The 144,179-nt window shown below is 42.4% G+C and overlaps 2 protein-coding genes, 1 long non-coding RNA gene and 1 pseudogene across 8 annotated transcripts in view; 3 read left to right on the top strand and 1 right to left on the bottom strand.

Annotated features, from left to right (window-relative positions):
• XRCC2 (X-ray repair cross complementing 2) overlaps positions 1-10,012 on the bottom strand; it is a 21,469-nt gene extending 11,457 nt beyond the window's left edge. The window contains exon 1 of the mRNA XM_059932571.1: positions 9,904-10,012. Within this exon, the coding sequence (XP_059788554.1) occupies positions 9,904-9,942 (39 nt within the window). The 5' untranslated portion in view covers positions 9,943-10,012. The remainder of the gene's footprint in view (positions 1-9,903) is intronic.
• Positions 10,013-53,836: 43,824 nt separating this feature from the next.
• Positions 53,837-54,376, top strand: LOC132371337 (peptidyl-prolyl cis-trans isomerase A-like; annotated as a pseudogene).
• A 19,868-nt stretch (positions 54,377-74,244) lies between these two features.
• On the top strand, positions 74,245-137,355 carry LOC132371336 (actin-related protein 3B). 6 transcript variants are annotated; one of them, XM_059932568.1, is made up of 13 exons: positions 90,338-90,393; positions 100,920-101,012; positions 101,125-101,263; positions 104,801-104,925; positions 105,693-105,803; positions 116,713-116,808; positions 117,735-117,842; positions 121,020-121,163; positions 123,928-124,101; positions 125,567-125,659; positions 135,294-135,419; positions 136,362-136,445; positions 136,998-137,355. In XM_059932568.1, the coding sequence occupies exons 5-13, from the start codon at positions 105,732-105,734 to the stop codon at positions 137,091-137,093; spliced, it is 993 nt and encodes a 330-aa protein (XP_059788551.1). In that variant the 5' UTR covers positions 90,338-90,393; positions 100,920-101,012; positions 101,125-101,263; positions 104,801-104,925; positions 105,693-105,731; the 3' UTR covers positions 137,094-137,355. The 6 variants fall into 6 exon arrangements, with proteins under 6 accessions (XP_059788553.1, XP_059788549.1, XP_059788550.1 ...); XM_059932566.1 differs by lacking the exons at positions 100,920-101,012; positions 101,125-101,263 and adding an exon at positions 74,247-74,387; XM_059932570.1 differs by lacking the exons at positions 90,338-90,393; positions 100,920-101,012; positions 101,125-101,263 and adding an exon at positions 74,245-74,387.
• A 4,239-nt stretch (positions 137,356-141,594) lies between these two features.
• LOC132371335 (uncharacterized) overlaps positions 141,595-144,179 on the top strand; it is a 5,755-nt gene continuing 3,170 nt past the window's right edge. Inside the window, exons 1-2 of the long non-coding RNA XR_009504838.1 lie at positions 141,595-141,734; positions 143,342-143,462. This is a non-coding gene — a long non-coding RNA (uncharacterized LOC132371335). The remainder of the gene's footprint in view (positions 141,735-143,341; positions 143,463-144,179) is intronic.

Genomic DNA, 144,179 nt, shown 5'->3' with positions numbered 1-144,179 from the left:
CAATGGTTTTTCTCTAGGAAAAGCACTTGTGTGATTACCTGAGCTGGATACTTTTTCATAGAACACCCTTTTATTTGAAAGAATGACTGATAGACAAATTAGGATTACACAGACTTTGTTATTTGGCAGACATTTTACTGAAAACAAAGAAAGTCAGATGGTCACTTTAAGGAAACTAACTGACAGTATTTGTTGCCAATGATAAAATTTGAATTTTGGAAAACTTTTATCCACTCCTGTGAGCTTGACAGCATCCCAATACTTAAAGCATTGGTGAAATCACTAAGTATTTTAAATTTCTCCATTTCACTGACACATATAACCCACATAAACAACAACCCTTCTGGTTATGGATGTTCACTGGGAACTACTGTGGTGATCATTTTGTACTACATACAAATATTGAACCATTATGCTGTAATTCAGTCCTAAGGCCAAGAAGTATGAGAACCACTGGGTTAGAAGGTTGAGGGTCCAAAAGAAGAAGACAGAGAAACTTGCGTGGGCAAGATGGAACACATGAAATGACTATAAAATGTTTTAAAAAGCATGTATACAAATGACCAACGTCCTCATCAGAATGATTAACGTGAGAAGTTACTCCAACTGTTTACCCTTACTGTCATTGCTCAAGATATTTTAGAATCTTCCTCTGGAGAATTCCTTGTAAGACAGAATTCAGAAAAGGATTAGAATTTTATTGACATGACTCTTAGATAAAAATGGTATTACTCCTCTTATCAAACTGGCTGACTTTGCCGATTTGCATCTGACTTTCCACTATTACTAAAAAGTCAAATTCATTTTCAAAGGATGAAAACTACCTATCAATGAGAAATTTCAAAACAGTGTTTTACAATGCCAAAAGCAGAGTATACCGAATACAGAGGAAGTGAAAGTACCTCCCAGAACCTGGAAATAGATTAACTCTGACAAAAATAGATAATATTAACAATTTATAGAAGTCACTTGATGGGATGAGATATCTTCCAAACCTAAGCAGAAAATACCCTAAAAATTTGGCATTAACCTGACCATTATATAAACTAAAATGAACGATGTTGTCCAGATTTGAGGAATAAGCTGAAAGAAGCAAGGTATAATCAATCTAGAGTTTCAGAAGGGCAAAGAGTAAATTAAGCCAGGGTAAAGGGAACCAAAGTAAGTTCTGTTTGACATGATAGTTTAATCCTTTTAGGGAAGACTAACACATCAGGCAAACAAAGCTTGGTGATGGTAGCTATTAAGATAATTCAACTATTTCTCTTGATTCTCTAAGCAACCTTTCTGAGCCCAAATTTCCTAACTGGGAAAGAATACACAGTGGACACAACAATTTTACTCTATTTGGCAGTTTCACTAATATTGTAAATTAATAGATTTGGCATTTGGTTTGTAAATCAGTATCTGCCAGGTTTTATTATCATAACAATAGCTATCTAATAATAGCTACTATTTGTACTTGCTGTGGTACATAATTTATATACATTATCTCTTTTAATTATCACATTAACTCTATTTGTTATCATTCTATTTTTCAGATGAGAAAACTAGTAGACGCCAGAGTTGGGATTTAACTGAGATCTCCGGCTCCCCAAGCCTGGAATTCTTCCCCTGTGCTACAGAGCCTCAGAATCAGTATCACTGAGTCTGAAAAAATCTGAGTACAGGGATGACAGTTTTTGGACCTACTCAGCTGAATATCAAACCAATCTGAAGTCCTGTCTAGGCAATTATCTGGTCTCTCTCAACCATCTCTCTTAGCACTCCCTCTAACACCACAAGGAGCCCCAAATGTTTTCAACAGCAACATCAATACTGGAGCTAGTATACAGTCTGCAAAAGGGGTGATACTCAATTATACAGATATTCATTGGTAAAAATTTCAAGCAAGTCAAGTGTATTCCAGGAACTGAGTAAGGTGCATAGATACAACACCTTACTTATATAGATACAACAGACACAGTTCCTATCCTCAAAGAATTTAATGAGGGAGAGTCAAAGGTTTAAAAAGTACAACAAAGTATTGTAGGTGCTATAATATCAACAGAAATAACATGGGGCTCTGTGAAGGCATAAAAAAGGGACAGTCGATTCTAATCTGTGTGAGAGGCAACTTTAACTCTGAAAGAGAGATTTAGCATGCAGTTCTTTCAGGCACATACAAAATATTCATTGATAGAGCAATGTCCTTTCCCTATTCTCTCAATTAAATGCTCTAAGGCCTAGACTATTGAATGAATGAAAATTCTACACATTCCTCAGGGCCAGCTCCTTCCACGAAGCTATTCCTATACTTAGGAACACATTACCTACCAGTCTCCCTCATCTGGATCTAAGAGCTTGAAAGGAACTGGCTCACCACCAATTCCAAAATGCTTTACATTTGGCAGAAACTTAGTAGCTGCCTATTAAGTTGAAGGTAAACAGGTCACAGGTCGGTAGAATTAGGGGAGGATGGAGAATAAAAAGAGCCTCCAACTACATAGATTTTTCACATGTTTGGACAATCTATGCAAACTTCTCCTAAACAAAAGTCCTTGAGTGTTCTTACAGCTATCATCAAAGTTCTTAACACTCATTAACAAAAGTCTGTTTTATAGACAATCATATACCTTCAATGCCTGTTAAGTAGAATACATATCATACAGATGTTTTAAAACATCATTTGGTTATGGAAAAGCTTACACTAGAGCAGGAAGGAGAGCTTAAAGATCAAGTTAACCAGAAATGAATGACATTAAGGCAAACGCGCATGTAATTGTCATTTGGATAAAGGCTCATTTCCCCTGACCTTCTGTGATTAAATCTGTTTGCAGATGGACCCCAGCAGCAAGGTTTCAAACCAGTTAAGTATAAAAGTCTACCTAAAAGGGCTTCCTTGGTGGCGCAGTGGTTAAGAATCCGCCTGCCAATGCAGGGGACACGGGTTCGAGCTCTGGTCCGGGAGGATCCCACATGCCGCGGAGCAACTAAGCCCGTAAGCCACAACTACTGAGCCTGTGCTCTAGAGCCCACGAGCCACAACTTCTGAGCCCACGTGCCACAACTACTGAAGCCCGTGCGCCTAGAGCCGGTGCTCTGCAACAAGAGAAGCCACCGCAATGAGAAGCCCGCGCACCGCAACGAAGAGTAGCCCCCGCTCGCCGCAACTAGAGAAAACCCACGCGCAGCAACAAAGACCCAGTGCAGCCAAAAATAAATAAATAAAATAAATAAATTTATTAAAAAAAAAAAAGTCTACCTAAAGAAGCAAACACTCTAAACCAAATATTCCCACCCCTGCCCTATAACAGGCCTGGATTTCCACTACAAACTGAATACAATTCTTAGTAGTTTTATTACATATATACAGAGGAAATTCACTCCAGGCAAATATGTGTTAACTATAACATACAGAAAGTAAGAGAGGAGTTGGAATGTGTAAGATGGCAAGGGAAAGCAGCAGCTATGTCAACATGTATGTGATCAATGCAAAATTTGGCCCTTACCATGGTAGTCCCTTAAATTCACGGACTAATTCTTTTTCACTTGTGAAATTAGGCTCCTCTGCCACTTAGAAAATTCAATTGCCCTTCAGGGCAGAGTACTAGGCCTGGCTCTTCATAAAGCTTTCGTCTAAATTATATGGAAAAGACAATTGTTACTCGAATACTAAATCAAAAAAATTCCATTGTTTCTAAGTATAGTCCCCAAAGAGCTGCTGCCTTTATAACTAATATTTTTTAAAAAGCAATCATCCTATAAGAAGGAAAAATAGATATATAAAAAGTCAAGCAAAAATTACTATATGTACCTAAGAAGCATTCATTTCTAGCAGAATTTATAAGGACTAAATTTTAAATTTATTACAGACCACAAGTTAGTAATTTCATTAAATGTATAGTTAAGATTTCACTAGGAAGTTATATCAGACTATGCTTCAAAATGTCATTTAGACAGAAAAATCAGCTATATGCAAGATCCCAGAAAGAGACAATAAAGCACAGAATCAAAACTGCAGAAGCTTAACACTGGAGGGACACTTACCCCTCCCCCACCTCCCCTGTATGTGAGGAACTCTACTGGAGAAACACCTCTGGTGTATGCTCCCATCCTCCTGTTCTCTCTTCCCCAGGGAAGAAGAGGTTTTTCTGATGGGTTATTTTGAGAGCAGGAACTAGACACACATTGATTGGCCCCATCCTGGGTCCTGACAGCTTGCCTGCAGGAAGTGCATATTCTGCTGTTTCTAGTGTAGGAGGAGGGGTGCTTAGAAATGAGCATTTGGCAACATGAAGTTCTATGGTAACCCTGACAAGAGCACTTTTGGTGGAATATGGAGACAGAAGCCAGATTACAGTGGGCTAAAGAGTGAATGAGAGAAAAGCAGACTCAGGCCAGAGTACAAGGGAGGAGGGCTCTACAGAGGAGGAAGGGAATGGGGCTGGTAGGGGCTGGTGTGTACGGAGTTTTCTGGTTTGTTTTGTGTGTACTGCTTTATGTTAGGATACTGACGGAAATTATTGGTAGAAAGGAGACTGCAGATGCAGAAGACAGAAAAACTGGCGATACCTGCAGGAGTGATGTCCTAGAGGGGGTGGAGTGGGGTGGATGGAATTCATATCACAAGTGGAGAAGCTGCTCTTTCTCAGAAGCAAAAATATTCTACTTTGCAGGAGGGAATTCAGAGAAAATCAGTACATGTACTTTTTATCAATACAGACTTGATGAAAAAGCAGGAATTGCTATATTACTACCCAATAAAGTAGACTTCAGAGCAAAGAAAATTACTAGAGACAAAGAGGGACACTACATAATGATAAAAGCATCAATTCACTAGGAAGACATGTGATCCTAAATGTGTACATATCAGACACAGTCTCAAAATACATGAAGCAAAACTCATACAGCTGAAAGGAGAAACAGACAAACTCACAAGTATAGTTGGGACTTCAACACCCACTTCTCAGAAACCAAAAGACTTACTAGAAGATCTGAACAACACAACCAACAGGATCTAATTCATATACACAGAACATTTGACCCAACAATAGCTGAGTGTACATTTTTTTTTCAAGTGCCCATGGAACATTCATCAAGCTAGATCACACCCTGGGGCCATAAAACAAACCTCAACAATCATAAAAGAACTGAAGTCATACAGAGTATGTTTGACTATAATGGAAACAAACTAGAAATCAGTAACAGACAACAGGAAAAAATAAGGGAGTTCCTGTGATTTTTTTTTGTTTGTTTTCTCAATGACACATGAGGCAAGGTAGAAAGAAGGAAGAAAGGGAAGGCATGAAATTTATAATTAAACAATTACTGAGCACCTACTGTGGGCTAAATATTGTTCTAAACACTGAGACTTAAAGGGGTAATCCCAACAGAGAACAATCATGATCCTTCAATGGCAGGGGTGGGAAGTGGGAAGACAACATATAAACAATATAAGATGTCAGATGTGGTAAGGGTAAAGAAGAAAAAGAAACAGAAACAGAGTAAAGGAATAAAGATTAACAGTAGGAAGGACCTCCTTATACTGGATGGAAAAGCTTCTCCTCTAAGAAACATGAAGCAAGTGAGGCGGCAAACCGTGTCAATTTCTGAAGGAACTGCAAAGGCTCTGAGGCTGAAGCACACTTGGCACATTCAAGGAATAGCAAGGACAACAGTGTGTCTGAAGAAGAGTGAGGGAGAGTGGAAGATGAGATCAGGAGAAGAGATCCGAGGCGGGGCTGAAGGGCAAATCATACAATTTGCAAATCATGCATCAGTGGAGGAAACAGGATTCTGGATTTTACTATAAATGATACAGGAGCCTCTGGAAAACTTTGAACAGTAGAGTCTGCTTACATTTTGAATGGATCACCCTGGATACTGTGTGGAAAATATATTAGAATAAGTGTGAAAAGGGTGGAGCAGAGCCGAGTTAGAAGGTTACTGCAGTCAAGCAGGTGATGGTTACTAGGAATAGGAATGGCTGCAGTAAAAAGTAGTGAAACGTGGTCAAATCCATGATATATATTGAAGGCAGAGAAAATGGGATGTGCTAATGGACGTGGGCTGATATGGGAGGAAAAGAGGATTCAAGAATGACTTAGTTTTTGGTTTGAGCAACAGGTAGAACAAATTCACCATTTAACAAGACAGGGAAGGCCTGGGAGGAAGCAGGCTGGGGCTGGGTGTACATGTGTGGTGGTAAACCAAGACTTCAGTGTAGGGCATATTAAAACTTTTCTCATGTTGTCTCTGCGTCCAGGAGTCAATCATGATGAGAATGTTAAGTCTGGGATGCCTATAAGACATCCACGTGGGTATGTGGGTAAGAAGATACTAGAACACGTGTGTCTGGAATTCAGGCGTAAGGTTGGATTTGATGACAGGTGTTTTGTAGGGAGAAAGTGAATGAATTACTAGAAAAACACAAGTGGGCTGGGAGTCCACTTGAACCTGATGGTTACAAATTTAAAATGAAATCAGTCGGTCTGGTTGTGATTTTCTTTAGCAATATTCAGCTGAGTGGACAGACAGTGAAAGCAGACAGCTGGGTTTAACCACGGTTAGGAAAGTAGGTTAGGATTTAAAGAGTCAAGGAAGTTGAAAGTACTCATAATGGAGGAACGGTAATGATGGAGCACTGATTCTATTCTGGGTAAGAAGGGAAGCAAAGAGAGACGGGGACAGATGTTGTTCTAAGTCTACCGTGAGAGACCAAAATATTATTAAATGCTAAATATTTTCTTATTTAATATTTGCCTCTGGCAAAAAGGCCACCCTGAACCTTTTCTAAGAAAAGAAAACCAGGGAATTCTCTGGTGGTCCAGTGGTTAGGACTCTGCGCTTTCACTGCCGTGGGCGTGGACTCAATCCCTGGTCGGGGAACTAAGATCCCAGAAGCCGCACGGTGCAGGCAAAAAATAAATAAAAAAAAGAAAACCAGTCATTATTATTAATAAATAGTTATCAAGTGTTTACCGTGCAGAGAATACTGTGCTTAGTGAAAGGATACATAGAAATATAGGGACCCACCTCCTAGGAGTACAGCTGAAAGACAACTGAGAAATCGTCATCTACCGCCCTCCTTTTACAAAGGTAGAAGCCAAGGTTTAATAACTTATCCAAAATCACCCAGCTTGCTCCCGGCTGAACCAAGACTACAGCCATGGTCCAGGGTTCTCTATCTCAGCCCCCAGAATGATGACATTAGAAAACTTCTGGGAAAATGTGTAAAAATTCACCTTGAGAAATGATAATTGGGATGGAGAAGTTTCCTACTTTTCACTTCAGTACTACTGGAATTTTCTGTCATAAGCATGTACTACTTTAATATAAACTATTATAATAAAGAGAGGAAACAGTATGCTGTGCATGACAACCAAAACTGGACACTTTGAATCTATCCATTGATTACTTTTAAACTCAAGGCATTTTCAGCATTTTTGAGAAAATGTAAAGTACACCAGGGGTCCCCAACCCCCGGGCCTCAGACGGGTTTGGGCCCGCGGCCCGTTAGGAAGCGGCCACACAGCAGCAGGTGAGCGGCGGGGGAGTGAAGCTTCGTCTGCTTGTCCCCATCGCTCGCGTTCCCACCTGAACCAACCCCCCCCACCCCCATCCACGGAAAAACTGTCTTCCACGAAACCGGTCCTTGGTGCCAAAAAGGTTGCGGACCGCTTTAGGACGCCACTATTTAACAAGTATGCGCAAATGAAGCCATCTGGTGGATGATACCAAAATATTGCCAAAATCTTTTCTAATACTCTCAGAGGAATGTAAAAGTAAAAAATGCCATTGTTACTGTGCAAAAGTAAGGTAAAGAACAGATTATTCTACTGTAAATTGCATTCCAATGTGTGTCTTCTTTAAATCAAGGGCTCCTTATATAAGTTTTCCACTCAGCTATCTGGCCTACCCTAAATTGCATCCCTAGAATCTGTTAAAGGAAAATATTCTTTGCGACTTTGTTTTCTTGGAAGACCCTGTATGAAATGTCTCTTCCCTACTACTCACAAGACGTGGGAAAGGTTAGCTATTTTATAAGGTGGTTATTCTTGTGAATTAAAAATTTAAAGTAGTTTATTTCAGGACTTCCCTGGTGGTCCAGTGGGTAAGACTCCACGCTCCCAATGCAGGGGGCCTGGGTTCGATTCCTGGTCAGGGAGCTAGATCCTGCATGCATACCACAACTGAGTCCACACGCCACAACTAAAGATCCCGCATGCCGCCACTAAGACCTGGTGCAGCCAAAACAAATATATAAAATAATAAATAAATATTTTTTTTAAATAAAAAAAATTAAGTAGTTTATTTCAGCTTCTTGGGATAATTTGTGACCTCAGATATCTTCCTCAACACAATGCCTCCAGGTAGGATCCATCTAGTAGACTGATGTACAAAGAAAGACAATAGAATCCAAACAAATTAAGCAATGGCCATACAGTGCCCAGCACTTAAGGGAAGAGAGGGTTGCTTAGTTGGTTTTGTTGACAAAAAGGAAAAAGAATAAAGCAGCACCAACTGCCCAGCTCACTAATCTTCTCCCCTCCACCCCACTGTACTCCAAAGTAATATGAGTGAGGTAATCTTGCTTAGGATCTCCAGACAGCCGTGGCAGGCAAACGATATGATGCTAAGCTCTTTGTTCAGTGCCTCGACTGCACTGGGCTCTCGTTTTCTGGATGTTAGGCTTGTTCTGATTGCAAAAGTCATCTGAGTTTAACCTGCGTTTCAAATTATCATTTCAATCAGTAAGGTTGTAACTGTAGCAGTTCTTACAGGGAGCAGCGCCTCTACTCGGAAGGAGCAAGGGTTGGCAAACTATGGCCGGCGGGCCAAATCCTGAAGTTTAAAAAATAAAAGGTTTACTGGAACACAGCCATGCTGATTTGTTTACACACCTCTGGCTGCCTTCACATTAGAACAGCAGAGCTAGTAGCTGTGACCGAGACCGAATGGCCCACAAAGCCTAAATACAGACTATCTACTCTGGTCCTTCACAGAAAGAGCCTGTTGATCGTTTAAGGGTTATCGCTTCCCCTCCCTCCTCTGTATAAAAGATCCTCCCTAACCTGCCTCTGCCTATTTCTCAGGGCTTAACTTCCCAACAGTGTTTCCCCACTAGCTTTGTCCGTCTACAGAGAACTACTTGCAATTCCCCTAAATCAGTGACGCCCTTGCTCAAGGCAGAACCCACATACTTGCAACTCCCTGCCCCGAATGCCACCCCCTCCTTGCCAAGCCACCGACCATCCAAAGCCACCAACCTCAGCTGTCCCCTCCTCCTCCCAGTTAGTCGTCCAGGCTGCCCGCCCCTCGGCTGGACGGCACGATCTACCAACCGTCCTGTAATTTGTACGCAGCCTCCCTTACTTGTCCTGCAAAAGCAGAAGCTGTTTCTTGCGTTTCTTACTCCTGTTCCTTAACCAGCGGTTGACACGTAATAAGTGCTTGATACTTGCTGGTTGAATTCCTGAATAAATCTTTGCAGACACCACATGACTTGTGTGGCCCTGGATGCTTAGGCTGGAAATGTAAGCCGCGATAGCGAGGCTGAATGCCGTAGGCAAAAGATGTACAGAACAGAGGGAACAGGTGGAGCCACCTACTCAGATACCACTGTTCTAGAAAAGTCTATGAGCGCTCCGCCTGGCGATCCCCTGCTTTTCCTAGCCTCTCTTGCACACCGTACCAAGTCTGACTGGTTCACGCATGACAGGTTTGGACCGTAATGCTGGCGGTCTCGGGGGCCGGCTCGGGGGACACAGGCTTGGGGGGCGGGGCTCTAGGCTCGCCGGCGTCCGGGCCCCGCGCGCCTCCCCCTCCCCGGGGCGCCACGGCCTCCCGCACCCTCGGGGCTCCCTCGCCCGCCCACGACCCTGTTCTCGTCTCCCTAGCTCCCACCTCGGCAGCTCTCACCTCCGTCCCAGACTCAGCCCTATGGAAGTCACTACACATCGCCCCGGAGGCTCGGCGCACCAGCCACTCAACTTTCCCGCCAGCTGCGCCATTTACTGCGCGGCCTCGGTCCCGCAGCCAGTCAGAGACGCTGACCCGCTGACCCGGGCGCGAGCATGCGCACTGCGCCCGCCCTCGGCCGGTGAGCCGGCGAGCATGCGCAGCAGGGCGTGCGACCGCCCCCCGCCCCGCTCAGTGACGTCAGACCACGTCTCCTAGGAGACCGGGAGGTAACTGGGGATTTTCTTTTCTTCTCTCTCATAAATTTCCATTTGTTTTTATTGGGTAAAACTACCAGCATGTATTTTTTTTTTTTAAGTATTATCAGAACACTTACTGAGCAAACGGGCCTTTTTGTTCATTCTTGGGTTAAAAGCCTCTGGCTGGCTGTGGGTGTAGTTTATGGTTGATTCTGAATAAACGAAAAAAGTATACTAAATTTAAACGAATTTTTAAAATATAGCGAGCCGGCAGATATATCCAGTTCTTTTTGGAGGTAGAAGGACTGTTTGTTATCAAGTGCCTATCCGTTAAGTTAAGGCACATATCAAGTGCCTATCCATTAAGATAGATAAATATTAGATGGACAGATGATAGAAAGATAGATGGATATTGAGTATTTGTTCTATGCCAGACCTTGTGCCGAGCTCTGGGAACAGAACAAAGAATAAGAGACATGCATGAATGGGGTTTACAGCCTATTAAGCCATTTACTGGAATGTGTCCTTAAAAAATTCGCTTTCCAATAGCTGTAGCTGTTGTTTAGTTGGGCAAAACAGTGAGGTTGGCTGTGTAGGGTTCTCTTTTTCTTATCCTTACGCTTGCAGCTGTGTAATTAAGAAACGATTATAATATTAGTAATGATAGGTAACACTTCCAGAGCATATTATGTGCCAGGTACTGTCCTAAGGGCTTTATATATAATAACCCATTTAATCTCCACAGTCCTGAGGTGGGTATTGTTATTATCCTTATTTTAGAGATGAGAAAACTGAGGCACCAATTTTGGCCTATTTTACTTTGTTGTAATGATTGTGGTGGGTAGACACTTAAATGGGAAGTAGGAAGCAAAGACCATGAATACAGACAGTTCTTCACAGAAACTTGGCTGCGAAGGAAGGAAATAACATATTCCACAGAAAAATATATATAGGATAAAGGAAGAGTCATTTAAGGAGGCAAAGCCTGGTTCAAGTTTAAATGCTGATAGGAAAGAGCTGGTAGAGACTTAATGGTTAAAGACACCATCTGAGAAAGGATACTTGATGGAGCTGGACCGGAAGAGGAAAGAGGGTGATGGGTGTAAGAATCAGCTCTAGATGGGGGACGGCATCTCTTCAACATGAGCAGGGACAAGGAGTCAAGAATGGGTGCAGACTATTCACAGTAGCCAAGACATGGAAGCGACCTAAATGTCCATCAACAGGTGAGTGGATCAAGAAGATGTGGTATATATATACACACAATGAATACTACTCAGCCGTAAAAAAGAATGAAATAACGCCATTTGCAGCAACATGGATGGACCTAGAGATTATCACACTAAGAGAAGTAAGTCAGACAGAGAAAGACAAATATCGCATGATATCACTTATATGTGGAATCTAAAACATGACACAAATGAACCTATTTATGAAACAGAAACAGACTCACAGATATAGAGAACAGACTTGTGGTTGCCAGGAGGGAGGGGGGTGGGGGGGGGATGGATCGGGAGTTTGGGGTTAGTGGATGCAAACTATTATATATAGAATGGATGGACAACAAGGTCCTACTGTATAGCACAGGGAACCATATTCAATATCCTGTGATAAACCATAAGGGAAAAGAATACAAAAAAGAATGTCTATATGTGTATAACTGAATTGCTTTGCTATACCGCAGAAATTAACACAACATTGTAAATCAACGCTACTTCAATTTTTAAAAAAATAGGTGCAGATGCCAGATACAGTTTGGGGTGGGGAGCTCAAAGAGGTTGAGGAAGTTCTAGTCTGAGGACTTATGCTTTTTCTCTGAAGGAAAAAGCAAGGTAGTAGAAATGTAAGATTTGAATTTAAATTCCTCTGGTGAAAATTAAAGTGAGCACCCACGTCAAATCCCTAAACAAATGTTACCCACCTACGCACTCTGCTAAACCTTCCTCAGAAAACCATTCTTGGTCCGCTTGAGTACACGGAGCAGTGGGTGATAGACCTAACTACTACCCTAGACTATGGCAGTAACTGTTCTAACTAGGGAAATTGTCCTGTAATTGTCTATAATCACATTTAATATTCAACATACATTAGTACTATTCTTTCATTGCACAGAGCTCTTCCCTGAGTTACAATGTTCTTGAATTCCAAGATGAATTTTCTGAACTCACCATGGATTCTTTTTTTTTTTTTTTTTTTAGAAATTCATGTTCTTTTATTTATTTATTTATGACTGTGTCGAGTCTTCGTTTCTGTGTGAGGGCCTTCTCCAGTTGCGGCAAGTGGGGACCACTCTTCATCGCGGTGCGCGGGCCTCTCACCATCGCGGCCTCTCTTGTTGCAGAGCACAGGCTCCAGACGCGCAGGCTCAGTAATTGTGGCTCACGGGCCCAGTTGCTCCGTGGCATGTGGGATCTTCCCAGACCAGGGCTCGAACCCGTGTCCCCCGCATTGGCAGGCAGACTCTCAACCACTGCGCCACCAGGGAAGCCCTCACCATGGATTCTGATGTCAGAATTTTGAACCCAGTTCTGTCACTTATTACCATCATTTAAGTTACTTGCCCCTCTGGGCCTTAGTTAGAGTAGAGCTGTGATGACTAAGGGAAACTGTGTACTAGCGCAGCACCTGACACAAAATATCGATTCCCTTCCTACCTCCCTACCTTTCTTAGATCAGCACTTAACAGAGCACCAAAGATACAATAAATACTCAGTAGATAGCGCCTGTTCACCATGATGGTAGTGATTAGGGCCAGATTAAGAGATGAACCTGTATGGCAGTAGTTCAGAGTGGCACATGACAAAGAGTGCTAAAACTTCTCTAGGCACTAAATTGCCACAGAAATATGATATGGAAAAAAACTCTTGTTTTTTGGCCGTGCCGCGAGGCTTGTGGGATCTTTGTTCCCCGACCAGGGATTGAACCAAAATTTGCTTCCTCTGCCTTCTCCCCATCCACTCCCACCCATACACGCAGGACTATGAATCTCTAAAAATAGACTGAAAAGTTTTTTGAATACAGTTTTTTTTTTTTTTTTGGTCGCACCACGTGGCTTGGGAGATCTTAGTTCCCTGACCAAGGATTGAACCCCTGCTGTGGAAATGCCGAGTCCTAACCACTGGACCGCCAGGGACTTCCCTAGACAAATATTTTTAATACGCCAAATTATATTATTTGCTCCCCCAACCAAGTCCATAAATCTTAATCCAATTCGGATGGTATTGATGATGGTGATGACTTGAGCTATTACCCCTTTTGTACTGGGGTCCTGGATTTCCTATCTTAGACAAGTGAAGTCTGTTTATTTTTTTAATTCTACAGGCTGTCAAAGTCATTTGTAGAGTGACCAGAGCAAAGTCAAGTTTACGCCCATTCTAAAAGATTTGGGCTCCCTAAGCTGAAGTTTCCTCTCCTGTAATGCAACCCATTCCATGTGCGGGTGTCACCTCACCCTTCTCCCATTGCCCTGTGGCTACTAGGGCTCTGGTAAGCAGTGCAAGGAAATGCTGATATTCTGGCTGCTGCTGTTACTGTGAGTAATAAAATCTTCTGTCTCGGACTTGGACTTTTGTGTGGTCTGTCAGCATCCATGAAACTGTGGTAGGCTAACTTGTTAGCTTGCAGGAAGAGTAAAATCCCAAGCTCTTTATAGGTCTTGACAACCCACACTAAACAATCTGTAACAGGATAAATTAACGGTTTTGAGTGAGCAAAGCAGAAGCTCCGAGGAGTGGGAATATAACTGTCACTGAGAATGGCAGGAAGACTATTTCAAAATGGTGGGAAAGTGCAGCCAATATCGATGTATGTGTCTTTCATTCTGACCTAAAGATGTTTCATGCCTTGTTAAACTTTCTTGATAAAGTTTTGAATCTAACTTCTAGGATTTACAAATTTAGACCTGGCAATTTGAATCCCCACTTCAAGTTCTAAGAGGCAAGAATGTGGAACTAGTAGCATTGGCTGTTAATATCAAGATGACAAGCTGTTTTGTGGAATGAAAAAGCTTCATGCAAAGATATATATTTTTCTGGGTGGACAAGATCCTACTGTATAGCACAGGGAACTAAATTCAATGTCCTGGGATAAACCATAATGGAAAGAATATTAAAAAGTATGTATATATGTATAACTGAGTCACTTTGCTGTACAGCAGAAAGCAACACAACATTGTAAATCAACTATACTTCAATTAAAAAAAGATACAGATTTTTTTCACCCATCTATTCTTTCAAAAACCTAGGGAATATCATGTACATATGAAATATTTCTTATAGGTAATACTGAAGTTGCTCATTGTATAAATCAGAATGTTTCTCTTTTAAAAAAGTGTTTGGGGCTTCCCTAGTGGCACAGTGGTTAAGAATCCGCCTGCCAATGCAGGGGACACAGGTTCAAACCCTGGGCCACGAAGATCCCACATGCCACGGAGCAACTAAGCCCGTGCGCCACGACTACTGAGCCTGTGCTCTAGAGCCCGTGAGCCACAACTACGGAAGCCCGCGCGCCTAGAGCCCGTGCTCCGCCACAAGAGAAGCCACCGCAGCGAGAACCCCATGCACCGCAATGAAGAGTAGCCCCCGCTCGCCGCAACTATAAAAAGCCCGTACGCAGCAACGAAGACCCAACACAGCCAAAAATAATAAAAGAAATGAAAAAAAAAATGAAAAAAAAAGATGTTCAAGTCACTCATAAATTTCTGGTAGAAATGCAAACATGTACAGTCTTTTGAGGGGTGGAATTTGGCAATATCTAACAAAACTATACATTTATTAACTTTTTGACACAGCAATCTTCTAGGAATTTATCCTACGGTCATAACTTCAATTCCAGTCCTAGGTATATACCCATGAAATCCATTTAAAAAGATTTTTTTTTTTTGGCCGTGCCACTCAGCTTGTGGGATCTTAGTTCCCTGACCAGGGATTGAACCCGGGCCATGGCAGTGACAGCACCAAGTCCTAACCACTGGACCGCCGGGAAATTCCCGATGATGGATTTTAAGTATCCATATTTAAAATCTATTTAGGGACTTCCCCGGCGGTCCAGTGGTTAGGAATCCGTGCTCTCACTGCCGTGGCCTGGGTTCCATCCCTGATCGGGGAACTAAGATCCCACAAGCTGAGTGGCTCAGCCAAAAATAAATAAATAAAATAAAATCCGTAATCAACTCTGCTCTTCCAATAGGATCCTGGATATGCCTCCAACTTCCATGAGATGGTAGTGTCCATCCCTTCTCTGCGAAGTGAGGGATTTGGACTAGATGATAGCTCCCATTTATTGAAAGTCAACTGTGTCCCAGACACTCTGCTTATTGTTGTATGTGTATCACTTCCAACCCTTCCCTGCAAGGTATTTATTATACCCTGATTTTATAGGTGAGGATTTTGAGGCTCCAAGAGGTTTAGCAAGCACAGTCCTCCAGCCAGTAAGAACCCAAGTCTCCCTGACTGTAAAGCCTGTGGTCTTCCTAACACATTAAGTTCCTTCCAGAAGATGCAAAGGATCTAAGTCCTTTTACAACTCTAGATTCTGTGATTCTTTGTTAAGAAGCAAGAAGGTGAGAATTGACATATCTGCTAAGGTGCTAATAATTCATAACCTAAATGTTCATTCGCTTTTTCTATTGGAATTAAACAACAGCTGGTATCACATTCCCTTACCCTATAGTCATTTTCAGCTCAACCTCTTTTTTATGTACCTTGGTGGTAGTTAATAGTACTTTTCGGTTTGTGAGCAGGTATCTTTCTGCTCCTGCAAAGCCCTGCTCTTGTTTCATTTATTTGTTTATTCCCTTTTAGCCCCATTTCGTACTCCCTGGCTCATCCCTGCATGGGCAATTATTCTCGTGTGTTTTCTACGTGTCCCTCATTTTGTAGGTTCTTTGTGAAATAAGAAGTTTTGTTTTGAATGTGTATGTATTTGTAATTTACATAAATAACTACGTGCTGGCTGGTGTCTTTGACTCTCAAATCCATTTCTTGTTCTTTCCCTGCTCTGCTTGGTATCACAGGGCAGTGCAGGGTGGTGTGAGATGGGAAGGTAGGGGTGGACTGACCTCTGCAAGGAGCATTGCCAGGTTCCCTGGTCGGCCTTTGGCTGAGGTTAGCCAGTGGGAGGCACGGCAGGAGCTCGGAGGATGGACGAAGGGAGAATAGGGTGCACGCTCCTCTGTCTCTCTTTTTTAGGATCTCCTGCAGCAGCTGTGTTTCCCCATAGCTCCAGCTCCCCCTGCCACGGGTCCAGCTTCTGCCCAATGACCTCAGCCCCTGGACTCAGGTCACATCATTTCATCCCCTTGTCCCTCCAACCTTGGATGGTGGTGATGACTTCCTGCTGTTGTGAACACCTAGGCTGCCTCACCTGTCCCTTGGTGGTTTCTCAAATATTTCATCACCTGTGTAACCAATTCCCCATATTAAATTCCCTCTCTGTTTTAAAATGCTTAAAATGTTTTCTGCTTTCCTGGTTAAATCCCCAGCTAATACATTTGGTTTTCCCCTTTTTTTGTGCAACACCGTATTTTAAGGTCCGTCTCTGTTCTTATTTGTATATGTAGCTCCCTAACTGCTGAATGGTGAACTACCGTGTATCCGCCACATTTTATTTATCCGTGTCCTCCGTAACAAGTGTCTCCAACTCCTGCTCCCGCACACGGCACTTTGATGAACATTCTCATACATATGTTCCTTCGTGGATCTTTTCTGAGAATTTTTCTGCAATATATACACTGGAATGGGATGGCTGGGTCATAAAGTAAACACATGTTTAACTTGACTAAGTTCTACCAGGTTGGTCAACAAAAGTTACTCTTTCCTCATATCCCCAACACTTGGCATCATCCAACTTTCCCATTTTTGCCTTATTTAATTTCATGATAATACTACTATTAGATAACAGCACTAACTAGCATTTGTTGAGTGATTTACTATATGCCATCCACTTTACATAGTTTCATCATTTGGTCTTTATCTCACTTCTGTGAGTAGGTGTCAGATGAATGAACAAAGGATCAGAGAGGTTAAGCAACTTGCCCAAGGTCACAGAGCTGAGAAGTTGCAGAAATGGATTATAAATCCAGGCAGATCGGTTCCAGAGCTCATGACTCTGACTGTTACAGCATACTGATCTTAGATAGGCGGTGATGTCCCATTTTATAGATGAAGAAACTGAGACTGGAGAGAGGAAATAAATTACACGATGAAGTTCACATGGCTGGGAAGAGTTAGAGATTATTTTGACCTGGGGTCTGACCCAAAGCCAGTGCTCTTGACTTCACAAAACGCTGCCTAATAGATTCTACGTCTGGGAGAACAGAGAAGCAAGTCAGCGAGCTTGTGACTATGTGTGGGGCTTCTGAATTCTCTGGATCATGCTGACAGATAATAGGGTTATCAAAATGACCTACAGAAATAAAACGCACTAAAATTAATTTAATTACTTAGGAGGTGAAACTGTTGAGGTTAGCATCCCCATTAGAATAAGAGTTTTGAGGAATTTGGGCATCTAAAGCCTGAGATGCTAGAATTTGCCAGTTGACAATCTTCATTCCCAATTAAAAGACCACGACAAACCAAAGCCACAATGAGATGCCTCTTCACACACACCAGAATGGCTAGAATTTTTAAAAAGGAAAATAACAAGCGTTGGTGAGGGTCTGGAGAAGTTAGAACCTTTGTGTGTTGTTAGTGAGAATGTAAAATGGCTCAGCCCCTGTGGAAAAGTCTGGCAGTTTGTCAAAATCTCAAACATAGAGTTACCATCTGGCCCAGCACTTCCACTCCTAGGTCTATACCCAAGAGAAATGAAAACCCATACTCACACAAACACTTGTCCACTCATGTTCATAGCAGCATTTTTCATAAGAGCCATAAAGTGGAAACCACCGAAATATCCACCAGCTGATGAATGAATACCTAAAATGTGGTATAGTCATACAATAGAATATTCGTTGGCAATAAAAAGAAGTAAAATACTGATTCATGTTACATCTGTATGAACCTTGAAACCATGATGTTAAGTGAAAGAAGCCAGTCACAAAGGATGACATACTGCATGATCCCATTTATATGAAATGTCCAGAATAGGTGAATGTAGAGACAGGAAGTAGGTTAGCGGTTGCCAAGGGCTGGAGGGTGTGGGAGAGTTGAGGGGTGATGGCTAATGGGTACAGAATTTCCTTCTGGGGTAATGGAAATGTTCAGAAATTGATTGTGTGATGGATGCACAATTCTTAAATATGCTAAAAGCCATCTAATTATACACTATATGATATATGAATTATATTTCAGGAAAGCTGTTTAAAAAAAGGCTATGAGATTGTGACTTTACAGAAATGGGAGTTGGGAATAGACTAGGATGACATTATCCTCTTTTTTTTTTAAAAGTAACATTTTAATTATTTTGACACACAATTATATACACTTCAGCTCATACCAGAAGAAATTTGTATTTCTCAGGGACAGATTTTTTACTCACGTGTATGTATTTTCTGGGTTCTATGGGATGGGGCTTCCAATTCCCTCTTCCTTTTTCCTTTTTTATTTATATTTATAGAAATATATGAATAAGAGTTGTTATAATAAAAGCCTATGATATAGGTGAGGATGGAAATAGTAGATAGAATTTCCCCACCTTTGTGAGGTAAAAAATATTCAAAAGAAGATCTAAGATCCAGACTGAATTTGAATAATCATTTTAGTGCAGCAGCTTTCAGAAATCTTGAGCTGAGGAACCCTTTGCACTCTTAAAAATTAAGGACCCCAAAGAGCTCTTGTTTATGTGAATTATACCTATTGATATTTACTGTATTACAAATTAAATTGAAAAAAGTTTTGAATATATACTTATTCAACCCATTACATGTCAATGTATTTTATTTTATTTTTTATTTTATATTTTAAAGTTTGTTTTTATTTATTTATTTATTTATTTATTTATTTGGCTGCGTCAGGTCCCAGTTGTGGCGCACGGGCTCTTCATTGCGGGCTTCTCTCTAGTTGTGGCACGTGGGCTCTAGAGTGCAGGCTCAGTAGTTACGGCACTCGGGCTTAGTTGACCCGCGGCACGTGGGATCTTAGTTCCCCGACCAGGGATGGAACCCGCATCCCCTGCATTGGAAGGCGGATTCTTCACCACTGGACCACCAGGGAAGTCCCTCAATGTATTTCATTTAAAAAACTATTTTCTGAAATAAAAAATTAGTGAGAGGAGTAGCATCGATCCACATCTTTGCAAACTCTCTGTGACAGAATCTCATACCTGTTTCTGAATTCAATCTGTTGTGATGTGAGCACAGTGCAAATGTCGGCACCATGGAAAAGGAAAATGGCATCTTAGTCCTTTTATGAAATAGTTTGGATCTCGTGAACCCGTGAAAGGTCTTGGGACTCCCTGGGGCTCTTAGATCATACTGTGGGAACCGGGGGTTTAGTGCTTACTAAATTCCTGATTGCAGCTCCTTTGACTAGGTTTCACATTTCATTTTAATAGGATCATCGTTTAATAATTACATCTCAAAATATATGCACAGATGCCCGGGTATATGTACAAAGATTAAGTAATAAAGCTTCTGCCTCAAAACTAAACATTTACTTTCGCTCTGTGAAAATATGGAAACCATTTTAATCATGGAGGAGGAATGGCTAGCAGAAAAAGAAAATGCTGCTCAATGACCTGATGGTTTGCAGTCAACTACTCCACATGTAGAGCACACTGCATTTTCTACTCAACTTTGGATACCCTTCTAGTAGAAGCCCAGAGGCTAGAACCAATGGTTTTCAGTCCTTGTGTGACAGATTGAAAATACAGCACGAAAGAAGCAGATTTCAGTCCACGCTAGTTCAGATGTTAGTAATATAGGAGAAAACAGCAGAAACACTTATTCCAGTAATTCTTGGGACAAGACAACAGGGTTTAAATGAATCCGTATCTCTGTAACACGTGATATGCCACGTCCAGACCCTGGGTACTAAGCAAAGTGAACTTTGAATACATGAACATGGAAAATGGTCTTATAAAGTCACTGAGAATGAGCTATATCAAATTCATCATATGAATAAGAAAATAAGGGAGTACACTTTGTTCTAAAAAAACACATATTAAAAGAGAGATGACCTGGTACTTTCTATCCAAAACTTATACACCTGTTGGGGAAATACACATTCTAGTAGGGAAATGGTGGAAAGCATTTGGGAAAGCAGAAATGAGGAAGGGGGTGCAGGAGGTTTGTTGTAGGGAGACCACCAGACCACATGGAGAAAATGAGTCATGTTTTCCCCAAATGAGATGCAAAACCAGCACAAGAAACACAAAGAGGATTGAATTGTCTGTTCATTGATGAAAAGTCTCATACTGTTGAAAGTGGAAAATCAGATATGTCCTTAACATTCTTGGTTGGAAATTAAACTGTTAAAATTTATTTATTTATTTATTTGATGTTTGTTTGTTTGTTTAATTTGCTCACGCTGTGCAGCTTGCAGGATCTTAGTTCTCTGACCAGGGATCCAACCCAGACTCCAGCAGTGAAAGTGCCAAGTCCTAACCACTGAACCACCAGGAAAGTCCCACACTGTTCAAATTTAAATGTTAAATGAGAGTAACTGCTACACAAAGCTTAGTCCTGACCACGTGGGAGGGATGTAGTGGAAAATGACCACATTATCTTAGAGGAAACGTTGGGTCCAGTCAGATATGTCCTAAACCTAAAAATAGTAGAATTTTAGAGGAGGGGAAAAAAGCCATAACCCTGTGGTTTAAAAAGAGAATTTTAATTTAAAAGAGAATAAGACCAAAGGAAGATGTCTTCAAAAATAAGTCCCTGGGCTTCTCTGCCGGCGCAGTGGTTGAGAATCTGCCTGCTAACGCAGGGGACACGGGTTCGAGCCCTGGTCTGGGAAGATCCCACATGCCGCGGAGCAACTAGGTCCGTGAGCCACGACTACTGAGCCTGCACGTCTGGAGCCTGTGCTCCGCAACAAGAGAGGCCACGAGAGTGAGAGGCCCGCGCACCGCGATGAAGAGTGGACCCCGCTTGCCGCAACTGGAGAAAGCCCTCGCACAGAAACGAAGACCCAACACAGCCAAAAATAAATAAATAAATAAATTAATAAAAAAAAATAATAATAAGTCCCTTATGTCCTGGAATTGTCATAGACATAACACATTTAGATAAGACCAAGCATTTACTAGTTTGTGAATAAAGTAGAGAAATAAAAGCTGACTGATAAAACAGCTTTTGTCAAATCTTTATCTCTGGGAGGTTGAAAGGAGTACAATCAGTACCCCTAGACCTATTAATACCCCTGTAAGATTCTGTCCTCGAAAATACCAGCTAAGATATATTTGCAAGGATAAATACTAGAGCTTTGCTTGTAATAGAAAAAAGTAAAATAATACAAATGTCTGTAAATAGGTTGTTAATTTAATACATTATGGTGATTCACTCATAGTGGAAGGTAGCCCTATATACAGACATGAAAAAGATATGAACACTGGGCTTCCCTGGTGGCGCAGTGGTTGAGAGTCTGCCTGCCAGTGCAGGGGACACGGGTTCGAGCCCTGGTCTGGGAGGATCCCACATGCCGCGGAGCAACTGGGCCCGTGAGCCACAACTACTGAGCCTGAGCGTCTGGAGCCTCTGCTCCGCAACAAGAGAGGCCGCGATAGTGAGAGGCCCGCGCACCGCGATGAAGAGTGGCCCCCACTCGCCGCAACTGGAGAAAGCCCTCGCACAGAAACGAAGACCCAACACAGCCAAAAATAAAAATAATAAATAAATAATAAATTAAAAAATTAAAAAAAAAAAAGATATGAACACAATATTGTTCAGTAGGAAAGCAAGAGGCAGAGCATGGCATTGTCAGAGGGTCTGAACTCTGATACGACAGCAGCTGAAACCACAAAGGGTTAGGCAACAGGGAGGGCAGCTGGAGGTGGAGTCTGGGGCAGAACCCAGACCCTCTAAAGGCTGAGAGAGATGGGAAGAAGGTGGATCCTGGGTGACATCATCTGAATCACTGCAATTAGCTCACCTGAATCTAGACCTCAACTTTCTGTTACATAAACCAAGCCAATTAAGTTTTGCTTTTCTTTATTTGTAAGCACCCCCCACAAAAAAACTTAACACACACACATACATGCACACACACACACTGCATTGCCCACGCCTTTTTTTTGTTGCTGTTATTTTTAACTTTTTATTTTATATTGGAGTATAGTTGATTAACAATGTTGTGATAGTGTCAGGTGTACAGCAAGGTGATTCAGTTACACAGATACATGTATCTATTCTTTTTAAAATTCTTTTCCCATTTAGGTTGTTACATACTATTGAGCAGAGTTCCCTGTGCTGTACAGTAGGTCCTTGTTGGTTATCCATTTTAAATATAGCAGTGTATCTAGAAATAATAAATGCTGGAAGGGGTGTGGTGAAAAGGGAACCGTCCTGCACTGTTGGTGGGAATGTAAATTGATACAACCACTATGGAGAACAGTATGGAGGTTCCTTAAAAAACTAAAAATAGAACTACCATATGACCCAGCAATCTCCCTACTGGGCATATACCCTGAGAAAACCATACTTCAAGAAGAGTCATGTACCACAATGTTCATTGCAGCTCTATTTACAATAGCCAGGACATGGAAGCAACCTAAGTGTCCATCAACAGATGAATGGATAAAGAAGATGTGGCACATATATACAATGGAATATTACTCAGCCATAAAAAGAAATGAAATTGAGTTATTTGTAGTGAGGTGGATGGACCTAGAGTCTGTCATACAGAGTGAAGTAAGTCAGGAAGAGAAAAACAAATACCGTATGCTAACGCATGTATATTGAATTAAAAAAAAATGGTACTGATGAACCTAGTGGCAGAGCAGGAATAAAGACGCAGACATAGAGAATGGACTTGAGGACATGGGGTGGGCGGGGGAAATTGGGGCGAAGTGAGAGTAGTATTGCAACATATATATACTACCAAATGTAAAATAGATAGCTAGTGGGAAGCAGCCGCAAAGCACAGGGAGATCAGCTCTGTGCTTGGCGACAACCTAGAGGGGTGGGATAGGGAGGATGGGAGAGAGGCTCAAGAGGGAGGGGATATGGGGATATATGTAGGCTTATGGCTGATTCACTTTGTTATACAACAGAAACTAACACAGCATTGTGAAGCAATTACACTCCAACAAAGATGCATTAAAAAAAAAATATAGCAGTGTGTACATGTCACTCCCAAGACCACGCCTTTTTTATGTGGCTGAAATGTTTCAGTATGACCTGGTTGGAAGGAAGAGAACAGACATGAGTCCTCAAGGGGCTTCAGGTCTTTTATTTTCATGCTCAGCTACGTAATGGTAGGCCTTGGGAACAGTGATTTCTTTGAAAGCCATGGCCAGTGCACATCTGGCAATCTGCGTCCCCCCATCCTAGTCACTCATGATACACTGCTTTTCATTTATTGCTTAAAAAGCTTCTGTGAAAATGTATGGTAATCCAACTTTAAAAATGCATGTGCAACTTCCTGTTTCATCTCTGACTTCTCAAGTTCTTGGAAGTCACCACGCTACCCCCACAGCAAGAAAAAAGCTGAATAAATTGAAAATCAATTACTTCTCCTAGACTCATGAAAGAACTAAAATATCAGGGGGAAATCACTCTGCAATCTGGAGAAACAGGTGAAACCAGAGGCACAGGTGACATCTGCTTACTGGCACAGAAGCTGCTAGAGCCATAAACTCTGGTAATTTTGACGATTTGCTGGAGGCTGAGTGTGGACTAGTATGAAAATTAGAAAGTCCAGGGGGCTGCAGTCTTAGAGGACTCCCACAGTTTCGTGGGTCATACCTCCAGCAATTCCACTAGCTTCTCATAGCGCAGAACCAAGAAAGATCCCTTCTTGTTTGGGGGTCACGGGTGGGGGGGGGTAACCTTGTAAAATAACATATTCTCCATTACAAAGGCTTACTCTCCAGTGTAAAAGTCTTCAGCAGAGCCTCATCCAGCCATGGGAAAGGGTATTTCCCAGTTCCTCCCAGTTGTCTCACTAAGAAGCAGGGGGGAAGCTAAAAGAGATTTGTGAATATAGGTTCACTAAAGGACTAATATTTGGGAGTTCCCTGGAGGTCTGGTGGTTAGGTCTCCAGGTTTCCACTGCAGGGGTGCAGGGGTTTGATCCCTGGTGGGGGAAGATCCCGCATGCTGCATGGCCAAAATATATAAATATAAATATATATAACTAAATATATTAAAAATATATATTTTAAACATATATATATGTTTTAAAAATATTTTTAAAAAAGGAGTCTCCAGGGAAACCCAAAATCAAAGACACTAGAGGAAACTGAAGACTCAGTCACGTACAACTATAGCAAGCATTGAACGAAGCCCATTCTTAGCCAGATTAACACAAAAACCTCAAACTAAAGGCCTAATTACCTCCATTCTTATTACCCAATACATCATGTCTCACTTTCAATGAAAAAGTACAAGGCATACTAAAAGGGAAGAAAAAACCCACAAGGTTGGAAGATCCCAGGAATGAATGCAGATTATGACAAAAGAATCTGACTGAATTACAAATGTATAGAACAGCCTCACTGAAGGGGATGAGGGGAAATGTGCTGCACTTAGTAACTTTGGAAATGTCTTTAACACTAAAGCCAAAGGGAATTGCACTTAAGTATTGCAGTCTAGTTGATAAAGTTGTTTCCCCTGGGGGCCTGGGGTATGGTGTATATACAGGAATTGAAAAATTAAGCATTAATAAATGGATGGCAGATGATGGTAGCTAGTTTTCTTATTGTTGGAATGATTGATGCGGTAATGCATTAGAATTGGAGACATTAGTAAGAACTCATGTTTAGCTTAATATAGATACAGATAGTAACATAGAGAAATATGAACTATAGAGAGACAGAGAGAGGCAGAGAGACAGAGAGATTAGTATACTCACATACGAGGGTCTAAAAGAAATGACAGGGGAAATCTCTGGCGGTCCAGTGGTTGTGACTCCTTGCTTCCACTGCAGGGGTCATGGGTTCCATCCCTGGTTGGGGAGCTAAGATCCCACATGCCGCATGGCAAAAAAAAAAAAAAAGAAAGAAAGAAATGACACTACAGTAGCACTGATCACACATATCTTGGTTTGTGAATACCATCTCCTATAAAAGGAACCAGGGCTCCTTGGAGAAATGGCTGATTCTGGGACTCTAGCAGGAAATATACAAAATGAGCCTGGAGTGGGACTTCACTGGCGGTCCAGTGGTTAGGACTCTGTGCTCCCAATGCAGGGGGCACTGGTTCAAACCCTGGTTGGGGAACTAAGATCCCACATGCTGCATGGTGCAGCCAAAAAAAAAAAAATTCTTACATTGGTGGAGGGGTATCAAAGGTGCACAATAGCCAACTGAAAGAGCTCCCAATGGCCAAAACTGGAACAAATTTTTTTTACAGCTGTGTTTTAATTTTATTTATTTATTTATTTTTTATTATTATTATTTGGCTGTGTTGGGTCTTCGTTGCTGCGCGCAGGCTTTCTCTAGTTGCGGCGAGCGGGGGCTACTCTTTGTTGTAGTGCACGGGCTTCTCATTGTAATGGCTTCTCTTGTTGCGGAGCACAGGCTCTAGGCGTGCAGGCTTCAGTAGTTGTGGCACGCAGGCTCAGTAGTTGCAGCACGTGGGCTCAGTAGTTGTGGCGTGTGGGCTCTAGAGCATGCAGGCTTCAGTAGTTGTGGTGCACGGGCTTAGTTGCTCCGTGGCAAGTGGGATCTTCCCGGACCAGGGATAGAACCCATGTCCCCTGCGTTGGCAGGCAGATTTTTTTTTTTTTGAGTATCAAAACAAAATTTATTGAAACTAATGTCGATGTTCGTATAAATTCACTTTTTAAAAGTCTGGTACAATGCTTGTGAGCAAGAACATCTGTATCCTGCAACGCTGAACATCTTTCTATCCAAACTTGGCAAATAGGCCACATAAACACTGTTCTAGTTGGTGGGGGAGATGAAACTGGATTGCAGATGCACCATCAGTTGTAAAGGAAAGATAGTAAATGCCAAGCAATATACTGTCCTCAGAAACAATACACTATTATTTTTTACTGTCAGTTTGCCTTTCTTTGTAGGCAAGCCTAAGCGTGGGCTTGGTAGAAAGGCTAAACATTGATAGAAATTGCCAGATAAGGTATTTTGACTAGTTAGAATTCACCCCTGGATTACAACCCAAAGTATAAAATAGATATCCATGATTCCATAGTGATATAAAAATTATAGAATAAATTAATTATTGGGGGAGAAGAGACAGATCTCCTTTGCAGAAGGATTCCAAATAATTTATGTAGACGCTCTGTGCTCAGGGTGGAACATAACTCCCTACTCCTTAAGCATGGGCTGTGCACAGAGACTTCCTTCCAGAAAAGACAGTATGGACAGAGGGGAAAAAAAAATAACTTTCCAGGGACTTTCCTGGTGGCGCACTGGAAAAGAATCCGCCTGCCAATGCAGGGGACATGGGTTTGATCCCTGGTCCAGGAAGATCCCACTTGCCACAGAGCAACTAAGCCCACGTGTCGCAACTACTGAAGCCCGCCCACCTAGAGCCCATGCTCCGCAGCAAGAGAAGCCACTGCAAGGAGAAGCCCGTGCAACACAACAAAGAATAACCTCTGCTTGCCACAACTAGAGAAAGTCCACGTGCAGCAAAGAAGACCCAATGCTGCCAAATAAATAAATAAAATTTAAAATCTTAAAAAAAAAAAAAAAATTTCCAGTGGAGAAACCTGACAAACACCACCTCAGCCAGATGATCAAGGTCAACACCAGCAGTGGTGAGCCGTGTTGACAGTATGTATCCTTGATATGATGTGATGAGACGGGCACTTTACCTCTGTGGTCTTCCTCCCAAAACCCACAAACTCAGTCCAACCACGAGAAAAACATCAAGGAAATTTCAATAGAGGGGCGTCCTTCAACATACCAGACCAGTCCTCTTCAAAACTGTTACGGTCACCCAAGAAAAGAAAGTCTGTAAACTGTTACAGCCAAGAGGAGCCTAAGGAGAGATGACAACTAAATTCAGCATGAGGGGACTTCCCTGGTGGTCCAGTGGTTAAGAATCCGCCTTCCAATGCAGGGGACGTGGGTTCCATCCCTGTTTGGGGAACTAAGATCCCACATGCCGCAATGAAGATCCCACGTGCTGCAACTAAGACCCGACACAGCCAAATAAATAAACAAATAAATTTTTAAATATATAAATATATAAATCATTCTCCTTTAAAAAATAGAATAAAATAAAATAAATTCAGCATGATTTCCTGGGTGGATCCTGGAACAGAAAAAGGACATTAGGGAAAAAACTAAGGAAATCCAAATAAAGTATATATTTTAATGATAATGTATTAATACTGATTTATTAAATGTTACAAGTATACCATACCAATTTAAGATGTTAATAATTGGTGAAAGTGGGTGCCAGGTACACGGGAACTCTTTGTATTAATACTATCTTCTCAATTTTCCTGTAAATTTAAAGTTACTTAAAAATATAAAGTCTATTGAAAAATGTATGGGGAATTCCCTGGCGGTCCAGTGGTTAGGACTCTGTGCTCTCATTGCTGAGGGCCTGGGTTCGATCCCTGGTCGAGGGAACTAAAATCCCACAGGCCACGCGGTCCAGCCAAAAAAAAAAATGTATGTATACAAAAATGAGAAGTTCATGGATAAAAAGATGCTATTGAAGTGACAATTTAGCATTTTTATTACCTTTTGAATTAAAACCAAAGAATCACAGTATGTTCACTAGTTGTATGAGAAAATCCCATTAACTCTCATGTTAAAAGACTAAAACACTCCATATAAAGTATAAGTTCCTCATAATTTATAAGTTTATTTTTAACTATTGGTGGCAAAGGAATAATCTTTGCCTTGTTTAGATAAAGTATAAGTGAACTGGGAAGCTCATTTTTTAAGACTTGAAACTCAAAAGTATTTTGTCCTTGCTAGTCTCCCAAAACCTCCTGTCAACCTGAAATATAGAACTTTTTCTCTTTTTTGGTCTTAGCATATGTAAGGGATAAATAATTGATTAGCATGGGAATTCTGGGAATATATTCAGCTTATGTTCAGCACTAAACTGTTTTTAAATGTCCTTAGGCATCCACCCAAAATGTACATCAAAAGGATGTCAGTTGGAATTGGGAAGTGAAGTGACATTGTGGATTAGAATTATGAAACGTGAAATGCAACAAGAGGAATAGCAGTTGTCAGTTTCACTGCCAGTTAAACAGTCAGTGTACCTTGCTAGTCTCAAAAAGATTCTTTGAACGTCTCTCTGGTAAGACCATAGCCTCTTTGAGGATAGAATCTTTCTTTGTAATTTCAACAAAATCTGGTTGAGAGCAGAAACTTGAAAATGCATTGAAGAATAAAGTATGATTTAAAATTTTATTATGATAACACTTAACAATGAGATCTAATAACAATAAAATTTTAAGTGTACAATACAGTATTTTTTTAATAAATTTATTTATTTTTGGCTGCATGGGGTCTTCGTTGCCGTGTGCGGGCTTTCTCTAGTTGTGGCTGGCGAGTGGGGCCTGCTCTTCGTTGTGTTGCGTGGGCTTCTCATTGCAGTTGGCTTCTCTTGTTGTGGAGCACGGGCTCTGTAGCACGCAGGCTCAATAGTTGTGGCTCGTGGGCTCTGGAGCGCAGGCTCAGTAGTTGTGGTGCACGGGCTTAGTTGCTCTGCGGTATGTGGGATCCTCTCGAACCCCTGTCTCCTGCATTGGCGGGAGGATTCTTAACTACTGCGCCACCAGGGAAGTCCCTACAAGGCAGTATTGTTAATTATAGGGACAATGTTGCAAGGCAGATCTCTAGAATTTATTCATCTTGCAAACTGACATTTTATGCCCATTGATTCACAATACACCCTTTTCCTCTTCCTGCAGCCTCTGACAACCACCATTCTACACTCTGATGCTATGAGTTTGACTGTTTTGGATAGTGTAAGTGCAACAATGCAGCATTTGTCCTGTGACTGGCTTATTTCACTTAGCATAACATCTTCAAGGTTCATCCATGTTGTCACACATTCCGAATTTCCTTCTTTTTAAAGGCTGAATAATATTCCATTATATCATTTACTTTATCCATTCATCCATCCTGGACATTTAGGTTGTTTCCACATCTTGGCTATTGTGACTAATGCTGCAATGCTGCAATTCTGAATTCCCAGAATTCCTGTGCTAATCAATTACTGACATGCTGATATCTCTTCAAGATCCTGATTTCAATTCTTTTGGCTAAATACCCAGAAGTAGAATTGCTGGATCAGATGGTAGTTCTATTTAAATTTTTTTGTAACCCCTCCACACTGTTTTTCCATAATGACTGCACTATTTTGTGTTCCCACTGGCAGTGTACAAGAGTTCCCTTTCTCTACATCCTCACCAACACTTATCTTTTTTTTTTTTTTTTAATGGCCATCCTAACAGGTGTGAGGTAATACCTCATTTTGGTATTGATTTGTATTTTCCTGATGATTAGTAATATTGAGCATCTTTTCGTATACTTATTGGCCATTTGTATGTCTTCTTTGGAAAAATGTCTACTCAACTGTTTAGCTCATTCTTTTTAAAGCTTCACAACATTGGTCTTGGCAATGATCTCTTGGATGTGACACCAAAAGCACAGGCAACAAAGCAAAAATAGACAAGTGGGATTACATCAAACTAAAAAGCTTCTTCACAGCAAAGGAAACAATCAATAAAATGCTGTGTCAACCTACAGAATGGGAGAAAATATTCGCAAACCATATGTCAGATAAGGGATGAATTTCCAAAATATGTAAGGAACTCCTATAACTCAATAGCAAAAAAAACTAATAATTTTTAAAAAATTTTAAAATTTATTTATTTATTTATTTATCTTGGTTGTGTTGGGTCTTCATTGCTGCACTTGGGCTTTCTCTGGTTGCGGCAAGCGGGGGTGACTCTTCGTTGCACTGCGCGGGCTTCTCATTGCAGCGATTTCTCTTGTTGAGAAGCACAGGCTCTAGGTGCGTGGGCTTCAGCAGTTGTGGCACGTGGGCTCAGTAGTTGTGGCTCGCGGGCTCTAGAGCGCAGGCTCAGTAGTTGTGGTGCACAGGCTTAGTTGCTCCTTGGCATGTGGGATCTTCCCAGACCAGGGCTCGAACCCGTGTCCCCTGCACTGGCAGATGTATTCTTAACCACTGTGCCACCAGGGAAGTCCCAAAAAAGGATAATTTTTAAAACTTGAATTTCTATACATTTATGAAAGAGTGATCTCTGTCTAAAAAGTTTTCCTTCATAAAATTATTATTTATTTTTAATTTTTATTTTATATTGGAGTATAGTTGATTAACAATGTTGTGTTAGTTTCAAGTATACAGCAAGGTGATTCAGTTATACATATACATGTATTTATTCTTTTTCAAATTCTTTTCCTATTTAGGTTATTACAGAATATTGAGCAGAGTTCCCTGTGTTACACAGTTGGTCCTCGTTGGTTATCTATTTTAAATATAGCAGTGTGTAGAGAGCAATCCCAAACTCCCAGTCTATCCCTCCCCACCATCCAAAATTATTATTTTTCATCCGGAGCTAAAGGTCCCGGGCCCCACTCAGGGTGTAACTGAATTAACACCGTGAACATGAAGAGCCTCAGTTCCCACATGCTCATAAGACAACTCAGCACCTTTTATTCTCCCCAGCCCCACTCACTCCCCAGGGAATTTCTGGGATCCATCAGGGTTGGGTTATGTCCTTCTGCCCAGCTTTCTTCTGAGGTATCTCGCCCTGGCCTTTGCTACTCGTACCCTTCTTGGGTACCCAGCTCGACTGGATCCTGCTGTCCTCTGCAGGTGGCTGCAATGAGTCCTTGGAGGACCAAATGTGCAGACCGTAGAGGATGGACCTCCCACCAGTTTTGTGATTCAGTCTGTCACTTGGTCCTTAGAGCCTTCCAGCTCTCAGACAGAGCCTTTGGAGAGCACATCTATTCCCCTGTGGGGCCCTACCCCCTCAGTCAATAGTGATGGGGCGGGGGCGGGATAAACTGGGACTGACATACACACACTACTATATACAAAATAGATAACTAGTAAGGACCTACTGTACAGCACAGGGAACTCTACTCCATACTCTGTAATGGCCTGTATGGGAAAAGAATCTAAAAAAGAGTGTGCATGTGTATATGTATAACTGACTCACTTTGCTGTACACCTGAAACTAAGGACATTATAAATCAACTATACTCCAATAAAAATTTTAAAAAAGGGCTTCCCTCGTGGCGCAGTGGTTGAGAATCTGCCTGCTAATGCAGGGGACACGGGTTCGAGCCCTGGTCTGGGAGGATCCCACATGCCGCGGAGCAACTGGGCCCGTGAGCCACAACTACTGAGCCTGCGCGTCTGGAGCCTGTGCTCCGCAACAGGAGAGGCCGCGATAGTGAAGGGGCCCGCGCACCGCGATGAAGAGTGGCCCCCGCTTGCCGCAACTGGAGAAAGCCCTCGCACAGAAACGAAGACCTGACACAGCCAAAAATAAATATAAAAATAAATAAATAAATAAGACCTGGTGCAACCAAATTAATAAATAAAAATATTAAAAAAAAAAAAACCAGTGATGGTGACATGTGCTTACCCATCCTCACTCTTCATCCTCATTCTGTCCATTCTCCTCAGGCCTCCATGCACCCCACCCTTCATCCCCCACCAGCCCCCAGACCAAGGTCTCTGTTTATACCAGTTCATGCCAATAGGGCACCTGGAGGGATTCCCAGATGCCCATCCTCCATACTCTGAGTTCTAGTTTGAGCTTAGCCAGGACCTACCATGTATTCCTAAAGCAAAGTCTTACTTTCTAGTTATGCTGGAGGAAGGGAGACTGGACTAGCTCATATCAGTGACCTGTACATCACTAAGTCTGCACTGAACCTGCCATATGCAGGATTTCACTGAAAGCACAGGGAGCGGTATGAAGACGGGAGGTCCCCGCACAAGGCTTTCATAGTAACTGCTCAGCTTCTCAATCTTTCAGTTACTTTCTCAGGAATTAGCAGATGCCCTGGGACAACAGTAGGCCTACAGCTGGTTGCTCCTCCTTCGGTTCAATTGTTGCATCGATCTCAGCCCCATAAGTCCACACTGTGCAGTTAGCTCCCCTGATGCCTGTAAGCAAAGTATTCTCATATTTTGTGCAGCTTTTCTAAATCTTCTCAGTGAAAGAGTTGTTCCCTATGATTTGGTCTGCCATTTTCAGAAGATATCCAATTCAATCCTTAGTAAAATTCTACTCTTCCCACATAATCTAATAGTAAAAAACAAATGAACAAACAAACAAACAAACAAAAAAAGCTTCTGTTAAAGAAATGTCATTTTCTGTTTCTGGTTATTGAGATGTTATTGGTAAAGATGCTATTAAAACACATTTTAAATAACTGAGAAGTAAGGCAGATGGCCAAACAAGATAAAGGAAAAGATCTGGTTAATTCACAAACTGTAGAGTTAGTCTGAACAATGGGGATAAAAGGAACAGTCCCCAAATTAGGCTGAATAGACATTCTCCCTTTTAAAAGGCAATCCCATTTTCAGCATTTATATATATATATATATTTTTAAATTAATTTATTTATTTAATTTTGGCTGTGTTGGGCCTTCGTTGCTGCACATAGGTTTCTCTAGTTGTGGTGAGCGGGGGCTACTCTTCGTTGCGGTGCTCGGGCTTCTCATTGAGGTGGCTCGTCTTGTTGCGGAGCACGGGCTCTAGGCGTGCGGGCTTCAGTAGTTGTGGCACGCGGGCTCAGCAGTTGTGGCTCGAGGGCTCTAGAGCGCAGGCTCAGTAGTTGCGGCACACGGGCTTAGTTGCTCCGCAGCATGTGGGATCTTCCCGGACCAGGACTCGAACCCGTGTGCCCTGCATTGGCAGGCAGATTCGTAACCACTGCGCCACCAGGGAAGTCCAGCATTTATCTATTATGTCCTCCCCGAAACAAATTTCTCTTTATGCAAAGCATAAAGTAATCAGGTATTTCATCAAGAGGGACAGAACTTGTTTTTCGCTTCCTCGATGACAAGTGGGTGTGCACACCATTTGTCTCACAGGAGGGGGAGGTAGCACCAGGCTGAAGGTGCAAAGCCAGGATGGTGACCTCATCAGAAAGATTATGGCCAAGTCAGGGATCAGTGCTAAATCCATCAGTCAACCTGGGCAAGGCAAGGCAAGTCCGTCAGAGTGGACACGAGCTAAGGATGTGAGATGGCCTTGGCAGTCAGCAGGCCATGGTGCCTGGGGGGAGGTCAGCAGACCTGGAGAGGGCCACAGCAGCTGGAAGGGTCTGGTGAGACCTTGTAACTGGGGCAGTCTGCTTTAATTTCCTTCTTGTCCGGAGCCAGCCTCGTTCTCAACAGGACCAGCCCAGTGGAATGCAGGGGAAGAGAATGTCACACTGGTTTCTGTGGGCAGGGAGGGAAGTGGAATTTTATCCCTCTCCTGACAGAGGCAATTACAGCCTCCAGAAGCAAAGCCCAGGCGGTATTTCCCCAGAGCTGATCCTATTTCTCTCCCCGGGTTGACAACTACCTCAGGACAGGGATAATGGTTGTTGATAATATCTGCCACTGTGCTGATTTGAAACTAAAAGAGGGATTAAATGTTCAAGCAGAAAAGCATAAGGAAAAAAATCAAGACAGGGTTGCAGGCTTCTGTCTGCCTCAGATAACCACGGCTGAGTCTGGGTTGTGCAACTGAGAGGCTAACACGCCTTCTCTCCTGGAGCCTGGAAGGAAATGGGGTAGATCAAGGGCTCCCCACTCTCCCGGGCTCCCTGCCTCATCTACCTCAGTCATAGCACCTCTAAATGAAAAGGCCACGTACTGACCCTGTCATGAACTGGGCCTTACTCAATGCAGGAATTCCTTTTAAAGCATCAACTCATTGACAAGACTCTGCTTAAGTACCATCAATGTCAGAAAAACTGTTAGGGGGTTCCTTTTAATTTCATTTTACTCTGTATTAAAACACATGCATGGAATTCCCTGGAGGTCCAGCGGCTAGGACTCGGCACTTTCACTGTCGAGGACGCACGTTCAGTCCCTGGTCAGGGAACTAAGATCCCGCAAGCCACGCGGATCGGCCAAAAGGAACAAACAACGACAACAGCAACAAAAAACGCATGCAGAACAAAAGAGTACGCTGAACAGGGTAATTCTCCATCCTACCTCAGTCTCCTCCCTGTGGAACCATTGTTGTATTTTTAAAATATTTATTTATTTATTTTTGGCTGCGTTGGGTCTTCGTTGCTGCGCGCGGGCTTTCTCTAGTTGCGGCGAGCGGGGGCTACTCTTCCTTGCTGTGCGCGGGCTTCTCACTGCGGTGGCTTCTCTTGCTGCGGAACATGGGCTCTAGGCGCGCAGGCTCTACAGTTATGGCGGGCTCTAGAGAACAGGCTCAGTAGTTGTGATGCATGGGCTTAGTTTCTCTGTGGCATGTGGGATCTTCCCGGACCAGGGCCCGAACCCATGTACCCTGTATTGGCAGGCGGATTCCTAACCCCTGCACCACCAGGGAAGTCCTCCATTGTTGTGTTGTAGCAGGAGGGTTTTGTACATGTGTTCATATGCGTGTAGCACCCTTCCTTAAACCAGCGCCATACACACCTTTTTTTTTTTAATACATATGACAACATAGTTCTACATTAAGTTCCTTTTTGAGCACTCTAATTGACAGAAAGTTGTACCTAAAATTGAACTGGAATTTCCGCAGATTTCAAACGGTTAAGTCCTTATTTGGGCTTCTAGAACTTTACAGAATGGGTTGAACTCTTCTACACAGTGATGGTTCTGCAAGAATATCAAGACAGCAATCTTCTCTCATTTATCTTCTCCAACCCTCTGTAAGCAGCTCCTTGCCCCTTTTCTGTTTGTTCATCCCTGTTTTCCTTAGATCTTAAGCCTAAAGATGAGATCATTAGGCAACATTTAAGTTAGCTCCTGATTTCTGCTTTTCTAAATATACACAACACCTTGCCTAACCTGTCAATTCCTTCCCTGGATTAGAAGGAATAAGAGTAAAGAATTAAGTAGTTAAAGAATGACTGACGCTCCTACCCCAGCTTCCCCTAAGTAAATTTGCGGGTGAAGCCTGAGGAGGCAGGTGGATTACGTGGGGAAGAGAACAGCCAATTGCAGGCAGACCACGTGAGCAAGACAACCAGCAAGGAAGATTGGGAGGAGTCAGCAGTCCTGCAGCAATGGAAAGATGGCGAAGAATCTTACCTCCTGCCTTAACGATTAACTGAGATTTTTTCCCTTTAAAAATTGTCCTGGGGCTTCCCTGGTGGCGCAGTGGTTGAGAATCTGCCTGCCAATGCAGGGGACACGGGTTCGAGCCCTGGTCTGGGAAGATCCCACATGCCGCAGAGCAGCTGGGCCCATGAGCCACAACTACTGAGCCTGCGCGTCTGGAGCCTGTGCTCCGCAAAAAAGAGAGGCCGCCACAGTGAGAGGCCCGTGCACCGCGATGAAGAGTGGCCTCCGCTCGCCGCAACTAGAGAAAGCCCTCGCACAGAAATGAAGACCCAACACAGCCATAAATAAATAAATAAATAAATAAATAAATAAATAAATAAATTTATTTATTTATTTATTTAAAAAAAAATTGTCATGGCTGAGCAGAATCTTTGGAGTTGGTCTCTGGACATAAGTCCACCTTCTCCCCAGATCGCCAGCTTTTCTGAATAAAGCAACTTTCTTCTCTACTGAAGCTTGCCCCTCGAGTTATTGGCTGTTGAGTGGCCAGCGGCAGAACCTGCATTTGGGTACACCTCTATCTCTCCCATCACCCACCCCTTTACCACATGATTCATTTCTGGCCAAAATATTTTGAGTTTCTTTATTCCTCATGTGGCATTGTAGAACTAAAATAATTGTACATATTTCTTGCCAAAGAAAAACATTCAGAGTAGTAAGCTTGCTTGGAATTAAATAAAATGAGTTAATTGCTTTTGTGAAAGGTTTGTTTTTGCCATTATAACTTTATTATGCCATTACATAGCATATATTATGCTATCATAGCATTAGGTTATAGATGGTTACCTTCTGAAGACTCTATCTCAATTACCTGAGTTTCACTTGCATAAATAAGTCAAATACTCATGTGATTTTTTTTGCAGCTGCAAAAGTAAACTTTCAAAATCAAGATAACTTAAAAAAAAAGTGTACAGTGTATCTCCTAAAGCAGAAAAAAGTTTAAATACATTTTGTTCTATAGCATGTTTATAGATACTATCAAATTTTCGTATTGAAATGCAAATCAATGGATTCAATTGAAAGACAATTTAAATCCCCAGCTGTATAAAATCTCTATGAACTGGAAATCATTTAACTGTAGGAATTAATTTGGCTCTCTTCCTCAGAGTTTTGAAAATGGAGCTTCGACAGTGTCTCTATTTATGAAATAATTTGTGCTTCGACATAAAGATCAAAACACAAGATTGCAGGAAATATTTTAGGACTTTCCCAAATTCTTAAAATGTGTGTGCAAGGAAGAAAAACACTGGATCTGAGTCAGAAGACTTTGGTTTGTATCCCAGATTTACCTCTTGTTAGTTTTTTATCTATTTGAGCTGCAATTTCCTCACAATACCATTATCTGCATTATATCATTATAACCAGTATTTAGTGAGCATTTACTATATGCCAGGCACCGTACTAAGTGCCTTACACAGAAGATCTAAGTAATCTACACATCAACCGCATGAGGATCATACTCTTATTAACCTGTTACAAATGAGCGACAGGCTCAGAGGGGTTAACTAGCTTGCCCAAGGTCACACAGCCCAAAGTGAGGGAGTGGGAATTCACAGGCAAACAGTCTGGGCTTCCCCACCCCCAACTCAGGGGTATTTGGGGGGATAATATTTTTTAAGTGCTTCCTTGCTTGTGTTTCCTTCATTCTATTCTACACATCTTCCTTTAAGACACTTATGGAATCTTTCTTTTTTGAAAATCTCAACTGGCTCTTGATTTGCACATGTTAAACTCTGCACTTCTAACCTGGCATTCAGCATCTTTAAAATATGCTCCCACTCATCTCTCTAGACTATCTCATAGAGACGTACCCTTGTGCTGCCCCTTGAACCCGAGTCGTGCTTTTTCTACTGTTCCCTTTCCTCTGACCAAAAGGCCTTTCTCAAGGCCCATGCTTTTGTGAAGCTGGATTATTCCTGTCTGGAGGGATTTCTTGCCACCACGCCTGGAAATCTTGTGGCAGGGACTGTGTAATTCATATTATTTCCTTAAATACACTATCACGCAGAGTTATTTGTGTACACGAATTATCTCCTTTCATATCCTATAAGATTGTAGAAAACAATGTACAGCTCTTTCTATCACCATCACAGGAACTTGATGAGTGTTTCCAGAAGACAGGGATTGCTGGCTTTTTTGGGAAGTGGAATGGGGAGGGAATTGTGGCCCCAGTGGGGGTGAATGAACAGCCTTAGAAGTATCACTTCTACTTTGTTTTGCCAACAAAGGAAAGCTGTTAAGCCTCAGGCCATAAAGAATCACAAGCCAGTCCTTGGGCTACATTGCATTCCAACTTTACCTGGGGGCGTTGGTGGGGTGGGGGGAGGTAGAAAACCTGAGCTCTTCTCCAGTTCCAGGACTGTCATTCACTAGGATTTCTTTCAGCCCGTCTTGAAACCAGCATTTGACCCTGTGGTTTTAGGTCGAACGGTTTATGTAATCGAGTTAATAACGGCACCCGGCAGTCAGAAGTACCTTTGCATTTTTGGTTTTTTGCAGTACTCCTCATAAAGCTAATACATTTAAATTGCTGTGAAGTAGACAACTGAGTGTCCCGTCATCTCTTTACAATAAGTGTTCAGAGTCCTTTAGCAACTGGAACGGAGACAGAAAAAAAAAAATTCCTTAAAATGCGGCCTCACACAGACAACACTGCCTCCTAGTGTCTAACATAGGTACTGCCTCACATCCGCGGACAGGAAGCCACTGTGGGTTGGAGACGGAGGTTTTGGAGCAGGTTTGAGTGAGTTTTTACCCGCCAGCAGAAACCTTAAGGACAGTGAAAGTTTCATCACAAAATGGATCCCAAGCAAGGAACTTTTGACTTTTCACAACCAAGATTCAAACCAGGTCTTCCAACTCATATCCCTTCCTGAGCCTGGCAGGTAGGGGTGAGATCGCAGGAGCTGTGGCAGAGGCATGCCCCTTATAAAGGCATTCACTTTTCTCAATGTTTAAAGTGTCATGGGAGCCCAAAAACACTTCAGAGGACCACATCAAACGCTAAGTCATCAGTTTGCACTTAAACGATTCTGCGTGGGAGAAAAGAGATTTTCTTTCTCTTGGAGTTTCTGTTTTACTTTAAGAGGTTCCCAGAGCCAGTGAACTGAGCTCCAGAGTTTGCAAATACAGACTACTTGTTTTCCCAGTGCCTGTGTACCGCAGACACACGGCAGGGTTAGGGATACTGTGGTCTTGTAATCAGGATGTGTGACTGGTACACACAGGGTTCCGCACTTAGGAAGGTCCCACACTTGGGTCAACATGCTGATGCTATCTTGAAATTCTTAATACTTTCGGAACCATGGCTCCCACCTTTTCATTTTGCACTGGGACCTGCAAATTATGTAGCTCGTCGTGCATTTGATAGAATTTTCTACCTTTCTGTCTTTTCTCCCCATTTCTTGCCCCTACTCTATGTTCTTGGCACCATGCTATGCCCTAAGCCTTGCCAGGAAAAAGAGAGTCTCGGTGATGGTGGTCTGGACCCATCTTTTGATTCTCAACCCCAGCCTCTGAGACTAGGAGTCTGTGTCTTCTTTTGAAGTGCACCTGCCACGGTCACCCCACAACACGGACAGTGAAGCCCAAACATCACAGTTTGGACCCATCATCTTTTTTTTTTTTTAAAATTAATTAATTAATTATTTATTTATTTTTGGCTGTGTTGGGTCTTCGTTTCTGTGCGAGGTCTTTCTCTAGTTGTGGCAAGCGGGGGCCACTCTTCATCGCGGTGCGCGGGCCTCTCACTATCGCGGCCTCTCTTGTTGCGGAGCACAGGCTCCAGACGCGCAGGCTCAGTACTTGTGGCTCACGGGCCTAGCTGTTCCGCGGCATGTGGGATCTTCCAAGACCAGGGCTCGAACCCGTGTCCCCTGCATTGGCAGGCAGATTCTCAACCACTGCGCCACCAGGGAAGCCCCCCCATCATCTCTTATTGGACCCTGTCTGGTTACCATGTTTATTCTTGCTCCCCAGCTGTATCTTTAAACAGTCAATAACCATACTGGCAAACCTAGGTATCAGGTAAAGAAGCACCTGGGGCTGAATGCTCTTTGGCTCAGGCTACTATTCTGACGTAGCTCCTTTTTATAAAAAAATTTTTTTTTTATTTTATTGAAGTATAGTTGATTTACAATGTTGTGTTAATTTCTGCTGTACAGCAAAGTGATTCAGTTATACATATATATACATTCTTTTCATATTCTTTTCCACTACAGTTTATCACAGGATATTGAATATAGTTCTCTGTGCTATACAGTAGGACCTTGTTGTTTATCCAGTCTCTATATAATAGTTTGCACCTGCTAGTTGCAAACTCCCTATCCATCCTTCCCCCATCCCTCCTCCCCCTTGGCAATCACAAGTCTGTTCTCTACTGACGTATCTCCTTTATTTATTTATTTGTTTGTTTATTTATTTATTTATTTTATTTTTGGCTGTGTTGGGTCTTCTTGCTGTGCGCGGGCTTTCTCTAGTTGTGGTGAGCAGGGGCTACTCTTCGTTGTGGTGTGTGGGCTTCTCTTGTTGTGGAGCACGGGCTCTAGGTGCACAGGCTTCAGTAGTTGCAGCGTGTGGGCTCAGTATTTGTGGCTCACGGGCTCTAGAGCGCAGGCTCAGTAGTTGTGGTGCGTGGGCTTAGTTGCTCTGCAGCATGTGGGATCTTTCCGGACTAGGGCTCGAACCCGTGTCCCCTGCATTGGCAGGTGGATTCTTTACCACTGTGCCACCAGGGAAGCCCTCCTTTTGATCACAAATTTCCTTGTACAACTTGTCATATCCTCCTCCCTGCCCACATCTGGCAGGTTTCTGCTCTCCTGTATGACTGTCTACTTACCTACCTACCAACATCCTATATTCCTCCTACCTACCTGCCTATAAGATCACACACCGAACACCACCTATGTGCCAGGCACTACTAATAGCTTATACACACATGCCCTTCAGTCTTCAATGCCAGTAGTTTATTTCTTCATTTTCCACTTGAGAAAACTGAAGCTTACAGAGAGGTTGGGTAACCTGATGGAGTTGGAAACATCTCAGATTCTTCTGAACCCAAAGCCCATACTTCTTCCTCTACACCAGTGGTTTTCCAAGTGTGGTCCCCAGAGCAGCACCTGGAAATTGGTTAGAAATGGAAATTCTAGGCCTCACCACCTCAAACCTATTGAATCTGAAACTCTGGGGGTGGGCCCAGAGTCAGACCAAACTGTGTCTGAACAAACCCTCGGGGTGACTCTGAGGGACACTCAAGTTTGAGAACCACCATGTTGTATCCCATCCCTGTCTGCCTTCTCTACATCCTGGAATTGGCAACCAAGATTTTGGACCCTCAGATGGTCCCTAAACTGAATCATGCCCTCTTCACCCAGCTCTATCAGAACATAAGCATCACTGCAAAGGGCAGATTGTATCCTGGCTCTGGGTCCCTGCCGTTTTGCCTTCTCTCTCCCTGTGCCTTTTCAAGTAGCATATCCCAAACCCAAATCATCTTTTCCCCTCCTCAAACATGGCCCTCCCTCACTTCTTCATTTTGGTTAATTATTTCACTTCTTTACCATATACTCAAATGGAAATCTGAAGTTCTCTTTACCTTTTGTTGCCTTTGCTACCCCATCTATATCATCTTATAAAATCTTTCATCCTAAAAAAAAAAAAAAATCTTTCATCCTGCTCTTCTAGCTGTAATACCAATTTTCTCAGATTCTTATTACTTCTAGCCTTTTAACTCTAGAATGTCTGTAAGAGTCGTTCTAAAGAGCAGTTCCTGAGCCCACCCATCAGATATAAAAAATCTCAGTCCTTTGGTCTCTCCCTGCCCCACAGCTCTTTATGTGTCTCTTATGGCACCTTCCTTGAATTGTAATAATTTGTGTGCTTGTCTGGAGTGATGGCACAGTAAGAAAATGAGACTGGTTTCCAGAAGCCATTCAATATAATCAGCTTTAGTTTTTAGTTGTTTTTTTTTTTAATGTAGTCACATCAGCTGGCTGATTAGACATCTGCCATTGGAAGAGAATTTGATGGGCATCACCGATATTTTTGCAGACCAATAACGAACATCCCTAATGACCCAGAACAAACTCCCAGTAACCCAGAAACCACTTTTCAGTGACCGCATTAAGAAAAGCTCTACAGTTGAAAGCAGAAAGCTTTTTAAATGACCATAGAACCACCTTTGGAAAAGTTGCCTTAGGGCCAATATCAGAGGTAGACAGATTCTCAGTATTAGGGACCTAATGACACAATTACCACCACCCTCCTCATTTAGTCTGCTTCATTAAGCCCTTGGTTTCCATTAACTAAATCCAGTCCTTTTGTTGCTGGTTGAGGTAATAAATAGTGAATGGCACCTTTCTCCAGCCACCCATTTGATTAGCTTAAAATGACCTCATACTAGTTTTACATACTAGCATGACTCACACTGATGTCATTAGATCCTGCTAAGTGACTGTTGATTCCCCATGGCAATCAGCACCTTCCCAAAAGCTTCAGCAGAGAAGATTATTAAAAGCCTTTTGCTCTAACTTTTTTTTTTTTCTGGACGTTGTACAATAAGCTTTAGCCTTGAGGTAATTGTCTCTGTTGACATATTAAGTCTTTAATTTTTAGTGTCTTGCATGCAAACAACTTGTTGAGAATGAGCCACCCTTACATTTCCAGTTTTGAGTGAAAGCCATTTTCTAAGACTAAATGGAATAAAAAATCTAAATCCAGGAATCAATTTTCTCTGGTTAGAGAATATTAGTCAGTGTTTCAGTTCATGAATTATTAATAATAACACCTGACATTTGTATCACTCTTCTCATTTCATCAAAACACTCTCATGTGTATTATCTCATTTGACCTCCCAATAATCCCTTCAGGAAGATGGGGAGGCATTGTTAGCTCCCCTGTTGACAGCAAGGATGAGTGAGCTGATCGGGGTCAATTAAGTAGCAGAAGGTCAAGTAAGTAGCAGAAGGAGAACCCCCGTCTTATGCCTACTTATGGAAGAGGTTGACACTAAGAAGTCTAATTATCAGTAAGCAATAACTTAAAAAAAATTTTTAAAAGCGGACTGGCGATCCTAGGAAATAGAGGAAACAGGAGGTAAGAATAGGAAGAATGAGGTAAAAGGGGAAGGAGAGAAAAGAAGGAGAAAATTTTCTATTAATGGACATCAAATCTCAAGCAGTTTCAAATTTACAGCCTCTTCTTTTTACATAAGACTTCCGGATTTAAATATTACCGTAGAGAAGAACTAGAATTTAAATGTTGGAGATTTTTTTTTTAAAGTTAAGAACTGTGAAATCAGAGAGATGAAAGCATGCATATGAGAAAAGAATATCTCTGTTCAACAGCCAGAGTCAAGCTGACCTTAATGGAAAAAGATTCCTATGCTAAATGAGGTCCCATCCATGGTCTTTACATTCCTAGCTGCTCCCATCTCTTCCCTACTGGTATTAACCTGCTGTCAGGTGGAGAGAATAGCCTTCCACCCACACTTCAACTGTGGCTTATTTCCCTCTGACTTAATCCAGCCCATTCTGGCCCATGACCCAGCTGAACAGATGGATCATGTGTTTGACTCTCATGTGAAGACTCTTTGTAAGGCTGATTTGGAAATTTAAACAAAATTAACGATTTGGTACTGGTGTTGATGGTGAAATATTTTAAAATAATTTGTGGGACTTCCCTGGTGGTGCAGTGGTTAAGAATCCACCTGCGAATGCAGAGGACATGGGTTCAATCCCTGCTCTGGGAAGATCCCACATGCCACGGAGCAACTAAGCCCGTGCGCCACAACTACTGAAGCCCGTGCGCCTAGAGCCTGTGCTCCGCAGCAAGAGAAGCCACCGCAATAAGTCTGCGCACCGCGACGAAGAGTAGCCCCTGTTTGCCGCAACCAGAGAAAGCCTGTGCACAGGAACGAAGACCCAACGCAACCAATAAATAAATTAATTAATTAAAAAAATAAACCCAATCTGCTAACAAGTGCAGACTGCCAATTTAAAAATAAAATAGGGGAGGAGCTTCAAGATGGCGGAGGAGTAAGACGCGGAGATCGCCTTCCTCCCCACAAATACATCAGAAATACATCTACATGTGGAACAGCTCCTACAGAACACCTACTGAACGCTGGCAGAAGACCTCAGACCTCCCCAAAGGCAAGAAACTCCCCACGTACCTGGGTAGGGCAAAAGAAAACAGAAAAAACAGAGACAAAGGATAGGGACGGGACCTGCACCTCTGGGAGGGAGCCGTGAAGGAGGAAAGGTTTCCACGCACTAGGAGCCCCTTCGCGGGCGGAGACTGCGGGTGGCGGAGGGGAAGCTTCGAAGCCACGGAGGAGAGCGCAGCCACAGGGGTGCGGAGGGCAAAGCAGAGAGATTCCCACACGGAGGCTCGGCGCCGAGCAACACTCACCAGCCCAAGAGGCTTGTCTGCTCAGCCGCCGGGGCGGGCGAGGGGCTGGGAGCTGAGGTGCCGGCTTCCGTCGGATCCCAGGGCGAGGACTGGGGTTGGCGGCGTGAACACAGCCTGAAGGGGTTAGTGCACCACAGCTAGCCGGGAGGGAGACCGGGAAAAGGTCTGCAGCTGCTGAAGAGGCAAGAGACTTTTTCTTGCCTCTTTGTTTCGCGGTGCGCGAGGAGAGGGGATTCAGAGCGCCGCCTAAACGAGCTCCAGAGATGGGCGCGAGCCGCAGCCATCAGCACGGACCCCAGAGACGGGCGTGAGACGCTAAGGCTGCTGCTGCCGCCTCCAAGAAGCCTGTGTGTGAGCGCAGGTCACTATCCACACCGCCCCTCCCGGGAGCCGGTGCAGCCCGCCACGGCCAGGGTCCTGTGATCCGGGTACAACTTCCCCGGGAGAACGCACTGCGCACCTCGGTCTGCTGCAACGTCACGACGCCTCTGCCGCGCAGGCTCGCCCCGCCTCCTCCGTACCCCTCCCTCCCGCCGACCTGAGTGAGCCAGAGCCCCCGAAGCAGCTGCTCCTTTAACCCCGTCCTGTCTGAGTGAAGAACAGACGCCCTCAGGCGACCTACATGCAAAGACGGGGCCAAATCCAAAGCTGAACCCCGGGAGCTGTGCGAACAAAGAAAAGAAAGGGAAATCTCTCCCAGCAGCCTCAGGAGCAGTGGATTAAATCTCCACCATCAACTTGATGTACCTGCATCTGTGGAATACCTGAATAGACAACGAATCATCCCAAATTGAGGAGGTGGACTTTGGGAGCAACGATATATATATATTTTTTCCCCTTTTCCTCTTTTTGTGAGTGTGTATGTGTATGCTTCTGTGTGAGATTTTGTCTGTATAGCTTTGTTTTTACCATTTGTCCTAGGGTTCTGTCTGTCCTTTTTTTTTTATTACTTAAAAAAATTTTTTTTCTTAATAATTATTTTTTATTTTAATAACTTTATTTTATTTTACTTTACTTTATTTTATTTTATCTTCTTCTTTCTTTCTCTCTTTTTTTTCTCCCTTTTATTCTGAGCCGTGTGGAAGACAGGCTCTTGGTGCTCCAGCCAGGCATCAGGCCTGTGCCTCTGAGGTGGGAGAGCCAAGTTCAGGACACTGGTCCACAAGAGACCTCCCAGCTCCACATAATACCAAACAGCGAAAATCTCCCAGAGAGCTCCATCTCAACGCCAAGACCCAGCTCCACTCAATGACCAGCAAGCTACAGTGCTGGGCACCCTATGCCAAACAACTAGCAAGACAGGAACACAGCCCCATCCATTAGCACAGAGGCTGCCTAAAATCATAATAAGGCCACAGACACCCCAAAACACACCACCAGACGTGAACTTGCCCACCAGAAAGACAAGATCCAGCCTCATCCACCAGAACACAGGCACCAGTCCCCTCCACCAGGAAGCCTACACAAGCCACTGAACCAACCTTAGCCACTGGGGACAGACACCAAAAACAACAGAAACTACGAACCTGCAGCCTGCAAAAAGGAGACCCCAAACACAGTAAGTTAAGCAAAATAAGAAGACAGAGAAACACACAGCAGATGAAGGAACAAGGCAAAAACCCACCAGACCTAAATGAAGAGGAAATAGGCAGTCTACCTGAAAAAGAATTCAGAGTAATGACAGTAAAGATGATCTAAAATCTTAGAAATAGAATGGAGAAAATACAAGAAATGTTTAACAAGGACCTAGAAGAACTAAAGAGTAAACAAACAGAGATGAACAACACAATAAATGAAATTAAAAATTCTCTAGAAGGGATCAATAGCAGAATAACTGAGGCAGAAGAAAGGATAAGTGACCTGGAAGATAAAATAGTGGAAATAACTACCACAGAGCAGAATAAAGAAAAAAGAATGAAAAGAATCGAGGACAGTCTCAGAGACCTCTGGGACAACATTAAACATACCAACATTTAAATTATAGGGGTCCCAGAAGAAGAAGAGAAATAGAAAGGGACTGAGAAAATATTTGAAGAGATTATAGTTGAAAACATCCCTAATATGGGAAAGGAAATAGTTAATCAGGTCCAGGAAGCACAGAGAGTCCCATACAGGATAAATCCAAGGAGAAACACGCCAAGACACATTAATCAAACTATCAAAAATTAAATACAAAGAACAAATATAAAAAGCAGCAAGGGAAAAACAACAAGTAACACGTAAGGGAATCCCCATAAGGTTAACAGCTGATCTTTCAGCAGAAACTCTGCAAGCCAGAACGGAGTGGCAGGACATATTTAAAGTGATGAAAGAGAAAAACCTACAACCAAGATTACTCTACCCAGCAAGGATCTCATTCAGATTTGATGGAGAAATTAAAAGTTTTACAGACAAGCAAAAGCTAAGAGAATTCAGCACCACCAAACCAGCTTTACAAGAAATGCTAAAGGAACTTCTCTAGGCAGGAAACATAAGAGAAGGAAAAGACCTACAATAATAAACCCAAAACAATTAAGAAAATGGTAATAGGAACATACATATCGATAATTACCTTAAATGTAAATGGATTAAATGCTCCAACCAAAAGACATAGACTGGCTGAATGGATACAAAAACAAGACCCATATATATGCTGTCTACAAGAGACCCACTTCAGACTTAGGGACACATACAGACTGAAAGTGAGGGGATGGAAAAAGATATTCCATGCAAATGGAAATCAAAAGAAAGCTGGACTAACAATTCTCATATCAGACAAAATAGACTTTTAAACAAAGACTATTACAAGAGCCGAAGAAGGACACTACATAATGATCAAGGAATCAATCCAAGAAGAAGATATAACAATTGTAAATATTTATGCACCCAACATAGGAGCACCTCAATACATAAGGCAAATACTAACAGCCATAAAAGCAGAAATCGACAGTAACACAATCATAGTAGGGGACTTTAACACCCCACTTTCACCAATGGACAGATCATCCAAAATGAAAACAAATAAGGAAACACAAGCTTTAAATGACACATTAAACAAGATGGACTTAATTGATATTTATAGGACATTCCTTCCAAAAACAACAGAATAACAGAACAACAACATTCTTCTCAAGTGCTCATGGAACATTCTCCAGGATAGATCATATCTTGGGTCACAAATCAAGCCTTGGTAAATTTAAGAAAATTGAAATCGTATCAAGTATCTATTCCAACCACAATGCTATGAGACTAGATATCAATTACAGGAAAAAATCTGTAAGAAATACAAACACATGGAGGCTAAACAACACACTACTTAATAACCAAGAGATCACTGAAGAAATCAAAGAGGAAATCAAAAAATACCTAGAAACAAATGACAATGAAAACACAATGACCCAAAACCTATGGGATGCAGCAAAAGCAGTTCTAAGAGGGAATTTTATAGCTATACAAGCCTACCTTAAGAAACAAGAAACATCTCAAATAAACAACCTAACCTTACACCTAAAGCAATTAGAGAAAGAAGAACAAAAAACCGCCAAAGTTAGCAGAAGGAAAAAAATCATAAAGATCAGATCAGAAATAAATGAAAAAGAAATGAAGGAAATGATAGCAAAGATCAATAAAACTAAAAGTTGGTTCTTTGAGAAGATAAACAAAATTGATAAACCATTAGCCAGACTTAGCAAGAAAAAAAGGGAGAAGACTCAAATCAATAGAATTAGAAATGAAAAAGGAGAAGTAACAACTGACACTGCAGAAATACAAAGGATCATGAGAGATTACTACAAGCAACTCTATGCCAATAAAATGGACAACCTGGAAGAAATGGACAAATTCTTAGAAATGCACAACCTTCCAAGACTGAACCAGGAAGAAATAGAAAATATGAACAGACCAATCACAAGCACTGAAATTGAAACTGTGATTAAAAATCGTCCAACAAACAAAAGCCCAGGACCAGATGGCTTCACAGGCGAATTCTATCAAACATTTAGAGAAGAGCTAACACCTATCCTTCTCAAACTCTTCCAAAATATAGCAGAGGGAGGAACACTCCCAAACTCATTCCACGAGGCCACCATCACTCTGATACCAAAACCAGAAAAAGATGTCACAAAGAAAGAAAACTACAGGCCAATATCACTGATGAACATAGATGCAAAATCCTCAACAAAATACTAGCAAATAGAATCCAACAGCACATTAAAAGGATCATACACCATGATCAAGTGGGGTTTATCCCAGGAATGCAAGGAGTCTTCAATATACGCAATTCAATCAATGTGATACACCATATTAGCAAATTGAAGGAGAAAAACCATATGATCATCTCAATAGATGCAGAGAAAGCTTTTGACAAAATTCAACACCCATTTATGATAAAAACCCTCCAGAAAGTAGGCATAGAGGGAACTTTCCTCAACATAATAAAGGCCATATATGACAAACACACAGCCAACGTCATTCTCAATGGTGAAAAACTGAAACCATTTCCACTAAGATCAGGAACAAGACAAGGTTGCCCACTCTCACCACTATTATTCAACATAGTTTTGGAAGTTTTAGCCACAGCAATCAGAGAAGAAAAAGAAATAAAAGGAATCCAAACTGGAAAAGAAGAAGTAAAGCTGTCACTGTTTGCAGATGACATGATACTATACACAGAGAATCCGAAAGATGCTACCAGAAAACTACTAGAGCTAATCAATGAATTTGGTAAAGTAGCAGGATACAAAATTAATGCACAGAAATCTCTTGCATTCCTATACACTAATGATGAAAAATCTGAAAGTGAAATTAAGAAAAGACTCCCATTTACCATTGCAACAAAAAGAATAAAATATCTAGGAATAAACCTACCTAAGGAGACAAAAGACCTGTATGCAGAAAATTATAAGACACTGATGAAAGAAATTAAAGATGATACAAATAGATGGAGAGATATACCATGTTCTTGTATTGGAAGAATCAACATTGTGAAAATGACTCTACTACCCAAAGCAATCTACAGATTCAATGCAATCCCTATCAAACTACCAATGGCATTTTTCACAGAACTAGAACAAAAAATTTCACAATTTGTATGGAAACACAAAAGACCCCGAATAGCCAAAGCAATCTTGAGAACGAAAAATGGAGCTGGAGGAATCAGGCTCCCTGACTTCAGACTATATTATAAAGCTACAGTAATCAAGACAGTTTGGTACTGGCACAAAAACAGAAATATAGATCAATGGAACAGGATAGAAAGCCCAGAGATAAACCCACGCACATATGGTCACCTTATCTTTGATAAAGGAGGCAAGCATATACAGTGGAGAAAGACAGCCTCTTCAATAAGTGGTGCTGGGAAAATTGGACAGATACATGTAAAAGTATGACATTAGAATACTCCCTGACACCATACACAAAAATAAACTCAAAATGGATTAAAGACCTAAGTGTAAGGCCAGACACTATCAAACTCTTAGAGGAAAACATAGGCAGAACACTGTATGACATAAATCACAGCAAGATCCTTTTTGACCCAGCTCCTAGAGAAATGGAAATAAAAACACAAATAAACAAATGGGACCTAATGAAACTTAAAAGCTTTTGCACATAAAGGAAACCATAAACAAGACCAAAAGACAACCCTCAGAATGGGAGAAAATATTTGCAAATGAAGCAACTGACAAAGGATTAATCTCCAAGATTTACAAGCAGCTCATGCAGCTCAATAACAAAAAAACAAACAACCCAATCCAAAATTGGGCAGAAGACCTAAATAGACATTTCTCCAAAGAAGATATACAGATTGCCAACAGACACATGAAAGAATGCCCAACATCATTAATCATTAGAGAAATGCAAATCAAAACTACAATGAGATATCATCTCACACCGGTCAGAATGGCCATCATCAAAAAATCTAGAAACAATAAATGCTGGAGAGGGTGTGGAGGAAAGGGAACCCTCTTGCACTGTTGGTGGGAATGTAAATTGATACAGCCACTATGGAGAACAGTATGGACGTTCCTTTAAAAACTAAAAATAGAACTACCATATGACCCAGCAATCCCACTACTGGGCATATACCCTGAGAAAACCATAATTCAAAAAGAGTCATGTACCACAATGTTCACTGCAGCTCTATCTATAATAGCCAGGACATGGAAGCAACCTAAGTGTCCATTGACAGATGAATGGATAAAGAAGATGTGGCACATATATACAATGGAATATTACTCAGCCATGAAAAGGAACGAAACTGAGTTATTTGTAGTGAGGTGGATGGACCTAGAGACTGTCATACAGAGTGAAGTAAGTCAGAAGGAGAAAAACAAATACCATATGATAACACATATATATGGAATCTATTAAAAAAAAAAAAAAAAGGTCCGAAGAACCTAGGGGCAAGATGGGAATAAAGATGCAGACCTACTAGAGAATGGACTTGAGGATACGGGGAGGGGGAAGGGTAAGCTGGGACAAGGTGAGAGAGTGGTATGGACATATATACACTAGCAAACGTAAAATAGATAGCTAGTGGGAAGCAGCTGCATAGCACAGGGAGATCAGCTCAGTGCTTTGTGACCACCTAGAGGGGTGGGATAGGGAGGGTGGGAGGGAGGGAGACGCAAGAGGGAAGAGATATGGGAACATATGTATATGTATAACTGATTCACTTTGTTATAAAGCAGAAACTAACACACCATTGTAAAGCAATTATACTCTAATAAAGATGTTTAAAAAATAAAAATACAATGAAAATAATTTGTACGGAATATTTGTCTTTTTAGGGTTTCCTGAAGCAGCCTGGCTGGCTGGCAAGTAATTATCAATCCATTATTCAACTGTTTATTGAGCATTTATTTTGTTTTCTGCACGGTGATATGCACCATTTATAAAAGCTTAACATTTGACTAGTGCATCACTCGTTTCTAAAGCATGTTTGTGGCAGCGGGGAAGGGGAGAGATAAATCAGGAGTTTGGGATTAACATATACACACTATTATATATAAAATAGATAAACAACAAGGGCCTACTATAGAGCACAGGGAACTATACTCAATATCTTGTAATAAACTATAATGAAAAAGAATATGAAATAGTATATATATGTATTAATGTATAACTGAATCACTTTGCTTTACACTGGAAACTAACACAACATTGTAAATTAACTATACTTCAATGAAAAAAAACCTTAAAAAATAAAGCACGTTCATACTCATTTTCCCACTTACTCTCATAACCTCTGAGATGGGTGGACAGCATAAGTATTATTCTCTCCTTTTGGCACGTGAAGAAAGAGGTGAAGGATGAAGGGACTTGGCTAAAGTCCCTATTTGCCAGTTAATGACCAAGATATGCCAAGATATGACCATTTCTATCGACTTCCACTGCCTGGGTACTTCACCTAGAAATGTTGTTTTGTTTTTGCTTGGTTTGTGAATCATGGAATCTTTATACATAAGGGGGATGGGGAGGAAACTGCAGACTCTTGTTTCAGAGTGAAAGACTGGATAAATTGTAACAGAACTTTAACCCAATTTGTAGACAAATTTGTAGGGTAAATAGGAAATGATAATCTGAGAAATGAGTGAGACTATATTAGCATGGTTACTGAGGATGGGAAATTGTGGGAGTACATGTTTCAGTTTATTGTTTTTCATTTATACTTGCCTGTTTGGATATAACACACATTCAGTACAAACAGTTCAATGAATTTTTATAGTGTGTGCAATGGAGAAATCACCACCCAAAACAAGATACAGACTATTTCCAACAACTAAGAATGTTCTCTTAGGTTCCCTCCCAGGCACTACCCCACCCTCCTCCACCCAGAGCTAGGAGCTATTCATAATTCTGTAACATGAGTTTTGTCTCTTCTTCACCTTCATATAAATGGAACCAGAGGGTTTACACTTTGGTTCAACACAATCCCTGTGAGATTGATCCAAGTTGTGTGCAGCAGTGGTTTGTCCTTGTTAACTGTTGTGTAGTATTCCATGAATGACTACACCATTATTAATTTATCCATTGCAAGGTAAATAGGCATTTGGGTTATTTCCAGTTTGGGGTTATTATAACAAAGCCACTATGAGCATTTTCGTACATGTCTTTGGAGGATATATGTAGTATTAATCTTGGATATATACATACTTGGGGATAGAATTGTTGGGTCACCTGGTAGGCATACATTAACATTAATCAATACTGTTAAACAGTTTTCCAAAGAGGCTGGACCAATGCACGCTCACACCAGCAATGTACGAGATTTCTAGGTGTTGCACAGCCTCCCTACACTGGTTAGCGCAGCTAGAGGCTTGATCTCACTGAGCTGTGATCATTTCAGCAAGCCTGGGGGTGATGTTGTGTTCTTTCAACAAAACACACCTAATTTCAGGTTTTCCTGATAATAGTTTATCTGTGCCATTTATACTTGAGGGTCAGTTTTGCTAAATAGGAAATCTTTGGCTCACAAGAATTTACTCCATTTTCTTCTGGTATGAAGTGTTACTGCCAGAAGTTTAATCATAATCTCATTTTATTTCTATTTCTTCTTTCATGTTAGCAGCCATTGATACACAATGCCAAGATCCCTTAATTTATTAGAGTTTGCAAAATAATGATATTCTAATTTTATCTTTCATTTTAATGGATAAGCAGAAATGATTTTATAAGAAAGCTACCCCTCATCTACTATTAAGTAACCCATTAGTAAAGTTCATACAGGAAAGTGAGGAAAAATGTTTATTTCCTTTTATTTACTGACTTTCCAAATAATGGTTTCCTGCCATCCTCAGATGACATCCTCGTTGGGTCTTCATTTCTGCGTGCAGGCTTTCTCTAGTTGCGGCGAGCGGGGGCTACTCTTCGTTGTGGTGTGCGTGCTTCTCATTGTGGTGGCTTCTCTTGTTGCAGAGCACGGGCTCTCGACATGTGGGCATCAGTAGTTGCAGTACGCGGGCTCAGTAGTTGTAGCGCATAGGCTTAGTTGCTCTGCAGCATGTGAGATCTTCCCGGACCAGGGATTGAACCCATGTCCCCTGCATTGGCAGGCGGATTCTTAACCACTGCACCACCAGGGAAGTCCCCGTGTTTTAAATATGATCATGAACTCCTGGATTTAAACATATTTGATGGGTTTTAATTTACTGTAGTTCTTATCTTTATTGAAACTCAAATCGTCCCACCTTTGGCCAGTGGGGGCCTCCTTAGGTTGACTCTTAAGTTCTTTGCCATAACTCTAAAGTCTTTGATAGCTTTTTTGCTTTCTAGTATGAGAAGATATTTGAGGCTTATCTTGTACACTTCCTGCCCCAGCCCTGAACCAGGCATTTCACCAAGAAGCTCAGATTTATTTTAACAGGGAATGGTTTTTCAAGACTATGATCTGAGAACGAGGCATGCTTTTTGCTGCTGGGTTGTTCAGTTTTTTACATTGGACAGATCTAGGAATTATATAAAGATAAAATACCTCATGAGTTCATATTGCTATTTCCGATTCAAATTCAGGACTATAGGGTTTTTCCTCAACCTCTTCTATGTAGCATTTTTATTGTATCTCTTCCACAGTAAGAATTTTGATTCTCTAGAGAATATGGAGTTGGAACGTTCCTTACCTACTCATGGAATTAACACCTCTTAACTATACACAACATTCTCTAAAGAACAATAATTCCACTACCACCAATTATGATTAATAAAACAGTAAAAAAATTTTGCCATACACTATCCCAATAACCCCTCATATTTCTTCTTTTTAACTCACATTTAGTCTTAGTTCTACAACTAACAATATAATTAATGCTCACTATTTACTGCTATGTCTGTCTCTCTCTCTAGTTATTTTGGTGTTTGACACCCATTCTCTAGTGAATTCCTTAGGAAAGGCCAATGAAAACAATATTCTCCGTCTGTGCCATGTATACTTGAGGGTTAGTTTGGCCAAATAAGAAATCCTCGGGGCTTTGCAGACGCCGCCACCCCAGAACCTCCCACGCTGCCTAACCATGGTCAACCCTACCGTGTTCTTTGACATCGCCGTCGACGGCGAGCCCTTGGGCCGCGTCTCCTTCGAGCTGTTTGCAGACCAAGTTCCAAAGACAGCAGAAAACTTTCGTGCTCTGAGCACTGGGGAGAAAGGCTTTGGTTATAAAGGTTCCTGCTTTCACAGAATAATTCCGGGATTTATGTGCCAGGGTGGTGACTTCACACGCCATAATGGCACTGGTGGCAAGTCCATCTATGGGGAGAAATTTGATGATGAGCATTTCCTCCTGAAGCATGCGGGTCCTGGCATCTTGTCCACGGCAAATGCTGGCCCCAACACACACGGGTCCCAGTTTTTCATCTGCACTGCCAAGACTGCGTGGTTGGATGGCCAGCATGTGGCTTTGGCAAGGTGGAAGAGGGCATGGATATTGTGGGAGCCATAGAGCGCTTTGGGTCCAGGAATGGCAAGACCAGCAAGAAGAGCACCATTGCTGACTGTGGACAAATCTAATAAATTTGACTTGTGTTTTATCTTAACCACCAGACCATTCCTTCTGTAGCTCTGGAGAGCACCCCTTCATCCCCATCTGCTCAAAATGTACTATAATCTTTGTGCTCTCATTGCACTTCTTTGGGTTCCATATTTTCCTTATTCCCCTCCAAGTTTAGCTGAATTGCAAAGTTAAGTTTATGGTTATGAAATAAAAACTAAACAACCAAAAAAAAAAAAAAGAAATCCTCGGCTCACAGGAATGTACTCCATTTTCTTCTGATATGAAGTGTTACTGCCAGAAGTTTGATCATAATCTAATTCTATTTCTCTTATGTATATTTGTTTATCTAGCTGTTCAATGGATGTTTTTTCTTTAAAGTCCAGTTATTTTACTAAAATTTATTTATATTTGTTTATTTATTTATTTTGGCTATGCCAGGTCTTAGTTGTGGCATGTGGACTCTTAGTTGTGTCATGCATGTGGGATCTAGTTCCCCGACAAGGGCCCCCTGCATTGGGAGTGCAGAGTCTTACCCACTGGACCAGCAGGGAAGTCCCCTAAATATATGTGTGTATATATATATATATATATATATATATATATATATATATTTATTTATAATAAGTTTATTTATTTATTTATTTTATTTTTGGCTGCGTTGGGTCTTCGTTGCTTCGCCCGGGCTTTCTCTAGTTGCGGAGAGCGGGGGCTACTCTTCGTTGTGGTGCACCAGCTTCTCATTGCGGTGGCTTCTCGTTGCGGAGCATGGGCTCTAGGAACGTGGGCTCAGTAGTTGTGGCACATGGGCTTAGTTGCTCCATGGCATGTGGGATCTTCCCAGACCAGGGCTCGAACCCGTGTCCCCTGCATTGGAAGGCGGATTCTTAACCACTGCGCCACCAGGGAAACCCCATGTGTATCTTTATAAAGGGCAAAGAGGCAGAAGATGATTTTATAAAGAGACACACAGAGGAGACGTGATGTAAAGACGGAACAGAGAGATGTGAAGATGCTGGTCTGAAGCTTGGTGGTGTTGTAGCCCCAGCCAAGGAGTGCCGGCAGCCACCAGAAACTGGAGGAGGGAAGGAACAGACTCTCCTCTAGGGCCTCCAGAGGGAGTGCAGCCCCGCTGACACCCTGATGTGGACCCAGTGATACTGATTTCAGGCTTCTGGTCTCTAGAACTGGGGGAGAATAAATTTCTGCTGTTTTAAGCCACCACGTTTGTAGTTACAGCAGCCACAGGAAACAAATACAAAGATCAATCAAGGTGATTCAGTGAATAGAGCGGCCCAAAGCGATTTAAGGAACTCAATGAACTCGAGTTGCGGAACTCTGAGTCAGCTGAGCACAAAGCCTCCACCTTCCCCCCAGGAGAGGGATTGCACCTCAACTTACTTTCCCATAGGGCCAGCAGCTCATTTACTCTGATAGGACAAGGACCCGCAGTGGCCCCAAAGTCCCCAGGTGGCGTCCCTACACCATTCATTTAAACAGCTTCACCCCCAGTTCAGAAGGCCTGGGATCAAGAATCTGGCTCTCCCCCACTGACCCGGAGGCTCTTCTCCAGCGCTGTTAGTGGCTACACTACCGAGAGCTCTTTCCAAAGTCCTGGAGGAGTTCTGCCCCAAGACTCGGAGGTCCAGACCTTTGAGGAATTAACACCATCTGCTGTATTAATCATATTTTTCATTTTCTGCATTTTATGATGTTTTGACATATTGGGAGCCTTGCCAGCTGGGGAGAAACTGCCTTTCCCAGGGCTAAACTCACCTGCAGACACTCCTTTCATATGCAAACCAAGCAGCCCTGGTTCTTATCTCCAATTACTTCCTTTATCTGACTCACACCCCAAGTAGTATTGTCCCTCCCCTAAATCACCCCAGGGCCATGTACCAGACAACTTCTGCCCCAAAAGCCACTGAAACCATTCATACCAGCCAATCCTAGGCCTGTCTTGCCTTTCCTGTGGAAACCCCAATAAAGGCTGTGCCCTATGCCTTCCTTCCCCTCCTTTCTGCCTCCTGACTGGTCCTGGGGCTTCCCCACATGGCCCTGCATGCTGTGACCTGCCTCTCATTTCTCCAGGAGTACAGCATTAAACTTTTCTTTCAACAGCATTGCCCTCTTCATGTCATCACTTGGTCACCATTATAAATTAAGACTTGGGCACAAAATACCAGCAGAGTTTAGCCAATGACTGACAATGTTATCAATTGGGGTATCGGTACCCCAGCTGTATTGCCCTCAAGTGGGATAACTTTGAATTTCCCCATGAGAGGAAGTCCAGATGGGCAGAGGTAGCCGGCTAGATAAGGCATCTTTGTATCTTTCCCTTTCCCACCTCGGACCCCTTCCAGGTGTTTTCTGCACTTCCAAAATAAACGATTGGCTTCTGATCCCTTGTTTCTGGATCTGCACCTGGGTGACCCCAAACTAAGACAGAAAAGGTGACAAAAAGATAAGTGCAAAAAGAAAAGTGTCTGGGTGGTGCAATAAATGTATAAAGATGAGTGAAGGGGAACAAAGGAGGGTGTGGTTAGTTCTACCCACCTGGGGTAGACTTATTGGCACGAGATGGTTCTTGAGCTGAGTTTTGTAATAAGTAAGTGAGTTTTGAAATAAGGCAAGGAATCTGGGGTGGGCCAGGGGAGGGAGTGATGTGAGCAAGGAGAGGATTCCAAGAGGGTGAGCAGAGATATAAAACAATCGTGCATGGTGGTGAATTGCACGGAGGATCTACGCTTGTCAAGAGGTGAGGCTGGAGATGTTGGCATATCACGGGGGGCCCAGTGTTCAATCTTATAGGTAACAGGGAACCTTTGAAGAGGCTAATACATGATTAACTTGATCAGATTTGCGTTTCCTCCTGACAATGCCATGGAATTTCGGAGATGATTTAGGAAGAACAATTGCAAAATCCAAGGTAAGAGAATAAGGATATGAACAAATGCTGTAACATCGTCAATGGAGGGGCTATTCACAGGGATGTCATAGAGGGAAAACTAACAGGAATTGAGCGTAGGGGCTGGGGAAGAGTCAGGAGATGCTGAGAAAAATTATCCCAAGCTTGGAAACAAGGTAAAAAGGTAGGCTGCACAGCTTGTCAATGACAAAGAAGGGTGAAAAACCCACACAATGATTATCACAGAATGTACTTTGTTTAGCTCATTGTTTACTAGTAACTGAAGTTCCCAGACATAAAGAAGTTACATGTTAACTTGTAGATTTTTGTCTGGTAGAGATGAAAATAATTTCGGTCCAGTGGAAAAGAAAACCCCAAAGATTATGTTTGATTGCCCTCTAGTGCATTAGCCAGTTTTTAATCCAATCCATCAATCCTATTCTAATGTTTCTTCATTAATTTGCTTATACATACCTACCTTCTCATTTGGTCTTTGTAACAGTATTAACATCTTACTATTTCCTGCATTAATTAGTGAGTTGAATAATATATTTGACAAATGTTCATTTTACATTTACATGAGAGTCATGATTTTCTCATTTTGAAAATTATAATCTAGTAGAGTGCATGTATGACATTGGGTATCTGGCTCTGGTGACAGTGTGGAGAATGAGGATGGTCCGCAGAGAGAAGATCTAGTTTGTTGATAAAGATAATAACATCTCTTGCTATGTGCTTGAACTTGAGGTGTCCTTGTGGTATCCAGAGGTAAATGTCTACTGACCTACTTTCCTGGAGACAGGAAAGAACTTAGGGAGTGAGGCCGCAGCAATTTTGGAAAGGCGGAGGCTCTAAATAAGTAACTGAGCATGATGAGCGTTGGAGTGGTCTCTGCAAGTATACTGTACACACACGCATACACACACTCACACACACTCACAGGGGCAGGACAAAGCTACTGCTAATTGCTAATTTGCTTTTTCATCAGAAAAATGGAGTGCTCCTCAAGCTTCATATGCTGAGATGGAGAACCTACCAAATAATTTTTAAATCAAATTAAACAGCAGAATAATTACTTTCAATCCACAGATATTTTGAGTTTCATTGACAAATTAATATAATACTCTTGCTGCAACCGTGCAACAATCAGACCAAACATAAGGATACCAGCCTTTGCTTGTCATCAAAAATAATCTTCGGATATTACTTGTTCACAAGGGGGGAGACTACTTAAAAAGTTATCCAGAACTTGGATATAGGGTCAAAAGGTGGGTGACATGTCCTTTCAAAGCCACAAAAAGGTGAAAGCTCATTGAGGGTTTGTCCAGGAGGATGTACTTCGACTCGCTCTTCACTGTTGATTACAGGGAGAGGATATGGTACTATAATAAACGTTTGGCACTTTGCGAGAATATGCACTTAAATTTTTTCTTCAGTTATAAGGTATCACTTTTTTTCACTCGTTAAATTTCCTAAACACTTAATTCAAAGCAGAAATTGGTGGGGCACCTTCGATTAAGGAAACATTGTACTATTTTAGTTGAATTTTACTTATATCCTTGTAAGTATTCATGTTAACTAATCAAATCTTCTAATTTTCCATTTAGCCACCTAAGACATTGACAGGAGAGCGATATCAATGGCTGACAGCTATCAATCAATCAGTTATAAAGCACAATTATGAGACTAAGACTTGTTAGTCCCTTTTAATTTTCTTCTCCAATGGAGCAACTGTTTTGATTGCTAGATACAGCAAAGCAAAAGACGTGCAATATTTTGATTTTCATGGAGCATTTAAGTTTTATATTTTGAGTAACACCGTCATCAGCAGCTATAAATATAAAATATATAAAAACATAATATATATATTCTATATATGTAATGTCTCTGAGTACATATCTTTGTTCTAGATGTCACAGCATTATAAAGTAAGGGGGTGGGTGTAAATGGTCCCTTCATAGTTACACATCTTGATTAAGGCTTCTCATTTCTCTTCCTCTGAAGAGCCAGTGGGGTGAGAGTTTTAAATCATTGGGATTTCTGGGAATTCCCTGGTGGTCTAGTGGTTAGGATTTAGCGCTTTCACTGCCGTGGCATGGTTCGATCCCTGGTTGGGGAACTGAGATCCCGCAAGCCTCGCGGCGTGGCCAAAAAAGAAAAAACAAGTCATTAGGATTTCCACTTGAAGGTGAGCTGAGAAAATACAGTGACAGTAATGGAAAATTAACCTAGTTCATCTTGCTGCCTTTTAATATTTATGAGAACAGATGGTTATAATAAATGGTCAGTTAAAATACGTGTCTCCCCATCCCATGTTGGTAATGGAAAGTGAGCCGTAAGGTTGTACATGTCTGAACACAATCCTGGTAGAAGGGAACGTTTGACAAGACCTGCTATCCTTGCTCACTACTTATAGGCAGAAATGAAACCAGAAATTATGGGAAGGTTTCTTCCAGAAGAGGATAAGACACTTCTGGAATATCTTTGTCCGCATTTTCTCCGGGTTGTTTTTGCTCCATCTGAGTGAGATGCTGTTGGCATATTGAATTTCTAGGAACTTGTAGAATGTAAGATGCTGAAGGACACTAGTTGTTAGGAATCCAAAGTGGGGGAGAGCTGGAGCTGATAAATGCAGTGGCTATATTTAGAAAACGAGGACAAAGGGTATAACTAGAGATTATAGTGCAGTCTACTTAATTTTAATTCTAAAAATGTTCAGAAAGCCAATTGCAAAAATCTCGAACATTGGCTTTGTAAAGGACACACTTTATCAGACCAATCCTAATTTTCTTCTACAATAGTGATTAACTACTAGAAGAGCTTAGAATGGGTCTGAGACATTTCAATTTTAGGGAATTTTTGGCCTTTAAATTCTGAATAATACACGTCCTAGTAGGTTGTGAAATATTTGGAACTTACTAATATTAGGTTGATTTACATCACACACACACATAAAATGATTACCTGGGGGTTAGCATGAGTTACCACGGGGCTGTGATTCCTTGCAGCAATTCTGAAGTTCAAAAGGGCTCTGAAAACAGAAGGGTTTTTGTTCAGTATGCGGCAAAGTTTTTGGCTGTAAAACTTGACCTGAACCAACGTAAGGCTATTTTTAGTCTTTATACTACTTAGTGTGAGAAGTCCTATGTTTCACTGCAGAAACGTTAGCATGATTGATTACAGCTCGCTGCTCCGACCCCTGCTGATGTTACCCGACGATCTATACCTGCACCATTTCCTTTCTGAGGCCCCGAAATTATGAATTCTGAAATGCAGCTGGAACTAAAGGCTGTGGATAAAGGACTGTAGAAAAGTATTAAATATTTTCTCTTAGTTTTTTAAAAAGAAAGGATTAAGAAGGCGCATATAATACGTATGAATGATACTAAATTTCCAGAGGTAGTTCACATTGGCCTCCTTTTGATTTCATAGAATTAAAAGACTTTTTGAGAAGGATCCCCTGGTCTAGCCCCTTCATCTCACACGTGAGGCAGCTAAGATCTAGGGAGGCTACGTGCTTTGCTTAAGGTCCTGTATTTCAAAACCCATAGGAGGGGCTTCCCTGGCGGCACAGTGGTTAGGAACCCACCTGCCAAGGCAGGGGACACGGGTTCGAGCCCTGGTCCGGGAAGATCCCACATGCCGCGGAGCAACTAAGCCCGTGTGCCACAACTGCTGAGCCCGAGTGCCACAACTACTGAAGCTGGGGCACCTAGAGCCCGTGCTCCGGAACAAGAGAGGTCACCGCAATGAGAAGCCCCCACTCGCTGCAACTAGAGAAAGCCCGTGCGCAGCAACGAAGACCCAACGGAGCCAAAAATAAATAAATAAATTTATTTAAAAAAAAAACAAAAACAAAACCCATAGAGGACGTTCCAAATGATTTTCTCAGCGACTTATTATCAAGTCGTTGCCTATAAATGGCCCCGTGCAACTGTAGAATCGAACATCTGTAGCCTTTTAGTTTGGTCCTGCCTAACCCCCGAGTTAATGAGAAAACAGCACAAAACAAAATAAAAAATGATTAGGGTTCCCTTCATCCTCGGTGGGTGGGGCGAGGACTTGGTTTAGTTGCCTTCACGCCTGCGACCTGGGACCTGGGACCCAGACCTTGGGCTCCGCGGTCAGGGCTCGGGGTTCGGCATCCACTCAGGGGCACCTGCTGGGTTACATGCCTGAAGCTTGGTGCACGGGGCCTTCACAGCCTGTCGAGAGCTTGTCACCTCCCTGGAGCTCGGACATCCAAGCTGGGTATATGTAAGAAAATCCATGAGGTTGCAGGGCAAATAGAATTCTGATTGTATCTACTTTTTACATAGTCAGACACAAACAAAGCTTTGTTAATATCTAAGAGCCTGGTGGCCACGGGTCAGCACTTTAGCTGGTGATGTGACACTGCTGGAAAGTGAAGAAGAGGGGACACTCCAAGGGGCTGACACAGCCCCTCCACGCCTCCTTGCTGCCAGCACATCGTGAAGATGGCAGTTTACGTGCACATGGTTAAGTGGCTTTATACGTTGTAGTATCTTTAAAAATTTTTTTTAAATTTTTATTATTTTTTTATTGAAGTATAGTTAATTTGCAATGTTGTGTTAGTTTCAAGTGTACAGCAAAGTGACTCAGTTATACACAATATATATATACATATATCCTTTTTCAGATTCTTTTCCCTTAGAGTTGATTACAAGATATTGAATATAGTTCCCTGTGCTATACAGTAGGTCCTTGCTGTTTATCTATTTTGTATATATTAGTTTGTATCTGCTAATCCCAAACTCCTCATTTATCCCTTCCCCACAGCTTTCCCCTTTAGTAACCATACTTTGTTTTCTATGTCTGTGAGTCTATTTCTGTTTTGTAAACAAGTTCATTTGTATCATTTTTTTAGATTCCACAAATAAGTGATATCATATGATATTTGTCTTTCTCTGTCTGACTTACTTCACTTAGTATGATAATCTCTAGGTCCATCCATGTTGCTGCAAATGGCATTATTTCAGTCTTTTTTATGGCTGAGTAATATTCCAATTTATATATGTACCATGTATTATCTTAAATTGTGTGATCTTCACAAAAGTTTTGTAATGAGATGGGGAATGACCCTGAAAATATTTTGTACCACACATAGGTTCATTGGTTATTTCATCACAGAGTAGTTCAAAGAATCTTTGAGTTTAAAGAGGAGCTATTCATTTCTTAGCTTTTGTGAAGTATCTTTTTCAGCAAGTTGGGCAAGGTTTAGTAACGAAACGAGTACAGAAGGAAACCAAATTTGATATCAGACTTTGAATAACTGTATCACAGTGTTAAATCAAGATCTTGTGAAATAATGAAGCACAATTAATCACAAAGTAAAGTGTGTTTTGTTCCATTAATAGATGAAATAAAATGAGAATTATTAAAAAATATTATTTATTTTATTCTTTTACATTTAAATTTTGTGTATGTTTTAGAATAATATTAATGCAGTAGCATATATACAAAACAATATATATATGCACAGACACACACACACACACACACACACACATATACAAAGCAAGTTCAAAATTTTTTTATAGCAGTGTATGATCAAGCATTTGGAGACCAGTGCCCCAGGACTGGCTCCTGCCCTGTACCCTCAGCAGGTGTCCCTGGTTCTGACCCCATCTTGCCTTGGAATGATGATATCTGACCCTGATTCTCTATAGCTGGATTGAACATTTTCGTTATTAACACCAAAATACCAATCTGGAAAAAAATGCAAAAATATTCCTAGAGTGAGATGACAGTTTAATGGGTTTACATTTGCTAAAATGCATTAGCATTGTGAAGTGTGGGATGGGAGGGACCTATTCAAATTCCTACTCTGTTGCTCACCAGCCTTGTGCTGTTGGGCAATTTCTTAACCTCTCTGGGACTTGGCTCCCTCATTTATAAAGTGATGACAATGCATCTTCAGAGGGTTCTTGAAGTTTAGGTTCAAACAAGGTAGACTTTATGAAAAAACCAGAGTGTCTACTGCATCCTTAACACTCTCACTTCTCTCCATAGCTCCCACTCCCGAGAAAGGTCCTTCCCAAACTTTTTTTACATGTGGGCAACACTCCCACCTAGAGAGGCAATACACTCTGTGCAAAAAAGTGTTGTCTATTGTTGTTCATTACTGCTTCCCTGGAGCACAGCACAGGTGTGCGGAAGAACAGTTGAAGGAGCTATTAAATGTTTGCTGATCATTTAACTTTTCCAACTCTGTAAAGAGGGTATTTCGATATTCCAAAGTTGCAGATGAGGAAACTGAAACTAGAGGTTAAGTAACTTGTCCAAGACAGCAGAGCCGGTCAGTGGCAGAGCAGGGCTTGTATGCTATTTAAGACTAGCATACGTAACCGTAGAAATCCATGGAAACTTTTCTGGAATAGCTTGTCATCTTTTGTGTTTTCCCTCTTATTTTCCAGTACCTTCTACTCCATGGACAAAGTAGCAAAGGCAAATACAAGAGCTGGCTGGGTTTTTGTTGTTGTTGTTTGTTTGTTTTTTTTAACCTAGCAATTGATCTCACCGGCCCAACCAATTGAGCTTGAGAACTTGCATCATTTTTCTCTTTTGTCAACTGTAGGTAATCCCAGTGAGGGTTATAAATATAACTGCATCACTATGAGGATGGCTACTGCTGTAGGCTTTGTGAAATGCTTCTGATCATCTGCCTGCTTGTATATTACTTGGGGGGGCGGTCAGGGTGGGGATTCTAGGTAAGAAACCAGAGAAGAACTAGAAGGCATGATCTGACTCTACTGTTTTGGTGAAATCCTTGCAATTTCTTGGTAGATATTGCATATTTCCAGATACTCCAGAGCTTACACATCTGCCACCAAATCAGGGATGGCAGACAGAGAAGTTGTTGCCATTTATTGAATGCTTATGAAGTTCCAGGCACACTTTCTGTCAGCTTATTTAATCTTCACACCGTTTCTACATGGTCGGCCTTGTTTCCCCCTCTTTTACAGATGAACGTATTAAGTTTCAGAGAGGGTGAGAACTTGTCCAGGGTAACTCAGATTGCACGTGGCAGAGTCAGAACTGGAACCCATGTCCACCTGGATCAAGATCCCCACCTTTAATCACTACTCACACCATCTCTTGTGAAGATAACACCCAGAACTGACGGGCTGATTGACAAGATCTTCTTTCCAGAATGAAAACCAGTGACTGTCATTGAACACAAGTGTCTTGCCTGATGAGTGTGCTGTTTTGGAGTCCGATTGCTGCCTTGGAATCCTGGATCCACCACTTAGTTCTAAACTTGCTTCCCTATCTACAAAATGAGCCTAATAACAATAGCACCAACCTCCCAGAGCTGTTTTAGGGATTAAATAAAAGTACTCATGTAAAGCATTTAGCACAGTGATTAGTAAGTTTTTTTAAATGTTAGCTATTTTTCACAGGGAACTATATTCAATATCCTGTGATAAACCATAATGGAAAAGAATAAGAAAATGAATGCATATATATATAAGTGAATCATTTTGCTGTACAGTAGAAATTAACACAACATTGTAAATTAACTATACTTCAATAAAATAAAATTTTAAAATGTTCGTTATTTTTATTATTAGACAGTTCCCAATGTAAATATGGATGGAGTTCCAAAAGTTCATTTTACATTCAGTTGTTTGGACTCAGACCATATGAAGAATATTAGATGTTCTATCTGATTACCCATAAATACTATTATTGTGTCGCTGGCAATGTATGGACTTAGATTTGCATCCCAGAAGCCGGGGCTCTGCAGGGTAAGGAGGGGGCAGAGCACAGTCTACTCTATCCCAGGGTTGTTCTCCTTGGGGGGCCAGGTCCAAGAGCCCTCAAGCTGCCTTAAGCCCTTCTTCTATGGTTCTATGAGGTTTTCTGCTTCAATATTATTCTCTTCTTGCAGTAGTAATTAAATATTCAGTGCCTCTGGCAGTTGTCCAAACCTTAAAAAAAATAAACAATCCTCTTCTCCCCACCACGCTTGCCCTCTGTGCCCTGCATCAAATATCCTATTTCCTCAGTAGCTGGCTCAGGCAAACAACCGCTAATTTATGACGATCCGTGAAAGCCCTAAACCTCTTAAACGCCCCAGAGTTGTTTACATTTTTGAAGAAATGGAATCTAGAGTTTCAGGCAGCGACACAGAGAGCAATCCCAGAATCTGTAGCGCTGGGATATTAATGATGCCCTTCTTACAATGTCGTTTTGAGAATGACGTGCCCTCAGACAGGGCTAATGGGTGCACTATCTGTTTTCTTACATACTACCTGTATGACAGAAGGTACTTTGAGGCAGACCAGCTTTACCTGGAAGTTTGACCTGGGAACATCTCTCTTAAGCTGACCTTGTTTTCTTCATCACCTCTTTCCTTCTTCCATTCCTTAAACCAGTTTTGCTAAGAGCTCCTGGATTAAAAAAAATAAATAGTTGTAAGGTAGACGGACTCTGGTAAAACCTGGGACCTCTGATGGGGTACGTGCTTGTTCAGTGACTAAGAGATTGTTGATGTGTTAGCGGAACACAAGAAGGATATGCAAACCAGTGACAGAGTGTGTGGGTGACAGATAGCTGAAGACTAAGGTTCCTGTATTGTCCAAGCTAAAATTTAGGACACATGATCTAAGTACAAATAAATTTATGGAGACAATGGGACCAAATAATTGAAACTGGGATGCACGTCAAACATATGATAGCTGAAGGAGCCGGGCAGATAACTGGAGAGAGGAGCCTTGCGGTGCAGTGGGAAGAGCTTTGACATTTCTATGTCCCTGTGCCCTAGGCAAAGACAAAGATGAATAACCCAAAGCCCCACCTTGCCTCTTCCAAACATAACAGAGAGTTAGTGACATCCTTTTTATGGTACTGGAGGAATGAAGAGCATCTGCCCTCCCTGCTCAGCTCCAGACCAGCATTTCCAACTGCTTCCTGAGCATCTTTCCCTTGATGTCCAGGAAGTGCTTCAAAGGGAACCTGCTGGTCCTCCTTTGATCTCAGTTCATGGCTTCCCCATACACAGAACCATACAAGCTAAATATAGCAATTATTTTGTCTTCCTCTTCCTCACTTAAAAAAAACATCCAACTGGTCCCTGAGACCTTTTATTTCCATATTTCTACCACAGAAATATCTTTTCTATTCCTATTGCCATCATGACCCTCTATTTCAACTACTTCATTCGTTCCTTAGTTAACATCCTTGCATTCAATCTCATCCTCTCTATTCCCTCCAGACATACACACACACACACACACACACACACACACACACACACACACTTTCCTCCTGCAAAATCTTTGGATATTTATTGTCTAGAATAAACTATAATGTCATACAATAGTGCTGAAGGTTTTGCCCAATTTGATTTCAGACTCTTCTTTCTAACTTCATCTCAACCAACGAACATATCCTGCATCGGCTCACACCAGACTAATCATTTCCTGAAATAAGCTTCTGTGCTTTTGCAAATGCTCTTCTTCTTTTCCCACTTTTCATTGTTTTATTTTTAGATGTCTCTCCCTCTGTGGAGCTTGTCTTAGGTCTCCTGATGAGAATTAATTATTCTCTCCTTGGCGTTCCCTACAATGTCCCCATCTATCCTAGCATGTTCAGAGACGGACATGCATACATTTCCTCCTCTACCCCTCCCCGCACAGGCATTCATCTTTAGATCCCAATCACTTAGCCCACTGCCAGCATCTAAAAGGTACTTGCTAATAAGTGCATAAAGTCAGAGCTGAAATTCAAACCAAGGGAATTTGGCTTCCAAGCCTGGACCTTTCACCAATACAGACTATTTAGCTCTGAATCACAAAATCTTTAGCACCATGACAATGAAGTGTCCTTGGTCACAAGGGAGAGCTGGTAAGAGGACATGAATGATTCAACATAGCTCATCTCCACTAATGGAAAAATGTCTCAAATCTTAAGTATTAGTGATGATAGGTCTATGTCAATCCTTTTTTTTTTTTAATCCCTTAGTTATAATCCAAATAGCTGGAACAGAGCTGTGTGATTGTGGCTGCAAAAATCTAAGGTTAAGAGAATTACTAATCAGAGGAAAGCAGCCACTGAGAATCAGGGCAGTAATGATATTGAACACTTTACATGTTACAATGCCTGGTATTTTTATAAGCTAATTTGAAAACTCAGAAAAATCCTTCCTTACAGATAAGGCAACTAAAGCTTAGAGATGTTAAATAACTCATGCAGAAACATATTTAAGTTTCTGAGATGAGATCTGAACACAGTTCTGAAAGACTTCAAAATTTAGCCTCTTTCCATACTCCAATAAACAAGTAAAATTAATTTTATACATTTTTTGTTGGTACAAACTAATACAACTAAAAATATCTGGATTAAGAATACAGTGTAACTTTTATCTTAACTCATAACTATTTCTTATCAGTTATAATTATTGGGAACACAGTGACCAAATGTTTTTCTGCAAACTACTCTTGCTTAGAGTTCATCTTGCACCTTGATAAGTAAGAAGCACAAGAAATAGTAAGATAAGACATGGAAACATTGTGGTTGTGTGTCCAGTTTCAGATACACTTTGTTGCAACCAGAATTTCAGCTGGATGAAAAGACAAACTCAGCAGGTATGGTTCTCACTTTGCACCCTCCTACCTGTCACTGCTCAGGTAGAAACTCTTTAAGTTTCCCTGCACATCTCTTCCTGCCCAAAGGGACCAAGTCAATATCCAGTGAAGACATGTCGAAATGGCACAGTCTTGCTTCCTTTATTCTCTTATAATTATAAGAGTTCTTGCTGTGATGCTTCTAAAAAACGTTCTAGAATGAGCATCAAAAAGGAAAGGAGAGGCCCCTGGGAAGACAACTCCTCCAAAACCTGTTGCTTGTGAGATTGCACAATGGCGAGAAACGTTTGGACTTAGAGCTCTTGGCAGTACATTCTGTCCAGATTGCTTGGCATCCAATTCCGCTACTCAGCAGTTTCATTCCGATTGGCAAAAGAATTAGATTTTTATTGGATATTACTCAGTCTCTAGAACATATAGTAATGGCCTAATGGGAGTTCATGGGCATTTGTTACTGGAAATAGAAAACATTCAAGGTGAAGAGCTCAAAAATTTCAAAAGGTATTTGAAATTATCAAAGGACTGGGTTTGTCTGAAGGACCAACTGCTGAGATTCCTTCTGGCTCTAACATACATTGAACCTATGCTTACCAGATGCTGGCTTTGAACACTTTAGCATTTTCCTGTTTTCTCAAGGGCGTCTAAAGAAAGTGCCCAGAACAAAATGAAACTTTTAATATATCCTAATTTGAAAAGTACGAGTCTCCAGTTCTTTATTTCAGAGAGGTTTTTATAATACCTCCCTCATGGGATTGTTATGAAGGTTAAATGTGTGATGGAGTGAAAATGCTTTGTAAACTAAGATACTGTTATAATTTAGTTTTCTCCATGAGAAGTGGGTAGGAAATAGTTACAAATAAAACCATAAGACTGTTTGGTAGAGCAGAAGACCTCATTAAAATGCACATCTCCAGACTTCATCTGTAGACTCTGACATAGAATTGGTGATTGATTCTGATTTGAGCCGTAAGGAAGCACTCATCCTGTTTTGTTGAATGAATAAATGAAGTGGATTTGAACTGAAATTGGAAGGACGAGTGAGCTTTGAATGGAATGGATGTAGAGGATGGGGTAGGTAAAGAAGAATGTTCTAGACTGAGGAACCTGCACAAAGATCAGACAATAGCAATGGTTTGGTCTGCGGTCGGCTGTGCCCAGACGTGTCAAGGGCATCATGCGAGATGAGATTAGAAAGGTGACTTGGGAACAGATCATGGAGGACCCTGAATGCCAACTTGAGGGTTTGGATCAAATTCCATAACAATAAGGGGTCATTGAAGGTTGTGGGGAAGGGAGACTGACATGATGTACACACTTTCTGGGTTTTGCCATGTTGCCTCTCCTAGCAGCATAATTCACCCCAAGATGTCTTGGGCAAAACATGGAGATAGGCTGGCTGGCAGGAAGCTACGGAGTAGTTTAGCAAGAGTGACAGTAGGAGAAAAAGCAGGGTCATAGACCCAAGGGAAGTGGAGGGATTGAATGAACGGCACAGGAGGGGAGCAGGAAGAGGGGGGTGGGATGGAGGGCCAGTTTTCCATTCGGAATCTTTGCCATGGGTGGAGGCAGAAGCAGCAGAGTTGATCTGAATAAGGTCAGAGCTTTAGGTGATTTCCTTACCAATCTTGTGGTTTTATGTCTGTTATCAATTCAGCACACTCCGGCCAATCAACTCCAGCTTGGACCATTTTCTCACACTATTGCCAAGACCTCTGGGAGGTCCTTTGAGTGCAGTGACAGGCCCTTCCTCTTAAAGGAAAATGCCAGCTACTTTCAAAGGAACGGGCCCTACTTTTTGGGTACTCCTTTCTCTATTTGCATCCTCATAGCAACAGAGAACACACAGATCGCTCCTACCCACAGCTCTGCAAATTAAGATTCACAGAGCTGCTAGGTGGGCAGTTTTTCAAGACAGCCTTTAGTTTTTGTGTTCTTTTTCCTTCTTGGCCCAGCACGACTAGTTAAATGCAGGAAATTAAGATCACATTGTCCGAGTGTGCCCTGACTAAATTCCATTAGATTGACAATCTCTGTAAGTCCTGATTATTTTGTTTTTAAGTTGTCTTCATATGCATAAAAATGCATCATAACCAGCATCAAAAGATGTTTATTAAAAGTTCATTTGAGAGTGATGCTGGGTTATGCAGCCCTCAGGAGAGTAGGAAACAGTCACAACATCTGCCACGGAAGTGATGCTGAATTCTATACAGGAAGCATTCCGGTTCCCCTGTTTCTGCCTTTTTGGGGGTGGGGGAGGGGAGTAGGAGGCTATTGTTGGGTAGAAGCACGATAAAGAGTTGCTCGCTCCTGCCACAGAAAGCCAACTATTGATAAAACATTCCTCTCATTACAAGGAGACTGTAGAATTTTGCTAAGTATGTTGGAGGGAGCAAACCTTAGCAATATAATTAATAGAGACTGTACTTGAAGTGCTTCTTACAGAATGGGAGGTTTATTTCTCTGTTGGTGTTTTGGCCTTTGTCAAAAGGGATGCCATCAGTCTCTGATCTATAGGAGTTTATGATCTAAGAAGAATGGGTTGTAATATAAAGAATAAATAGCAAAAACACGAACACAGAAATTATACATAACCTTTGCTTTTATTTGCTTTTGATGATGACAGCAAATAAAAGCAAGTGTCATGTATAATTGAGAGGCTTAAAAATTGCTGGATGACTTTCATTTATTCAATAACCATTCACTCGGTGGCTACAAAATGCCAGAAGTGTCCGATGAACTAGAGACATAAAATTATACGAGACATAGTTCTACTCTCAGAGAGCTCCTGGTGTACCAAGAGCTATGGAAGCGTAACCGTTATGATGCCATCAGATAAGTGAAAATGTGGAAAGATGTAGGAGGCTCTCTGGGAGCCCAGAGGAGAGAGCGATTACTCTTTCTGGAAGTTGAGGGAAAGCTTCAGAGAGGGGGCAGATCTCCACCTGGGTCAGCAAGGATGAATTATTTATTTATTTATTTATTTAATTTATTTATATATTTTTTTGGCCATACTGCCCGGCATGGGGGATCTTAGTTCCCTGACCAGGGATCGAACCTGTGCCCCCTGCAGTGGAAGCACAGAGTCTGGAATGCACTGGACTGCCAGGAAGTCCCTAAGATGAGTTATTTAAATGATAATTCCAAGCAGAGGCTAGAGGAGTGAAAAGGCATAGAATCAGTTAGAATATATGGTTTAATTAGGAAAGTAACCAGTGAGGCAGAAACTATTTGTTGTCATTCCCCTTATTGCTCATTAAATCCCATTCCCATCACGCATTGGTACCATATGCTTCTGAGGACTTGAGGCCCCTCTCCAGCCCAAGAGTATGGTCTTTAATAGTATAAACCAATCACAGTCTATCAGTTCCCCTTACCAATGACTGTTTTTGGCATAGGCTGGTGTTATGAGTTGAACTGTCTCCCAAAAAGACATGTTGGAATCCTCACCCTGGTACCTGTAAATGTGATCATATTTGGAAACAAGGCCTTTGCAGATGGAATCGTGGTAAGATGAGGTCATTAGGGTGGGCCTTAATCCAATATGACTGGTCTTCATAAGAAAAGAACACCATCTGATGATGCAGAAACACACAGGGAGAACACCACGTCATGAAGAGGCAGAGACTGGAGAGATGCATCTATAAACCAAGGAACACCAGGGTTTTCTGACTTTCCTCCTAGAGTCTTTCGAGAGGGCTGGTCCTGCTGACATCTTTTTTTTTTTTTGGCTGTGTTGGGTCTTTGTTGCTGCACGTGGGCTTTCTCTAGTTGTGGTGAGCGGGAGCTACTCTTCGTTGCTGTGTGCGGGCTTCTCACTGCAGTGGCTTCTCCTGTTGCAGAGCACGGGCTCTAGGCATGCGGGCTTCTGTAGTTGTGGCGTGCAAGCTCAGTAGTTGTGGCACACGGGCTTAGTTGCTCTGCGGCATGTGGAATCTTCCTGGATCAAGGCTCGAACCCGTGTCCCCTGTATTGGCAGGCACAGTCTTAACCACTGTGCCACCAGGGAAGCCCCCTGCTGACATCTTGATTTTGACCTTCTACCCTACTGTGAGATAATAAATGTGTGTTGTTTTAGGCTGCCCAGTTTGTGGTACTTTGTTACAGCAGCCCTGGGAAACTCATGGAGCTGGATAATGAAATGAGAGAAAGCAGCTAGGGACTTCCAGGGACACCTTCCTCCCTCTCCTTTTTAGAAAAGAACCAAGATGGGGCATTTCTCCATCTGTCTTTGCCCATTACAGTTACGGTGGATGGAGTGGCTGTACCCATTTCACAACAGCAAGGGGATCTGTCTGAGCACCAAGGCCAATCTGCAGAGTCTGGTAGAACAGAATGTACAGGCCCACAGTGATGTCATGGAATGGTTGAATTATCCTGGGATTTCTGGATTTTCTATTACATGAAATAATAAAATTTGCTATTTCCTGTGCCATCTTAAGGGAAAACACCTTAACTCATACATCAAGGGTTAGTGGTGTCTAGAGGAAATAATTGAAGTCAGGAAGTCTTTTGTTTACTACCAGCTACTGGCCATGGTCACCATTTCCAATAAGTCCTATGCAAAAGGGACGCTCCCTGAAAAGGCACATCCTTTATTACAAGCCAGTTCCAAATTCCATTAAGGCTTCTTCCCTGGTGAAGGGGACGGGCCCATATATGAGTGTTGAGGTCCTCCTGGCCTTTGTATGTGTTTCCCATCCCAGAAACACTCTCCCACCCCACCCTCTCCACCATCAAGCTATTCTCCACCCACCTTCTGGCTTTCAGCTTAGACACCATTGCTTTGAGAAGATTTCATTGACTCCCAAGACAGGTTTAGGTGCCCTGTTAATGGCTTTCTGGGCACCCTGGACTTGCGCCATCTTGGATTACACTGTATTGCAACTGCCTGTTTACTGTTGCTATCTCTCACTAGACTCTAAAGTCTTGGGGGCAGAGACTGTAAATGTCCCACTTACTGTTTCATGCCCAATCTAATACAAGGCCTGTCTCATAGTAGGCACTTGATAAATATGTATTAAGCGAATGAAAGACGTGGCAGTGCTGACAGTCTGCAGTCTAGAGTTTGCAACATTCTGATGAGGGCCATGGAAAAGTGGGGCTGGGTAGGGCTTTGGCAAAATACAAAGGAGTGAGCCTTTGCCCCCAGCCTCTGGGTCCTATACTGGGATTCCTCCACACTCCTGACCTTTCCTTTTCCTCCCACATTCTACTTTTCTTTCTAGTTCCCTTCAAAAATTTCTAGATCTGGCCCTTATTTGAACTGAATAGGTTAAAAAAAAAAAAAAGGAATGACCATGGGTTACCTAGCATGACCAACTAATCTACTACTTTTCCTAGGGAAAAAACAGTTTAAAAGTGCTTTTAAGGGACTTAAAAGCTGCTGGTCCAGTGGTAGGACTCCACACTTCCTCTGCAGGGGACATGGGTTCCATCCCTGGTCGGGGGAACTAAGATCCCACAAGCTGTTCGGCAAGACCCTCCAAAAAAACCCCAAAAAAACCCATGTGCTTTTAACACCAGTTAAACTACATGGAACTATGTCTCCAGAAAGCTCCTAAAAAATAATGTCAGGAATTTATTATAGGGAGGGAGGAGGAAAGAAGTGGGACTTTCAGTACCTTCATAACATAGTCGGTAGGTGGTTGCCTACTTCGGTCCCAGGGTTCCAGTAAGAACTTTTGGACATCATCCCATCTTTGATACTTGAAAACATTTTCCATAATGATCTTGGTGTAGTGTTAACCCAATCGGAGGTCATTCATTCCTAAAGGCTGACCATGCATTTGTTTTATAGGTTTTTCTTCTACAGAGGAAGGCATGCAATGTTCTGGTAGGTATAAGAATTCTAACGGCAATTTTTTTCTTTATTCATTCAAAAAACATTTGGGTGCCTCCCATGAATGCACCAAATACTGTGCTAAGCATCCGGTGATCAATGGTAAGATATTCAGGAGCCCTATCCTAGCGGAGTTTATATTCCAATGGGAGGACAGACTACAAATAAAAATAAAAATTTGCTCCAAGTGTTGTGAATGAAAGCAATAGACTGTTGAGATAGAGAGTAAGGTGCAGGGAGGGCACCCAGTGGGTGATCACAGACAACTAATCTAAGAAGGTGACATTTGAGCGGAGACTTCAAGGATGAGAAGGAGTCAGCCTTCGGAAATGGGGTCACGTTCACCGTAAGTCAGTTAAAAATAGCCCGCAGTCTCTCCAGCTGCAAGGTTGGACGTATGGGCAACGAGGCTCCGCCGCCAGCACTAAAGATGGCGGACATGGGGGGGCGGGTGCGGGGCGTGCCCGCGCCGTGATTGGTCAGTCAGGAGAGGCGTCACGTGGGCGGCGGCGAGCATCCGGGCTCCCGGCAGAGGCGCTGCGGAGGCTCCCGGGAGCGGGCGGCGCGGCGTGAGCGCGGCAAGCGGACAGCGGCGGGGCCTCCCGGGCAGCCAGCGTGGACCGAGAGGCGCGCGTGCCGAGCATGGCGGGCTCCCTGCCTCCCTGCGTGGTGGACTGCGGCACCGGGTAAGAGCCGCGGGCGCCCACCCCGCTCCCGCGCGGCCCCGCTCCAGCCCCGGCGCCGAGCACCTGCCCGCGGCCCGCCCCCTCTCTCACCTGGAGGCGCCCCGCCCGGGGCGCGGGTCTCGGCCGACAGCTGGGCAGGTTCGGGCGGCCGGCCCGTCTCCGCGCCCCGCTCCTCTCCTCCACGCCCGCGAGGGCCACGCGCGGAGCTCGCTCCCCTTGATGCGAAGAGGACCGAGGGGGCGGAGTCGGGCCGGCTCGCCTCGCCTCCCACCTCCTTTCTCCGCGCTCGGCCGGGGCCTCCCGGGATGCCAGCTTTCGGGCAGGCGGACCCCGCTGCCGTCACTTGCCTTCTGCCTCCCTGACGGTGCCCCTGCCTTCTCACGTTCTTAAAAGGGGCCCTCGTTTTGGGTTCCCAAACGCATGCCATTTCTCCTTGCTGAGGATTCTCACTTACTTGTGGAGGTTTTTATATTCATCTACCAAGTTGACACCTTTTTTTTGCAGCCCACTCTGCTCTCTTCTAGGAGTGAATGGTTCTCTCGGGCTAAGCTCTTGCTTTAGTTTGCATAGAGTTGCCTTTTCACTTAAAAAAAAAGAAGACTCCATTTTGAAAAACAGAAAGTCTAAATTTGGGAAAGCCTGTTTGTGGTATAGGTTTTATTTCGCATTACTTTTGGGGTGTGATTGCTTCTTTTGATGTTGTTGAGATATGCACAAGAGACCTTAGGAAATGTCCTGCACTTTCTTTCAGTGGCCCCCGCTTCGCTGGTTTTAGGAAGGTGCTCACCGAATCCATCTAGCTGGTGGTTTAGAAATTCAAGCTTGCCTGCTAAATTTAGCCTCTTCAAGATCTTTCAAGATGGGGTTTTAATCATTTTTTCCACAAAATATTCCGTGGTATGTTCACCTTAGCCTTGATTCTTTTCTGTAGAGAAATGCACTTGGTTTAGTTTCCTTGACAACCTTGTAGGGGTGTCTTCTTTAATTTGCTTCAGTCCGTCTCCTACGGATCGTTCTTTCCTTTTGCTGCTGAAGCCACCGGTAGTGGTTACAGGCTGGAAAAAACTGCCTCTTTGCTTGTACTAATTTTCCTTTTTGAAATACACATTGTACCAGAAGTTCCGGGGCTCTTTATTTTAGAAGTTGTTTGCTACCCAAAACCCAAGCCCAAACCAGTACTGATATTAACGCCCCCACCCAGTCGTTGGCTTCCTTATTCAACCCCTCCTCCCAGGAACTGGTGTTCACCCCACACCCACCTGAGGTCTGTTTGTGTCAAGAGTGCAGGCAGCAGGTAAAAGAATTTTTCCTTCTCACATTTGCACGTGAGATTTTTTGTTTTTGTGGTTTTGGTCTCGTAAAACTATTGAAATACAAAGCATTTCTTGGCAGAAGCAATAGAATGTGCCCACGGGGTTTGTCATACCTCTACTAATAGTAAGCTGGGGACCTTACTCATCATTCTTGCTGTAAATATCTAAAATGTGCTGCTCAGTTTTGACCTTTTGAGGTAGGTGGTATCTCACTTGGAGATGTAACTTCAGAATATCTTTGTTTTATGGCCCAGTTATGTTATTGTCTTCAGGCTGTCGTAGGCTTTGGTGTCAGGACTTAGAAACAGTGGCTGGGAATCTTCCCAGTGGGTTTCACATGGACATGTTCTGTTGTGGAAACAACGGTGGTTAATTATAAATTTCCAGTGTCCAGTGTTTGGCCACATGGAGCAGCCTGGAAGAGCCTAAATTTATTTAAGCATGATAGTAGCTCTTATATTTCCCATAGAGCTAAGTGGTTTTTGGATTGACTTTTACCTCAAAATACAATAAAAAGGGGTAAAATGCAGATGAAAAATAACTGGGACCAAGGAAGAGAATGGGCCTGGGGCATCACCCTAAACTGTAGACCAGTGGTGCAGCCGGCCGGCCTCACATTTGGCCTTAGTCTTCCTGTCTGACAAAATTATAAGAGGGTCACCATCAGTTATGTAGTTCCTGTCATCGGGAAGGAAGGGAAATACCTGTTTCTCAGGTGAAAAAACTTTTCCTAGTACTAAATTCTAACAGAAAAATTCACACTGAATTATACATAGTGGACATTAATGATTGAGTAGACAGTGTACTAAATAGTATTTTTTAATTGCAAATAAATTTCATCCTGGGAGCCTGGCCTCCTCTGATGAGCCCTGAGACCAGCTCAGTGAGCACAGGCGAGCTGGGAGCCACGATAATCTGGACCACGGCTCTGCCTGCTCCAGAGATGAAGCTTCATTTACTTAAGTGAATCACTAGGCTGCTTAGTGTTCAGAGAATATCCCACAAATCCTAGTGTTACTTCTCTTAACTGGACTTTTCGTCTTTTTGAAGATTTTTATATTTTTAAACTTACTTTGAAAAATGTCAGATCTACTGAAAAGCTGCAATAAGAGTACTGAAAAACCTGCTATATATTCTCCATCCAGTTTACCAACTACTAACATTTGCTTTATTGTTCTCTATATACTATACACATTATCATTTTTCTGAACTGTTTGTAAGTCGCAGACGTCGTGCTGTTTTATACCAAGATACTTCAGTGTATCCTTTATGAAAACAAAGACCTTCTCTCATATAGTCACAGACCAGTGATCAAAATCAGAAAATTTAACATTTATGCAGTAGCGTTGTCTACTAAGTCTGGATCCATGAACGGTCCCATTACGCCTCTGGACGCTCAGCTCTCTGCCCTCATCCGGCACCGTACACTGTGTGTGCCTGTGATCATGTCTTTTTAGTCTCGTTTCACTGGACCGGTTCCTTAGCCTTTTTCTGTCTTTCAGGACAGCGACATTTTTGACAGTCAGTTATGGATAATGTTCCTCAATTTAGGCTTGTCTGGTGTTTCTTTATGACAGATACAGGGTGTATATTTTTGTCAGGAGTACCACAGAAGTGATGTCAAAGCTTCTCAGTGCATCACATCAGAAGGCTTTTCCCCTCCAGCTTTATTGAGATGTACTTGACACACAACATTGCATAAGTTTAAGGTTACAATGTGTTGATTTGGTACATTTATATATTGCAAAATGATTATCACATTACGATACTAACACCTCCATCCCGTAATTAATTACCTTTTTTTTTTTTTTTTTTTTGTGGGGAGAATATTTAAGATCCACTTGTCTTGGCAACTTTCAAGTATAAAACAGTATTATGAACTGTAATCATTGTGTTGCCCATTAGCTCCCCAGAACTTACTCATCCTGTCAGAAGGCTGAAGATAGTTGATGGCGTTCATTTGGATTATTCGGATACGGTGGTGTCGACTAGATTTCTCCATTGGACGGTTACTGTTTTCCCCTTTGTAATTAATGTCGTTTGTGGAGAGATATTATGAGATTATGCAAATACCCTGTTCTTCCTTAAACTTTCACCCATTAGTTTTAGTATCCATTGGTGGTGATTCTTGTTCTAATGGATTATTACAGTGATGGTTGCAATATTGTGGTTTTATTTTTAAAACTCCAGTATTTTCTACATTTATTAGTTAACATTTTACTATAAGGATGCACTTTTCTGTGGCTCCCATTTATTTATTTATCGTCTGTATGGGTTATTATCTTGTTCAAAGAGTTATTTCTGTCATTCTTACTATATTCAATGGATTATTATTTCTTATTGCCATTATTTGTTTTGATGCTTAAATTGTCCGGATGTGGCCAGCAGAAGCCCATTCGGGCTGTTTCTGGAGTTCTTTAGACATGTCCCCATCATTTTTTGAGCATTTTGTTATTATCAAAAGACTGCAACGTAGCCAGTGCAGTGCATTTGTCTTTTTGCATTTTTTGTTTGAGCATCTCTGAGATAGGTTTCTAGAAGTGGGATTTCTGGGTCAAAGGATAAGTGCATGTGTAATTTTGCTAGACAGTGTCAAATCCCACTCAGTAGTGTGTGTCTTCACCAGCAACGTGTGAGAGTTCCTACGGCTTCCTACGGACTTACCAGCAGAGTAATTGCCAAATTAAAATTTTTTTTCCCAATCTAGAAGGTAGGAAATGATATCTTATTGTAGTTTTAATTTGAATTTCTTACATTATTATGTGGGAAGATGAGCATCTTTTCATATGGTTAAGAGGCATTTGCGTTTCTGTTTTCTGTCTCTTCTTTTCTCTAGCCAGTTTTTCTGTGGGTTTTTAGTCTTTTGCTTCTTTATTTTCAGAAGCTCTTTATGGATTGAGGTGTGGTGAGGGTCCCACAGACCACCCGCAGGTTCATTGATTTGCTAGGAACGAGCACAGGATGATAGTGAAAAGGTAAAAGCAAGAACAGCCAAGGAAAAAGGCACATGGGGCAGAGTCTGGAGGAAACCAGGAGCAAGCATCCGGAATCCTTTCTCAGTGGAGTCACACAGATGTGCTTAAATCACAGCCAATTGTGACACACGTGTGAAACGTTGTTTACCGGGGAAGCTTGTTCGAGACTCAGTGCCCAGAGTTTTTATTGGGGGCTGGCCATGGCACCTCCTGCCTAGCACAAACCAGAATTCCAGAGTCTCAGAAGGAAAGCAGGTGTTCAGCATAAACTGTATTTGTGTTAATTTTATAATCTGCTACTTTACAAAATGATTTTATTGTTTGTATGAATTTTTCCCTTGATCTTTAGGGTTTTCCAGGTACAGAATTTTGTTATTGGCAAATAGAGATTGTTTTCCCTCTTCCTTTCCGTTTTTAGGAGCTCTAATTGCCTTTTTTTTTTTTCTTTATTTTGACATACTGCAGTGGCTATTGCCTCCAAATAATGTTAAATAGGAGTGGAGTTAGTGGGCATTATCCTTTTGTTCCTTACTTTAGTGGAATAGTTTCTGGTGTTTGTAAAATAAGTAAGATGCTGGCTTTTGGGCTGCTGTGTGTATGTACATACTTACACACGTATACAAATATATGTCAAGAAAGTTATACAAATATGTTAAGAAAGTACCTGTCAACTGCTATATTTTGGAATGTTACAACATGAATGAGTGTTGCATGTTGTATGATTTCTTTATAATAGATGGAACGTGTGGTTTTCTTCCTTAGCCAGTTAATATGGTGGATTTCCTAATATTGAACCACTCTTGCATTCTGTAATAATCCCTACTTGATCATGCTGCATTATTTTTTGATGTGTAGGAGATTCTGTTAATGTTTTATTTAGATTTTCATGTCAGTATGAGTTATAGTTTAGTTTTCTGGTGCATTCTTTTTCAGATTTCGGGATCAATGTTACACTCTCTTCATAAAACAAATTAGGAAGTTTTCTTTCTTTTTCTGTGCTCTGGAATAGTTGAAGTAGTTTTGGGACTCTCCGAGTTTTAAGGTCTTGGTAGAATTCCCCAGTGAAACTGTCTGAGCTTAGTGCTTTCTTGAGAGGAGAGTCCTGCTGTTCTTTACATTTCTTCTAAGGCTGGTTAGACTTCCCACCTCGAGTGGAGTCAATTTTGGTATGTTGTATTTGTCTAAAGAAAAATTCTCTTTCATCTAGATTTTTCAAATTTATGTATGCAGTAGTCTCATGATTTTTAAAAATCTTTGTTTTTATGGCTATTTTTCCCTTTGTTGCTCACATTTATTTTGTTTTCGTCCTTTTTTCTTCATGGCTTTCCTAATGATGTGCCTATTTTGTGGATCTTTTTTTTTTAAAAGATAAGCTTTGGGGTTTACTTATTAGTTCTGTTATTTTTCTCTTTTTTGACTTATTTCTACTTTTATCTTTATTTCTTCTGCCTTCCTTTTTTTTTTTTTTGTTTTTGAGTTGGATATTAATTCATTTTAATTTTCCCTTTATATTGAAAAAGTATTTAATTTTGGCTGTTATGTCTTTAACTATATGTATCTCTTATGTATAGGGATTTGGGTATAGTTTCTCATTATCATTTTCAAGACATTTCTGTATTTTTCTTTTGTATTTCCCTCAACTCAATATTTCTATACCAGTATGTTTTAAAATTCTCAGGTAAAAGGGCCTTTTTGTTTTTTGGTTTTGTTTTTAATTCTAGTTTTATTACATTATGGTCAGAGTGCTGTTTATATTCTGTTCTTTAGACTTCACTGTGTCTAAGATATGGTCAATTTTGTGAGTGTTCTGTATGTACTTGGAAAGAGGAATATTCCCTATTGGTATGTTCAGAGTTCAGTGTACATCTATATGAGCTATCTTATTGATGATGTTATTTAGGTCTTCCAGTTTTTTTGTTCACTTACTCTTTGACTGAGAATGGTATGTTAAGTGCTCCTATCACTAGTGTGTTTCTTGTTTATTTTTTCTTGCTTTGTGAAAGTTACTGCTGCCTTATTGAGTGCCTGCATGTGTAGATTTAGCTTATTGATTTTGAACTTCACCAGGGGTGATATAGGTGGGTTGTTTGTTGGGAAATCTCCTGGTCTTATGGTCTTTGGCTCTTTCCTCTTGAGCTGGTCATTTTCCCCAGAGGATATACTTCTGATCATCTGCTTGGAGGGTGGGGTCTGAGTGCTTGTGTTATGAGAGCTGAGTTGGGGGCGGAGAAGGGCGTGGGAGAGGGCCTCTGAGCCGTTAGCTTTTTTCTGTATTCAGTCAGGTAACCCCTTTCTTTTCAGAATGGTTCCTGGACTCGCCCAGGCCAGGTGACTTGGGAGTCCGAAGGCCCTTGGCTTTACACTCCTCAGAGTCAGCTTGCGGGAACGCGGGCGTCAGGGAAGGGTGGTCACCCCGAGGTGGGGGGCGGGAGGGGGCAGTATCGCCTCAGCTTCGTGTTTGGGGCCCTTCAGTCCTGGTTCCACAGGTGCCTGTGCAGGCACCCATTCCGGGGCTTTTCAGGGTCCGCGGTGTGTTGGGCTGGTTCTCAGCTTTGCCCACTGCTGGATTTTGTACACCTCCAAAGCTACTTACTACTGATCCTCTGCTATCCAGGGCCAGAATTTTGCTGTTACCTCCTCTTCTTTTCTCCCTATTGTTGTGGTTTATATATCTTCAAAAAATCATTTTCCTTTGGTTTTAGTGGGGCTTCGGGACAGAGTGAAATTAGATCACGTTTAGTCCACCGTTTTACCCTGGAAGTCAGAGTTCACTTGATAGTGCGCCAAACCCACAAAGAGGCCACACATCATGATCTTATATTTACTAGCCATAGGGCAAAGAATGCTGCTGTAGAAGAAGAAATGGACAGGTATATAGGGTAATGTAAAACTTACAGATCAAATAGAGAAAAAGAAAAAAAAGGATATTGGATTTAGATAAAATAATTAATGAATTTGAACTTTCATGTTTAACTGTGTTCTGTAAACAGAGACTACCCTTTTCTGTATGACAGACAACCCAAGAAACGTTTGAAGAACTTCATCATATGTTAATATACAGTGTACAGTGTGGGGAGTGTATATTATTTAGAACTCTATCATTAGGATCTGGGAGCAATTTTAGTTTTATCAAAATCATATTCTGAGTCAGTGTAGTCACTTTTTTAAAAACTGAAAACATCTTAGGAGGGGGTAGAGCTATTCTGGTTGAAGTTGGGCGTTTGAGACTGGACCTCATAAGAGGTCTCAGTCAAAAAAACCTCCCTGCAGGATACAGTTTCAAAAACACTGTTTTAAAATGTGACATTTCCACTTTCACACATAAATTAATCGAGCTTACATTGTCACCTTCTGCTCTAGACACATGGTTGTAGGCGGGATATATATAAGTGTGTTGAGTTGACGGCAGTCAGATTAATCCTTCTCACTGCAGGCAGTTACTGCTGTGGGCAGAGGGGCCTTTAACAAGAGGAGCGAAAGAAGTTTTGCACAAGGACCTTTTAAAATGTTTGGGGCAAATAAGGATATGCTTTATTTACAGAAAGAGACATTGGAGGATACATGAGAATAGGATGGAAGGCGAAATGGGGTAGATGGGTGTAGGAGTGAGAGTGAGACTTTTTATAGGTACCTTTTTAGAGTGTTTGGAAGTTTGAACTATGAGAACATATTTGGTTAACAGGCAGAGTTGTAACTCTTGGTCTTGCTGTATGCAGCTATTGATCTGTTTCCGTATCTTCTGTCTGTCCTGATTTCCGTATGAGAAAAGGTCTCAGGTCAGGGGATGTGTGGAAGGTGACACTGAGTTTGAGAATATGGCTGGCAGTCTGTAAGCTTAGTTTATGTATTTTTGAGAATGATGCTTGCCCCCACCATGCTGGCTGTCCTTTGGGAAGATGGTGTTCAAATAAACAAACAAAAAACCAAAGCCTTTTAATGTAAAAGTTGTTGATCTTATTTCCTTATGTACACATGTTTGGGAAAATCTGATTGATGTGTCTCTTCATGTATCAGGTATATCAGATGTACACAGAACTGGAAGAAACGATACAAAATTTTAGTGTAAGGAGAGACTTTCAAGGTAGAAACTGCAAAGGAAATTATTCAGGAAAATAACTGGTAGATTTGATCACCTAAATTATTTAAACAATTGTATTTCAGAAAATGTATAACTGAAGGTAAACAACAAACTCAGAAAAATTAGTAATATATATGAGCAAGCATTGATATCCTCAATATGTAAGAGTTTACACAAATTGATAAGATCCAAAAGTCTAGTAGAAAAATTATCAAGGATAATTCATGGAAGAAATACAGATCATGACTACACATCAAATAACATTCAGTAGTAAAATAAAATTATTGACTATGAGATCCTTTTACTTTTTGAATTAGGAGATATTTTCCAGAAATGGTAATGTTTAACATTGAAGTAGGGATTGTTATTACTCACCTTGTACCAATGAAGCAACTAAAGTAGGAGGGATTAAAGTCACAGAGCTAGTGCTGCGCTTTGAACCCAGCACTCTGGGCCTCATTAACTCCCTCACAGTGTGAAAATACACTGTTTTGCCACTATTTTTACTATGAACTTCCCTCTGAGAACTGCTTTAGCTGCATCCCATAGATTGTGTAGGATTGTGTTTTTACTGGCATTTGTCTCAAGGTATCTTGTAATTTCCTCTTTGGTTTCATTGTTGACCCATTGGTTTTTTAGCACAACTGTTTTCAAATCGTATCTATATATGGCCAGTAACATAAGTCTGCTTCATTTTTGTTGGTTGTGTAGCATTTTATTGAATGATTGCAATATAGTTTATTTAATTTATCCTCTATTTATGGCATTTGAGTGTTTCCAGTTTTTTCGTTGTTTTGCTGTTATAATGCTGTAGAGAGCATTTTTTGTGCTTATCTTTTCATACATGTAAAAGTGCTTCTGTGGGGGTAAATACCTAGAAATGTGCTATTTGGACAGTAGGGTGTATGCATTTAAAACTATTTGGATAATATGGTATATGCATTTACATTGTTGATAAGTAATGTGAAACTTCTCTTTATAATGACACTTCAGCCTTTTAATAACACCCATGTATAATTTACTACCACCTTCTTCAGTATTGGCCCAGATTTTGAATGGTTTTGCATTAAATTTATAGGTGAATTTAGTGATATGTGATGTTTCTTTTAAAACTCTTGACTCATCCTGTATGAATAAGGTGTGTCTCTGTTTGTCTCCTTGTATATGGAGAGTTCCTCACATCATATGGTTTATTCTCAAGGGTAGTATTTTTCTGTGTTGTTGCCGTTGTGAATGGGATGTTTTCATCCAGTGTATAGTCTCACTTGTTACTGGTAGGAAAGTTGATGATTTTTGTCTCTTCATTGAGTAACTGGCCATCTTGCTGAATTCCCTATTGCTTTTAGTTTTTCACTTAATTTCCTTTGATATTCCAGGTCTGTAATTATGATTTACAAATAAATTTTGCCTCCTCTTTCCCAGTATTATTCCTTTTATTTAGTTATTTGTGATTTGTATTATCTGGTTCTTCCAAAACAATGTTAAATGAGAATTATGGTGGTGGGTCTCCTTGGCTTCATTCTGTCTTCAATAGGAATGCTTCTAGTTTTTCACTGTCCTTTGGTTTGAGAGATTTTTTTTCCCCCCTATTATCTCTTCCTAAGGATTAACTATTTCTGTTTTGAGCCTTTTTTTTTTTCCACTACTAGATTATTTTTATCACACCTTAATTACATAAATAGTTTGCATTGAAAAGCATTTCCTACATTTTTTTCCCATAGAATACTTAAACACACAGTATTCTAAATAAGACAGACTCGGTACATCTGAGTCCTTTCTTCTGAGCCTCTAGCCAGTATTAAAGTTCAACATTATAGGTACATTTTATCTGATAATGTGGTAGGTGTAGATGGTTTTGTTAGAACGTGAGCTTGAGGATGGGGAGCTTGCGTTACATAAACGTTCACAGATGATCGCATGTGGTATAGTTTAGTCAGTGATTCCTGGGCTGGTTGATCATCAGAACCATGGCAGGGGATGTTTGAACTATGGAAGCCCAGGCTCCTTCTCTGTGATTCTGGGACAGGCCCTGGGAATGTGTATTTTCAGAAGCTTCCCAGGTGATCTGATCAGTCAGGCTTGGTACATTCTTTCTAGATGCCTACCCAGATGATCTTAAACTCACCTGCCAGATAATGTGGGCCATGCTACTGTGAAAAACTCAATCTGAAATCATGTTTCTAACAGGTGACCATTTAAAAAAAAGTATAATTCACATCATTTATTGTACGGCTTTCATTTATTTATTTTTACATTACATTTTTCTTTTTTTTAAATTGAAGTATAGTTGATTTACAATGTTGTGTTAGTTTCTGGTGTATGGCAAAGTGATTCAGTTATACATATATATATTCTTTTTCATTATAGATTATTACAAGATATTGAATATAGTTCTCTGTGCTGTACAGTAGGACCTTGTTGTTTATCTGTTTTATATATAGTAGTTTGTATCTGCTAATCCCGAACTCCTAATTTCTCCCTCCCCCCTCTTTCCCCTTTGGTCATCATAAGTTTGTTTTCTGTGTTTGTGAGTCTAACAGGTGAACATTTTGGGGAACATTGTGAGGACAAGGGCCGTGTTTCCCCTCCTCTCCCTCTCTCAGTGTCCTCGTATATGCCTGCTACATAATTTCTAGCTAGTAAACTGGTTGGAATGTTTCTTTGTTTGCATAAATGGTGTCTTGAACACTTTACCTGTTTAAGAGTTGTGTTTTACTTGTTGATTTCTTTTTGGTTGTGTTCTTTGTATATTTGCACCATTGTAAGATCATCTCTAATGGGGTGTGCCAATTTAGCACTGGGTTGTCCTCCTAGGAGAGAATTTTAGGAGGGACACTTGTTAGTTATATTTACAGTGTTCTGTTTAATAGGGTCTTGTTGAAGTTCTATATGAACCTGTATTGATGAAGATTTTGTTAAAATTTGAATGTCTCTTAAAAAATATTGTTACATGTTCCTTACGTTGTGATTATTCAAAGTGAGAAAACCTCAAGTGTATTTGATGCTATATAAAAAATAGCACAGGAAGATTCAAAGACATTAAATTACCATAAAGTGATCTGAGTCATTTGTGCTTTTGCCAGTGGTTTTAATGGTTTCAGTTTTGCTAGCAAAGGAAGGGAAGACCTCATAGTTAGTTGTTAGTACCTACAAATATTAATATAGTTTAATGTTAGTTTGCCTCAGTCATGAAGATCATTGTTTGCCGAATGTTACTGCTGCAAGGTACTCATGTGATTCTGTGACAGAAAGCCTCCCTCCTGTGAAGGCTGTGCTGTCTCAGAACGTGGTGACTTCAGAATCTGAACACTCTAGCAACTGTTGCCAAGTGGCATGTGGTAGTGGCATCATCAGTATATAGTTGAATTTTAGAGCTGTGGGCCTGAAAAGGGCCCCATGCATTTCTGCAGCCTGACCTTTTGCTGCTGTGGGCCATTGTTTATGATTTCAGGGCACAGAACTTGGGATGGAGTTGAGCCATGGTTGTTGAAGGACACCTGGTACTTTTAGTTTCACTGCCAGTGCAGTTTATCTCCATCACTTCACAAATTAGTTTGTGGTGTTTAGAGTGGGCACGGCAGAAGGACTGAGTAATATGATTTTGGACGCAGAATGTCCTGTTTTTTTAAAAAGTTTTCAGGGACTTCCCTGGTGGCGCAGTGGTTAAGAATCCGCCTGCCAGTGCACGGGGTATGGGTTCGGACCCTGGTCTGGGAAGATCCCACGTGCCGCGGAGCAACTAAGCCCGTGCGCCACAACTACTGAGCCTGCACTCTAGAGCCTGCGAGCCACAACTACTGAGCCCATGTGCCACAACTACTGAAGCCCACGCGCCTAGAGCTCATGCTCCGCGACAAGAGAAGCCACCACAATGAGAAGTCTGTGTACCGCAGCGAAGAGTAGCCCCCGCTTGCCGCAACTAGAGAAAGCCCGCATGAAACAACGAAGACCCAACTCAGCCAAAAGTAAATAAATAAATAAATACATTAATTAATTAAAAATTTTTTTCCAAAAATTTAAATTAGGAAATATTTCAAACATACTGAAAAATAATAGTAAAAAATAACTCAAACATGTAGCTAGCACTGTTGTAGTGCTTGTTCTATTTATCTTTTTAATATATTAACTCACTAATCCTAGGGGGTAGGTTGTATTATGATACTCCTTTTAACAGATGAAGAAACTGAGGTACAGATAGTTACACATTTGGCAAATAACAGAGCTGGGATTTGAACTCGGGCAGTCTGGTGCCAAAGTGCATGGTCACAACCAATACAGTACACTCTGTTGCCATTCAGAAATACCAAAAGTAATATAACGGACATGAATGATACTTAGCGCCTAATTTTAATAAATGTTAGTATTTTTCTATACAGTTGACCCTTGAACAACAGTGGGGCTAGGGGCACCGACCCCCCCGCCCCACAGTTGAAAATTCGTGTATAACGTTTGACTCACTCAAGACAACGACTAATAGCCTACTGTTGACCTTACTGACAACATAAATAGTCAGTTAACACATATTTTGTTGTATGTATTATATACTATATTCTTTTTTTTTTTTAATTTTTATTTATTTATTTATTTATTTATGGCTGTGTTGGGTCTTTGTTTCTGTGCGAGGGCTTTCTCCAGTTGCGGCAAGCGGGGGCCACTCTTCATCGCGGTGCGCGGGCCTCTCACTATCGCGGCCTCTCTTGTTGGGGAGCACAGGCTCCAGACGCGCAGGCTCAGTAATTGTGGCTCACGGGCCTAGTTGCTTCGCGGCATGTGGGATCTTCCCAGACCAGGGCTCGAACCCGTGTCCCCTGCATTGGCAGGCAGATTCTCAACCACTGCGCCACCAGGGAAGCCCCTATATTCTTAAAGTAAGTTAGAGAAAAGAAAACGTTGTTAAGAAAATCATAAGAGAAAATACATTTACAGCACTGTACTGTATTTATTGGTACCATAAGTTTACATCATCTGTTTACAAGATGAATCATCTGTCAGTACCTACATCAGTATTATACAAAACACTGTAGATGTTATATGTGTTACTAACACTAGACATCAAAAATGAAAAGAAAATGTGAAAAAGGAACTCATGTTTATTTACAATGCATTTCAAGCATTAATAACGAAGAGGCAGCGGTATGATGGAAACCTAGTGTAATTGATACATTTGCTTCTCGGTAGCCCAGCCTATACACTGATGGATGAATTGTTATAGAATTTTTATGGTTAACAGTATTACAGTCATATTCATAATACAGTATTGGAAACATTGTTGCATTTTAAACACCACCACTTACCTGTGATGATAGACTGGTCTGCAGGTTCTCCAATTACTGGAGAGAGAGAGAGAGAGGCATACTGTAATGTAACTCTTTGAAAGCAAAGTAAGAAAACGAACACATTATTAATTTTATTTATTTTATTTTTTCATTTTATTTTTTTATTGAAGTATATAGTTGATTCATTATTAATTTTATATTAAATATCACTTAACCTTTTGCCTGTGTAAGGATAGGCTATCCAGTTCAGTGTAAGTCTTGCACACGATCTTCTACAGATTTATTTTTGTATATTTATTGAAAAAAAATCCACACATAAGTGGGCCCGTGCAGTTCAGATGTGTGTTGTTCAGAGGGTCAGTGGTTTTCATATTTGTTTCAGGTTTTTTTCTTTTTTTTTTTTTTTTGAAATAACCCTATTACACAAAACCAAGTGTGAGAGATTGTATCAGACAATGTCTTTGGTCTTTTCTTGTCCCATCAAATTGTTTTTCTGACTGTCAGCATCCCCCCCTTTCAAACACTGGTTCCTTCCCCAGCAGTTTGCCAGTGATTGCCTTTTCTTACACCTGGTAAGAACTCATTCAGCAGATACTTATGGAGTGTCTGCCACAGCCAGGACTGTGCCAGGGTGGAGATAAAATTAAGAAGAAGGACCCTGTTCTGGTCATCCTGCAATTTATAATCTAACAGTGTGGGAGGGTGGGTTTCTTTAAGTACGAGGTGGTGGGGTGGCTGGTGAGCGATGTGGCCCCTGTTAAAAGCACTGACTTAGGTACAGTGCAATGATTCTAGGGATTTCTGGCCTGTTTGTTAGCTTCTCTGGACTTCTTTAGCCTTGGGTCAGTCATACACTTTGTTTATATTTGTTATTTGGGATTTACTTCCAGAAAAATGGTTCAGTTGAAGATGATCCGGAATTCTTAAAGTTCAGTATATATTGCCTTCCCTGGGCTCTGGGTTGGCTTCGACTCTCCTTTTGGGTCTGGCGAGCCCTGGAGTCGAGGACTTGTGGGTCCACTTGGTTTGTGTACTTGGGTAGAACTTGGGAGTGCCCTCAGATGGGTCTTGCCTTTTATAAACTCCTTGTTGGGCCTGACGGGTCTCAGGGCCTGGCCTTGCCCAAACTCTTGTGACACCAAGACCTTAGTTCCTCGGAGACTGAGCAGTAAGGCATGATTTAAGTGGATCCGACTTGCTTTTTTTGTCTCCCTAAACCTTATTTATTTAATGTGTGTTCAAAAATAGTAAAATTAGCTTATGGTTAAAATACACTTAAAAATCATAAAATTAATTTATTAGAACTTGGAATGTATTAATCACATCAAAAAATTTAGTATCAAGCATCTTGAAATAATTTGTAAAATAGCATGAATTAATAAAGTTGCTTTCAGCACTGCTAGGAAGTGTTTTTATTCCTTGGGAACATTACTGCAGAATGATGGCTCCTCGCCTCGACCTGACCGCTTGGTACAGAGGGCCTGCTGAGAAGGTGGCACTCAGGAGTCTTTCCAGGGTCACATTTCCAGCAGATGGTTCCGGTGGGTGGTCCCCGCCCCACTTTTTTTTTTTTAGGAGATAAGCAAATGTTTTTGGAACAGATGGTAGTATTTTGGCATTCATTTTAGTTAAGACTTTTGGAATCCATCATGAAGAGTATCTTGACAGAAGATGGGCTCATTCTGCAATGAGATGATAGAGAGCTGCTTCTGTCGGATACTCTCAGGACCTGGCAGTAGCTCTTCTAGCCCTGTGCCATGACACTTTAAGAAAATTATGGAATCCCCTAACCCCCCCAAAAGTTCATGAAGTTTGGGAAGTAAGTACATTTTTTTGAGAGGCAGCTCTGGAATTAGAGCCTGCATATTTAGATTTGGGTTCTTTTTCTGTTCACTAGCTGTTTGGCTTTGGGCAGCTTAATTAACTTCTCAGTGCCTCAGTTTTCTCATCTGCAAAACAGGGATAATATTTACTTCCTTTGTAGGATTTTTGTAAAGATTAAAAGAATATAAAAGCACCTTAAAATTATTAGGGATACACAAATGTAATTCATGTGTTAATATATGAATTTTTCCGGTAGAAACAGGTATAATATTTTATGTTTTTGTAACTGCTTGCTTATCTGAAGTTAGCGTTTGATTCTTAGTCATCACGAGGTTTTTTTGTTTTTTTTTTTCTTCTTTAATTTCACGGGCATATTTTCAGTCTTGATATTTTAGGACTTGGAGAGCTTGTAATAAAAGACATTAATGGGATATAGAGGAGAGTATTATTATCTAAACATGTGTTGATGACTTTGTGCTTTTAGGTATACCAAGCTTGGCTACGCAGGCAACACTGAGCCACAGTTCATTATTCCTTCATGTAAGTAAAGCTCCACCCTCGGTTTATAAAGGATTGCGTTTCTTATAATTGTTCTAAACATTCTAATTCTGTTTTTCAAGGTACATGAATTTACTTGCCGTCTTCTTTTAGATGATTGTTCTGGTTACTGGGGAGTTATTTATGTTGGCATCTGGCCGCTGAGTATTGCTATCGGCCATAGCTGTCACATAAACCCCCTCAACTTTCTAGTCCTTTGATTCTCTTCTGATACAGTCCTTTGTCACAGTCATTGGAGTTTCAGCTTGGGTGGTTGGCAGAGGCCTTCATTCAGTCATACCTGTCTGAGCTGCTTACAAGAAGTATATGTGGTTCCTTAAGGTTAATTTGTAATTTTAGGTAAGTACAGTTTTATTAACTTAGCACTTTGGTGGACTATGTATTGTATTACACTATTCACTTTATTGAAAGTTTTTTTTTTTTTGAAAGGAGAGGCCTGTTTTATTATGTTCTGAAGTGTTCTGTCTTTGTTTAAATGTTAGTCAGTAGAGCATAATAAGGGAAGAAACGCCCACATTTTGGCCAGAGTGCATCCTGCCCACTCTTTATTCACAGGAGACCCCAAGGTCAGGTTGGTTGTCCACAGGGTAGAATTCTTCTCTGAAACTGTTTAACTTCTGGGTTGTTTTTTGGAGACTGTTTACCAAAGAGGCAGGTATGTCAGTCAAGAGTGAAGTGAAGTTCTGCCTCCTAAATGTAGCCCTTGTAAGATACGTCACGATCTGAGGAATTGTAAGCTGTTAGGGGCTCAGGGACTTTGGAGAAACAGGTTCTGACCACTGTGGAGCGTGAGCAGCCTGGCGGAGCAGTGGGGAAGGAGCTCAGTTACTAGTGTTTGTTCAAGGGAGACTAAAGGCTTTTTGGTGGATGTGGGTATTCACATCGCTAGAAAGGGCACCCTCATTCCTTGAGAACAGTTAATTCACCTCATTCCAGATCCTTGCTTGCTGGATAACTGCTCATGAACTTGGTTTTCTAGGTCTAAATGCTTGGTTACTATGATGGGGTGTCCTCGACAATAGGCATGATTGGTCTGCTGGTCCTCATTTTAAATTCATGATTTGTTGTATTAGTTTGCTAGGGCTGCCATAACAAAATACCATAGACTGGATGTCTTAACCAACAGAAATTAATTTTATCACAGAATAGAAGCTTTAAGTCCAAGATCAAGGTGCCATCAGGATTGGTTTCTGGTGAGGCCTCTCTCCTTGGCTTGTGGATGGTGCCTTCTCACTGTGTCCTCACAGGGCCTTTTTTTTTGTGTGTGTGCATGGCTGAGAGGGAGACCTCTGGTATCTCTTCCTCTTCTTATAAGGACACCAGTCCTGTGGAACTGAGGCTCTACCCTTATGACCTCATTTAACCTGAGAGGTCCCATCTCCAAATACAGTCACATTGGGGGTTAGGGCTTCAGCATAGGAATTTTGAGGGGACACAATTCAGTCCATAACAATTGGCATTCTGTAGGGTGGATCAGTCTTTTGTGAATTTTATATTGTGAATGCCAGAGAACTGGATCATTCCATGCTGAACTGGTGAATTGGAATTGGACTTTCCGATTTTTCAAAGCAGATTAGTTTTAACCTTGTGAAGTGCAGCAGCTCTAAGAGGATAACCTTGCACCTCTTGCTTTAATACAACTGTCGGCAGCTTTCAGTTGGCCGCCCCACTTCACCTGTCATCATTAACAGAGAGGGGATTGAAGTCAGCTATTAGCAGGATTCCATTCACTGTCAGCAGGCGTGGCAGCTCTCACACTGGTGCTGAGAACAGCAGTGGGAGAAGCTAGAAAGAAAAAGATCAAGGAGGCAGGAGTAAAGGAAGAGCTATACCCTTGGCTGAATTTGTTGCAAGAGTTAGAGAAGCCGCGGGGGGGCAGAAGGGAGTGCGTTGGGACAGGTGGACAGAGGGCCTCGGGTACCTTGGGCAGCAGACCTGCTGCCCTCTCAGTCCTGGCAACCGAACCCTGTTTGTGGTTACAGAGGCTCTGTTCACAAGGTGAAGTTCAAGATGCAAAGTGGCTTCACTTCCAAAGAGAGAAGGGAGCTTGTCTGTACGTGTGTGGCTGTGTGGAGAGTGCCGGAACAGGGCCTTTCTGGTTCTGGTGGGCACAGAGGGGAGGCACCTCCCAGGCAGAGGGTGGCAGGAGAGCGGGCTGGGAATGTGTAGAAGGCTAGCACTTGTATCTTAAGGAATTGTCATTTTATTTTGCAAACGGGGAACCTTCACATTGTTTCCCAGGCTCCCTCAGGGGCCTCGTCCCAGACTAGAGAGTCGCCGAGCCCTGTCCTGGTCGACCAGGGCAGCCCTGCCTGTATCTTATTTATTTGAGCTTCTGTGCAGAATTTGCTTGATTGTTTGAAGAAAGGTTTTCTCTATTTTTTTTTTTCCTTTAAGTTGTTGGAGAATGTTGAGAGTCATTGAAAAGTTTCAGGCAGAGGAGTGTATGTGTGGTGATCACATCCATAGAAAGAGGATGTGGGAGGGGTCAGGAGAAAGTAAGTACATTGTAGACAGTTGGTGTTCGAAGAGTTCAGGTGTAAACGTCCTGTAGGCAACTGGGTAAAAGGTTTGATGCTCTGGGGAAAGGTCTAGACTGGAAACAGGGGATTGAGCCCAGAGATGCTTTTGTTTCTGAATGTCTTTTAAATCTTTATTTTGGAAAAAAAAAGAAAGACAGACAGAAAGAAAGATAATATAACAAAGACCCATTTACCTACCACCCGGAATGAACGAATGTTAACACAATTGCATCTTGTAAATACGTAATACAGACATACATCCGTGTGAGTGCCAGCCCCCTTTTCTCTCCTCCAGTCCTTCCCCGCTCTCCCTCCTTTGCTGGACATTAGCTGTATTCAGTCCATGCTTCATCCTTATGTTACAGATACAGGATACAATGACAGTATGTATGTATCATTTCCAAAATGATAATTATACTGTAAATAACTTTCTGCATTGTTTTTTTTTTTTAATTTTATTTATTTATTTATTTATTTATGGCTGTGTTGGGTCTTTGTTTCTGTGTGAGGGCTTTCTCTAGTTGCGGCAAGTGGGGGCCACTCTTCATCGCGGTGCACGGTCCTCTCACCATCGCGGCCTCTCTTGTTGCGGAGCACAGGCTCCAGACGCGCAGGCTCAGCAATTGTGGCTCACGGGGCCAGTTGCTCCGCGGCATGTGGGACCTTCCCAGACCAGGGCTCGAACCCGTGTCCCCTGCATTGGCAGGCAGATTCTCAACCACTGCGTCCCCAGGGAAGCCCTGCATTGTTTTTTTTTAAACCCTCAATATTTTGTTTTTAAGGTGTATCAGTGTTGCTATATACAGATCTAGATCAGAAATCTAATACGTGAATCTACATTTGGGCATCTTCCAGTTTTTTCTCTGTTGTACAAAATGATACAGTAAGTATCTTCTTATCCACATGTGCTAGTTTCCCAAGAGAAAATATGAGAAACGGGGTTGTTTCATCATTCAGGTATGCACCTCTTCAGCCTTGTCAGGTATTGCCAGACGGCTTTCCGAGCGCCTGTACTGATTTAAATGCCCATCAGCAGTGGATGGGAGTTTCTGATTCTGCACATCCTTGACGACAGTTGATCTTATTTGACTTAAATTTTTGCCAGTCTAATGAACGTAAAATGATGTCTCATTTTATAAGTCTGCATTTCTCTGATTACTAGGAAGGTTGAGCACCTTTCATTGTGTATTTGCCCATTTTTCTGTTGCATTTTTTGGTCTTTTTTATGGAGTTACAGAAACTCTGTGTATACTTTGAATACTAACGTCTTATAAACATCCTCTTCTATTTTATTTATTTATTTATTTATTTATTTATTTATAATTAATTAATTAATTTTTTGGCTGTGTTGGGTCTTTGTTGCTGCACGTGGGCTTTCTCTAGTTGCAGCGAGCGGAGGCTACTCTTGGTTGCGGTGCGTGGGCTTCTCATTGCGGTGGCTTCTCTTGTTGTGGAGCACAGGCTCTAGGTGTGCAGGCTTCAGTAGTTGTGGCACGTGGGCTCGGTAGTTGTGTCTCGTGGGCTGTAGAATGCTGGCTCAGTAGTTGTGACGCACGGGCTTAGCTCTTCCGCGGCATGTGGGATCTTCCTGGACAAGGGCTCAAACCCGTGTCCCCTGCATTGGCAGGGGCATTCTTAACAACTGCGCCACCAGGGAAGTCCCTCTTCTCCTATTTTAAGATGTCTTTAAAATTATTTTTTAATCCCAGAAGTTTAAAAGTTTCATGTAGTTCAGTTTTTCAGTCTTACCTTTTTTATAATTTGTTTCTATTAAAAAATGCATTTATAGTCTAAAGTCATAAAGACTGTCTGTATTTTCTTCTAAGAAAAAAAATTTTTTTTTTTTATGGTGTGGGAGAGAGAGTTAATTTAATTGTTTTCCAAATGGAAGGCCAGTTGCCCCAGCACCACTTATTGGAGGGTGCCTCTTCAATCATATTGAGGCACTGTGTATGGTTGGGAATATTTATGGTGTTTTTCTGTTGCAAATTCATACTGTATTAAATACTATTACTTTGGCATGTCTCTTTATATCCGGTGGGTCTGGTTCCTCCTCCTTTTTCTTTCTCAGAGTAGCCTTGGCTATTCTTAGGCCCTTACTCTTTATCATAAATTTTAGAATCAGTTTAAGGTCAATGAAAAATTATGATGGGATTTTGATTAGAGACACATTGAATTTGTAGATTAATTTGGGAAAAACTTGATATCTTGGGACTTCCATGGTGGTCCAGTGGGTAAGACTCCACTCTCCCAATGTAGGGTGCCCAAGTTCGATCCCTGGTCGGGGAACTAGATCCCGCATGCATGCAGCAACTAAAGATCCTGCATGCCGCAACAAAGATCCTGCATGCCGCAACGAAGACACGGCGCAGCCTAAATAAATAAATATTTTTAAAAATTTGATATCTTTATGAATTGAATTTTCCTATCCAGGAATATGGTATGTATGTTTTATTGTTTATTCATGTCTCTTATGTTTTTCAGTAATGTTTTTCAGTATTCTTTAAAAAGCTCATACATACCTTTTGCCATATTTATTTTTAGGTACCTTTATGTTTTTTTGCTGTTGTGAATTTTTTTTTTTAATTAAATTTTCTAATTGTTGCCACCATAGTAGGAATGCTGCTGAATTTTTAAAGTTGTTTTTGAATCCAACAATCCTGCTGCCCTGTCTTGTTCGAATAGCTTGCAGGTTCTCTTAAGTTGTCTATGTAAGCTATTGTATTAACTGCAAATAATGGTTATTTTGTCTCTTCCAACCCCAGTACTTCATATTTTTTTTCTTGATCTGGCTGCACTGGCTAGAGCTTCTATCAGTGACTAGAACTGGGGATAGCCAGTGCTTTTGTCTTTCTGATTTTAAAAAGAATGATTTTACTGTTTTACTAGTGATTGTTGTAGGTTTTTGTGGAAATGCTTTTTCAGGTTAATACAGTGCCCTTGTGTCCCTAGTTTAATAAGAGGTTTTTAAAAATTTTTTTTTAAATTATGAATAGATGTCGACATTTAAGGCTTTTTGTATATCTCTTGAGATGATTATGTGGTTTTGACATTTAGGCTCCTAATATGAATTAATTGATATATTTTTCGAATGTTGAACGGTCTTTTATTTTATTCTTGAGATAAACCCTACTTGGTTATGAAATATCAAGTACATGCTGAATTGTATTTGCAAATATTTATTTGGGATTTTTTTATCTATGTTCAAAAGTGAGATTAGTCTATAATTTTTTTGTACTAGTTTTGTTTGGTTTGTACATCAAAATTATACTGGCTTTATGAAATGAGGTTGTTAGCTTTCTTTTCTGTTCTTTGGAATAGTTTATATAAGTTAGGAATTATTGTTTGAAGGTTTAGTAAAATGTTTGACATTCTTTTGAGAAATATACTGGATATTTTTATTTTAAAAATTATTGTTGTCAGGATTTCCCTAGTGGTCCAGTGGCTAAGGCTCTGCTCTCCCAATGCAGGGGGCCCGGGTTTGATCCTTGGTCAGGGAACTAGATCCCACATGCTGCAACTATGAGTTTGCATGCTGCAGCTAAAGTTCCCACATGCTGCAACTAAAAGATCCCGCATGCCACATCTAAAGATCCCGCATGCCGCAACGAAGATCCCACATGCAGCAACAAAGATCCTGCGTGCCGCAACTGAGACCTGGCACAGCCAAACAAACAAATAAACAAACAAACAAATAAATAAATGTTAAAAAATAATTACTGTTGTCTGTCAACTGCTGTAGCAAGTGTTCTTGAGATACAGAATTTTTATCTAAATCTTTAGGTGTATTCTTCCTTAGATATACTCTCCCTGATAATTTTCCTTAGATTGCCTTCCAATGACTTTTTAGCACTTGGAGAATAGCCTATGTCTTCTGGTTATACACATTCTATACCCATACATTTTTTTTTTTTGATCTGCAGAACTTTTACATTGTTCTTTATTAAGTTTAATCTTGTTAGTTTTGATTCATCATTATAGCTAACTGAGGTGCTTTATTTTTTAATTTGTTTAAATAATTTACAAGCTCATACATACCTTACAACTATATTTTATTTGTGTTTAAAATATTTTATTTTGAAATATAAAGTCACAGGAAGTTGTAAAGAGAGTTTAGAGAGGTTCTGTGTACCCTTTTTCCTGTTTCTGCCAAAGGTTACATCTTACACAATCATAGTACAATATCAAAACCAGGAGTTTGACGTTGGAACAGTGTAAGTGCAGTTCTCTGTCATTTTATCCCATGTGTAGATGCCTGTAACCACCACTGCAGTCACGATATAGAACTATTTCATCACCACAAAGATGTATTATTTCTTTATAATTACACGTATTATTACTTTATAATTACATGTGTTATTTCCCATGTTATTTCTTTATAATTACACGTATACCCCTCCCCTCCACCGTCCTTGCCCACTGACCACCACTAATCTGTTTCCGTCCCCATAATTTTGCTGTTTAGAGGATGTTATAGAGATGGAGTAATACAGTATATGTGTCCTTTTGAGATTAGCTTGCTCATTTGGCATAAAGCCCTTGGGCTCCATCCAGGTTGTTGCATGTATCAGTAGATTGTCCCTTTTTATTGCTGCGTGGTATTATTCCAGTGTGTGGATGTGTACCACAGATGTTTTAAACGTTCTTCTTTTGAGGGGCATCTCGGTTATTTCCAGTTTTTAGCTATTACAAATATAGCTGCTGTGAACAATTGTGTGTAGGTCTTTGTGTGGACATAATTTTTCATTTCTCTGGACAAATCCTATGTATAGCGCAAGTTATATGGCAAGTTTGCGTTTAGTATTTTTCAGTAGCTACCAGAGTGCTTTCCACAGCGGCTGAGTCATTTTGCACTCCCACCAGCTATGTATGAGAGAGCCAGCTTCACCTTGACAGCGTTTGCCATTGTCACTGATTTACTTTATCTGTTCCAGTAAGTGTGCAGTGATGTCTCATTCTCCTCCTTATTTTCATTTCCCTAACGGCCAGTGATGGCAAACATCTTTTCATGTGCTTATTTGCTATCTGAATATCTTCTTGGAAATGTCTCTTCATGTCTTTTGCTCATTTTTTAATAGTGTTGCTTGTATTTTTACTGTTAAGTTTTCAGGGTTCTTTGTATATACTAGATATGAGTTGTTTGTCAGATATGTGGTTTGCAAGTAATTTCTCCCATCATTTAGCTTGTCTTTTCATCCTCTTCACAGGGTCTTTTGCAGAGCAAAAGTTTTAACTTTCGATGAATCAGCTGTTTGATTCATTGATTTTTCTCTGTTTTAAATTTCATTAATTTCTGCTCTTTATTTCCTTCCATTTTCTTGCTTTGGGTTTATTTTACTCTTCTCGGTTCTTAAGGTGGGAACTTAGATTATTGATTTGAGACTTCTTCTTTTTTCTAATGTCAGCATGTAGTGTTAAAAATTTCCTTCTTAGCACTGCTTTAGCTATGTCCCACACATTTTAATATTTTGTATTTTAATTTTCATTCTGTTCATGCAGTTTTTAGTTTCCCTGAGACTTCCTCTTTGATCCATGGATTATTCAGAACTATGTTGTTTAGTTTCCAAGTATTTGGGGGATTTTCTCATTATCTTTCTGTTATTGATTTCTGAGTTAATTCCATTGTAGTCAGAAAGCACACTTTTATGGTTTTAATTCTTTTAAACTTGTTGAGATTCTTTTTATGGTCCAGTATTAGATTTATTTTGGTCCCATGTGCACTTGAAAACAGTGTGTGTTCTGCTCTTGTTGGGTGGAATGTTCTCTTCATGTCGGTTAGATCCTGTAGGCTGATGGTGTTGAGTTCTTCTATATCCTTGCTCATTTTCTCTCTACTTGTTCCATCACTAGCTGAGAGAGAGGTAAAGTCTATATCTATAATTGTGGACTTGTCTTTTTCTCCTTTGAGTTTTTGTTTCATATTTTGCAGCATTCTTTGGTACATACACGTTTAGGATTGCTCTGTCTTGACAGATTGACTCTTTATTGCTATTTAATGTCCCTTTCTATCAGTGGTAATTTTCTTTGCTATAAAGTTTACTTTTTCTGATAGCAGTATGGCCACTCATGCTTTCTTTGATTAATATTTTTGTGGAGTATCTTTTTCCATCTTTCTAGTTTTAACCTACATACAGGCATACCTTGGAGATGTTGTGGGTTTGGTTCTAGACTACTGCAATAAAGTGAATATCACAATAAAGCGAGTCACACGAAATTTTGGTTTCCCAGTCGATTTAAAAGTTATGTTTACACTGTTCTGCCATCTGTTAAGTGTGCAATAGCATATGTCTAAAAAAACAGTGTATGTACCTTAATTAAAAAATACTTTATTGCTAAAAAATGCTAACCATCATCTGAGCCTTCAGCAAATCATAGTAGTAACATCAAAGATCACTGATCACAGATCCCCTTAACAAATATAATAATGATGAAAAAGTTTGAAATATTGCGAGAATTACCAAAATGTGACACAGAGACATGAAGTGAGCAAATGCTGTTGGAAAAGTGGCACCAGTAGACTTGCTCAACTTAGGGTTGCCAGAAACCTTCAATTTGTAAAAAAGACTAAATAAAAGCAAAGCACAGTAAAACCAGGTGTGCCTGTATATTGTTATATTTGAAGAGAGTTTCTCGTAGACAATGTAGAGTTCCGTCATGTTTTTTTAATCCACTCTACCAATATCTGTCTTTTAACTGGTGTGTTTAGACCATTACATTTATTGTGATTATTGATTAGTTCTTTTTCTGTTTGTTCTTTCTGTTTTTCATTTCTTTGTTTTGTTTTACCTAACTTCCTGTGGATTACTTGAGTATGTTTTAGAATTTCATTTTGACTTATCTGTGGTGTCTTATTTATTTATTTAGGCTGCGCTGGGTCTTAGCTGTGGCGCGCGGGATCTTTGTTGTGGCATGCAGGCTCTTAGTTGTGGCATGTGGGAATCTAGTTCCTTGACCAGGGATCGAGCCCAGGCCCCCTGCATTGGGAGCGCAGAGTCCCAACCACTGGACCACCAGGGAAGTCCCATATCTGTGGTGTTTTTGAGTGCTTCTCTCTGTGGAGCTTTTTAAGTGGTTGCTGTAGCTATTACCTTATATATACATAGCTTTTCTTAGTCTGTGGTGTCAGCATTTACCAGTTTCATTGACACGTAGAAACCTTATCTCCCTTTATGTCCCTTTACCCTCCTCCCTTTCTGTTACAATTGAGGTTATACATTGAGAAGCACATTAGCATTATAATTTTTGCTTTAACTGCCAAACATAATTTAGCAAACACAAGAGGAGAAGGAAAGGAATTGTAATTTCCATATTTTTGCTCTTGTTCTTCCTTCCTTCCTGATGTTCCAGGATTCCTTCTTTTATCATTTCCTCTCTGTTTAGAGAACTTTCTTTAGTCTTTTAGAGTAGATATGTTGGTGACAAATTCTGTTAGTTTTTGTTCATCTGAGAATGTCTAGATTTGCTCTTCATTTTTGAAGGAAATTTTTGCTGAATATAGAATTCTGAGTGGGCAGTTCTCGCAACACTTGAAAATATGCAACTTCCTTTTGGGCTCCCTGATTTCTGATGAGAAATTTGCTGGAGGCATGCAAAATTTTTTCTTTGCTCTTTAGTTTTTGGATTTTTTGGGGGTTTATCCTCTTTGGAGTTTATTCAACCTTAAATTTATGGGTTTATTTTATTTTTTTTGCCAAATTTTTTTTTTTTCTCACCACGCAGCTTGCAGGATCTTAGTTCCCCAACCAGGGATCGAACCCAGGTCCCCTGCAGTGGAAGTGCGGAGTCCTAACCACTGGGCCACCAGAGGATTCCCAAATTTGACAAACTTTTAACCATAATTTCTTTGGATGCGTTTCCAGCCCTACCTCCTTTCTCCTCTCATGTGGGACTCGGAATACATGAATATTAGATCTGCTGTTGTCCAGCCCACATGTCCCTGAAGCCCTGTTCATTTGTTTTTCAGTCTGTTTTCTCTTTGTTGTTCAGGTTGGGTTATTTCTGTTGCTGTCTTCAAGTTCAGTGACTCTTTCCCCTGTCGTTTTCTGCTGCTGAGCTCATCCATTGACATTTTTATTTCAGGTATTGTGTTTTTTGGTTCTAAAATTTTTGTGGGTTTTGTCTTTATATCTTTTATCTTTGCTGTGACTTTGTGTTCCTTTGCTGACTTCCTTTTATTTTTCATTTGTTTCAGGTGCATTTGTAGTTGCTCATTGAAGCATTTTATGATGGCTCCTAAAATCTTGTTTGGTAATTCTCTGTGTCGTCTCAGTGTTGGTATCTATTGATCATCTTTTCTCATTTCACTTGAGATGTTCCTGGTTCTTGCTATGGTGAGAGTTTTTTTTTTTTATTGAAACCTGGACATTTTGGGTATTATGAGATTCCAGATCTTATTTAAATCTTATGCTTTGGCAAGTCATTTCTGATATTGCTTCAGCGGGGGAAGGGGGATACCCTTTGTTAATGCCAGTTTGGGGCTGAAGTTCAGGTTTTCCTCTTGGCCTTTGTTGACACTCATTTGGGGAGGCGCTCCATGTTGCTGCTGAGTGTGGGCGGGGGATCAGACCCCTGACTGGGCCTCTGCAGGTACCATCCGCCGGGAGGGTGAGGGGTGGAAGTGCTGACTTTCCACCGGGCCTCCTCTGGCAGGACCCCGGTGTGGAGGCAGAGGGGTGAGATGAGTCCTGGCTCCCGCGTGGTGTCTACACTGCGCGTGGGGGGTTTGTTTTTCTGTCGTGTTTGACTGGAGTCAGGCAGTTGTATGTTTTCACTGCCCCTTTCACCTCCTTTGGCTGGAGACAGCAGGCTTTTGGGGACCGTGTTTGTTTGTTCCCACGGGTGTTTCTGGGTTGTTGGCTCCCCTGGCAGCCAGTGTAGGATACATGAGACAAGCGAAAACCTGGAAGTCACCAGCATGTTGTTCCTTGGGTCCTGAGGTCCCTAGCCAGTCTGCTGCTTTCTCTTCACCTCTCCGCATTTTTTTTTTTAAATAAATTTATTTATTTTATTTATTTATTATTTTTGGCTGCGTTGGGTCTTCGTTGCTGCGCGCGGGCTTTCTCTAGTTGAGGCAAGCGGGGCTACTCTTCATTGCGGTGCACGGGCTTCTCATTGCGGTGGCTTCTCTTGTTGTGGAGCACGGGTTCTAGGTGCACGGGCTTCAGTAGTTGTGGCACGTGGGCTCAGTAGTTGTGGCTCGCGGGCTCTAGAGCGCAGGCTCAGTAGTTGTGGCGCACGGGCTTAGTTGCTCCGCAGCATGTGGGATCTTCCCGGACCAGGGCTCGAACCCGTGTCCCCTGCATTGGCAGGTGGATTCTTAACCACTGCGCCACCAGGGAAGCCCCACCTCTCAGCATTTTTATGTTTCTTTCAAATATAAAGTCCAGGGATTCTAGCTGTGCTTAGTGAGAGGAGTAGAGAAAAGTATGTTTACTCCATCTTTTCAGAAGCAGAAGTCCAAATTTAATTAATTTTGAATAGGTAATGCATTCATGTGACATACAAATTAAATGCTGTAAAAAGATGTACAGTGAAAATTAACTCTCTACCATCCACTTCCCCTCTTAGATGGCAACTACTGTTTCTGGTTTCTTCCTTCCTGATGTAGCTCTACACGTACCAGCAAATATACACAGACGTGTTTTTACCTAAGTGATGGCATCCACGAACACCGTTTTGCACCTTGCTTTTTTTCTCGTGGCGCTCCATCTTTGAGAACGTTGTGGGTCACTTTGTGAACTGCTTCATTGCTTTTTGTGGCCTCATGATATTCCATTGCATGGAGATGCCACATGTATGTAAGTGGTTGGAATGTTTAGGTGCTGATCCTGTTATCTGTTATATTTGTTGTCCTTTCCATCTTAATGTTCTCCGCACACTTGTTGTCTTTGTTTACACCTGAGTCAGGGTCCTGTAGGAAGCTGTGGTGTGCTGGAGAAAGCTGCGGGTGATTTAGATCTGTGTCCTACGATGAGTCATGTGTATACTCCGTGAATACTCAGAGATGCTCACTGATAGCTACTCTTTAGACACATTTCTCCATCATGTTTGCAAGGACTATTTGGACCACATCTTGCTTTTCATAGGTATGAACAAAAGATTTTGAATATAAGCTCTGTAAACCTTTACTCTCTTTCATGGCTTTAGTTGCTTCCGTGTAATAGTTAAAAGAAGCACGCTCTATGATTTCTTGCTGCTGCTGCTGCTAAGGGCCACTAAAACATAGATCTCCTGTGATTTGGGGTCAGAGTACTTACATCTCCCTTTTGGGAGGGATAAGGTTTACTTTGTTGTCAGGTGAATTTTTGAGCATGGTAGCTTCATCCTCACTAAGGTTAGCATTTTTTTCTTTAAGGTGGTGAGTTTTCTTTTGGTTAGATATATTGCCCTCAAATTGTTGGCAAACTTGAATGAAGTCATGAATTGAAGAATCTTTTTGTCTTTGTCTCTTTACAGTCTTTTATGTTGACTTGGCAGTTTAATTCTAAATTCATGCATAGTTAAGTTTGGTCTTGCCCGGAGGGTGGAATCTGGCACTGCCACACGGCGAGGAGTTTTGAGGTCTGCTGCAAGCCCTGTCTCCAGGGGCCCTTTGAAATGCTCCCTGGCGCATCAGATGATTCTGTGTCAGTGCGCCACTGCTCAGTGTTCAGAGATGGGTTGTGTTTGTCTCCACAGGTTGCCTTAGTAAGTGTTGGCCCCCCAGACTTTTCTGGCCCCATTCTCAGCCTCATGGCCCCGACGGGCTCACTGCTTCTGACCTGGATGCCTTCTCTAGGCTCAGCCCCAGCATTTCCTGCAGAAATTCTGTCCTTTAGATTTGTGCCACCTTTCGTAACTTGAAAGCTTCGAGACTAAATGTGGCAGTGAGTTGGAGTGAGAAAAGGAGATGGGCAAAGTGATTTCTGTCCTTTTTTTTTTTCCACCTCTTCAGCCTGTTACTTAAAGATAGCTTTCTGAGAAAAAGGATTAAAATTCACTCCCGTAGCTTTGTTGCTATTTTTCATTTGTAATAAATTGGGGATTTCAGATAATCTACCTTTAAAAGTAATTGTATTTGTTTACTAATTTGTTTTGGAATGAATTTGATGAAGAGTAGTTTTTAGGAACTCAGAGTTTAACCAGGGGTTAGGAGTTTAAATGGAAAATTGAATCTTTGTGAAGCTTTCCACATTTCATTAGAGGTTAATTCTGGAGTTAAGTTTTATATGATTATTTACTACTAAGTATATTCCTAAGTATCAAGGTTAAGCTCTTAGTAAAATAATGTTTCAAAAAAGCCATTAATATTTTTACATAATACAGTTGTTTGATTATTGTACTTTTCTTTTTGTCGGATACTAGTCAGCAACCTCTTAGTTTTTCTTTTAATGGGAAATCAGGTTTTTTTTTTTATTTTTTGGTAACAAGACTAAAAATATGTTTTAAATCTGACAGAGTTTCATGAAAATGACATGAGGCGTTTTTCAGTTTACTCTCTTCTTCTGTATTATATTTTAAATTTTGTCTCCTATATTGTATTTAGAAATTTGGAACCTATTTGATACTCCATGGGCATTTCACTTACTATCTTGAGGAATTTTTTTCAGATGAAACTGAGAAATTTAGTAATGTAGCTTTTGTCAGCATTAGAAGCAGACCAGCTGAGTTCTTTTGTGCCATGCTGAAAATAATGCTGGAACGTGGTAACTTGTTCCTGTATTACTTGATGTACTCACTGATAGAGTCTTCTCTGTGAACACACTCGACCCCAAATAAAACCCTAACGTTGGAAATTTACTTGTACATACATAGGGATTTTATCATCCTCTCTTGATCATTGAAATGAATGAGTATGGTGATGGGCTCTTTGTGCTGTTTTTCCTAAGGTATTGCCATCAGAGAGTCGGCAAAGGTGGTCGACCAAGCCCAGAGGAGGGTGTTGAGGGGTGTCGACGACCTGGACTTCTTCATAGGGGACGAAGCCATAGATAAACCCACGTACGCCACAAAGGTAAACTCCTCCCGGGATTCGCTTCTGCAAGTGCACAGCCGGGAGCAGAGCGGCAGGGCGAGTGATGCAAAAGGGTGCTTGTGTAGAATCTGTACTGTGAGTTCTAGAATATGTTTTATTCTTACGTTTGAAGAGAGGTTTTGTTGTTGTTGTTTTTGATGAGGGTATTTTTGATGTGGGGAATCAAGTGAATTTACAAATGCAGAGTTGACTCAGGGACCGCTGGGTTATGTGGAAAGCAAGGTCTGCTCCTGTGGAAACCTGCAGGTTGACTAATTAACCTGTCACATGTGGAAAGTTGCAGGTTGATCAATTAAAAAGAAGCACTAAAGTTATTTTATTGTATTTTATTTTTTTAATCAGTCATCAATTTTATACACATCAGTGTATACATGTCAATCCCAATCGCCCAGTTCGGCACACCAACACTAAAGTTATTTAACTAGACATTTGTTCTTAAAAAAACACTCCCCAAACTCCAGATCGAATGGTATTGTAGATTAGCTCTGCTTTTCCATCTGTTACCCCATTGTTAGGACGATGCTTTGTGCTTAGAAATGGGTGGAGTAGAATATAAACAGTAATGTCATGTAATCTTTCTGGTAAAGTGCCTGTTGTTTCTTTATATAAATTAACATTCACTCCATGCAGAGGAACTGTTTAATAACTCGCTGTCTTCCATCTCTTCCGGGCCAGTGCTGTCGTTAAACTGTCGCTCTTACTGATGTGAACTGAAGCTTGATGTAGTTTGGTTTCTCTTGCTTTAGTGGCCAATAAGACACGGAATAATTGAAGACTGGGATCTAATGGAAAGGTTCATGGAACAAGTGATTTTTAAGTATCTTCGAGCTGAGCCTGAGGATCATTATTTTTTAATGGTGAGTAACTGGACCTAAGAGGAATATACCCCTGTAAAGTCCAAGTTGCGTAGATTTTAAACCCAAGGTGTTCTTCCCTGGGGAGTTTTTAATGCCTGCTAAAGCTGTTTGTATGAATGGGGGTGCTTTTTGGGCAAATAACAGAAAGCTCAACAAAAATGCCTGAAAGCCAAAAGGGGCTTATTATCTCATGAAACAAAAAGGCCAGAGTCAGGCCGCTCCAGGGCTCGTGATTTCAGCAGCTCAGGGACGGAGGCAAGGACCAGCCTAATTCAGTAGTTTGGCCTCATGTGTTGGTTCCTCTCAAGCCCCAGGATGGCTGCCCAAGTTCCTTTACCACCTCTTGGTGTATTTGCTGTCAGAGGTAGAAGCACTTTTTAGGAATTAAGAATCCCTTTTCTAGAAACCTTCCCAGGAGATTTACGCCATCTGTCCGTGCCTAGCCTGGTCCCTTGCAAGGGGAATGGAATTACCTTGACAGGTTTAGATTGATCAAGATTCTCTCCCTTGGGCTGGTGAGGGGACGATGTCTGATCATCTGGCCCCAAGAGGGTAGGTACCTAAACAGATCTCTAACAGCAGGGAAGGTGGAGGGAGGAATGGATTTGGGTAGGAAACCAACTGTGCACTTGGATGTCCTCGAGAGGTAACTGGATGAGTCTGATTTTTGCTTCTTATATAGCAGAGGAAACTGAGTCAAGATGTTATCTTGCCAGGGTTTAAATCGCACTCTAAAATAAAATTGACCTGAGTTATGGGCCCTGATATTGTGGTACGTAATTGGTCTTGTTCAAACAAAATAAAGCATTACACAGAAATGAAAAGAAATATCTCTTGGTTATGGAATCTGTTCTAATTGTTCGACTCAACTTCACATGTTTCCTTCCATGAAATGTTCTTTTTAAGTTAAAATTAATTACATGTACAAAACACTTGCTTTGTGGAGAACAGTTGCACGTAGCATAAGCTGCACATTACAACCTACATAATTTAGCTTTGGATTTTTTCCATGCAAGTACATTGTCAAATGGTCCCTGATCCCCAATTATATAGTTCTTTCTAATGTTAAATATGGAGTGTTCTTTAGAATTATCTGGCTTAAAATATGTTAACTACAAGGCTATTATGGTAGTTAGTGGAATCTATATGTTTAATGTCTAGTACAGCAAGTCCTTGAAAGTGCCCTGATCTTTCTTTCTGGCTATATCGCCATAACTAGGAATTGCCAAGTGTGAATACTGTGTTTTACAGGCCACCATGTGTTTTCTCTCCTGTGCGTCTACAGTGGTTTACGTAAAATAAATGGAGCCAGGAAACTGACAGTGTGTCTGAGTGGCTTTGTCTTTAAAGCCTCAGTAGATCACAGATTCCCGCCCGTCCCATTTGGCGTCTTTCCATCTCTCGCGTGTTGTGTAACAACCTGTTGGACAGGACTTCAGGAGCGCACGCCGCCCTGCAGCTTCCTTCTGTCTGCCTCAGCTTCCCACGCCAGGAGGTCCCCTCTCACTCCACTCAGAGGGACGCTTAGTCCTCGCCTGTGGAGCAGACACACACCACCAGGACACAGCCCGCAGGAATTGTTTCCTACAAGAAATTATTTTCTGCTTTAGCTGACATTACAGGCTAGTAAGATAAAACCACTTTCTCGGAAGGAATTGGAGGTGTTTGGTGTGAATATGGAAAAGTCCATTTGCCAAAAATGAGTACCTGTAATGAATATTCAAAAATAATCAAGTTTATTAAACAGAGAAAATATCGTGTTCTGTGTATTGTGCTTTGAATTTTGCAAGGTCAGTTCATTGCATGATGTGATTGAGGAAGTAATGAGAATGGTACATTTCTTTCAGGTTTATGCCCTTAAGTCGTCAGTTAATGGAATAGTTCAAGGGGAGTAAAGCAGGTATAGAGATTTATGGCCGAGTCTAGAAGTCAGTTGAAGACATTTACTGAACTGCTATACCAGATAATGCTTTTTGGTATAAGAGAGTCTAAAGGGGTTAAATTAAAGGTCCCTCAGTAGCCCCCCAAATTGTTCTTTCTGACTGCGGTGACCAGATGCCTGAGCGTATAGGTGAGAATGAGCTCATTATGGCTCACGTTTTTCAAGACGTTTCAGAGACTCGGCTGTATCGGTCATGTGGATTGAGCAGATAGCAAATGGGAATCCTACTCTTTTCTCCAATACTGAAGTGCCCAGAGTTCAAAACAGAAGCATATATTTTAAAGAATTGCAGTGCTCTTGAGTGGAAATTGAGTTACAACTTTAGAAGAGATTGGCAGACTTTTTGAATATGAATCAAGGAGGAAGAGCAAGCAGCACGTGCTGATCAAGAATGCCTGAGCGCCAGGAGCCGGCAAGATGGACATCCCAGCTTAAAGAGAGAGAGAGAGAGAGAGAGAGAATCGCCCTTCCTTCGTCTTTTGTTCCATTCGGGTCCTCAGTGGCTCAGATGACAACCGCCCACATTGGTGAAGGCGTGTCTCTGTTCTCAGTCCGCTGAATGCTAATCTCTTCCAGAGACACCCTCACAGACACACCCAGAAACGATGTTTTACCAGCTCTCCAGGTGTCCCTTAGCCTAGTCAGGCTGGCCATGACATGTGGTAAGTCCTGACTCGCCATAATAGTTGCCTTCCTGGCTCTTGAGAATGATGTTAGACCCACTGTGTTCAGCACGGAAACCGCCAGCCGGTGCGAAGGTTGACAGCCCTGGGTATGCTAAGTCCGTCACCCCCGGCCCACGTGCTTTCCACCTTACAGTGCCTTGTCATCTCCTCTCCTGGTCTCCCTCCCTTCAGGATTTGTATTTTTAAAAAGGTTTCTTTACTGCAGTTATAGAGAGGCTTGGGGGTGGAGCAGTATTAGGGACATGTGTTCAGTTTGCTGTCTTTATGCAGAAATATGGATTGGTTTTATGGAACGGATTAATTCTTTATTTTTGAATTAATACCAGATGATGTTTCACCATTATGAATAAATTTGTTTGTGTAACTTGCATTCATGTGATGTTTTAATCATATGCTTCAGTATTAAAAAAAAAAAAAGAAGAACTTGATATCTCCTATTTAGATCTTGTTGTAAATAATGGTTTGGGAAAGTTTCATTTAAATTGGTCTCCTAAAGGAACAGTTACTGGTGGTAAACATAAAAGAAATGGAGGATTGAGGAAAAAAATGGGTTTATGATTATGAGTCTCAGAACCCATAAGAATATGCCTTTAATAATGCTGAATTTGATTCAGGAGCCAGGAGGACCTAATTACATTGTAAACATTCCCTTAAATAGAAGTATGTATATTTTAATGTAAATTCTTCACAGATGGTGAATTGTTTGGCAGCAAGTAATTAAGTATTGGTTTTAGCAAGCTAAGGGCTTTATTTTCCTTACATACGTTTGTAGTAGGGAGGGCAGTGCTGGGCAGGGCAGTGTTCTGGTGTCATGAGCGGTCTCTGTGCTCTAGTATCTCTAGCATATGGCTTTCATTCCAAGGTTACCTGATGACCCCGCGTTGGCTCCTGCAGCTCCCTCATCACCTCTGCATTCCAGGGAAGAAGGCATTAAGAGCGAGCAGAAGGGGGTCTACTGCTTGAGTCTGCCTTCAACCCTGTAAGGAGCTTTCCTAGAAGCCGCATCCATCAGCTTTTGCTTCTTATTGGCCGGAACTTACTCACTTAGCCATCCCTGTCCATGAGGAAGTCTGGGAAATGCTTTTCCTCTGGGCCTGTGATTGATCAGTGGTCTTGTCATTAAGGCAGAAGGGAGAATCGGTACAGGGTAGGCACGTTGCAGTGCCTTCCATAATGACGTGACTACAGGTGTGAAGACAGTGGCAAGACGAGAATTCATTCAGCTGTCTTCACAACTCTGGCTGGATGTGGCGAGTGCCATCCCCGTCGGGAGCCAGAGGGCCAGGAAGAGCCGTGTCGAGACGCAGTGCTCCTTCTGCTGCGTTGCCGTCTTGCCTCTGTGAGTTTCTCCGTCTGGATAAATAAAGCAGGAAGTTGTACTGGGAGTTTCTGTGGCCTTTACACACAGGCTGTAACCCAGGGTTTCACAACTCTTGTAAAGATTTTTCTTAGTATAGAACTGTAAGTGTGATTTAGAAAATTTGAAAGATATCTGTGGGACTTTTCACATCCCATTAACATAAATATTAACGTTTAGTGTATCTTCATTTAATCTCTTCACCCATGTTTTTGTATGACTTTGCATTCAATATTGTGTTCTCTGTCCCTCTTCCCCCGTTTTCTTACATTCTTTTCGTAATCCTCATTTTAATGGCTATACAATCCTCTATCCAGTGAATATTTCCTATCTGTTTAGCAGTTTCACTGTTTTTAGATGTTTACTTTTGTTTCCAATTTCTTGGTTTTCTAAGAAGTAATATGAAGTAATCTTTGCACAGTGTTTTCTGTATTAGCATTTTTTATATTAAAAATATAAAAATTATATATAATTTGGGGGTACAGAAGTATTAATAATTTTGAATCTTTAGCATACCATTTCACGCTGAAATCTTCAGTGTACTAGAGGTCACATTATTAGAACTCTTGTCAGCATTGATTAATATTATTTTTGATTATTTGTTGTCAACTTGCATTTTTAATAACTTTGACCTTAAACATTTTTTCATGTGTTTATTAGCTGTATTTTCTCTTTTGTGAATTGCCTATTCATTTCCTGTGTTTTGTACATATCAGTGTTTTATTGCTTTTCCTATTGCTGTGATTTCTATGATCTTTTTTTTTTACCTAGAAGTTTCTTTTGTGATGAAATGTACATAAAATTTACCATTTTAACCATTTTTGAACTTACAGTTTGGTGACTTGAGTACATGCACATTGTTGTGCACCCGTTACCACCATCCGTCTCCAGAACTTTCTCATCTTCCAAACTGAAACTCTGACCCCATTGAAGAATAGCTCCCCCTTCCTGCTTCCTCCCGCCCCTGGCACCCCCCCATCCTGCTTTCTGTCTCTATGACTGTAACTATTCTAGATCCTCATATAAGTGGAATCCTACAGTATTTTTCCTTTTGTGACTGGCTTATTTCACTTAGTATAATGTCTTCAGGGTTTAGCCACATTGTAGCACGTGTCAGAATTTCCTTCTTTTTAGGGCTGAATAATATTCTGTTTTATGTATGTATCACATTTTGTTTATACTGTGAACTCTTCCATATAATAGATAGGAAGCTGTTGTCAGGAGCAGATACTTTTTTTTCTCAATTGATTTTTTTTCCCTTTGTAGATTATGTTTTTGAATCTGTACGTTTTTATGTAGTAAACCTGTTTTCCTTTGATGTTTATACATAATTTTCATCCATTTGGGATATATTTGGAACATCATTTGACACTGGACTTAAACCCAGGAAGAATCCAGGAGCCAGGGTCAATCTACTTCTTGCTGGGAATGTCTTCTGTAGGCTCACTTTTTGCTTCAAACCAAATAGGCAGCTCTTAGCCGGCAGGCAAGAAACGTTCCTCGACTGTGCTCACCCTTTTCATGCCTTTTTAGTTTTCTTCTCTTGATCCTTTTTTCCCCTCTACTCAGTTTAAATGCTTTGTTTATAAAGTTAACTTATTAAGGTGCTTGCATTTCTCTTCATGGTGAGAAAAGATTTTATAGATCTCTATAGCTAATATATATAATTTCTTCTGGTGTGAATTACATTATTGATGGTATAGCTGACATTTATTCAGCGCTTGCTATGTGCCCTGCCCCTCCCCTCACCAAGTATTTACATGTATTCACTCATTTATTTAATCCCACCAACAACCCTGGGGGAGGTAGTTATTAGGCCTGTTTTTCAGATGGATAGGAGGTACTTTAAAGAGATATAGCCAGTACTGTTGGAATGTGTAGCTATTATTCATGTACTTTAAATGAAAGAAATCTAAAATAGTAATCATAACACAGTGCCAGCTATGTGCTGGGTGCTTTAAGGTATTAACAAATTTAATCTCAACCCCCTGAGGTAGGCATGTTAAAATAAGTTATGTTGTTGTTGGGTGACTTTCAGATCCCTTATTTACAATCTGCTTTTGATGACTTTATTATTTCTCACATATGTCTTAAGATTGCTTTCTCAGAATCTCAGATCATGGTGCAGTCTAAAAAGTTAGGCAAGGCTGACCAGGAGTGATTGAACCAAAATTATCCATCAGAGCAATTCTGCTTCTCCCAGGAACTGCCTTAGTTTCTCTGTTGCACTCAGTCATTCACTTGCAGCAGCCCATGGGAAACATATAATCAGGAGAAATGCAGTGATGGATTGCAGAGTAGAGTAGCTCAAGTCATCAGACATTGTATTAAGAGATCTGAAGGCAAATTTTCCTGACTGGCAGAGCCCATCCCTTGCACCACACAGATAATCCACACAGGTATGGGAAGGATTGATCTCCTGGGTCTCACTTTCTAAGAGGCATGTCAGAAGAGGGAGGTTAGTGAGACTAACTGTATCCCCGATCACTGCAGTGTATTTCAGGACTATGACTGGTACTCATTCTCTCCCTACTCCACTGTCCATTGAACAGAATTTCTCCTTGACCAGACTGTAGTTTGACTTTTCTAAACACTCTTCTTGACTAAGCCTCAACTTTGGAATTCATCCTTGCCAAGTCTAACTTAAGCAAGAATCTTTCTAAGTCATCCTTGATATCTGATAACCCTTGATATCTGATCAAGTTCCTCATCTCCCACCTTTGATGTATAGGTCATTGGCCTGCCTTCAGCAAGAATCCTGTTGTTGGTTTAGCAAGAATCTCCCTAACCTTGATATATCCTTTTAGTAATCTTCCGTCCATTGATCCCCTCACTCTGCTCATTGGCTATAAATCTCCAAGTCTCCTTGCTGTATTTGGAGTTGAGATGATCTCTCTCCCCTATTGCAGTAGTCTTAAATAAAGTTTTCCTTACCATTTAAAAAAAAAAAAAAAAAAAGATTGCTTTCTCTCTCCCATCCAGGGAATATTATATATTGATTCTAATCATAGTAATTAAAACTTACTTGGGGCGCTGCGTTAGAGCTTTTTCCATCATTGCTACACAAGAGTCTAAGCTAAAGCCCCCAGCGAGCTGACAGCCAAACTTGCTTATTTGTTTGAAGCGATAACACGCACAGCACAGAATTCAAAAGGTGCAGAAGGATTTCCCGTGCACGTGTGTCTCCTTCCCAGCTCTGTGCTGCCCCCCAGATCCCCTTCCTGGAGGAAAACACCTTTACCGGTTCTTAACCAGAGATAATTGTGTGCAGGCATATGGATTATACATAAACTTGTTTTATAAAATGGTAATGAAATACACATATGGTTGTAACCTTGTTTTTTATTGTAAAACCTTTAAAAATTGTGATTAAAAACATATGAAATTTACTCCCTTAACCTTTTTTAAGTGTGTAGTTCAGAGTGTTACCTATATTCGCATTGTTGTGTGACAGGTCTCTAGAACCTTCGCGTCCTGCAGAACTGAATGAAGCTCTGCCCATTGAACAGCTCCCTATTCCTCGCCCCCATACACCTTGATTTTTTTTAAAAAAGTTGTTGATACAGAAGAACATATAAGAATGTGTAAAGTGTGGAGATGCCTTTCTCTTTTCACTTAACTGTTTATCGTAGAGATTGTTTCATACCAGCACACAAAGAGCTCATCCTTTTTTTTTTTTTTTTTTTTTTTTTTTTAAAGAATTATTTATTTATTTATTTTTGGCTGTGTTGGGTCTTCGTTTCTGTGCGAGGGCTTTCTCTAGTTGTGGTAAGCGGGAGCCACTCTTCATCGCGGTGCGCGGGCCTCTCACTATCGCGGCCTCTCTTGTTGCGGAGCACAGGCTCCAGACGCGCAGGCTCAGTAGTTGTGGCTCACGGGCCTAGTTGCTCCGCGGCATGTGGGATCTTCCCAGACCAGGGTTCGAACCCGTGTCCCCTGCACTGGCAGGCAGATTCTCAACCACTGCGCCACCAGGGAAGCCCTCATCCTTTTTAATTGCTGCAAAGTGTAGCATTTTATGGATGTGGCATAATTTGTTTAATCAGTTCCTAGTGATGGGCATTTAGGTTTTTTCTTTTTTAATATTTATTTATTTGGTTGTGCCGGGTCTTGATTGCGGCATGCGAGCTCCTTAGTTGCAGCTCGCGGGCTCCTTAGTTGCGGCACGCACGTGGGATCTAGTTCTCTGACTGGGGATCGAACCCGGGCCCCCTGCGTTGGGAGCATGGAGTCCTAACCACTGGACAACCAGGGAAGTCCCAAGGTTTTTTCTGATCTTAGAAGCAATGCTGACTTTGGACCTCTCTGAGGCACCTTGTTTTTTCTTGCCTAGAGAATGTAATTTGATTTTGTTTCATGGTCTTAGCTAAGAGACTGTCTTTAGTGAGTTTCTCACTGGTACTTGCTGATGATTTTAGTAACAGTAACTCACCACGTGCTGGGTGCTGCCATGAGCACTTCATTTAGACTCCTGTGAGGTCAGTGCTAATTACACACTGAGAGGAAATCACTTTCCAAACTTAGTAAAATTGAAGGTGGGACGAGCTCTCCTTTTAACCGGGCTGGTGTGGCCTGCCTCCGTGCGACAGGTGTGTGTGGCCTTAGTTCAGCTGTTCTACTGTATGCTTTGCTTTCTGGTTTTAATGTGTTTTATTTATGTCTTAGTATTTTAAGACTTATTATTTATAAAAATAATTCATAATTAATAATTCATTAAAACTATTTTAATGTAACTATACTTCTGTGTAATATATTTACCTGTGTTTGTTTAGGTGTGATTACTTCCTACTGTGCTCAGTGATCAAGTTGGTACATTTCCACGTTTTCTTACCTCCTCTTCCTTCCTCTGTCACCTGCTTTTGATTGATTATGTTACTAAACTTATTCTACTATTTACAACTTTAGGTTTACTGATGTCTCTGATACTCTATAATAAAACAATTATCTTTTGATTCCATGGTACAAGGATATCAATGTCTATATTCTCTCCTTCCATCTGTACCTCTCCTTCCATCTGTACCTCTCAACTTGATGCTGGTTCTGCTGTTTTAATTTATAATGTTTGCATTCTGTTCTATAGCTATTATTCCCTGGAAAGAAAAATCTTTATTCCTACATCTTAAATGGATTAATTGCTCACTGTGAGTCTTTGGCTGTACTTTCTGCATTCTTATTTTTTGGCAAAAGCTTATCTTCTAATAGTTAATTCATGAAGGCTTCATAGGAACCAAATTCTCCCGAGTTCTTATATGTTTGAAGGTCCTTTGTTTTTGCAACATACTTGATTGGCAGTGTGGCCAGATGTAGAATTCTTGGGTCACACCTTCCTGCCCTGAAGACTCTGTAAGTGTGGCCCCATGTGTCCCAGTGCTACAAACGTATCTGTGTTGATGGCCAAGGCTGGCTGTACTTTTCCTGCTTTAAGGGTGTTTTAGGTGCTCGAACTCAGCATAACAGAATCCCGCAGGCTGAGTGGCTTACACAGCAGACATATGTTTTCTCACAGTTCTGGAGGCTTTAGGTCCGAGATCAACGTACTGTCAGGGTTGGTTTCTGGTGAGACCTTCCTTCCTGGTGTGCAGACAGCCAGCCGCCTTCCCGCTGTGTCCTCACGCGGTCTTTCCTGTGTGCGTGTGCGAGAGAGAGCTCTCTGGTGTCTCTTCCTTTTCTTACAAAGACATTGGTCCTGTCGAATTAGGGCTTCTCCCATGACCTCATTTAACCTCGATTACCTCCCCAGAGGCTTTGTCCCCAGATGCGGTCACACTGGGGGTTGGGCTTCAACATAGGAATTTTGGGAGACACAGCTCAGTCTATAACAAAGGGTAATGTGGGAGTTTTTGCCAAAAGGCCCAGAGAATTCTTATTTATTCTTTCTTTCTTTCTTTCTTTGTTTTGCAGCTTAAATATGTGATGTATAACCATATTTATTGACATGGAAAAATGTTCACAACCTATTGCTGAATGACAAAAAAGCAGGTTTATTTATTCTTTTTATCTTTCTGTAATCCTGTTAATTTCCTCCTATTTGATAATGGTTATTATTTTAAAATAGATATTTGAATTTTTTGAAATGTCTTTATCATGATTTTCATCTGCTGTATTTTTACATTTTTCTGGGTACATGTTTTTTTGTCTGCCATTTGTTTTTCCTGTTCCTTTCCTCTCTTCCCTCTCTTTTTCTTTCAGTGTTTTTATATGGTCTTTGGCTGGTTTCTTTGTGTTCTTTCCTCCTCTTTGAATGAGGGGAATTCTTCCTGGACAGGCTGTGTGTGTGAGTTGAGGCCGGGCAGGGGGCAGTGTCTGGGTGAATCTGCTTCTGCCCAGCTTTTTCTGCCTCGCAGCTGATGGCAAAGATGCTTTGTCTAACCTTGCGGCCTGTGCTCTGATGGCAGGTGGGGCTTGGGGAGGGAGGCTTCTCAGCTGTTCTGCTCAAACTGGTCTTGTTCCAAGCACGGGCTCACTGCTTTTCCTCTCTCTGGAGGCCTGTGTAGCTTGCCTGGGGTCTGAAGTCACCGGTGTTCCCTCTTGGCATACTCACTCGTCTCGGTGGGGTTATTACTACCCTTGGCAACTTGCTGCCGGGCTCTTCAGTTTCAGGGTGTTTGGGTGTTATGTTATCGAAGGTAGAGTTCCCTTTTCTGTAACTTGTGCCTGTTTCGGGGTGGTTAATAAGAGCAGAAGTGTTTAGAGAGGCCTTTACTCTGCTGTGTCAAAGCTTTTAAGCCCCGCAGCCAAAGTTCTTTAAGACAGTTCCTTTAAGTACAAATTTCTTTAGAGTACGCTCTGGGTGTACGCTACCTGTAAAATCAGGAAGTTGTACAGAATCCTAATTAACATGCTTTTAGGTTAACTTTTTTATGATTCTGATATAGTTACATGGAATTTGGGTGAACACTAAATATAGTGAATGTTTTCTTACAGACAGAACCTCCACTGAACACACCAGAAAACAGAGAATATCTTGCAGAAATTATGTTTGAATCATTTAATGTACCAGGACTCTACATTGCAGTTCAGGTAAAAACAAAGTGATTCTTATGATTCCCAGATGACCTTAGCTGTCTAATAGTGGAAGAAATGGTGATTCTCAAGGCCTCTGCTGTAAGATTGTGCTGTTGTGCATTCTTCCTTTTCCACACCCTACACACACACACACACACACACACACACACCCACCCACCCCATTCAGGTTTGAACTCAGACACTGTACAGACCATGTTCTATGATTTATATTTTTATGTTTTTACTGCTGGTATAGAGTTTGTCCAGCTCTTGTCTTTTTACATGCTTTAGAATCTAATGTATTCTTCTCTGGGTGACAAGATCGATATGATGGTTCTGTTTTGGCTTCTTTCACTTCTGATCATAAAAAAGGAAAGATACTATAATATCTGCTAAAAAACAAAACAAATGTCTCTAGAGGGTTCCCCCTTTGGGATCTGGGCTCCTGTGGTTCCATGAGCTTGTAGGACTTCCTCTGAAGCCACTTGTTCTTAGTGTGGGAATTTTTGTTGGTTTTGGATTTTGTTATTTATCTGCCACCCTATATAAGGGAATTGACTGAGATTTTGGGGAATAAATTTTTAAAAAGTATCTCCTAAAATGTTTTCTGCATATTCCAGTCCCTTCTAAGAAAAAGGAGAAGGAGTTGCGTAGAAAATTAATTCGGGAGATAGCACAGGCTGTTGCCTCTGGTGATTCTCTCCGGCTTTTCTTTGCAAAACTTTTATTTTATTGAAAACTTGACCCCTCCAGATGAAGTATACAGAATTCGCGTGTTAGTTGTTCAATTTGGAATTTGAATTTTGGGGGGAAGATGGAGGATAGGGAAGGGGAAGAGTTACTCGTAAGAAAGGTCTTATTGATTGAACCTGAGAACAATCAGGTGCAGTCCTTGGGAAGAGTTTCCCCGAATGCTAATGGTCTCCGTGTCTTTGGTACAGGCAGTGCTGGCCTTAGCAGCGTCTTGGACCTCGCGACAAGTGGGCGAACGTACGTTAACGGGGATCGTCATCGACAGTGGGGATGGGGTCACCCATGCTATCCCAGTGGTAAGCAGAGCGTTCAGTGCCTCGCTTTCTGTAGGCCCCCCCGGCTGGAGGTAAGGGGAGAGATTAAAGGAAAAAACCCTTCTGTAATTAAGGTACAGAAGTTAAGGTACTTTCTAAAGGACACTTTAGAAACCGTAACTGTACTTAGCAAAGGTAACAAGAGTCTTTAAACTCAGGTGTGTGAGAAAGAAGAAGAAGACCAGTGTCTTCGGTGCTGGCAAGTTGGAATTCATGCTGGGAAGTTTCTGCAGTCAGGATGTCAGCAGTCGTTCGGGGTCTCCAGGGCTCTGCCTGATCACCGGGGGTCCGTCACCAGGAGGGCCTTCCTGGCTTACGTTCTGAGCTGTCAGCGTGGGCATCAGTAGGCGTGGTGCACGGCCGCTCTGAAGGGTGGGCTCTGTGACACGACGTGGACAGCTTCAGCCAGCTCACGCTTTAGAGAAATCGCTTCTTGTCTTTCAAAATTTATTTAAGAGCCAAGAAGGGGAGATTGTTCCTTTTGACTCGCAGAATGCTCTGCAGAGTCACTTTTTGGTTTTAATTTTCAAAATATTAGAGAAGTGATTCCTAATTCAGGGTCCAGAGACAACGTCTACATTTTCCTTTCGGTCCCGTGGACTATTTAAATGAATTATTTGAAGTTTGCTTTTTTGAAGATGAATGGAAGCTGCCTGCAAGGGGACACACAGTGGACAGTCAGACCTCCTCTTCCTTCTCATCCTCCTCCTCCAGGCCCCCTGCTCAGAGAACCCTGTTACTAGTTATTTACGTATATTACAGGCATATTTTCTGCATATATGGGGTGCGTGTGTGTGTGTATAGCTCCTTTTAAAAATGCAAACTGGGTTTGTTTTTTTTTTTAAACCATTTACTTTAATTGAAAAAAGAGCCACCGTTTTCATTTCAGGAAGTGGAAGGAATGATGTACTAATAGGCTAAGGCTTTAGTTCCTGAAAGGCCAGGAATCACTGCAGGGGAAGGTCGATGTGTCGTCCCCGCGCCCTTGCCAGTGTGCCCTCCGCGGGGCGAGGGAGACGGGGCCGAGCCTCCTCTGTGCTCGGAGCGCCCCTCGGCGGGCTCCGAGCACTTCCTCCTTAGTGGGCTGTGACAGCTGTTCGTGCCCCTTGAGGAGTCACGCTGACCGGCCTTCTCTCTGAGCGTTGCCCTCAAAGATGAGCACAGACCGAGGTCCGGAGAGGTGCTTGTGGGCCCTGCTTCTTTGCCTTCCTCATCCATCTGATTGAGGAGAAGAAAAGAAAACGAATGCCACACAGTGTACAGGCCCACAGAGAAAGCCGTTGTTCAACTTTTTTATGTTTCTCAGTTCAGTTTTTTTGCTGATTATAAAAATTACATTTGTTGTACAAAATTTGGACAAAATAGAGAAATGTGAAGAAGAAAATAAAATGACTCATAAACCCACCTGGAGGGCTGCATCATACTTTTGGTTGTATAGCCTTCTAAGCTCTTTTTCTTAAACACATGTGTGCACGTTTTAAGCAAAATTGGAATATCCTGTGTCTGATTTTTTTATTCTAATTGTACAATGTAATCCTAAAATTATCTTTTGCATGTTGGTTTAATCCCTAATATTTTTTCCTAGGGTTAAATATTCTGTGAAAAAATAGTAACTACATAATAGCCCATCATGTGGGGGTGTAACATTACTCACTTATTTTCCTGTTGTTGGATTGTGGGTTGTTTTAATATATCTAATGCTGTGATGAAGCTGATACTTACTTAACACTGGTTGAATTCATTTTAGAAAATGTTGTATGTAAGGCATGGATTACAAAAATTGTGAATAGTTTGTGTTAGAATTCATATTCTTAGGAGTTTTGAAGTTGATCTTTATTATTTTAATAATTTGTACATACCTTTTATCTGGATCTTAAAATATTTTATAAATGGCTCGGACTCTTCAGAAAGGCCACACCTCCTCTTACTTGTAGAAGTAGGTACATCAGAAGAAAGCACACGAGGAATTCAGTGACTTGTTCTTGCAACTTAACTGGCAGCTGTATCTGTGCTTACGATCGTTAGAACCGAGGCCCCCGAAACATGGAGTCACTCCTGTCCCTCTGTCTCAGGGGCACCTGGCACAGAAGCCACTGCTTCACGGGAATCGCGGAGTGTTTCTTCTCTACCTGATGAAGCTGGGTAGGGCTTCTCTCTCTGACTGTCAGCTCTGTGGAGCAGCCGGAGGCTCCGAGCCTGGCTTCCGTGGCGCCATTCCCGCAGGGAGACACACAGCGGACAGTCAGACCTCCTCTTCCTTCTCATCTTCCTCCTCCAGGCCCCCTGCTCAGAGAACCCTGTTACTAGTTATTTATGTATATTTCAGGCATATTTTCCGCATATATCGGGGGTGTGTGTGTGTATAGCTCCTTTTAAAAGGTGTGGGCCCTCGGGCCGAGCTGCGGGCCGCCGGCAAAGGGCTGTAGCTCCCTTCCTGGCGCTGGCAGGGGGCGGCCCAGCGAGAGGATCCCAGCTCCTCCCAGCGTGGTCTCACACGGCAGAGCATTTGGGTGAACTGGCCAGAATCACTCCTACCAAGTGCCGCTCTTTGTACAGTAAACCGGACCGTTTATTGAGTACCTAACTACCGGTCCCAAGCAGGGCTGTGAGCTGGACTTACTCTGTTTCATGAATTCTGTACTGTAAACCCCGTTTGCCCCATATTATGGATGAAGGAACTGAGGATGAAACGTGTTACCCGACGTGTCCACGGCCACTCAGCCCACAGACGTGGAGCCGGATTGAGTCCAGGTGGTTGGGGTCCATGTCCTGCCTGCTAACCAAATACGGGTGGATTTATAGTTGTTTTAATGATTTTATAGATAAACGTCTTCCTTTTGGTTAGAGGAAGAAAAAAGTGATTGATCCATTGTTCTGACAAACGGCAGTACTTTTTGGAAATGAGCCATTTTATCTGCTTTTTCTCTTTATGTTCCTGACGAAGACGTCATTTTGGTGGCTTACGGGGCATCTCCGGTTCTACTACCGGAATTGTGCCTGCAGTCGTTTGAAAAGACCTCCAGGCCCGAGCTGTGCACAGAGTGGGGGCTCAGTAAATGCAGTGACGCGGGCGGGGCGGGGCGGGAGACTGACCTAGCGTCCAGGGAGCCCTTCTCTCCTGGAGTCGCTCACACGCCGTCTGTCTCCTCTTCTTCCTAGGCAGAAGGGTATGTCATTGGGAGCTGCATCAAACACATCCCTATCGCAGGGAGAGATATTACGTATTTCATGCAACAGCTGCTGAGGGAGCGGGAGGTGGGGATTCCTCCGGAGCAGTCGCTGGAGACTGCCAAAGCCATCAAGGTAAAAGCAGAAGCAAACGGCCGGCCGGCTTGCGGGTGAGAGAGGAACGGTGTTTGGGTGCTTCCCTTGCTGCTGAGACCCCCCGCCCTCACCCTCCTTCCTCCCCACTCCCCACGAATGTGGGTCTCGATCTGTGTATGCTTGTGGAGCTTCCAGCTGTACTTGAGAACGGCCTGACTGAGGCTGGGTGCTGGGGTTGAGCGCCCTACGCAGTAAGGCATTGTTTCATTGGCGCCTGATAGGTGGAACCTTGAGTTAGCTGGATGTGCCTCCCACGTCCCCCTCCACGTTCATTTCTAGAGTAAGGAACAGGCAGCAGCAGCGGCCGTGAGGAATCCTGTGAGGTCAGCCCATATCCAAACTGGTTTCCAGTAGCTGTAGTCTGTGGTTCTGTGCCCTGTGAACTACACTTCAGAGCAATGCTGTTCTAGGGTGGAAGCATAAAACAGAATCCACATATAGTTTCCAGACTGTAATTACCATGCTGGAAAAGTTACAGGAGGTTTTAAAATTAAATCAATAAGAGTAGAAGGAAAATGGCTCATTGGTCGCTTTTTAAAATGCCCGCTTGACCTGATCCATCAGTCTGGTCTTTGTATGACTCTGTGTGTAGCAGTTGACAGACCCTGATTAAAGGAGCTTTCTTTTCAGGTTGCAAAATCAGGACAAATTATTGTGTTTTTTTTAAGCCAAAATGCAAGAGATTCTTAGTAATACAAGCGTGATCTTCATATAGATGAAGAGCAAGGGTTTTGTTTGTTTCTGGAGAAGAATTGAAACGTGGGGATGACACACGGCCTTGAGCATACACTTAGCTTCTGAGCCGCAGGGGAGTTTAGCCTGTTCTCCCACGCCCCCATCGCTGCTCCCTGAATTCCTCGCACTAAGCACCCAGGACCGGGCTGGCTAAAAGGAAAGGAAGCATGGGGCGGGGGCGGGACTCCCGCGTTTCACCCGCCACTCTTGGTGAGCACAGGTGTTCTGAGCCCGGGCGCACTGGCAGTGGTCAGGGCTCCTGTGAGGAGGGGCCCGCTGCCCCGTGTGCCCAGGACGGGAGCACCGCGAATGCCCAGCCAAGGCACCAGGGCCCATCCCTTCTTTCTGGTGGGAAGGTTGTAGAAGCAACATAAGACTTTCTTTTTAGAATAAAATATTTCCCCAACTTTCCCTCTTCCTCTCCTTGCCTTTCTTCAAGGAAGGAGATTTGGGTCTCTGATCCAGGTTCCCTCAGCACCCCCTCTTTCACAAATGGGACCCGGCCCTCGGGGTGGACGTGGGGTGAGCAGATCCCTGAGCGTGATGATTGGGAGGCATTTCCTCTACTTGCTGACTCTCGGGGTCCGGCTCTGACCCTGACCCCTGAGCTGGCCCGTTCAGGCCCCAACAGTGTGCCGCTCGGCAGTGGAGGTCAGGAGTGGAAGACACTCCTTGTGTTCCCTCCAGGTGAGCTGCACTGACCCTGCTGTTCGTTCTCGCCTCACTTCTCTCCCTGACGGAGGAGATCCTGGAAAGGGCGGTTAGAGCCCCTGCACCTTGTTACTCCCGGGGTCGCTGGTGGGCCTGAGGCTGGTGGGCTCTGGCACACACCGTCCTTGCAGCGGGCGTCCAGAACTTAGGGCCGACAGGGCTGTGCTCCATCCCACTTCACCGAATCAGTTAAGCCAGTTGAGGTGCCCTAAGAAATTGACCAGGCCTCTTAAGGCAATGTAATGTTTCTGTCTCCAGTCTGTAGATTTAAAGTCATATGGACTGACTCGCTCTGTTGTCAACAGGCAGGGTTGTGTAGCTTACAATTCGACAAAGTGTATCAAGGATGGTATTAGGATCTGTTTCAGGGATTCTCAGAAACTTTAAACTTGATACCATGAAAAGACCTTCAGAGGTCCTTCTAAAATGTGTAGTGAGCACCAGCTGTGTGCCTGGTGTTGAACAAAGCCCACCTTGCCCACAGGCAGCTTACTTTCAGAATCTGCCACCCAAGTGCCACCTGCTGCTTTGCTGAGGTTAGCTCTCAGGACAGATGATCGACCCAGAGATCCCCAGTCGAGCGTCACCAGATGCTGAGGAGACACTTTCCACCCGTCAGGCTGGTCCGGTGCTGGGGTGGAAACCATGAGCGGGTTCTCGTGCGTGGGCGTACGGCAGCTCCGTCCCGCCTAAGTGGGCCTTTTCTTTTGTCCGTGGTACCTGCCGCCTTCTAGCATGCTGTGTCATTTACTTACATATCACGCTGTCACTTTACTCTCTTGACTCTCAGCCAGAGCCTATGCTCCAGTGCGCAGCGGTCTGTGTGTGTTTTGTTCACTTGCGCATCCCGTGTGCCTAGGCGCTCAGGGAATGCTGTCGTGGAGCCGATGACCGGTGCTGTGTCGGGCTGCACAGCAGGTTCACGGCCCACCGGTGGGCCCTGGTGGGCATGGGGTGAGATCCACCGCGTTCACCGTGGGGAGTGCGGTCTGCTGGTGCAGGGTGGATGGTGGTGTGTGCCCAGCCAGGCGCTGTGTGGAGAGGGGTACCTTTAGACATCACTTCAGACGGTACGCAGCAAAATTTGATAGGGTAGGGCTGAGGTTCATAGCCGAGCTGCAAAGGAAGCAGATTTACAGGTCCAGAGCGTAGTCATGAAAAGTCTATGAGGCTTGGCCACGCGTCCACACTGGAGTTGCGTGTGGGCGGGACTCATTTCAGGGTGTTTGATGCTGCGGGTTACTGGGTACTTGTCAGAGGGCAGACTCTGGTGACATCTCTGTGTGTGTGTCTGCAGGAGAAGTACTGTTACATTTGCCCTGATATCGTCAAGGAATTTGCCAAGTATGATGTGGATCCTCAGAAGTGGATCAAACAGTACACGGGGATCAATGCAGTCAACCAGAAGAAGTTCATTATAGACGTTGGCTACGAAAGGTTCCTGGGCCCTGAGATTTTCTTTCACCCGGAGGTACGATGTTAGCGTCTTGAGTGTGAGGTATGGCACGTGTGGAGCGATACTGCCACCTCGTGTGTGTACGGAGAGTCCCCAGTGGGGTTTCCTGAGCAGCTCTCAGGCCGCCTGTCGTGAGGACACTGGGGTACACGCTGCACCTGCTGCAGCTCTTGCAGCCCCTGTGCAGGTTGCCTGCTTGACTGATGCCCCCCTTTAGACTTGGTTCTCCGTTAGAGATAATGAGTGATTAGGGAGAAGCTTTAAGAGCAATAGAAGATAATGGAGATGAAATTAATCCATAGTAATAGGAAAACTAGTTAATCCCAGGGGCCGAATGCACTCTGCCTTTGTATGGGAGTCGGGTAACATGTAACATGTAACCTTTCCATCCTTGGTGATGGTCCATCCTAGTTGCAGTTTTTAACCCCAGGCAGTTGGTCCTGCTGTGTTCCCTGCTGCAAGTTAGTTAAAGCTTCTCCCTGAGGACTAACCTTTCCATTAGTTAGATGGGCTTTAGGAATTACAGATATCATCATTTTAACTATAGTCACAAAGAATTATTATTACTTTGGCAGAAGCAGTCATCAAGAGGCAACAGTTTAAGGTTTAAATAAAGTGGATTTTATTTGTATTTTGGTATATTTTTCTGCCTAATTCAGCTTACATTTGACAGGTAGGTTACAAACTGCTGCCTGTTTTTAGATGTGTATGACCATTTTGTATAGGGAAATGGCACACAATGTATGCCTTACTATAATCTAATAATCACGCCTTTGATATTATTGATTTAAAATAGACATAAAACCGAAAATGTCCAGTGAACAGCTGGTGAGGAACTGGATGTTACCTTCTTCCCCTTGAGTACGTTAAAGCTTTCCTTGATTTTTAAAGTGTATTTAAAATTGTTTTAAGTTGAATTATTTATACTTTAACTTATTTAACTTACGGAATTGAATCCAAGACTGTTTACTCAGTGACATGATTGCTACCATACTGACTGTTTCATTTAAAAGCCACCCCCCTGAACCCTCCCCAGGCTTCTAGCTCAGGTTTACAGTGTGATCTTTCATTGACTGTGTTTTTTTCTTATATCATGGCTAGTTTTTTCATGACGTTAACATTCATAAGTGATATACTTTATACTCACAGCGTTTTCATTACATGTCACATACGTCATGCACACGTGTTTCACACTCTGACAGCAGGATTCACCGTGTGTCCTAACACAGAGCTGGTCTGTTTTTGCTACTCTTTGATGTTTTCCCCTTGCTGACCCCACACGCGTCATCTCCTGAGGGCACGTGTCACCATCACCCCATGCACAGTCACTTGGGTTCTTCTGACATATGAACATTTGACATAGTCATTCCAGTGGGACGGTTTTAAAGGTATAGTACATTCTGTATTTGTGAAAGTTACTTTTTTAACAAGTTATTGAGAGAAATGTGTAATGTTTCTTTTATATTTATGTGAAATTCAGTTTGCCAACCCAGACTTTATGGAGTCCATCTCGGACGTTGTTGATGAAGTCATACAGAACTGCCCCATCGATGTCCGTCGTCCGCTGTATAAGGTATAAGCTGCCTGGGTAAGGTGCTCGGGTTCATTCCACAGTTAAAGGCCCAGCATTCTTGGAATAATAGGTTCTTAACGTCAGTATGCAGATGTTCCTGTTTCACTCCTGTCTCACAGGATTTGTTAAAGGCCAGCATACTGGCGAAATATTTTTCTTGGAGTGGAGATGACTTAAATGTTTGGAAATAGGACTCAGCTCACCAGGAGTGTTTAAGTATTCTCGTGGCTTTAGTCTTACCTGGCCAGCTGTATTTTAAACTGGACAATGTTAACCCTACGTATTGATGGAAAGATGAAGGGTATCCTTCCCCTCGTGGTTTCCATGGATTCACTGGTCTTGCTTCATGCGTATTTAGGTTCGTGCCAAATGTGCTGTTGCCAGGAAGAGGTCAGAGCCTGAAATGAAGCAGTCAGGTAGAAAATACTCATGTAATTTTCAGCCCTCAGCCTCTGCCCCGTCTTACCTTCTCAGCCCAGGGAGCTGAGTTTAAAGAGGAGCATACCAGGCTCGGGAGTGAGGGCTTAATAAATTTTGTTTCGTCTACACAATGGGATACTACGCAGTCTTTAAAAAGAATGAGGTGAATCAGTGTAAATTCAAATGAAAAGATGTCTGTAGTGTACATTGTTAAGTGAAAAAGCAAGTTGTAAAGTTTACACGTAGTATTATTTTCTTTAAAAATATAGTTTGCATATATATATGAAAAGGTTTTGAATGAATGCTAAACTCTTAAAATATCTTTGGGGGTGGAAGATGCATAACTTTTACCTTCTACTTCTTGTGTTTTAAGATTGAAATTTTATAGTTAACAAATGTTATTTTTATTATTGGCAAACATTTTCCTATGTAGACAACTTTTTATGGGTGAAAACAAATTATAATTCTATTTTTATTGTTACACGTCCTTAATTAAACAGCTCTCTCCTCCAACAAAATGTGCAAGAAAGGTGGGGAGTATTAGTAAGTTTAGTAAAATACATGCCTTGTTCTCCCTGCTTCTTAAATCTCACGTAACATCAGCTGTGTCTTGTCCATGAAAGCAAGGGACAGGTGTGCACTCTTCAGTCTTTATTTCATCCTAACGGAAAGGAAACTTCTGCCGACGGTTACAGATTGTTCACTTTCAGTGCATTTACAGGAAGTAGAGATGGCCTTGTAACCTGAGCTCCTTGTTTAATAGATGATGTCCCTGAGCCCCAGAGATGGGAAAAGGAGGCAAAACTAGAGGGACCTGGGTCAAATGGAGCAAACTGGTCTTGGACTTCTAAAAAAAATTATTGAGGTATAGTTGATGTACAATATTATGTAAGTTTTAGGTGTACAACATAGTGATTTGCAATTTTTAAAGGCTATATTCCATTCCTAGTTGTTGTAAAATATTGGCTATATTCCCTGTTTTGGTACAGTATATCCTTGTAGCCTGTTTATTTTATACATAGTAGTTTGTACCTCTTAATCCCCTACTCCTGTCTTGCCCCTACCCCCTTCCCGCTTTCCACTGGTAACCATTAGTTTGTTCTGTATATCTGTGAGTCTGCTTTTTTTTTGTTATGTTCACTAGTTTGTTTTCTTTTTTAGATTCCCCATATAAGAGAGCTCATATAGTATTTGTCTTTCTCTGTCTGATTTGTTTCACTTAGCATAATACCCTCCAAGTCCATCCATGTTGCTGCAATTGGCAACATTTCATTCTTATTTATGGCTGAGTAATATTCCCTTGTGTGTGTGTGTGTGTGTGTGTGTGTGTGTGTGTGTATGTGTATATATATATGTATATATATATATAGATAGATATATGTATCTATCTATATATATATATATATACCACATCTTCTTTATCCATTCATCTGTTGATGGACGCTTAGGTTGCTTCCATATCTTGGCAATTGTAAGCAATGCTCCTATGAACATAGGGGTGCATATATCTTTTTGAGTTAGGTGTTTTCATTTTCTTTGGATAAATACCCAGAAGTGGAATTGCTAGATCATAAGGTAGTTCTATTTTTAGCTTTTCGAGAAACCTTCATACTGTTCTCCATAGTGGCTGCACCAATTTACATTCCCACCAACAGTGCACAAGGGTTCCCTTTTCTCCACACCCTCTCCAACATTTGTTTTTGTGGTATTTTTGGTGATAGCCATTCTGACAGGTGTGAGGTGACAGCTCATTGTGGTTTTAATTTGCATTTCTCTGATGATTAACGGTGTTGAGCAACTTTTCACGTGCCTTTTGGCCATCTGTATGTCTTCTTTGGAAAAACGTCTGTTCAGATCCTCTGCCCATTTTTTGATTGGGTCGTTTGTTTCTTCTCATGTTGAGTTGTATGAGCTGTTTATATATTTTGGATATTAACCCCTTATCAGTCGTATCATTTGCAAATATTTTCTCCCATTCAGTAGGTTGTCTTTTCGTTTTATTGATGGTTTCCTTTGCTGTGCAAACGTTTTAAGTTTAATTAGGTCCCATTTGTTTATTTTTGCTTTTATTTTCTTTGCTTTAGGAGACAGATCCAAAAAATATTGCTATGATTTATGTCAAAGAGTGCTCTGCCTATGTTTTCTTCTAGGAGTTTTATGGCCTCTGGTCTTACATTTAGGTCTTTAATCCATTCTGAGTTGATTTTTGTACGTGGGGTTGGAGAGTGTTCTGATTTCATTCTTTTATATGTAGCTGTCCAGCAGCCAGCTGAGTTTGGAGAGGGGTTAAGCGCCGGGTAGGATCGCTTAGCGAAGTGGCAGGGTTGGATTTTGAGTCCACTTGCCACACCTTTGAAAGCTCGTGCTTTTTCCACAACATCACACTGAAGATTATGTAAAATGTGGAAGGAAGACGATTCTGCAAAGAGAGAAGCCCTGTCCCGACCGCTTCACCCCCAGGAAAAGTCATTTCTTCCCTGAGGCGTTCGAGGGCTTTCTGCTTGGCCCTGGTCGCTGGGCCCTGCCCCGCCAGCCGTGTGAGTGCTTCTGTGCGGGACCTTGGCCGAGTTACGGCAGCCTTGCGAGTGGTTTAGGATCTCAGTAGGCTTGGTGGGGGGCTGACAGGGTGGGCCGTGTGTTTCTCCTTTGTCGGGCTCTGTACCCCGGTGTGCCCGCAGCACACGTTCACTTGTGTGTTCACGGACTGTCCCCTGTGGGGCGGCTGGCAGGCACCTGGCTCCCGCCCGTGGCCCGTCGCTGCCACGTGGCCCGGCCGCACTGCCAGCCCTCCTGGGCGTGGGGAGGGTGAGGACTGTCTGCTGGCACCTCTGCCACGGCCACCACGAAAGGGACTTGTTTCCAAAACAAAGGGCTTGATGAGTGAATGCAAGTGTAATATTGAAGCCTAAAAATGCCCTTTCCTGCGTGTTTGCCTGCCAGGTAATGGCTGTCGTCGTGCTTTTCCCCTGGTGGTTTTAGACCAGGGGTTGGCCAGCTCTTTCTGCAAAGGGCCAGATGGTAAGTATTTTCAGCTTTGTGGGCCGTTCGGTCTGTGTTGCTGCCAGAGAACACGCGAGTGACCAGGAGGGGTTGTGTTCCCAGGAACTTTGTGTATGAAAACAGGCGTTGGGGACGTAGGCGGGAAGTGCGATTCTCACACTTTCCGGCTCAGGCCTCACACACTCATTCACTGACTGCAGCCAGGGCTGCTGTTGGGAAAGGCTCCTCTCACCCCAGGGCCCTGTGGCCCCCGCCGGCCACTGCTCTGCCCCCTCGTCTCCAGAGGCTGTCACCCCGTGTTCCGGGCTCCCGGGGCAGCACCCCGGGCGGGCGGCCTTGTTCTTCGGATTCACTCTGTACTTTTGGTCCCGCTTTCCTCCCCCTCCTCCGCCTCCTCCTCCAGAGTTTAGCCGCGAGCTTGCCGTGGAAAGAACCTTCCACTGCGACATCTGTGTTCATGAAATGCACAGATGTACAGTTTGTGGGATTTTGAAAGTAATTAGAGACACACTACATACAAGTGCTTCTGCAGAACACGTGGGCGTCTTGCTCTGGAGAGTTGTGTTCATGTGTCTTTAGGTAGCATGTCTTTCCAGTCTTACCGTTACTTTGTCATTCCCTCCTCTGTTACCGATGTTTCTTCCTACCTGCTGGGCCCCCTCTTGTCAGTGTCTCAGACACCTGCCATGGGACTTAAAAAAGTACTCAGTAACCACTAAAGAAGTAGGAAGCAGGTTCGTACCCAAAGAAACTCATGATTGCCGAGGGGAAGCAGCCCGTCTGCTGAGCCCTGCTGGATTCCGTGCCTGGGCAAGGTGCCCCTCCAGGAGGCTGGTTTCCTGACTTCTGCCTCCGTGCACTGTCCCCGCAGTGCCCACAGGCTCAGACGGGCGGCTGAGGGGGCCGAACCAGCCAGAGGGGAGCCCACAGGCCCCGCAGGAAGGGTTCTGAGGCTGCTGCTTGGTGCCCTGAGGTCTGCTGCTCAGCGTCAGAGGAAGGTGTCTCCCCTTTGCCTCACCTGCTCCCAGAGGCGCCGTCTGGACCAGTCGGGCCTGGACCTCTTATGTTTCCCAGGCTCAGTCTCGGGAACTGTAGGTGAAGTTTCTTATGGTGAAGCGAGCAGGAGGAAACACCCGAGACCTTCTTGGTCCTTGAGTTAACACCTTCCTCAGGCTAGTACACAAGAAAAAGAAGTCAGTGGAGAATAAAATGTGGCTTTGAAAATTTAGAATCTTCAAAAATTTAAAACGGGTTTTTGTGGACAAAAGGAGTTATAATCTAATTTTTATTTCAGTCTGGCCTGTAGATCAGAAGGGTATTCCCATGCCCCCTTTTTCTGTTCAGTCTCTCAGTATGATGGAGGTCGGGTCTGGAGGGGACTCGTGTGTGAGAGCCAAGTCTTGGAGGCCTGTGACTTCCCCACGAAGCCAAGTCATTGCCAGCAGCAGTTGCTGCTTGAAACGAGACGTGTTCGGCCCTGGCTGTCCGTGGGCGTCACCCCAGGAGCATTAAAATATACTGATGTCTGGGTCCCACCCCCCGAGATTCTGATGTAATTGTTCTGGGCATCCGGATTTTAAAAGCTTCCCAGATGATTTTAACGTGCAGTTAAATTGAGAACCACTGTTAGCAACTAGTTCACTCTGGGGTTAGTCAGCGTTTAGTAGCTTTCATGCTTTACTCGAGGGCAAAAGCCAATTTTGAGTTGCTTTGTAATGCAGCTGGGTCTCTACTAAATACAAGACACTATTGTTGTTAACTTAGAGGATTTAAGTATGTATAAGAGATGGATCTTGTCTTCAAGAGCTTATAAAAAAGCTAAAAATAATACCGAAATAATTCTCACGGGAACCACCACCACAAGCTAAATGTTGTTAATTGAGGTGTCATGGGAATTTAATGAGAGGGGCTCAAGGAAGCCTTGGAGAAGGTGGCATGGAGCTGGTCTGAGGGCTCGGCCTGCAGAGAGGAGGTGGGGATGCCATCCAGGGGGAGGGCATCTGGCATAGGTGGGAGTGCGGGCGCAGGGCAGAGGCTGCAGAGCTCTGCTCGGGCGGAGCCCAGGGTGGTACTGAGGGTGGTGGGGAGCGAGTCCAGGAGGGAGAGCGCGGCTGGCAATTAAGTATTTTTAGACCTGCTTTGGCAGTGGGCTGGGAGTTGTTAAAAATTCTCATTCATTGTGTTTGTCGAGCAGACGAGACTGCATCTTGATACGGTTCAAGGAATGATTTTTCTGGAACAGATTGCTTGAATTGGGTTATATATAAGTATGTTAATACCTTTTAAATCAGAGAAGCTATTGCAAAGTGAGTTATATGTGTATTTTTATTCTTAATGGTGAACGAGTTGAAATATCTTTAATACTTGAGAGAGCGAAATACACATTTTAAGACGTTATTGGTTTGTTCACCCCTTTTCGCAGTAGGCCTTCTATTAGGTGAGATCCCAAGTGCAGCCTGACGTGTGAGCGGATGAGCGGGCGGGGTGGTGGACGGAGCAGGCTCAGGGCTTGCTGGCCCAGCCCCGGCGCCACGCTCACCCCCATAGCTGATGCTTCCTGCCCACGTGTCCAGAAATGGCACGATCCGTGTGTCGCTGGGGAGGGAAGAGTGATGTCACAGCTGAGCACTGACCTGCCAGGTGGAGAGGAACTTTCAGAGGCTTACTGTTATGAGAGAGTGAGGAGGGGCCGACGGTGACTGTTTTGACACCGTTTTGACAGTGTTGAGCAAATGTGCACTGAGCCTCCAAGGAGGGCCCGGCCTCACGTGGGCACCGGGGCAGACCCTGACGGGAGTGTGTCGGGCTTGAGGGCAACTCCTTTTGCTCGGGCAGCGCCTCATTCTTGCTCCCGGGGCCTCTAGCTCCTTGGAAGAGGCCCCGTCCGCGTTAGGGAGGGCACTCTTTTCTTAACGTTGACCACATCTGCAAAGTACCTTCACAGCGACACCGAGGTTGCAGTGTGGGTCAGTCATTGGGTGCTGGCGCCAGACCAAGCTGACACACAAAGTTAACCATCCAAGAAGCCAGGAAGGAGCAGTCGAAGAAAGAAGAGAAAGAACACTCTGGGAGTCAAGGGGAGACAGCTGTCATCAGCCGTGTCAGGTGACGCCGAGAGGTCACCCAGGACGAGGGTCGAGGTGGCCCCTGGGTTCTCGGTGAGGATGCGGGCAGAGGCCAGGTTCCAGCAGCTGAGGGGAGAAGAGGAGTCACCGGGGGAGGAGACATGCAGGTAATTCTCGGAAGACATTTGTCGTCAGTTGTTACGTCTCCTACGGTCAGGCAGCCGTTTTGAGCTGGCTTAGAGTTGGATTTTCTCTAGGACAGGACAGGGCGTCGTACGGCCCACCTTTGAGAAGTAGGTTTGTTCAAACTTTGCTGGGATAGCAGTCTTTGGGTTCCATCTGAGAGTAAAAAAGCTCTTGTGCCAGGACTTCCCTGGCGGTCCAGTGCTTAAGAATCCGTCTTGCGATGCAGGGGACACCGGTTCGATCCCTGGTTGGGGACTAAGATCCTGCATGCCACAGGGCAACTAAGCCCTCGCGCTGCAACTACTGAGCCCACGCGCCACAACTAGAGAGCCCGCGTGCCACAACTAAGACCTAACATGGCCAAAAATAAAAATAAATATTTTTTTAAAAAGTTTTGAGAACTGCTGTAACAGAATAAGTTGCATGCTTCCCTAAAAAGCTGTGAATTTTTTTATTTTAAAGAAAGCTCTTGTCCCTAAAGAGGGACAAGCCTTTCAAAATTTCCACGTAGGGGAAATAGACCCTGCCGGGAGAGTTGTCATCTTAACCTGTAGCGAGCGGTGGGGGTGGAGACTTCGCTGTGAGCATCTTACTTTGTGCCTCTGGTTAACGGAGGAATAGCACGGTGGGTAGGGGCACGGCGTGTCTGTCAGATGGGATTAAGAGTAAGAATAGAGTCTCCAGCACAAAATATACTTAGCGTTACAGGAATGGGAGTTTTTGTTATTTTTAATACTGTATAAGGTACTGAACGAGCTTATTATTAACATAGACTTTGTCTTTCTGGCTTAAACATCAGGTGGCTGACAGGCTGTGTGTAGTGTTCACGATGATGTGTGCTAGGATGTTCTTCACTAGCATGAAGACAGGGCCTTTGCTTTTGTAGAGGTAGTTTACGACTGAGGCTTTTATTTGACATCACGGGATAAACAGTTGCGCAGCAGAGTGAGCTGCAGTCTGTAGAAGAACCCAGTCCGCACGGTGGTCTGGGTAAGCAGATAGCACAGCCGCACTGAGTGAGGAGGTGCTGTGCAGATTGGGCTCCGCGGCCTTTCAGCAGGTCGGCGGACAGCACCATAAAACACGATCTTAGTGCAGGAAACGTGGACTCTACAGGTGAGGGAGGATTATCGTTTCTGGCTTAAAATGCATTTAGAAAATTTGAGAAGTGCCAAAGTCTTTAAGAAAGAAAACAGTAACCACTGATTTTATAAAAACGACTGAACTTTTCCCAAAGTGGTTGTATCATTTATACTTCCACCAGCGATGTGCAAGAGTTTCATTTGTTTGTATTTTAACCTAAACTTGGTGTGTAATGGATTTAGTTTGTATGATCCTGATTACAAATGCTGTTGCCTATCTCTTCACGTACTTATCAGTCATTTGTGTATCTTCTTTTGTGAAATGTCTGTTTGAATCTTTTGCCCATTTTTTAATTGGCTTGTTTATATTATTATTGAGTTGTAGAAGTTCTTTTTATATTCTGGATATAAGTCCTTTGTTAGATGTATGTATTGCAAATACTTTTTCCTAGTCTGTGGTTTGTCTTTTCATTTTCTTAGTGGTATCTTTTGAAGAATAGAAGTTTTCATTTTATAAAGTTGAATTTATCAGTTTTTATTTTTTATGGTTCACGCTTTTTATGTCCGATCAAAGACATCTTTGCCTACATCATAGTCATGAAGACTTTAAGAAAATATTTTCTCCTAGAAGCTCTGTAAGTTTTAGCCCTTGCATTTTAAATCTGTGATCCATATTGAGTTAAATTGTGTGTGTGAAGTAAGGTAAGTAAGCAAATGTTCATTTCTCCTCTGTGGATATTAATTATTCAGCATCATTTGTTGCAAAGACTATTCTTTTCCTGTTGAAGTATCTTGGCTGCTTTGTCTAAAATCATCTGACCACGTATACATAGCGTATACACAGCACCGTTTTTATTGTGTGAATGAATGATAAAATGAATCTTATATGTTATGCCTTTGAAAGCAACTCAAGATCTTGCAATGCTTCTGATCTTAACGAACATTTGTTTTCATACCCTGGTGAGTTAATTTTTAAATTAAAAAATCCATTACAGAGATATGAGAAGTAATTGCAGTAACTGACCCGAGACTGTATCCTGGACTGGAGAGAAAAATGCTAGAAAGAGTGCCAATAGTGCAAGTGACAGAATTGGAAGAGCAGTGATGGATTTAGATAAAGTTTTTTTATCGATATAATTTATGAAGTCGAGAATTGAACTGTGAGGCTTATTCTAAGATATGATGCCCAGAATATCAAGAATGCTTTTAAATTGTGATTCTCAGTAGCAAACAGATACGCAGTTTATGTGAACGTGCTAGCAGGTGAAGAGACCTGTCTCTTCAAGAAGGTGGGGATCAGAATGCCCTTGTTTTACTCTATTAAGGTTGCCATCTGACCTGTCCGGGACTTGGTCCTGGTTCTCTCAGCTCCTGGCCAGGTCGAGGAGGAGTGTTGGTGAGCAGGGGTGACCCCTGAGAGCAGCGTGGGTTGGTGGCCCCTTGACTCTGATAGGAGCCGAACCGTCTCCTGTTGTTTCTGAGCGATTTCTCCACAGGTGACTGGGTGCAGCAGTGATTATTCGTGATGTTGATCCTGGGGCAGGATGTTGTCTCAAAGATCTAGATTTGCAGTTTGTCAAGAGAAGACGGGGAGGGGTTTTGGTAGAAGATGGCCCTTTGAGAAATGGAACGGGCAGCCTGTTTTCACTTGGTTATAATTGAGGAAAAGCACCAAGAGAAAGAATTTGTGACACAGGGAAAAAAATACAGTTTATACTTTCTTGATAGCATTAGCTCTGCTTCGGTGATTATCTTTTCACATGGATTGAAGTGTGTTATTCAAACAAGCGATTGGGCGCGTGGGGTGTGTCGTGGGCAGGTCACTAGGCCAGCGTGGGCGGGTGATTTCATGCAAGGAAACCTCTGCTTTGTGTCTTTTAGAATGTCGTTCTTTCAGGGGGCTCTACGATGTTCAGGGACTTTGGACGTCGCCTGCAGAGAGACTTAAAAAGGGTGGTGGACGCCAGACTGAGACTCAGCGAGGAGCTCAGCGGCGGCAGAATAAAGGTGAGGCCTCTCCCCAGCACAGGCCGGCGGGCGCGCCCGTCTGGGCAGCGAGGGAGAAGTGCAAGTTGCAGCCACTCTCAGCCACCGTGTGAAGTGACAGTCAGAGGTTTGTCACCTGGACTCGCCCCGGGTGTGCGGTCAGGGCGGATACGGACCTCCCGAGGCAGCTGCGCGGCTTTACACTGCCCGCCGACCCACGCACGCCAGCAGTTGCCTTTGCGTGTAAGAGGTCAGGTGTGTAGTGTAATGACCAGCATCATCCCAAGGAGATGGGTCAGTTCACGGTGAGGAACTGTTACGTCCTTCGGGAACATTCTCATTAAGCTCAGATGACTAACGCGAGCGGGGCGTTAACGCTGTGTTCCTCCAAGATAATAATTCTTAACTAGCTGGTGAGTTTACTCGGTTTACCCAGGCAAGCTTGGGCTTTGGTGTGGGGTGAATGGGAGCTAACCTGTGTGTCCTCACCGAGTGGGATCACCCTGCTGGCAAAGTGTAATTCTTACAGTATTTTGGGGACACTTAGTGTTATTTGGAATTCTCCCTAAATGCTAAAACATCTAATTTGTTTAGTTAAAAATCAGTTGGGTTATTTGCTTGGATATTTTACTTTTTAAAATGCCTTTAGATAGAGGTAACCTGCCCTTGACTTGTGTGCTTTGTTCTCTGCACCACCTGGGGCCGGGCCGGGGCCGGGGGAGGGGGCCGGGGCCGGGTGCCAGGGTGCCAGGCGGGTTTGGCAGCAGGAGCGGCTGAGAACCTTCCTTTCAGGGCGGAGTGCGGCTGCTCCGGCTCGCCTCTGCTCGGAGGCGCTTGAACCTGCAGGCAGGGCCTGCGGGACGGGAGGAGGCTCTCAGAGTGCAGCCGCATCCGGTGGGTGGAAAGGCGTCAAGGTGTGGGCGTCTGCACCGGTGAGTCAGCACACATCACTTCCCCTTCCAGCCCAAGCCCGTGGAGGTCCAGGTGATAACGCATCATATGCAGCGCTATGCGGTGTGGTTCGGAGGCTCGATGCTGGCCTCAACTGTAAGTCCTTTTCTAGACTGTGCTGTCTTCTCACCTCTGTGTTCTCTGCTGAGTTTGAATAAATGCTGTCTTTTGGAGGTTATATTATGCGTGTTCTAATTGTGTGTGGCTCTAAACAGCCGCACGTTTAATTCTGAGAAGAAATAACTTTAATGACCATTTAAACTGCACAGCTAATTCGTAAGCATCCTTGCCAATTAGGGGTACAGATAATATGGATAAGAGAATCCAAAAATTACCTAAAACATCTTGCGTTAATCACTCGTTCCAGTGACTTTTCCGAGCAATTACTACTTTCTTGCCTCAAATTTGGGACCAGCTAACGGACTGCTGGGGTAGGGCAAGCACATGGTTGTTCCTAAATAGAAGCTGAATCAGTTTTGAAAAAATGAAATAAGGTCCCAGTTTGAAGAGGTCAGAATCCGTGACAGAGGTCACGGGGGGGAGGATGGAGGTTCGGGACGAGGAGAGTTTCTCACTTGCTGGGCCGTGTACTTAGCTTTGTTTCTCTGCTGGAGTGTTCATGCTCCGTCTGCTGGTTGCCTCGTGCAGCCCGAGTTCTTCCAGGTCTGTCACACCAAGAAGGACTACGAGGAGTACGGCCCCACCATCTGCCGCCACAACCCCGTCTTCGGAGTCATGTCGTAGTGGCGGCTTTGACACCACCCTTCCAGTGGTGTCGCGGCGGTGCGCAAGTGTCCTTCAGACCCGGAGGAGACCGGCTCCTGTACGTAGTGCGCGTGCCGTGGTGCCGGGAAGCCCCGCAAAGCCATCTCTGCGCCCGGCCTCCCCCCGCCGCCTCCCCCCCCCCCCCACCCCCGCTCTCCTCTCCACCCGAGCTTCGCGTCCACAGACCCAATTCCGGAGGAATTCAGCTGCGACTCTCAGATTTGTTACGGAAAACCCTAGAACACGGCGCAAAATAGCTCCCCACCCAGGGCAGAGTATGGGGCTCTCAACCCTTTTCCTCCCAGACTATTTTTGTAAATAAAATGTTATAAACTTGAAATACAAATTGATGTTTATATTTCCTATCATTTTGTATTTTACGGTATTTGGTACAACTGGCTGATCCCGAGCACGAGTAGATGTCGATGTCACGGAGTGTTGTCATAAAACGTTTTTAATTGTGAGGCATGTTCTGATGTGTTTGTAGGCAAACAAAATAAAGCAGAGCAAACTTTTTTGGCCACATGTTTGCTAGAAAATGGTTACACTTTATTGGAGCGATGTGAAGTTTAAACACTAAGCTGTGTTGTATGAGAATTATTACAGACAACGTATCTTTTCATTTTCTTGTTTGAACTTTCTGGAACTGTTTTATAGAAGATGCCGGTTTGCTGCTGGTGAGTGTTGGATGAAATACTACCTTGCACCATTGTAATAAAAGCAGTTAGACTCTTTATAAAGATCTCTTGTGCTGTAGTGGTGTTTTGGTTTTCCCCTTTGTGCCTGAACTTCTTTCAAAGAATACTGAAATTTGTTTCACGTCTGTGGAGGCTTTGATGATTAACACCAAGTTTTGGGGAGGAGGTTTCCTAAAGTGATGTGGATTGCCTGTCTTGCAGTGACCACTTGGCCGTCAGAAGTGGGGTGGATGGGCCTGTGAGCGTGGGGGGCCGGGTGGAGGGACGCGCCTCGTGGTTCCCACCGCCCCTTCCTGGGAATTCAGAATTCATGGCTTTAAGCTTTGAGTAGCTACTCTGACATCTGCTGAGTGGATTGCTGGCTTGAAAGGTAATTTGCTAAATTAGGAGATTTGGTTTTACCCCGTTCTTCCTATAATACTTAGGTTACTTTTTAAACTGTTATTGTATTTCTTCTAGGTCATGAAGTATGTTTTATTCTCTGAAAATTTGCCTTTGTAAAGAAACATTTGGTTTTACTCTTTAAGGTTAAGAAGTTTGGGCTAGTAAAGGAATCCTTCCGCCCAGTGTGGTAAAATCGGTTTTCCCGGGCCGTAGGCGGTCCCTGCCACTTGGTCCTGTTGGTCAGCGACCCCAGGCCCTCCAGCTCCTCGGTGGAGAGTCTCAGGCCACTTGGTTCTTCCTTTGTCCAAACTCTGCTTTGGAGCCCCGCTGGGGTCTGCTCTGCTCAGGGCCCCGGGGCTGGGTTGCTTTCTCCTGGTCTTCCAGCCGCTGTGTCACAACTCTCCAGCTCTCGTGCAGGCGCCCCGTGCACCCTACATGTTGGCAGGAGTCACCTCCCCTAACACTGCTTCCGCTGCCTTCCTCTTCTGTTCAGGAACCGTGGGACCTTCGGGGCCCCTCCTGTCTCCCGCCTCGGTGGGCATCTTCCCACTGGGGCCCTTTGCCTCCCCAGCCTCACTGTCTCTGCGCTTCTCACAGAGAACGCACCGTTTCTGCCTCTGCTTGGTCCCCCCCTTGCTTTGATTGGCCAGGTGCTTTGCTGGCAGGTGCATTTCCCCCAAACTCCTAGAGCAATGCACTCCTGTGTGTCAGTGCCGGCCCCGGGCTTCAGAGGGGTCGTGCCCACTTCCTGTTTTAGCTGCCCCTCAAATGACCCTGTGTCAGGAGCCCAGTATCACCCACATTGGCTAAACTAGAACTAATGTAACCCATCCTTCAACCACAGAACTTGTAAAGCTCCCGTTGCCCTTGTTTGGGACAAGATTATCTTTGAGACTGTACTTTTGTTTCTCATCTTACAGAATCTTCATCAGAGCTTTTTTTTTTTTTTTTAATTTTATTTATTTATTTTATTTATGGCTGTGTTGGGTCTTCGTTTCTGTGCGAGGGCTTTCTCTAGTTGTGGCAAGTGGGGGCCACTCTTCATCGCGGTGCGCGGGCCTCTCACTGTCGCAGCCTCTCCTGTCGCAGAGCACAGGCTCCAGACGCGCAGGCTCAGTAGTTGTGGCTCACGGGCCTAGTTGCTCCGCGGCATGTGGGATCTTCCCAGACCAGGGCTCGAACCCGTGTCCCCTGCATTGGCAGGCAGACTCTCAACCACTGCGCCACCTGGGAAGCCCCAGCATTTTGTTTTAACATAACATTGGTGGGACAGAGTCATACATGAGAACGTGACCGGTGTGATGAGGGGCCCTCAACTCTGGCTGAGACCCCTCCCAGACCACATGCATCAGGATGGGGGGAGTGGGAGGGAACAAGGAAGGCATTCATTTTTCACTTTCTGTTTTTAAGCGCGGTAGGTGATGCCCGTCTGTAGCTGGGGCTGAAAACCCTGGTGAGCAGAGGAAGGGCTTTTGAATCTGAAAGATCTGAATCTAAATTCTGGCTGTTCCTTATGCAGATGGTTTCTCTTCTGTTTCCTCATCTAGCTGAGAATTGCAGTGGCCCCATTGCTGTTAGTAGATTGGAGTGATAATAATTTTTTTGTTTTTTCAATAAACCTGCCAGATACTGTGTGTACTGTATGTAGAAATGGCATGTGATTCTGCAATGTGCATTGGTCATTCTATAAGGAGGAAGAATGCTTAGAGTTGTTAGTAATTTTAAGAAAATCTACACATACCTCTTCTTCAGATTGAATTAGCACTAGATCATAATGTAGCAATGAGTTAAGTGTTAATGGAGTTGTTGGGTAAAATCAACCTTCTGTGATGCCTTATAAATGCCTTATAACTCTCAGTGAACAGTTTTCTATAAAAAATTTCAACCAATGCACACTTTCACAAAACATTCTAAAGTTATAAGTCAGTAGTTTTTACAACTGTTAAACCTGTAGATACGACAAGAAGTCGCTTCACCCCATTTGACAGATGTAAACATGACTTTATGATGATAAGAATATTACAGGCACGCTTTACTTAAGGAAGACCTGGCTAACTGGTGTGTGAGCATCTGCCAGCGCTCCCTTCCTAACGAGACGCGGTGGCCGGCTCGGGGTGGCTCTTTGCAGCCCGCCTGTGGGAACCGCCTCTCAGTGTTCGCACGGGGGGCTTCATCTCCTCCTCCTGAGGGCTTCCACGTCTGCTTTTACTAATCTTCTAGCCAAGACTGGATCAAAGAACATGAGGCTTATGATATTTTTCCTAAATGTGTGAGGGGTAGGGGAAGAACACAGGAGAGGGAAGTTCAAGATACCAGTGGGGAGGCTTCCCTGCTGGCGCAGTGGTTACGAATCCGCCTGCCAATGCAGGGGAGACGGGTTCGAGCCCTGGTCCGGGAAGATCCCACATGCCGCGGAGCAGCTGAGCCCGTGTGCCACAGCTACTGAGCCTGCGCTCTAGAGCCCGTGAGCCACAACTACTGAGCCCGCGTGCCACAACTACTGAGCCCATGTGCCACAACTACTGAAGCCTGCACTCTAGAGCCTGTGCTCCACAACAAGAGAAGCCACCACAATGAGAAGCCCGCGCACAGCAACGAAGAGCAACCCCCGCTCGCCGCAACTAGAGAAAGACCACGCGCAGCAGCGAAGACCCAATGCAGCCAAAAAAAAAAAAAGATACCAATGGGGCAAGGGGTAGGTAACTCCTTGATCGAGGTCCTCGCAGAGGTGGGAGATGATGTGGTCCAGAGTTGAGGGGAAGAGAAGCCCAGGATGCACCAGATCCTTCTAGTGGAACAAATCCACAGGGCTGGGGACGCCCTTCAGTGGAACTTCCGTGTAGCCCGGATGGAAGAGGGAGGAAGGCAGCGAGTTGGCTTCCTTAGGAGTGGGGTTTTGCCGGGCAAGTGTGGCGACAGGGCAGGTGTCCTGGGGGTTCTCTGTCCTTGAAGTCTATGAAGTCCGGGTAGGTGGGGAGTAAAGGGAAGGGAGGATTGAAGGTCCTGAGTTTCAAGGTCAGGAGGGTGGGCTCATAGGGCAGATGTTAGTGTTTCGGATTTCAGAGGTGGAGCACTTCCCAGTGAGAACAGGACCACCGAAGTGAGTGGTCATCGTGTAGAGGTCACTGGGAATGGAAGAGATGAGGGGATTTTGACATGAGCGTGTTGGGTAGATTGGTGCGCGCCGGCGTCACCCAGGTGGGGCGGGGCCTCAGAGGTGAGAGCGGGATTGTGACCCAGTCGCCGAAGTCCCCAGTCCGCGTGGGTAGTGGCCCCGAGCTGAGCACAGAGTGTGTGGGGAACTGTGCCAAGTGCTGACTGCACGTGACCTTATTTAATCTGAGCAGCCTGTGAAGTTGGCATGACTATTATCCCCCCCATTTTCCAGGTTGGAAACTGTGGCTCAAAGAGATTTAATCACGTGCTCGAGACCACACGGTTAGGAAGCAGAGAAGTCATTATTTGATCTAAAGTTTGCTTTCACTGAAATCATGCCATTTGCAGCAACATGGATGGATCTAGAGATTATCATACTAAGGTAAGCCAGAGAAAGACAAATATCGCATGATATCACTTATATGCGGAAACTAAAAATATGATACAAATGAACTTATTTACAAAATAGACTCACAGACAGAAAACAAGTTTATGATTACCAAAGGGGAAAGGGTGGGGAGGGATAAATTAGGAGTTTGGGATTAACAGATACACACTACACCTGGCTCTGTGCTGGGAGCTGCCGCTGTATGGCCACTGTGAGGATGCCTCAGTCTTGGTTATGCGTGTTCCACAGACATGCTTTCGTTGAACACACTGGGATTTGAAAGTTCCTCTTTGGTATCACGGTGTTATTTCAAGGGGAGGTTGGTGCACAGCATCCTGAAAAGATCAGCCCCAGAAGGGGTTTCTTTCCCTGAGGGCTCTCGCCCTCGGCTCCAGCATCACCGATGTGTGAAGCCTTCTTTGACCTTCCCCACCGAGTCAGCCTCTTCTTACCCATGCACCAGCTATGCTCTCTGTCCCTCACCTGACTGAGGTTCTGGAAAACGGGACTGATCTTTGTGCCCCCAGGACCTTCACAATGCCCGGCACGTGGTGGGTGCCCATTAAATATTGAATTAAATTTCTAATCACATGAAGACTCCATCCCTGGTTTTTCCAGGCTGGGTATGCTGTATAGTGAGAAGTGTTGTGTGTTTGGGTAACCTTGGATGAAAGCTGGGTTTCGGGTGTCTGGGGTGTTACCCATCCTGACTTTAAGACTTTTAACAATATAACATTTATCTCTTGAATGGATAAAGAAGATGTGGTACATATATAAAATGAAATATTACTCTGCCATAAAAAAGAATGAAATAATGCCATTTGCAGCGACATGGATGGACCTAGAGATTATCACACTAAGTGGAGTAAGGCAGACAGAGAAAGACAAATATCATATGATATTTTGTGGATTATATGTGGAATCTAAAAAAATGGTACAAATGAACCCATTTACAAAATGGAAATAGAGTCACAGATGTAGAAAACAAACTTATGGGGGAAGGGGGGGAGGGATAAATTGAAAGATTAGGTTTGACATATACACACTACTATATATAAACTAACTAATAAGAACCTGCTGTATACCACAGGGAACTCTATTCAATACTCTGTAATGACCTATATGGGAATAGAATCTAAAAAAGAGTGGATATGTGTATATGTATAACAATCACTTTGCTGTGCACCTGAAAATAACACAACATTGTAAATCAACTCTACTCCAATAAAAATTTTTTAAAAAGATAAAAAATAAAATTGTACACAACATCCTCCCCCCCAATCTAGCTCTTACATCAAATAGATCAGTGGTCGCCTGGGAGAGGGTTGGGGGGTGGGGAAGGTTAGGAGGAAATGTACCTACCAGTAGCTTTGGGGTTTCTTTCTGGGATGAGTAAAGTGTCCAAAGTTGATCCTAGGGAGGATTGCACAGCTCTGGGAATACACTAAAAGCCATTGAATTATACACACTAAGTAGGTGAATTCTGTAGCATGTTAATTATATCTCAGTAAAGCTGTTAAGAACTAAGCTGTTAGTAGGTTTCTGAAAAAAAATCTGGCTCTTAAGCCATGACTCCAGTAGGTGTTCCGTATACCTGACAGGTGGGTGTGCGATGCTGTAGCACACGTGTGTGAGAGGACCTCCCTCCACTGTGTCACCATCTGCAGTGTGGTCAGCAGGAGAGCCCAGTGGAAGAAATGACCCCGCAGGAATCTTGAAGACGTAAGTATATTTTATGGTAGCGATGGCCAGTTCATTCTCCAACTTAACTAATACGCCTAACGAGCTCTTTTGTGACTGAAGTACTGACAGTTCTGTGATGAATTCATTTTTTATGATCCCTGCATTTTATCTCATTTGTAAAAAGTACGGTTGTGCTGAACAGGCTTGTGAGGTTAATCAAGCGTGTAGCTTATTTCAAACCGCAAGAGAGCACCATTAAGAATATTTATCTGTTAAATAATTCTTTACCTGATTGAAGACTATTTCATAATGTTTCTTTTAAAAGTAACTGTCACGCTTGTTAAATAGAAATATAAATTGATTGGCAAAATAATTTTGTGGGGTTCTAACTGGCAATTACATCAATTTCGCTTGGTCGGATGGAAATAAATCTTGTTTAAAAGGAGGAAAAGACCTATCGTTTGATATTGGTATGGAAAGATTTTTCTCATGTTAAAATATTAGTTCTTTCTACCCTGTATTATGTCTCAAAAGTAAGCAGCTGTTTATTCTCTGAAGATTGATTTCTCAAGTTTTACCCTCTTGTTTTTAGCTTGGGATGCTACAGATTACTTCTGGTTATGTGTGTGTGTGTACAATCATATATATATAAGTTAATAGTATTTGCTACTAAGAATTTCAAAGTTTTTTGATTGATAAAAGAGGAATATAGCTATACATTGTTAAAAATTAATAATTACAAACCCAAGAGTTTAT

This window comes from Balaenoptera ricei, chromosome 9, assembly GCF_028023285.1.
Source record: "Balaenoptera ricei isolate mBalRic1 chromosome 9, mBalRic1.hap2, whole genome shotgun sequence".
In the NCBI taxonomy this organism is placed as follows: Eukaryota; Metazoa; Chordata; class Mammalia; order Artiodactyla; family Balaenopteridae; genus Balaenoptera; species Balaenoptera ricei.
Note: the sequence above shows the minus strand (reverse complement) of the source record. Positions and strands in the feature narration are given on the sequence as shown.

Excerpts from the sequence above, each read along its gene's own strand:
- LOC132371336 (XM_059932564.1), top strand. The coding sequence starts at position 102,910 with ATGTGTATACTCCGTGAATACTCAGAGATGCTCACTGATAGCTACTCT. Across the intron at positions 116,809-117,734 it reads GACTCTACATTGCAGTTCAG|GCAGTGCTGGCCTTAGCAGC; the intron begins GTAAAAACAAAG and ends TCTTTGGTACAG. Across the intron at positions 121,164-123,927 it reads AGACTGCCAAAGCCATCAAG|GAGAAGTACTGTTACATTTG; the intron begins GTAAAAGCAGAA and ends GTGTGTCTGCAG.